The 144,179-nt window shown below is 35.8% G+C and overlaps 3 protein-coding genes across 31 annotated transcripts in view; 2 read left to right on the top strand and 1 right to left on the bottom strand.

Annotated features, from left to right (window-relative positions):
- The window catches only part of LOC18433249 (putative inactive purple acid phosphatase 27), a 14,143-nt gene extending 6,912 nt beyond the window's left edge, over positions 1 to 7,231 (top strand). Inside the window, exons 8-15 of one of the 3 annotated variants that reach the window (XR_016046799.1) lie at positions 1 to 169; positions 405 to 472; positions 1,124 to 1,220; positions 2,938 to 3,126; positions 3,826 to 3,887; positions 3,972 to 4,038; positions 4,253 to 4,333; positions 6,984 to 7,231. The exon at positions 1 to 169 is cut by the window's left edge and continues 18 nt beyond it. Coding sequence is in view for 1 of the 3 variants with exons in the window: in XM_006843343.4 (XP_006843406.2) it covers positions 1 to 169; positions 405 to 472; positions 1,124 to 1,220; positions 2,938 to 3,126; positions 4,253 to 4,333; positions 6,984 to 7,046 (667 nt within the window). In the remaining 2 variants the exon portion in view is untranslated. The remainder of the gene's footprint in view (positions 170 to 404; positions 473 to 1,123; positions 1,221 to 2,937; positions 3,127 to 3,825; positions 3,888 to 3,971; positions 4,039 to 4,252; positions 4,334 to 6,983) is intronic. The other 2 variants (XR_002280749.2, XM_006843343.4) reach the window with 2 other exon arrangements.
- A 47,869-nt stretch (positions 7,232 to 55,100) lies between these two features.
- Positions 55,101 to 79,168, top strand: MUS81 (Restriction endonuclease, type II-like superfamily protein). Of its 4 annotated transcripts, XM_088863738.1 has the most exons (15): positions 55,101 to 55,550; positions 55,726 to 55,817; positions 55,969 to 56,047; positions 56,195 to 56,281; positions 56,377 to 56,502; positions 59,490 to 59,685; positions 60,063 to 60,273; positions 60,380 to 60,471; positions 60,598 to 60,737; positions 63,133 to 63,190; positions 75,139 to 75,297; positions 76,752 to 76,831; positions 77,164 to 77,401; positions 77,881 to 77,967; positions 78,782 to 79,168. In XM_088863738.1, the coding sequence occupies exons 1-15, from the start codon at positions 55,360 to 55,362 to the stop codon at positions 78,881 to 78,883; spliced, it is 1,938 nt and encodes a 645-aa protein (XP_088719864.1). In that variant the 5' UTR covers positions 55,101 to 55,359; the 3' UTR covers positions 78,884 to 79,168. The 4 variants fall into 4 exon arrangements, 2 of the variants coding, with proteins under 2 accessions (XP_088719864.1, XP_088719868.1); XR_016053258.1 differs by lacking the exon at positions 63,133 to 63,190; XM_088863742.1 differs by lacking the exon at positions 77,881 to 77,967.
- LOC18433257 (NAD(P)-binding Rossmann-fold superfamily protein) lies at positions 57,456 to 124,141 on the bottom strand. Of its 24 annotated transcripts, none has more exons than XR_016053267.1 (10): positions 123,789 to 124,141; positions 120,158 to 120,270; positions 119,877 to 119,930; positions 119,661 to 119,745; positions 119,081 to 119,186; positions 116,578 to 116,664; positions 116,331 to 116,428; positions 115,413 to 115,522; positions 99,923 to 100,072; positions 99,208 to 99,555 (listed from the first exon to the last, which is right to left on the bottom strand). XR_016053267.1 is itself a non-coding variant. In XM_088863761.1 (10 exons), the coding sequence occupies exons 1-9, from the start codon at positions 124,087 to 124,089 to the stop codon at positions 99,939 to 99,941; spliced, it is 1,014 nt and encodes a 337-aa protein (XP_088719887.1). In that variant the 5' UTR covers positions 124,090 to 124,141; the 3' UTR covers positions 99,208 to 99,555; positions 99,923 to 99,938. The 24 variants fall into 24 exon arrangements, 8 of the variants coding, with proteins under 8 accessions (XP_088719894.1, XP_088719910.1, XP_088719887.1 ...); XR_016053292.1 differs by having other exon boundaries at positions 116,331 to 116,423; XR_016053306.1 differs by having other exon boundaries at positions 119,665 to 119,745.
- Between the last annotated feature and the right edge of the window lie 20,038 nt (positions 124,142 to 144,179).

Below are 144,179 nucleotides of genomic sequence, written 5' to 3'. Positions count from 1 at the left end.
GTCGGTATACGAAACACCAGACTCAGGGGGAGAATGTGGAATCCCTTACGAGACCTACTTTCCCATGCCTTCATCTTCAAAAGATAAGCCATGGTATTCCATTGACATGGGCAGCATCCATTTCACAGTCATTTCAACAGAACATGATTGGACTCAAGAAAGTGAGCAGGTATTTTCAAATTTTTCCTTATGTTTCGTGTCATGTTTCTTCTCATTTTCCTTTGAAGTTCGAATTCTTTTGAAGATCGGAAAAAGCAGTTCCTTTTAGACACCAGTTAATTTCCAAAACGAAACAATTGAATCAAATGGGATCCAAGTCATACACAATTAGATGTTTTGTGGGGACTTGTATGTTTTGGTAGAAATTTGAAGTTCTATATTTCTTCGTATTTGGTGTGAAATAGTACAAATGGATAGAGAAGGACCTGGCATCTGTGGACCGATCAAAGACACCATGGGTGATTTTCACAGGGTATGATTTTGGAACTTCGATAATTTACTGATTTTCAATATCAGATTACTTGTTTATTTGCCCTAAAGGTGGCAATTGGTTGGGTGGCCTGGCCTCGCCAGGCCCTAAAAATTAGGGCCTATGCTACAAAATGTGGGAATTGGATTTTGTGGCATAGGCCCGAAGGCTGACCCAAGGGTCGGGTAGGGCCGGGCTGGGGCTAGGTTAGGACCAACTCGGTTCAGCCTGGTCCGCCCTTATTGATTTTTCTTTTTAAAATTTTATTTGCCTAGCCTGTTCCAGACCGGACCACCATCTTTTTTGTTTTTTCGTTTTAGAATTTTATTAGCCTGGCCTGCCCCAGACCAGACCCGCATGCCCCAGGCCCAGGCCCAGGCCCAGGCCCGGTGCCAGCCCTAATTTGCCCCCATCTTCATTGAAATTTGGTTAACTTTTGAGTCAATCATTTGGCCGTGAGGCCTCAATACCTGTCATTATTTGCTCTCTATTTCGTTATATTTTGGCTCGTGATGTTTCATGTACCATTGCAGCCTTATTTTAGAAATTGACAAAAGTTTTTTTTTTTTTTTAATGGAATAACAACAATACCTATATTTTTTTTATTCTTTTAATAGCCTTCAGGGCTAAGCATGTTGAGATTTGATTGAACAGACACAGGCCCATGTATTCCTCACAAGGAGGAGGTATAATCCCAAGTGTAGATCAACGCTTCACAAAAGCAGTTGAGCCACTCCTCATGAAACACAAGGTAAAACTTTTGTTTTTTGAAATTCTTTTAGGTAATTCAGTGGGGTAGACCTGCCCGTACCTATTTTTTCGGTATAAATTAGGGAGAGAGCTTTTTTGAAGGTGTCAGAGGGTGGTGTAAACAGGATTGAAAACCACAACATGGAAACTAAGTACGAGGGCGCTACCACCATGACATAGCCCCTTTCCTAAGCTTTTTGCCTATTTTTTCATCATAAATATAGATTCTATCCAAAAAATAATATCCCAACTACATACATAAATAAATATAAAAGGAAGTGTGACTCTTAAATTACATGTTCTATCTCATTGTCTCTCCCATTTCGCTAAATTCTCTCACACACGCACTCTCTCTCAATTTTAGAGATCTTTTACCGAATGCAACAAGAATTATAAAAAAAGTGTCATATCTACCTCTCATTTAAAAAACCGCCTCATTTATTGCCTAAATTCATCTCTTAAAAATAAACTATAGAGAATATACAGGAATGAGGGAAATAAAGGAAAAAAATTCAAAACTTCAAAAATTAAAATATTATAATAAGTTAAAGAACAATTGTTTCATGCGGGCCGTACCGCATTTCTACAATTTGTGGTCTGGATGTACATCCATCTTAAAGATGAACGCAAATAGGTGGTCCATCTAAAAACAATTGTAACTAACGGTCCAAATGTTTTTTAATATATTTATTATTTTTAGTTTTCAAATTTTATTTATTTATCATATTCATGATCTCTATGTTAAAGATTACATATTCTCTAAAAATTAAGATCAAATCATATTTAAAAAATATATTTATTGCCAAGCCTGCATTTCTATAATATGTAGGCTGGCCACATGCTAATGGCGTCCTAAGTTAAAAAAGGAAATCTAGCTAGAATTGGAAATAGATTCAACAATTTTATTGTCAACAAAATAACAAAGAATTATTACTACATAAGAATTGGATTTAAACATGAAAATTGGAATAAAGTAGTATTAGAAAATTAATTAAATTTATAAATAATGTCAAAATGAATAAAATTAAATAATAATTAAGATAATTTATAACATTTGATTTAAATAAAGTAATTAAAAATTAAAAATTTTATTGAAATACACATGAATATTTTACCAATATAATTGGCCTTTTATGGGTATTTTGAAATTAAATCAAAGATATGGGCACAATGTTAAATACTTAATCTTTCATGAATAATTGGATCACTTACATGAGTAGATCTGTTGGGATTCACATCTTAAACAATGTATTGCAGCCCTTGCATCCAAAGCTTGGGATTCACATCTTAAACAATGTATTGCAGCCCTTGCATCCAAAGCTTGGGATTCACATCTTAAACAATGTATTGCAGCCTTTGCATCCAAAGCACTACATCTAGATCACAAGTTTCTCTTACAAAATAATATTTCATTTTGGGAACATCTACATGAATTACCACATGGAGCATATTGTTTACTTACCACATAAGAGATCGACCATTGATTTTTTTTTGCACGGGAGATCGACCATTGATTTTTTTTTTGCACGGGAGCTCGACCATTGATTTTCAATGACAGCTAGGGAGATGGAGAATGGTTCATCTTCATCATCTGCCAAATCAGATGGATGGTTGAGATTGCATGAAGCACACAAACAGTACACTACATGTAGCACAGGATCCTTCCTGTGGGTTTGGTACTAACTACTAGGGTTGTTTGGTTGTTATGATAATAACAGGTAGACTTAGTTCTATTTGGTCATGTTCATAATTATGAGAGAAGCTGCTTCTTGTATGAGGGGGAGTGCAAGGGCATGCCAAACAAGGATAAGAGTGGCTTAGACACCTATGACAACACCAACTACACTGCCCCTATTCATGCTATCATTGGAATGGCTGGCTTTAGCCTAGATGCCTTCCCCATTATCGTAATATCTCTCTCCTTGTTTACACTTTTTTTTTTTTTGTTATTTAGAGATCAATGCGGTTTGTATAGAGTTGAGGCTCTAAACAATTAAATTAGAGCCCACCTTCAAATAGTGTCGAGAAATGTGGTTTTGATACTCGAAATCTTTGACTAGCCTTAAAATATATTTGCATCTTTAATTATAAATTTTAAAGCTTAAAAAATAGTATAGATCAAGTACATCTATGAAAATTTGAATAACTTAAAAATTGACGGTCAAAAAATACGTTACAAGATGCACTATTTCCAAAATTTGAAATCCATTTTTTTTCTCAAGTCCATGCATCTTGATGTCGAGATGATCAATTTGAGGATATTTGGGCATCAAAACAACCTCTTCTAGTGAAAGTTTTGAGGAAGGCTCTAATTTGATTGTTTAGAGCCTAGGCTCTATATAAACTTTTCCCTTTCAAGATTGGTATATTTCAAGGAAATGTATCAAATCACATCTAAGAGTTGAATCAATGTTTAAAAAATGTTGATTCCGATCATAATCATCCGAACTAAATCTGTAATCATCGATCTTAAACTGATTCCTATAAAAATATTAGGAACCGGCTGGCTTCGCCTGTGACACGCCTAGTCTCTCAATAGAACTGGGTCAGAACCGACCCCACTTTTTTTTTGTTTCAAAGTTTTTAACTTTTAATATTTGCTTCAGGAATCCGGATCGCCATTTGTCGAACCGGATAAAAAATCCAGAGGGTTGATCCGGATCACCGAGTAGTGACTTTAAACCTTGAGTTGAACTATTTGACATTTTATTGGGTTCTCTTGATCTTATTTCAAATAGTTTATTTGGTCCAGGAATCTGAATCGCTATTTGTCGAACTGAATAAAAAATCCAACGGGGCGATCCGGATCACCAAACAGTGTATTTAACTTGAACTATTTGACATTTTACTAGGTTCCCTTGATCTTATTTCAAATAGTATATCCTTCTTTTGATCAAGTTTTAAATAGCCTATCAAAAATTAAATTGCTCAACTCTTAGATGTAAGGTTCATAAGTTTCCTTGTGTTTGATTAGTCTTTGTAAAATGCTGTTTCTATTCATATTACTTGACAAATCCTGGTCTCTTGGTATAGGTTGGCAAATGGAGTTTGGTTAGGGCTTCCGAATTTGGATATTTTAGAATACAAGGAACCAAGGAGCAGCTATCCTTGGAGGTAAGAAGGCGTGCATTGTTTTTGTTTTGTATCTTTGCCCCCACTTTCCACATCTTATTATCCTTTATTTTTTTTTGTGGATATGAAACCATTTCTCTTTGAGAAAAAGTTTATATAGGGTTTGCAACTTTAAAAGATGCACCTTAAAAATCCATCGGAAAAGGTTGTTTTAATGTTGAAAAACCCTCTAATTGATCATCTCGACGTCGAGATATATGAATATGAAAAAAAAAAAAAAAAGTTAGATTTTGAGTGCCAAAAATAGTGCATTTTACGATATAATATCTAAATTGTCTATTTGCAAGATTTTCATATGTTTATAGATCTACTTGATTTTAACTTTTATGTAGTTTAAAATTTTATAATTGGATATGAAAATAGATTTTCGGATAATCTTAAGAATTTTTTACACCGAAACTACCTATTATGACAAAATTTAGAGGTGCGCCTTAATTGGATTGTGTAAGGTTGCAACCTTATAGAAACCACACCCTTATCTTTATTATCACAATTACGACCATCAGATTTTGAGTCTAGTTGATGACACTCTTATGACTACTTATTTAAAATTTGATAGACGAGAGTGATTGTAATCTCTTGTTTACATGTCTTTTCTTTCTCTTTCTTTTCTTTTTGATTGGGTGGGTGAGTCGGTGTAAATTACTATAGCTTTTCAAAATGGTGGTCATAAATTCAGATGACAAAAAAATAAAGATTTGTACGTCCAGTTAAAATTACTGAATTTATCCTTTGGCTCATAAGTTTAATAAGTTTATTGTGAGGTCTTACTCTCTTGATTTTTGGTATTTCTATCTCCTCGGTTCGATGTTTCAAAACATTGGAACCACTTATTTTTTTTGACATTTGTGTTGCTGCCCGATGTCTAAAATACTGATGTTGCGCCATTTGCAAGGGATTCAACAATTGCTACATGGGATCTCTCTAAATTTATTTTGCCCATCCTTCTTTTTAGGCCTGTCTGATATTACAAATATTGAACCCACATTTTTATAGTGTTTTATATTTTAGTGGTATGAGCTTTTAAACATTAGACAATGGATAGTTAGTAAAAAAAAAAAAAGTAGCTACAAAATGGTGCGATCTTCAAAAACGCAGAAAGCTAAATTATAGAAAAACTATGAAAAAAAGCAATCTGATTTGTAACATCGGACTGCCCCATAGACAATATTGGGCAATGTAGGGCAATCCGATGTTGCAGTTATGGGACCACCCCTACAAATGTGGCAGTTCGACATATTGGACATTGAATCACCTCACAAAATGTCAAACTAAAAGTAAATAAATAAATGGTTCGGTATTTGAAACATCAAACTTAGAGCAGAATTGGAAAAAATAATAATAAAAATGGGGAGTAGGGCTCGCATTATCAAATTTATGAACCAATCGATAAATTTGATAATTTTACCCAATCTGTACGTAAAAATCCCGAAGGCCGTGGATTTTAAAGCCAAGAAGCAAATCTTGCCGAGACAAGTTTTTTCTTATGAAAACCCTTTGATTTGATCATCGCAAAATCTATAATTATAGATCTCAAAGGAAAAGATTTCAAGTCCTAAAAAAATATTTTTATAACACATATCGGATCATTCATTTTCAAGTGTTCATCCATTGGATTTACACTGTTTTTGGGGTTTCAAATTTTGTAATCAGGGTTGGAAATAAATTTTTGGGTAACAATAAAGATTTTCGAAACCAAAATTATATTTTCTATCAGGGCTTTAGGGTGCGGCTTTGCTTTTCATTGTAAAGCAGCAGTCTCATGCGAACCACATCCTTTACTAAATATAAGGTGGAACGTAAATCCCCTTGTAATTAACGAATTGTAAAATTGCCAACACAGTAAAATCTCTTTGCACCTTCCTTGGCGTTTGTTAAGGCATGCCCATAATCCTTCTTCCAAATGAAAAAAAAAAAACACAACTATATTCGATAAATTTGTTTAAGGACTTTGATTTTTGAAATTGTTGTATTAGTCACTATGCTTATGTGCTTATATATTCTGGGCGATTGATGACCGTTCTTGAACAAGCAATTATCAATGAGGTGATAACAATGATATGGGAAGTGTAGCTGCACTTGTTAAGATGAATTTAATGTTTGACATTGTTGTCGGCTTGTTGGTAGTCGCTCAATCAAAATCCAGACCACTGCTTATCTCCATCACATGAATATGATAACAAAAGGATGTAGAAAGCTTTTGTTTTTAATATGTTGTCAATCTCAGGCTATCGAAGAGATCACAACATTAATGTTATAGTTTTGTGTAGTCGAGAAGAAAAATAGCTCAACAAAAGAATCAAAATTGATTCATCATTATCATGATCCAAGTTTTATCCCAAATCATATGGGGTCGGTTATATAAATACTATTTTGTCATTCTGCTCTATCAAGAGTTATACCATGAGTAAGGCAGATCCAAAATGAATTGGTAAAACAAAATTTTCCAAAAGATTTTGAAGGGAAGTATGGAACTATTGGGTTTGTGTATGGGTGCGCCTTCTTTTATCGTCCATTATCAGCTTAGACAAAAAAAACTGGGTGTTTTATTTCCTTATCTGTATATTTGCCTTTTATTTCCATGGTTGCACTCTTCTAATTTGATTTACTTGTTCTTATTGTTGCATTTCAGTTTGTGAGCATGAGGACAGAGAATGTGAAGGACAAATTCAACATTATCAAGGCGAAGAGATAGTCTCTTTCTTGCTTCAACAACTTGAATATAAATTCTAGGGTTTCAAATTTTCTTGTGTAGAGACAGCCAGATGGTCGAGGAAGATATACACATCTGATTAGCCAATGTGCTTGTAAAAAAATAAAATAAAAAATAAAAAACGAAAGAGAAGAAAAGAAAAGGAGAAGTCAGTGTCCAAAGCCATGTTTAAAGAGTATCAGATCACTCACATGAGATCCTATGCATTTTGCCCTTTTTCATGATAACAAAACCATATTAACAAAGTCTTTTTTTTTTTTTTATAGTGGAGAAGACATGCTCCTATCCGTTTTTTTTCAAATAGTTTGGGAGTTAGTTTTTTTAAAATATTAGTCGGTAATATCAATAAGAATGAAAACCATAATGTGGTGACTAGAGAGGGGTGCTACCACCATATCCCCAGCTCCTTTCCTTAAACCATCTTAAGGGAATCCATTACAAAAGATTGGATTCTAATTCTTGACAGTTTCCTATACAAGTAGGCCTAAAAAGTATTTTGTCTATTTAATCCCTTCGGTAAAATCACACTTAGGACTCTTAGAACCCCAAACTTTGGGAATATAACCTCTTCAATCTATAGTCTCAATAAAAGATTTTCTACTTGCACCTTTTGCTCACTTGAAAAAAATAATGTCACGAGATTGAGTAGAGATCATCCAATTTTTTGAGAGAAAGATCTATGTATTAGAAATTTCAAATTTCTTCTCTTGAAATTAGTCATCTTGTGATTTTTAGTTGGTTTGCAAAAATTCAAATTAAAAAAACAATCCTCCCAAATAGGTCTTCTGACAAGTGAGTAAGTATAAACTATACTCCCACTAGAGTATATTAGAGTATAGTATATGTGCCCTAAAAACTATATCAACTAAAAATTTAAGAGAAAGATGAATGGGGCTTGGTCCAAAGAACCGAGAGAGAAATACGTTAGAACTGTCATGTAGTTTTGAAAAGTTTTTTTTGTTAGTTCTTTTATATGTAGCTATCACGATCGGACCGAACTAACGGTCTAATCCAAAGTTAAAAAAAATGGATTGGTGGCACGAGTCGGTTACACAAATACCTATTTTGGATCGGCGAATCGGTAGATCAGATTGGAAATCGGAAATTTTTGTCCCAAAATGTTCTAAAAAAATCACGATAAATTTCTAAAATTAATGTTTTTTTAGTTTCTAAAAGAAATTAGGAGTGTTTCATTATGTACTTTAATTATTTTGTAAAAATAGATGAATAATGAGTTGATGTTTTCAAGTCAGGATGTTTGTATAATTATTAATTATAATATAGTACTATAATATTACATTAAAATAATTTAAAGATATAATTTTTATCAAAATAATTTAAAAATATTAAAAAAATACTTCTATAGTATAAGATTAAAAAAATTTCCCATATATAGTGAAATTAGTTTCACATCAAAGTATCAAACATTTATTAATTCACGTTACTCATCCAAAATTATCACAACCTAACTATAATATCATATACTAAAATTGAAAGTGTTGGTTTATATTTTATTATTATTTTACTATGCAAATAAGAGTAAATCTAAAATGTCTTATAATGTCATCTAATTTAAAAAATATTGTTTACAAGTACAACGAAAAATAATATATTACATAATTTATAATCCAAATAAATTAATAAATAAAATAATAACTTTGGTTATCGATGTATAATTATTAATTATAATAAACATGATTCAAGAATTTCGATATGACAACTTAATACATTTTAAAATTATATCAATTTTTTATTGTTGTGTAAAATAAATTATTGCAGTAATAGCAAATGAACAGTAAATTATTTGTTAATATTTATAAAAGTTAAATATATTATTTATAAATACAATGTCGACTAAATATGAAAATAATATAAGGGAAAAGTTTATATAGAGTCGAGGCTCTAAACAATCAAATTCGAGCCTACCTCAAAAATTTCACTAGAAGAGGTTGTTTTGATGCCTAAATATCCTCAAACTCATCATCTCGACATCAAGATGCATAGACATGAGAAAAAAAATGGATTTCTAAGTTTTGGAAATAGTGTATTTTGTAGGACCTTCAATTTTCAAGATTTTCAAGTTTTCATAGATCTCTCGATCTACACTTTTTTTTAATTTTTAAAATTTATAAATAAAGATCAAAATTATTTTAAAGCTATAAAAAAGATTTCCAATATTGAAACCACATTTCTTGATACTATTGAAAGGTAGGTTCTAATTTGATTGTTTAGAGCCTAAGCTCTATACAAACCGCACCCATAATATAATGGCCATCTACCACTGGTTTTATTTTTAGTAATGGAAGCATCCAAGGGCCTGCCATCTACCATTCGTCCTTGTATCTAACGGCAAATGAGAGCAACTCCTCCGCAATGGAATTTGAAAAGTAGACAAATGGTGATGTTCACCATCTATTGATGAGAATAGCATAGCTAGTTTCTGTTAGTATAAAATGGACAAAATAAAATAGGGGTGGCAACGGGAGAGAGAGGTTATTGTAGGAATCCAATTCTAGAGAGAAAAGCAAGGATTGGGTTTTGAGTTTTTGTAGAGGGTATGCAAAAACCCAAGTTTAGAAAGAAACAAAGGTGGGGCTTACGTTTTGGTGTCTTTTTTAGAGAGAGAAACAACAAGGTTTTTAGAGAGAGGTGCCTTGGGTGCACGTTTCATATTCAAAGCTTTGATGAGAGAGATGATAGAGGATAGGGAGTTCTAGAGAGAGAGAGAGGGGATATTGTGATTTTTTTTTTGGGGTAAATCTTAGGGGACGTTAAGTGTGTGTTAGGCCTGCAAAATCGATGGAGGAAGATGATGGAGGACTTCGGGATCCTGATTTGCTTCGTCTGCAGGTTGGTTTGAATGGGCTGGAGGAAAGTGTGAGGGTTGTAAAATCGACGATTGTGGGATGCTTTAGCCCACCCTCAAATGATCTTTTTGGACTTAACAACGGGCTAGGCGCTCCTGGGATTTGTCTTAGCTTCTAAGGGTAAAGTTGATAGGAGATAATAGATGTGCTTTCATGTTGATAAATGTTGAGGAGGCTAAAAAGGCAATCAGTACGACGATCTACAGAATTAGAGGTAAGACTCTGGCCATTAACTTATGGAGTTTTTATGCACATTCCTTTTTATCTCCAAAAAAACATATGCTGGATCAAATTTTTTCGGAATACCTTTACATGCTTAGCATTTGAGTGTGTTTCGTAAGTTAGGTGCCTATGTGGAGATTTTTTGGAGGCAGATCTGGCCCATTTCCATAATGGGGAAGCTTCTTATGTACGGATTAGAGTTAAGCAGAATGCTTTGTCCCCCAATCCAAGTAGGTTTAGGCTTTCTGTGGGGTTAGAGGATTTTCTCATTAGAGTGGAAGTTGAAGGTTGAAAAGTTCAGAAGGTAGATCCAATTGTGCTAATGAAGTCTGATAAAGTGCAACATTCATATAAAGTACCATCGGAAGATAATGATTGGATGCTATTAGGACAGATCGGGGTAAGTACAAGGTGATGCCATTAAATAATGATGCAGATAAGGCTCAGCAACCAAGATCGATGATGGGAGGTAAAATTGAGGCTGCATTTCCAATTCTACGTGGATGGATGGATTGGAGGGAGAATGCTGCATCTGCGAAGTTGAAATTCAAAAAGGTTTGGGGCAAAAACGAAAGTGGTCACTAATGAGGTGTCTAAGGCATTACCTAAGAAAGAGGATTTTTCAAAGGGATATGGAGTTGACCTGGACTTTAAGAGTTTTTATAATTTTACAATGACAACTGTAGAGAAAGGGCAGTGCAGTTATATGACAGATAGACACATAATGAGAAATGAGCTTATTTCTAGGGAATTGAAATCTACAGATGTAGATGATTTAGAAGGTACGAATATTCTTCAGGAGGCAAGGGATTTAATAGTGGCTAAGAAGGGCGGCGTAGAGTCATTTTTATCTCGTGTGCTTGGGTGTTGTTTATTCAAGCCCTTGTCAAATCTGTCATTTTTGGAACTAGAAAAAGGGCAAATTAGGGGAAAGGCCAACCTTATTATCTCTCTCTTAGGCTTTCTGTTGGTGGTGAGAGTCCTGCTCGTCTCTAACATGAGTTGGGTGAAGGCGTTGGGAGAGGAGTGGGCTGCAAGTATAGCGGAGAGATTCCTCCCTTTCAGGAAAGCTACTCACCGAAAGAAGGAGAGGGAGCCTCGGGGTTTCTCTAGAGGCCTAGGGGCTGCCCATTATAGTTTTGGAAGAGGGGGGCATGGCAAATCCTGTTCATCTTGAGGTTGAATCTCTTACGTTGTCTTATGGGGATGAACTGGAGATCTATGATGAGGGGGTGATGAATTTCGATCCTTTGAATTGATGATTGCTGATTATGATGAAGTTGATATGCCATTGGAGAAGGTAGGGGAGGTAGAGGTACAATTGGCTAGAGAGGAAGGGGGAGGGCTTGAGTTTCATTAAGGTGAGGGGGTGGAGGAAGAAGTCATCCCACTTTTAGATGTGATGCTTGTAAAAAATTCTGAGGTAGGAGAGATCGAAGTTACAAAAGAGGAGGAGTTTGAAGAGATCTTGGATTTAGCAGTAGACATTGAGAGTATTTTAGTTGATATGGGTATATTAGATGTAGCTATTGCTACAATCATGAACGTTTTAAAGGTGAGGAAAAAGGCGGGTGAGGTAAATGATAAGAATGATGTAGCTACAATTGTCCATAATGCTGCAAAAGACAAGGAGAATAGTAAAAAGAAGATGACTGGAGAGAACGCGGTCAAGTCGACTCATTCATCCTCTAGACATGCAGCGAGAAAGTGGAGTATCGAAAGGGGCCGTTCTTTTTAGGGAAGTAGACCCAGATTGGATTATTGGTTCTGTGAGCACAGACAGTTCCACTTCTGCTGGCGACCCGCCTTTTGCTAGAGATGGTACAGTATCTGGTGATCATGAAGGTTATTAGTTGGAATGCAAGAGGTCTGGGAGCGACGAAGAGAAAACGAGAAGTCTTGTTGTTGGTTCGGAATCATAAACCTAACTTATTGCTTCTTCAAGAAACAAAACTCCCTAGTCTTTCCCTTCATGATATTAGAGATATTTGCGGTATAGGTCAGGTAGATTTTGTTGGGGTAGATGTGATTAGAGCTTCGGGGGCTATCTGGACTATTTGGGACTCATCTGTAATGAAATGTCTAGATTTTCAATTATATGATCGATTTTGCTTTAATGTTTTTGAAGGTCCTGTAGTTGGTTTGAAATGGCTATGTGTAAATATGTATGGGTCGAATGTTAATGAGTTGAAAGAAGAGTTCTTACAGTCACTTTCTAATGTTATTTTGAATGTGAATTTTCCATGGTGTATTGTTGGCAATTTCAATATGATACGAAGGGCTGATGACATTTCTTCTAATGCATATTTGAATAGAACCATGCGTTATTCAATGATTTTATTGTTAGGCACGAATTGATGGATCTCCCTATAAATGGATCATTTTTCACTTGGTCTAATAATAGTGTTTCGAACCTTATCATGAGTAAAGTTGATACGTTCTTGATGTCGAAAGATTGGGAGATGTTATTTCCTTTGGCTAAAGTAAATGCTTTCAGTAAGTTATCATTTGATCACGTTCTGATTTGCCTAAGTATTGATGATAATCTTAAAGCTCCAATGCCTTTTCGTTTTGACCTTGCATGGTTGGAAGAGGAAGGACTGTAAGATATGATAAAGACGACATGAACTCATGCTATTGTCTTGGGTTCTTTTGGGTTCAGCATTCGTAAAAAAATTTTGAGTGTGAAGCATATGCTGATCCGATGGAAAAAAGAAACTCACTTTTGCCTACAAAATAAAATTAGGGATACTTTAATGTGGTTGGAAGGAGTGGAGGGTGTGGTACAGAATGGAGTACTAATGACTGCTTTACAGGAAGAAAAGAGTAAGCTTATGTCGACTTTACGTGGTTTTTTTAGTTAAGAAGAAATATATTGGAGGTAGACATCGAGGGATAGATGGTTGAAAGATGGTGATTCGAATACCAAAGTTTTTTATGCCATTGCGAATGCTCGGCGTCTTCAGAATGATGTGTCAAGTATTTGTTTTGAAGGGGTGGAGGATAATAAGAGTGATGAATGGGAGATGGAGTTTGTGAAGCATTTTCAAAAAGTCTTTGCAAAGGACTTACAGATAAAGCCAAATTTTAATGGTTTAGGTTTTAAAGTGCTACTAACGTCGATTGCTTTGTCTTTGGAAGGAATGGCATCAGAGGAGGAAATTAAAAGGTTTTTGCTTTGCCAAGGGATAAAGCCTCATATGCTGATGGATTTCTAGTAGTTTTCTTTCAAAAAATTTAGGATCTCACAAAACTAGATTTGATGTTTGTGGTTAATGAGTTTTTTTCAAAAGGAGTAGTGAACAAAGCCATAAACTCAACCTATATTGCTTTGGTCTCAAAAAAGCAGGCTATCACAGGAATGTCGAATATCAGACCTATCAGTCTTCTGACTTCTCTGTATCAAATTTTAGCAAAGTTACTGGTTGATAGACTTAAGGGAGTCCTTAATTTGGTCATTTCAGGAACACAGTTGGCCTTCATTAAGGGAAAATTATCACAGATAGAGTTTTAATTACACAAGAATGTGTTCATTCGATAAAGTTGGAAGGGAAGCTAGGAGTATTGCTTAAATTAGATATGGAAAAGGCTTATGACCTGGTCGATTGGGATGTTTTGCTGGAGGCGTTGAGATGTATAGGTTTTAGGGGAAAATGGAGAAGGTGGATAAAAGTGTACATTTCTTCGGCGCATTTTTCAGTGATGGTTAATGGAAGCCTAAAAGGCTTTTTTAAGGCCTCAAGGGGATTGAGGCAGGGAAACCCGCTTTCTCCGTTCTTGTTTACAATTGTTGCTGAAGTTATGAGTCTGATGATAAGGAATGTAGAAGGGAGGGGAAGATTTTATGGATTTAAGGTATTTGAAACATCTCATGTAACAGTGACTCATCTGCAATATGCAGATGATACTTTGATGTTTTGTGATGCAGAGGTGGATCAGATAATTAATATCTGAAGGTTCCTGTGCTGTTGTGAAGTGGTGCTCGGCTTCAAGGTTAATTTTGAGAAAACATCCTTGGTGGGGGTGGAGTGTTCGGATGTAATGCTAAAGTGGTTGGCTTTTCATTTGGGATGTAGAGTAAATAAGTTTCCAATTAGTTATCTTGGCATGCCAATCTCGGATGGCATAATGCCCAAGTCGGTGTGGGATCCGGTTTTAAAAAGGCTAAATACAAAACTAGACTTGTGGAAAGTTAAGCATTTATCTATTGGGGGGAGAGTTATTCTAATTCAGTCATCAATGACAAATTTACTGATATACCAAATGTCTTATTTAGTAATGCCAAGTTTAGTATCCAAAAAGATTGAACAGATGATGAGTAACTTTTTATGGGGTTCGGGAGATTTTGGCAATAAATATCATTTGGTAAGTTAGGAGGGATTTGCACACCAAAAAAAGAAGATGGTTTGGGAATTAGAAAATTCAAATATGTGAATCAGGCTTTGCTTTCAAAGTGGTGGTAGAGATTAATGAGCCATGATGGGATGTTTTGGAAAGATATATTAATAGCCAAGTATGAGTGGACCAGCATAATCTTTGGATATGTAGCGGGGGAAGGGATGTTCTTAAATCACCGATATAGAAATGAATTCTTCAAAACAGGTTTTTTATGATTGGTGGTTGTAAGTGGATTTTGGGTGATGGGAGAAATATATCTTTTTGAGCATAGTAAGTGGGTGGGAGATTGTTGCTTGAAATCGGCATATTTGCTGGTTTTTGGAGCGCCAAATCAACAAGATATCATAGCATCTCAGACCTTTGATTGAGATGCAAATGTCTGGTCTTTAAACTGCAAGTATAACAGAGTTTCAGACTCAGTGATTGATCAATATACTTCGCTGCTTGGGGATATTCCTAGGCTAGTGACATAGAGTGCCAACCGATCCATTGGTTAGTTTGACATAGCCAACTGATCCCTTGGCTAGAACTTTGATCTAACCTTGTTAGATAGCCAACCAATCCTTCTTAGACAGCCAACCGATCATTTGGCTTGTCTGACATAGAGTGCCAACTGATCTTTTAGCTAGTCTAATATAGAGTGCCAAGCGATCCTTTGGCTAGTCTAATATAGAGTGCCAAAGAGCGATCCTTTGGCTAGTCTGACTTTGCCAACCGTACCCCTTGTTTTATAAAAATATTTACAAAAGTGCTCGAATCATTATGTCATTAATCTGAATCGTGATGCCATCAATCGATTAGCAAATCCGATCTTTAACCTTATAGAACCTTGGTGCCAACCGATCCTTGTTACACAACCAACTGATCCATTGGCTAGAACATTGGTCTAACCTTGTTAGATACCCAACCGATCTTTGTTACACAACCAACTGATCCCTTGGCTAGTCTATGTCAACCGATCCTTTGGCTAGTCTGACATAGCCAACCGATCGCTTGGCTAGAACCTTGGTCTAACCATGTTATAATCTTGTTAGATAGCCAACCGATCCTAATTAGATAGCCAACAGATCCCTTAGCTAGTCTTTGTCAACTTATCTGTTGGCTAGTCTAACATAGCCAACCGATCCTTTGGCTAGTCTGACATAGCCAATCAATCCCTTGACTAGAACCTTGATCTAACCTTGTTAGATAGCCAACCGATCCTCATTAGACAGCCAACCTATCCCTTGGCTAGTCTGACATATAGTGCCAACCGATCCTGTGGCTAGTCTGACATAGCCAACCGATCCTTGTTAGACAAACAAGCGATCCCTTGGCTAGTCTGACATAGAGTGCCAATCGATCTTTTGACTACTCTGACATAAAGTAAAAACTGAGTTTCATAAAAAGAAAACGTCAAAACCAATGTTTGAGGGGTTATGGCTGGTTCGACCAATCAATTTCAACCAGTTCAACTGGCCAACCAAAGCGGACAACCTTTTTTTTTTCTAACATACTACATATTTTTACTTTATTTTTTTATATTTTTTAATATTTTTTAAATCCAATCAAATCAGTTCGACTTTGTTAAGATTGATTTTGACTAGACTAGACCCCTCATCAATAACCAGCATGATCATGATAACAATGGTTTTTTATAATTGTTAATATTTCTTAGAAAAGAACTTTTTTAAGTTTACTTAAAAATCACACCTTTAAAATGTTTCTCAAAAAAAGTTTTTTTTGTTTTGTTTTTGTTTTTTTGTTTTTTTAGTATCATATCTTATAGGAGCAATGCAGTGTATAAAAGCATGAATGGGGTATGAGAGATGCCCATGCTTGAGCCAAGTAACTCTTGCTGAGTCTGTGTTACTTAACTCGAATCGGGCCGCGTCCTGGCAAGCTAAAAAGTGCTAAAAAATAAAAAACCCCAAAAAGATAGAAAAAATGTTTAAAGTAAAACTAAAAAAAAAACATAGAAATGAGTTTAAAAAAGTAGTGAAAAAAATAGGTTTTGAAAAAAAAATCAATTTATGATAAGGTATTTTAAAACTAATCCAAAAAGAAGAAAAAAATGTAAAAAAAAGTAGTCATTGCCAAAACACTTAGGTCCCTGTGTCAGACAACCCAACTCAAGGATGCTCAGACCCACCATGGTGACGAGTCTGAGTTACTTGGGCGAGTCCAAGTTGGCTCGCCCGAATTTTTAGGCATTGTATAGGGGTATTGCTAACTATGGTGATATCCTTATGCATTGTATTGGAGTATTGCTAACTATGGTGATATCCAAATGAATGTGTGGGGTGGGAATTGCAGCTCCTGGGTAGTGTTACATTGATACTTTGTATGGTGCGTAGTGTTACATAGATTCTTTGTTTTTTCTTTCGTTACGTATGGACTTGACACTTCTATTCTGCTTAACCCACAACTAAGGAATGTGCTTTAAATATAAGCTCTTTAAAATTAACTGACCTCTACCACTTAAGTCACGTGAACTTCACATTCTAAATTTAGAAAATTTTCTATATAACTAATGATTTACGGGATACAGGTGTTGTACAAACATGTCAGGGAAGTACTTAGATTTTTAGCTCTCATGCTAAATACCTTGACACGAATGGAACCAACACTTGTCCGTGTCCATGCAACAACAAATGTGTGAAGTTTATTCCAGCTTATGCCGTTAAGTGTATTGGGTGAATATATAAGGGATGCATTCTAAAAAAAATTTTATACAGCTTCCAAAGGAAGTCTATTTTTTGAGTGTTGATGATTTGATGTCTTGTATTATGAGGAAATAAATTTGTCAAGGTAGAGTAAAAAATATTATTCCGAATGGCCATTAAAAGCCTGAAGGGCCGAAGGCTTGTAGGGCTAAAAAGGGAAAAAAGCAGATTGCTTTGTAATCAGAGAGGCGTGAGGAAGAGAGTTTTTGTAACCCTATTCTCCATTGTCATTAAAGAAGTTTTCATTACCCGTGGACGTAGGCACGTTGCCAAACCACGTATATCATTGTGTTGTGGTTGGTTGTCTCTTTATTTTGTATTTGTTTCTTCTTTCTAGTTTTCGTGGATTGTTTTTCGTTTCTATATTGAAACACCATTTAATCACAGTCAATGAATCTCTTACTGCTACAATTGCGTTGCGCCAAATCCTCCATCTCTATATATCTTAAGTGCTTCCAAGATTGCAACCATTTCCACCTCATTGGTAGTAGCTTCCCTACAAAAACCAGAGTATGCAAATAATATCTTCGTGATCTCTAATCAAACCCCCATAACCAGGATGATATAGATTGCCTCAAGGGCTTCCATCAAAATTTAATTTTAACATTCCATCGGAAGTGCCTTCCGAATATATAAAGGTCTAGAATTAGGAGTGCCCATCTTCAACAATTCCTGCATGCAATTCGACATATCCACAATAGATAAACCCCAACCTTGTTTAGAATTGACTACCCAAAAAGCCAACTCTTCACTACCTTCCTATTCCTCTCCTTTGATACTTCCCATAGTAACACTGCTCTACAAGTTCACAACCTTTCCAATTTTAGATAACATGGGAAAATTTATATGATCAACAATATTAGTGATTGTCCTTCTTAGGATTTGTTAAATGCTTAGCTTTCATGCAATCCACATCGACAAATTAGAAGTATATTTACAATGGCGAAAAAGATGATCATCCTCTTTACATAATATTAATATTCAAATATTTACCAAAATCCTTCCTCATTTTCTAAGAGCATATACAATGAGTATTTTTCCCAAAGACAACATCTATAAAAAGGTTTGCATCGTATGAGGGGAATAGGCCACTTTCTCATCTCCATCAGCTTAGGTTGTGACCACCTTAATCGATCCCCGAACAAGAAGTAATGCAAGAGCCTCACAGAAAACTCACCATCTGAAACCATCTTCCAGACCATTTCATCCACCTTGTCATGACGAAAAATGTCTTTGAAAGTTCATGTAAGAGTTGGGAGAATTGAGAAATGAAAATATCCAAGACTCCATTATATCTGCATCCAATGTTTCAATTAGCGAGAAGTCCCTACCCTACACCATCTTATATGCTCAACCTGACCAATCCTATGTCTTCTAAGACACCACTAGATATTGAAACTTCAATGCAGTGTTTGAAAAATCAGTCGTTCAAACCGGAGCCAGCTGGTGAGCTCGGAACCGGTACCTTCATCAGTTTTAGAGTAAAAGCTATAGGACAAACCTCCCCAAAAACCCTCCAGGCCAAAACCGCCCAGAATCGATTCGAACCGCTCTATTTTCATTATAACCGACGGGCTTTTTACCTAGTCAGACCGGTTTGTTTATAAAACCATTATAACGGTATATATAACAGTGTTACGTGACATTTCCGTTATTTGATATAGAGCCCTTTATTTTTGACATTACCCACGGGTTTTCTTTGGGTTCAAGATTGATTTGAATTTGTAAACTTTATCAAAAGATTTAAAAGAAAATAATCTGAATGAAATTATTAATGTTAGTCTATAAAATAGTCAATTTGAGATGAAAAACCACCGGATCTCAAGTTTTCTTGGGCGTTATTTATTTGTTCTTTATTAGTTTGATGAAAATACGCCAATCTACAGTTCTTGGCATTGTTGTTGATTTTTGTTTGATCCAAAGGGAGGGATTTTGTTGGTGAAAGACATTGGTCAAACTAATACATTCCTGATTTCAACAAAATCTATAGATTTCAGGCTTGAAATTACAATTTATTGGCCGTTATTTTAGTGTTATTCAAATTTCCATAAAAACCCTCAAATCTAAGGATTTTGGCTTGGTTTTTTATTTATTTTCGATAAAAATAGGGGGCTTTTAATGATCACATAGATATCCAGATTTCTACTCCTGATTTTATTGAAAACGAGAGACTTCGAATTCGATTTTGAGATTGAAGCTTCATTCGAGTACGAAGCTCCAACCCGATTTTTTTAAAAATTAGTTTCCTAATTTTTCAGCCTTTTTTAGGATTTTTCAGACAGTATTTGACTGAAATTATTGATTGCATTCAATAAAAGAATGGATTTGAGAACAAAAACAGGCATTTGGAGCTCGATTTTTAGGGTTTTTGGTATATTGATTTTTCTAAAAAAAACATTTCTCTTAATAAAATTATGTTTTATGATGAATATGTGAAATGTTTTCATTTGTTTTCTTAATAAAATTATGTTTTTTGATAAAATTACATTTGATGAATATGACAAAAAAAATCGATTCTTCTATTTTTAATGTTATATTTTTTTAACAAAAAATAAACAAGTGCATGTTAATGTTGCTCGATCTTTTGCTTCGATTATTTTTTGCTCGATACTTTTAATATTCTATTAGTACGTTTTCAGTCTTAGAAATAGTGCATAGTGTAATGTATTTTAGAAATAGTGTATTTTATAACGCATTTTCTGGATGGTCAAATTTCAAGATTTTTTAGTGTTTATAGATATGCCCGATCTATACTAATTTTGAAGCTCTAAATGTTATAATTATTCAATTCGAGATAAAAATGGATTTTGAGAATGTCATCAAGATAATACCATTTGAATTTTGATACTATTTGAATGTGCATTTTATTTTGATTGGTTAAACCCTCAATTATGTACCTTAAAACATCAAAATAAGGTGCACCACCAAATTTTATGAGCTTAAAATCTATTTTCATGTCTAATTATAAAATTTTAGGCTTAAAAAATGGTTCAAATCAAGTAAATTTATAATCACATACTAATAACCATTCTCATTACGACTAGCCATTGTTAGTTGGACTTTGTAACTTCATCAATTGAATTTATGTCAAATTATAAATTTTCTTGCATATCTCTATAGTATTCAAATATTAATTTATATAAAAATTTGTTTCAATTTTTTTTTGTAAGATAAATGTATATAATATATACACTTAATCTAAGATTTTTCTATTTTTTAAGAGAGAAATTAATTTTTTTAGGGGGGGTTTTGCCTTTTTTTTAAAAAAAAAAAATCTACTTGACCGGTTAACAGCCCCGGTCAGTCCGGTTCCAGTTCGAACCGCTCCCAGCCCCATGTCCAGTTAACCGTTTCGGTTCGATTTTGTGAACATTACTTCAATGCTTTGTCTCCTAGCCAGCCATTTGTGATGTTAAAATAAGACAATATCTCTCCTCGATTAGCAAACCTCATATTTCTCTCAAGATATGTTTAACATTGAGAAATCCTTTCCTAATAGATGAGCATCTTCTACCCTCACTATTCGACAAAAACTTATGATCTAAAACCATACTTTGGCCACTAGAGCTTGCCTCCAATAATGATTCTCTTTTTGTATAGTTCATGGTTCACTAGTCATCAAAGCTTTATTTATTAATTAAGTTTATGAGGATATAGACCTCCCTCCCCCTTAGGAGTAAAGACTTTATCCAAATATACCGTGATATCATCTTTTTTGGCTATCACCTCCTCAGAGAAAAGCTTTCATAAATTTTTTTAACATATATACCATTGAACAGGGATACAAAATGTTGAAATCATATATATCGAAAGGTTTGACAATGTAGACTTCAACATGATTCTTCCACCAAAAGAGAGAAACTTGGCTTTCCATAAATCCAAATTAGCATTAATGTTAAACCTCTGGATGATGGGGTTTCAAATAGACCTCGGCAACCTCGAATTAGAGATAGACATTCCCATATACTTAATTGGAAAATGATCAATCTTATACCCCAAAATATTAGCCAATCGCAATAGACAAAAATCAGTGCAAGCACACTACCAAATTTACCTTCAAACCCAACACCAAGTCAACATATCTTGAAAATGTTTTTAGATTTGAAATCTGCCGATCATCCACATTACAAAAGAGTAAAGTGTCATATAGATCTTGTAGATGCAAAACATTCAGAGCTTCATTTGAAACCTTAGACCCATTTAACAATCTTTCATTCTCTAGGTTACCCACCTCTTAGTGAAGACCTCTACCCCTAAAACTAATAGGAAAAGAGATACCTGATCCACCCATCGAATCCCCTTGTTGCTTAAAAATCCCCTTAGGAGTCTTGATTATAATAATAGGGAAATGGAAAATTTCATAATAGCCTTTAATGCAAGTTCTCTACCTCGGTCCAAAACCCATTACTCTCATAATTTCATGGAGAAAATTTTTAATGGACTTTATCATTAGTTTTCTCCAAATCCAACTTACAAACAATACCCCTCCTTTTGTCTAGCATTATCTAATGCATACACTCCCGAGCTGTCAACACACTATCGGTGATTAGTCTGCCTTGGATAAAAGCTTATCGAGGACCGGAAACAATCTAGGGTGAGACCCTTCTAAGTCTCCTTGCCAGAATCTTAGAAATTATCTTGTAGATATGGGTTAATAGGACAATTTAATATATTTCATACAGGCTATAACTAATTTTTTAGGTATTAAAGTTATGTATGTTGAATTAATGGCCTTATTAAGTTGGTCTCTTTCCAAGAATTCCTAAACCAATAGGATGATATCATTCTTCACAATATTCTAAAACTTCTAAAAGACACCTACAAGAAAGCCACCCAGATCAGGAAGCTCTTCACCTACCAAACTCATCACCACTTCATAGATTTCTTTTTGTGCTAACTGGATCCTCTAATTGCTTAGCCATCTCCTCAGTCAATTCCTTAGACATTGCCAGAAATATTCCTTAGTCATCTCCTTCAATTTGATTTATGTTTGTAAGCTAGATGAGAAGGGTTATGAGATATGTTTTAGTTAGGTTGAATAACTAATGGTAAACATCATCAAGCATTGGTATGGGGAAACAAAGTTGTTAATATATATCGATTAGATATTAATGAAAAATCCTCTTGTTCTACTTGTATCAATGCTTCTTTTTATGTAAATGTTGATTTGAAACAATAAGATAGTTTTTTTTGCTATGAGCCGAGGATGCTATGGTTGCTTTGGGCAATCAGTTTGTTAGGATTTGCGGCAAGTTGTTGTCTTTGGACTTGTGGAAACCTTATGCTCATTTGTCTTATTTGCAAAAAGAAAGCCTTTGGATTAGTCTTTCCGGTATTCCCTTCCATGCTTGGACCCTGGATACTATCCGGAAGATTGCTAATTGATGTGGGGAATTTTGTGATGTTGACAAAGACTCCTTTGTGGGGATTGATGTTAGTGTTGTCAGAGTTTGTATTTGGAAGCTCGAAGGGGTGTCTATCCCCAAAGTTGTGCGATTGATGGTGGGCCAAGATTCTTTTTCCATTGGGGTCTCTCCGATAGTGAGAAAAAAGCTAACTGTGCCTGAGGCTGCCCCTCAATCTATTGCTAAGGATGGTTGGACGGTGGTTTAGCGCCATGGTTCGAAGTTCAGGGCTGGTTGGAATGCCCCTAAAAAAATATTTCCAGCAGCTCCCCAAACTTTTCAGTAGATGGGAGGCCACCGGAAGTTCAGGAAAGGTGTTGCGAATTTTCAAAGTTTGAAAATTCGCAAAAGATGGATTCCGATGGGGCATTTTGCGGAAGTCCCGACGTCTACTCCGTCAGTCGTTCGTAACGGTGTGATGGGTGTTATTAGTCAGAATGGTAATGCGGGCTCCCCTGTTTTGGATGCTCAAAATGTTGGGGGAAATCATTATGAAGGCGGCATATCCCTGCATGAAGTCTTTTCGGCTTGATTTTCGAGGAATGTAAGGTTAGCTGCCTCGGATTTTTCGCTGATGATGGATAGTGAGTTGCAGGCTAAGGCGATGCCCCCCTCTTACTTCTTGGATGCTGGTTCTAAGTTATTTGTTGCTCCTAAGGTTTGCAAGACTAGCTCTTTCTTTTTACTCTCGGTGTTGATGGTTGCGAGTTAGCGCCACCTCTCTTCATTGGCTTCAATTGTGATGCTATCTTTGCTTGGTAGGATGTATCCTATTTATCATCGTAGTGGGTCTAGGCAAGTTCGTTCCATCCCCAGACCATCTTTTGATCCTTTGATGGTGGATCCATTAGCGATTGTGGTCACTGAGGAGAATCTAGAGCCCCAGGTGTTGGAAGAAGGTGTAGATGAAGTTGTTCTGGATGCTAAGGTGTAGATGAAGTTGTTCTGGATGCTATGAACCTGATTGTTGCAGATGACTCTATTCTTAAGGGTAATTTACAGGATCATCTTGCCTTGGTGATAGCGGAGGATCCTCCTCTTAATGTTATCCCCCAGGAGTCTCGTTCTCTGTTGCTTTAGTTTGTGGATGACAACTTAGTTAACTCTAGTATGCATTTCTCGAAGGAAGAAGTTAAGACCGTCTCTGAGTTGAATAAGGCCAATGCTATTACTTTTGATTGCAGTATAGACTTCAATGTGCCAATTGGAGTTGTTTTTCAAGATAACGTTGCTAAGAAAAAGGCTGAGAAAAAGCCTCTGAGTGTAAGGAGTCAGAAGCTGCTATGGAGAAAACTCCATCGACCCCAAGGGGCAAGATGAAGAACAAAACTAAGGTATTTTCTGAAGGTACGAGGTCCTCAGCTAGGTTGCAGGCTCGAGGAGAAATGCCGCTTAATGCTGCTACATGTGAAGTCATCATTTTAGATGATCAAGTGTTCGAGGGTAGCTCAGGTTCTTCGTCTGGGGATGGGATCCTTGGAGATAGTCATGCTGAAGCAAGGTTCCTAGAAGAAGTTTGTTTCGGTGCTAGCAGGGAGGGCCCAGCTTCTTCCTCTGTTAAACCTCTTTAAATGATTCTTATTTCTTAGAACGTTAGAGGTATGGGTGACCTCAAACAAAGAAAGGATGTTCGTTTTTTTATTTTATAAATTTAGACCAACAGTTCTGTTGTTGCAGGAAACTAAACTCCCCTACCCCACTTTGTTTGGGGTTAGGGAAGTTTGGGGTCCAAGTTCTGTGGATTTTATGGGAGTGGCTTTTGTTGGAGATTCCTGGGGCCTTTGGATTCTTTAGGATCCTTTTGCTATTTGTGTTTTTTTTGTGATTGAGAGATCAAACTTTCTGTTGGTTGGTTTTGTGGGCCTTGCTCCTGACTTTAAATGGGGCTTGTTGAATGCTTATGGTCCTCAAACTTTTGATCTTAAAGAAGTTTTTGTCAATGATATGTCTGATGCTCTTAATTCAGTTGTTTTTCGGTTTGTTTTAGGAGGGGATTTTAATTTTATTAGATGGCCGGATGAATGCAATCGTGGTGGGTCGATTACTGCTACTATACGACTATTTAATAGATTTATTGGGACTTTTGCATTGACTGACCTTCCAATTTTGGGCACTGTCTATACTTGGACCAATGGTAATTCCGTAAATATATTTATGTCTAGGCTCAATAGATTCCTGGTTTCTAGTGACTGGTCTCAGTGTTTCCCTCTGGCTTTGGTTAAAGCCTTACCTCGACTATCCTTCGATCATACCCCTATTTTGTTGTGCTCTAAAGTTATTTCTAAGGGTTTGAAACCTTTTAGATTAGAAATAAGTTGGCTTCAGGAGAAAGAGGCGATTGAGATTGTCAAGAGTACTTGGGAGAATACCATCTCCTTTGGTTCTCTGGACTTTCAACTTCACAAGACTTTATGAATATTAAACACAAGCTGCTTGCTTGGAAAAAGAGAAGGGGTTTAATATCAGAAGCAAAATTGAGGAAGTTTTGGGTAAAATTGAGGTGGTGTATTCTATTGTACAAAGCTCTGGTGTTTTATCATATGAGTTAATTGCTGATAGATGCAGTTATACTCAGGAGTTACTTGAGCTTAGGAAGGTTGAGGAAGTTTATTGGCAGCAGAGATCTTGGGTTAAATGGTTGAAGGAAGGAGATATGAATACTAAGTTTTCCATGTTATTGCAAATGCGCGCACTCGGCAAAATGATATGTCTGGTCTTATAATTCAGGGTGTTGATCCAGAAGATGATTATGGTATGTCTGATGCGGTCATTAGACATTTCCAATAGGCTTTTTCCTTTGAGATTAAAGCTACCCCTATGCTGCATAGGGTGGGCTTTAATTCTCTTTCATCTGAATTGGTTTCTTTTAATGTCTCCTTGGTTGAATTAAAACGAGCGGTATTCTCATTGCCAGGAGATAAAGCGCCTGGTTCAGATGGATATCCTATCATCTTTTTCCAAACCTTTTGGAATTTGGTTTGGAATGAACTTCTGGAGATGGTTAGGGGTTTCTGAGTAGATGTGAGCCTTTCAAATGTGTCAACGCTACCCTTATTGCACTTATTCTTAAGAAGTCTGTGATCACTTCCTTAAGTGATATCAGACATATTAGCCTCTTGACTAGCCTCTATAAAATTGTGGCCAAAGTGCTTGCAGAAAGGTTTAAAGTGCTTTTGTCGTCTATCATTTCGGGTCCTCAAACAACATTCATTTAGGATAGGCTGAACTCGGACATTGTTATGGTAACCCAAGAGTGCATTCATTCTCGGATTCTTGACGGTGCTCCTGGAATAATGATCAAGCTGGATATGGAAAAAACTTATGATATGATGTAATGAAGCATCTTTTAGAGATCATGAAGGGGAAAAATGGAGAAATTAGATTTTCAGGTGCCTCTGATCTGCCCATTTTTCCATTTTATTCAAAGGTAGCCTTATTGGCTATTTTAGGGCTTCAAGGGGTCTCCGTTAAGGTGGCCCCTTCGCTCCCTTCCTGTTCACAATTTATGCAGAGTGCTTTAGCTTGTTTGTTCGAAATATTGAGTCTAATGGGCATTTTGCTGGCTTCCAGTTACCAAATGGGGATCCTTTTATCTCTCACCTTCAATATGTTAACGATACGCTGCTCTTTTGTGATGCTGATGTGATCAGTTCAATAATATAGGGACATTTTTAAAATGCTGCGAAGTTGCTTTCGGCCTTAAGGTGAACTTTAGAAAAACATTTGTGATGGGTCTCAATTGTAATGATTTGGTGGTAACTATTTTGGCAGAAGTGCTGGGTTCCAAGGTGGACTACTTCCCAATTATGTATCTTGGTATACCTATTTCAGATAGTCGATTGCCTGTGGCAGTGTGGGATAAAGTGACTCAACATATTCAAATTAAGTTTGATCTGTGAAAATACAAATATCTTTCTTTGGGTGGTAGGATCACTTTGATTAAAGCTTTGACTAGCTAATCTCCCAATTTATCAAACGTCAATTATTAAAGTTCCCTCTTCGATAGCCAGAAAGATTGAATTGCTTATGAGGAACTTCCTTTAGGGTTTCTTGGGGCACTCCAAAAAATGTTATCTTCTTAGATGGGATAAGGTATATACACCAAAAGGTGAAGGGGGTTTGGGGATTAGGAAAATAAAGTTGGTTAATCAGGCATTACTTTGTAAATGGTGGTGGAGAAGTTTAAATTTTAAATATAAGCTTTGGTATAAAGTGATAAGCTCGAAGTATGGTTGGAGGATACCTCTAACCCACATAGATTCAATATGTGGGTTGGAGGATGCCTCCTACCCACATAGATTCAATATGAGGGTTGGAAACATGCTTGGTAGCAGAGGGATATCATATTGTTGGAGATATATTTACTCGTATAAAGCTCTTATTCTAGATGGACATTTGGTGATGGAAGTAATATCTCATTTTGACACCAGAAGTGATTAGATAACTCTCCGTTAAAATACGTGTTTCCTTTGATTTTCAACAGGGTGGGTAATCCCAATGCATTGATTTCAGATCTCTTTAAGAGAAGGGGGTATCAGATTGAGTGGAAGATCTTTTACCATATAATAGAATTCCCGATGGCCTTTTATCAGAGTTTAGTAATTTGTTATCAGCACTAAATGAGGTATATTTACCCCGTAATGCGGAAGTTGAGGTGCTCTGGGATATTGCAAAAGATGGTGTCTATTCGGTCAAATCTATGTATCATCTATTATTTCAGGCTCGATGGAGATGGTCAATGCCTGAAATTGTTGCTATCAGAAAGTGGCCGCTTCTTCTTAAGATCCAAGCTTTTTGTAGTTGGAGGTTCAAAACAAGGTATTGACTACAGATAATCTCATTAAAAGAGGGGAAATTCTACTTGATATATGTTTGTTATGTAAAGGGGATGTTGAATCAGGTGCTCATCTTTTTCTACATTGCCCTTTTATTAATAGTAAATGGAGTTGGTTTTTTGCTCAGGTTACAGTGGTATTGATCTTACCTCCAGATGTTATAGGAATTATGGGAGCATTATCTATCTCTTCTTAACCTCAAACTGGTGCGGTGATTTGGCAAATAGCAAGAGGTGTAACTTTATGGGAGGTGTGGAAGGAGAGAAATAGAAGAGTGTTTGACCGTAATTGTTTATCGATAAATAGAATTTTGGATCGTATACTCCATTCTATTTGGATATTTTTATCTATCACAAAGGTGGAGAGAGATATTATGGAAGTTGATGTTAGGAGAAATCTATACAATCTTTTCCGGGTAGGTTATAGGAAATATAGGCCCAAAGGGAGATTGACAGCTCCATTAAGAGGTGTTTTGAAACTTAATTTAGATGGAAGCTCGCTTGCTAATCCAGTTCTAGCGGGTTTTGGAGGAGTTTTGAGGGATTGAGAAGGACATATTCTTTTTTCTTATTCAGGTCATTTGGGTAAGAAAACTGTAAATCACGTTGAATTTCTGGCTCTTCTTCATAGCCGAAAATTACTTAGCGACCGGTTTTTAGGTTCGACTTGCATTATTGAAGGAGATTCCCTCAATGTTATCAATTGGTACAAGGGGGAGATGAAGGTACCTTTGGAATTATGTTCTATTTTGCTCCAGATTTTGGACTTATCCCAATCTTTTTCTCTTTCCTTCGTCCACGTTTTCGGGGAGGCTAATATTTTGGCTGATAGTCTAGCTAAAAATGTCACTTCTCTATCTGATATTGTAGTCTCTAATGATGTAATTTCTGTTTAGCTCTTGAATAAACTTATATAAATTTTATCAAAACAAATATCACAAAGGGGTGTTCTAGGTTGTTCTTTGTATTTTGCTCTCTTAAAAGGTTTATACAATTTTTTTATGCTTGTTTGTGGTTTGAGAATGCTTTGACTTTAGTTGGATAGCATTTAAGAGTCTGAGATCATCAAATATTATCATAAGATGATTGAGTAACCAAGAAAGAAAACAAAAAAACAAGCATTTTACTTGAAGAAACACCATGGCGATCATGAGACAAACTACAAAGTAAAACTATTGAATGCTCCTTTATAAATTATTCAGAAAATTCTGTGAACTATAGATCTTATAACCATGATAGTAGATCCTCGATAGTGAGCCATGATACTCATTTTTTAGAACACATGCAGAATGGTACTCTTTTTTAAAAAAACACTAAGAATGAACGTGCCTTAAATAAAACTATTGATTTATATGAAATAAAAAATGATGAAGAACTTGAAGACCTTATTATTGAATGTCCCTCTAAAATCACGATATAAAGTCATTATGATTTCATGTCACCGTGTCATTGTAATATAATAAAATCACACTTCTTGAAAATCATGTTTGTGGCATTGGTATGACTCCACAAATTGCACACTCTCTCTCTTCATCCAAATAATCAACCCAAAAACTAAAAATCAATTTACACCCTAGATATGACCAAAATAAGCTCCTCCCCAATAATAAATCTAGACCATCTATTTGGTAAATTTCAAGATCTATACCTTTAAGAATTTTTTTTTTTTTTTTTCAAATGTGTTCATCTAATTATAATAAAACCATCTTAAATATTTGGAAAGGGAAAAAATCCTTCTAAGACTTGGATCGAAACATCTTACCAAAATGGACGGTCTATATTAATTGGGCTAAAAAATACTTTCTAAGGTGTATTTTCAAATTTTGCTTTCTCATAACTGAATTGAAAAAAGTATATATTTAAAAATTGAGGTCAAATAACTAGCTTAACATGATTTTTAAATATTGCTTCATTATATTATAATACAAATCACTCCTCATTATTATAAAATAATCACTCCACATTATTATAAAAGAAAATACTATTTTACTTTTTAGAATGGGATGATAGAAATTAGTTGTGCAACCAATAAATTAGAGCATTATATATATATTTAATGGTGTGAAAAAATTTAGATGTTATTTTATAAGCTGGATATGAGATTGGCATGATTTATCATACTTAATCTTGGATTAGTTATCGCTTTGAGATAAAAGAGATCCAAGAAGTTTCTATTATATTTGTTAAAGATAGCAAGAGATTGGTGTTCTAGACTCCTATTTATCTCCAAAAGATTTTTTATTTAATACTCAAGGACTCAATTGTCTTTTTATTTTAAGATCTTGGTCGTTTAGTAAAATATTAGAAGCATTTATTGGTGCTTTTGTTAGGTCATGTGGTAATAAATACTATACTCCTTTTATTTTGAAAAAATTTATATAACATGCTCTTGTGGGAGCATACTATACAATCATTCTATCATAATTGATAAGTATTTTTTCGATCAAAAATTTATATATTTTAATTACAAATGAATGCTTTTAATTTAAAAAATAAAATATTTATTTTTAAAAATTATATATTTATTTTTTAATAAAAATATAATATATCTGGGATAACATAACGGGTTTTATTAAGCTACACGACCTTTGGTGTAAAGCCTTATCTTGCACAACAAAAAGTTGACCAAAATATACAAAGGATTTCGAATAATTTCTATATTGTTTGTGAGGACATTTTAGTCCGTTATAACCATTAAAATTTTAAGTTAGAAAATTTTCCCTCAAATCTCGCTCTTTCCAACTTCCCATTAGCTCTCCATCTCTGAGATGAGAGACGTAAAAAACTAGAGTCTCCATCCCACATGACGTGTATGCCCCAAAAGAATTCTCCACGGCCTTAGCCCATACTCCAATTTGCAATGGGCCTGCAATACTTGACCAGAGGTGCGAAGCCATATCTCAACGTCACCTATTTCTCTCTCTAGAGAACCTATTTGTCGTTCTCTCTACAAAGAACGGTTTTTCCCTCTACACCATCGTTTTACTAATGCTAGAATTCAAATGTGTAAAGTTAATGAATTATTTGTTCAATTTTTTTTGAATTGTGATTTGTTTTTGCTCATATTACTTAGTAAAAATATTGGCCTCCCATTTCAAGGCCTTATTGGGGGACTCTATTTCCAACCTTTTTTTATTTTGTGAGATGCGATAAAGAGGATGGCAGGTGGAGTAAGAAGAGAGGGCGAGTAGAGAGAGAGAAAATGAGAGAGAGGGGGTAAGTAGAGAGAGGGAAAGAAAAAAAAGATGGGTAGAGAGAGAAATTGAGAGAGGGCGAGTAGAGAGAGAAAGTTTTGACATGTAACTCTTTTTTTGGATAATTATATTGCCACGTGACTTGAAAAGGGCATAGGAGAAGAGTGAAGAAAATAGCAGTTTTGTTTAAATTTTATTGACTTTTTTATAAGGGTAAATACAAGAAAAAATAGTGTTCGAGTTTAGGATGTGATATAAAAAGTATTCGGGGTAAGATGTCTAGAAAGTTGATTTTGGGGTATCTATAATTTTTCCTGTAATTTAAAAATTTTCACTTTTTAATTGGGGGTAAAAGCAAGAAAATTACATGAGATCAAAAGGAAAGGTCCTACCCTTTTTATATATGTTTTAAAACATCCAACACTCTTTTAAAGGGAAAAGTTTATATAGAGCCGAGGTTTTGAACAATCAAATTTAAGCCCTCAAAACTTTCACTAGAAGACGTTTTGATGCTCAAATATATTCAAATTGATCATCTCGACATCAAGATGCATGGACATGAGAAAAAATAGATTTCAAGTTTTGAAAATAGTGTATTTTGTAATGTATTTTTGGACCATCAATTTTTAATATTTTCAAATTTTCATAGCTTTATCGATCTACACTACTTTTTGGAGCTTTAAACTTTATAAATAAATATGAAAATATATTTTAAGGCTATCACAAAGATTTTCAATATTGAAACCACATTTCTTGACAATATTTGAAGGTAGGATCTAATTTGATTGTTTAAATCCTAGGCTCTATACAAACCTCACCCCTCTTTAAAAGCTACCCTTATTTTTTTTCTTCTTCTTCTTCATTTTCCTCTTTTTTTTTTTTTTTTTTTTTTTAAAAAAAAAAAAAAACAGTTCCTTGGTATATCCCAACTCGGAATCCTATAAATTATCTCGAGTCGTTGTGTCTCCATTCAAGGCTCATGGAAACCAAGAGTCCAAGGTGGACTCTCAGGTCTCATGTTAACCTATATCAGTGCGGCCGTTACTTCTCAAGGATCAAGGGAGAATGCAACATCTGGAAAAATGTGAACACTTTTAAAAGGGCATAGAGAATTGCTGAGAAGATGACCCCACGAATGTACTTCTCTGTTGCAAAACTGGTTCGCAAAAGAAAAAGTCGTAAGATCCTCTTGCAAATATAGTTCAACAACGTTTACGCCTCTAAAAAGCAGAAAAGTATTTGGAGTATGTGCATGAGACAATGTTGATTTACTGGTGCAACAGTTTGAGGGGGAGGGGGGTTCGCAAAAGGCGTGGTCGCCCCATGTAGGTCACGGGTCTTTACACCAAAAAGTGAAGAGCATTCCACCTGTGAGCAACATGCAATGAAGGGAGAGGAAATAAGCAAATTGGGGAGACCAAAAAGGAGCTGATGGGACCATGCTGTTGGCTCATCTGAGAGAGAGAAATTGGATAAGTGTGGCCACACTGGATCATTGAAACTTTAGCAAAATTATTGGTTTGATGGTAGGAAAATTTATATTGAAATATGATGCAATATTACTATATAGTTTATGTTTTGTGTCGGTCATATATTTTTCTTATTTTCATTTCACCCCATTTAGAAAGCTGACTTTCAAACCTCCTAGAGCACAAAGAAATTAGTATATTTGGCAATTATAAAGTTTAACTTTTGAATTGTTCAAAATACAAAGAAAAAAAATTATTTGCGGTGGTTTGAAACTTCAAATTTGCCTAAATACATTATTTTTGAGTAATTTATGTACAGACACAACAAAAATAGAAAAATATGAAATGTACTAATTTTGGAAAAAAACATTACACATAAAATCGTCAACCTGTGTTTTATTTTTTTTCAAAATTGCCCCTTAGTCTGAGGATTGTTGGATATGGTGATATCCAAAATCACCCATATAAAAAATCCCATATTGTGTGAGATTGTGATTGATATTGATAAGTTTCCTAAAGGAAATGAAAATCCAAAAGGATTAGGACTCGCGGATATATCTCTTGGTTTTTTAGATATATATAACATCTATGGGAAGTTTTCTATTTGATGCGGATTCCTAACCTTATATATATATAATATAAAAGTGCAGAGAATTTGTGTACCCTATTTGGGTCACCATATGGGAAATGTGACTTCCTCTAGAGAGAGAGATACATGAGCCTCCTGTACATGAGAGGCAAGGCAAAACCTCCTCTTAGAGAGAAGAGAGGTTCTTATAGAGAAAAACGTCTCAATGTGCGTCATATGATTAATATGCTAGTTTCTTGTAGAGAAGTGGTTCCCGTAAATATTTTGGGTGGTTTCCTCTTTTAGAGAGAGAAAGTCTCGGCTGCTATCAAAGTTCTCCTCTTGAACAGTGGTTTAGTTGTAGAATGTAGATGGTCTCTTTCGAAACAATGGTTTAGCTGTGGAATAAAGATAAGAGGTCAACGATGGTGCTGATCGAGAGACTAGGTCTAAAAGGGTTTACTCGACTGGGTTTTGTTGAGGGTTATAGAGATAACTCTATGTCTCAAAATCTGTAATGTAAATTCCATAAGTATAGTGGATTTCAGTTTACCGTACTCGTGGATGTAGCCCTCTTGGGATGAACCACGTAAGTCTTTGTGTTCTTGTAGCATGTGTGTTTCATGATTTATTTATCGTATTATAGCTCGTGCTCTCTCCTATTTTGTTTTTAGCTGGATAAATACACAATCTTGGTGGAATCTAACTTTGGGATTCCTGTTTCTGCATCTAAGAGGGTTCTTAAATCCTAACAAGGATGACATCCTCAAACCATTTTTTTTGTATATATATTTTAAGTTTTTTTGTTACCAGGGCTCAATTCTAGAGCGTTCTGAGGATGGGGACCTCTAACTGCTCTAGCACTAAGCCAGGAGCCCTAAATCAATTCTAAAGTGGTATGTGGTCCTCAGACCTCTCTTAGTTTCTTTTTTGTTGAAGAAAAGAGTGGTCCGAGGATGGAGACGTCGGATCGCTCTAGAACTAAGCCCTAGTTACGTCCAGAGAGGAGTCCGAGCTCGCCATCCTCGGACTGCTCTTTGTTTCTTTCTTGTGATGGTTGGGGGATGAGAATCTCATACTGCTCTTTGGATTGAGCTAGGTGAGCCCAACTAATAAAAGAACTCAAATAAATAAATTAAAAAGCAAAATGAGGATAGCACCCTCGGACTGAGGGGTAGTTTTGGAGAAAAAAAAATGCAGATTGACAGACCTTCCGCATAAAGTTTTGCCTAAAACCGGCTAGTTTCGTGTTTTCTATGTTTTTTTTGTCTGTACGTAAATTACTCTTATTTTGTTTCTTGTTTTAGATGGCACAAAAATTGAACTTTCGCACCACCCACACATATGACCTTTTTATGTTCTGAGCAGTTCTTAATTGACATTTTTGAAGCAAGGGTAACACGGAAAAGAGAGTACAAAAAAAAAGAAGTAGGACCACAATGTAATAGAGCCCAAAATACAGATAATACAATACTACCGCATCTTTTCTCCAATCAGCATGTAAATTTCTCTAAAATAATAGATAACGTTTGGGTTGGAGAGAAGTTTTCCGATGCACTGTACATGTTTGTTAAAAAAAAAGAGATATAGTTGGACCTGAGTGACAGAGAGAAACCGCGAATGATAGCTACGGCAGTGCGTTGTCCTAATCGAGGGGGTGCCCATGGCATGCGTTTTAGTAGTTACAAGGCAACTGCCGTCGTCGGCTTGCGAGTAACGACCATGTGACTCGCACATGACCTGGCCCCGCAACCACAACAAAACCAACCCTATCAAACCTTTACCATAATACCCCTCTCTTACCCTTCACTTTCATGGTTCTCAAATTTCTTTACATTTCAGCAAAATTTCTCGTGTTGACGAGGCATTGGCCCCGGCCCTGTTTCTTGAGGGCCAGTCTAGATCAGGCCACGGAGGTCTTGGCCTAGGCCCGCCCCTATTTCCTCAGGGCCAGTCCAAACCAGGTCATAGAGGCCCTAACCTAGGCCTGTCCCTTGACCTAAAAACGTCAAGGGCTAAGCTGAGCTAGGTTGGGCTGAGCAAGCAAATAAATAAAAATAAAGAAATAAGACGAGGGCCAGCCCTGTCTTCAGATTGCATTTTGTGGCCTAAACCCTAGTTTTTTAAAGCCAGTACGATCTCGTCAAGCGAGGCCACCTAGCCCATCGCGACGCCAATCAACAATTCCTTTTCCAAGTCACACTGAATTTTGGACATTTTGGGTAAGGGAGCAACCATTCCGGTGCATCATTGCCATTAAGTAAAAATTCAGGGGCAAGAGCTGGCTCCCGAGGTTTATAAATACTCCTTGGAGCAACGGTCTATAAGCCCATGCAAGCAAGCAACGGTGGAAGGTAAAATGACGTCTCTTGCCCTCTGCCTCCTCTTGCTTGTTGCCCTCATTGCCCCATCCTCCGAGGTAAGCAAAAAACAGTCCTTTAGAGAGAGAGAGCTGTTCTCATTCTTTAGAGAGAGAAAGTTGTCGGATCCTTTCTTTGCATTTTGTTTGGAGGACATAATGCTTAGGGAATTTATACAATACACCACTGGTGTATAGTGTAACGTACACCATTGGTGCACCCGCGGTCTGTCTGCATTCATGGTAGAGTTGCCATTAGCAAGAACCATGGTTCATATCCGCTGTCGATCACTAAGGATAGATGGCGGATGTCTCCATGGTGTAGAATAAGCCATACACCACCGGTGCAGATGTCTCCATGGTGTAGAATAGGCCACACACCAACGGTGCATGGGATACTTCTCCTCGTCCAGCTTCCTTGAAACTGAAATGTGGTAGAAGGGGTGGTGTTGATTTTTTATGCTAGTGGGCTTGCAGATGTTTTATAGAGGAAATGTAAGTCTTTTATATTATTTATTTATTTTTATAATTATATAAAAATAGTGCTTTCCTCTCTCAAGGGAATTTTTTTTTTTTTTTAGTAAGGATAAAATGTAGAATTATGGTTTACCTCAAAAGTTCATCGAAAATGATTGTTTCGATGTTGGAAAAACATTTAATTGATCATGTCGTTATCAAGTTGTGCAGGCATAGAGAAAAAAAAAGATTTTGAGTACCAAAAATAGTACAATTTTGCTACGCATTATTTGGAGCATCCATTCTCAAGGTTTTCATATGTTTATAGATCTGGTTGATTTGAATCATTTTTCGAGTTTAAAATGTTATAATCAGATATAAAAATAGATCTCGCAATGTTTTATACCAAAATTGCATCTTACGACAAAGGTATAGCTTACTTTGAGTATATTTGCCGTCGCAACCTCACGCAAACCACACCTTTTTAGTAAACTCTAATGAACGAGGTCTTCTTAAACTGTATTTAGAGAGAGATAATAGAGAGAGTGTGTGTGTTTTGAAGTATTTTTTGCTTGCATTTCTATTGGATGAAATGGAAGGGCAAATGGGGTTTCATTTTTGAAATTCTTCGGCTGCTGCCCCCACCCCAGCGTTGCCACCAGCTTCCATTCACATGGTAAGTAACTATTTATTACTAACTTCCAACCCTACTCAATTTGCAATTCCACTACCATTTTTTAATGTTTCCACTTCCATTACCCTAAGAGAATTAACTGATCATTTGGTTTTTGCAGTATGGTGCCACCCAAGGCAGTCTTCACCCTCAAGGTCTCTCTAGTGGTTTCATTCTTTCTCTCTCTAGGTTTCATTCTCTCTATCTCTCTCTAAAAATTTTGTTCCATTGATATGCAGAATGCTCTCCAAGGTGCACAGTAAGGTGCTCTGCAACAGCTTACACGAAGTCATGCATGTTCTTGTGCCAAAAGTGTTGTGCCACGTGCCTGTGCGTGCCTCCCGGGACCTATGGCAACAAGCAGTTTTGCCCTTGCTACAATAACTGGAAGACCAAGAGAGGATGCCCCAAATGCCCTTGATTTCAATGCCGTCTTCTCTTTCCAAATTAATTGCCTTTGTGTACCATTACAATTCTCTGATATTTCCATGTTATGGTAGTGTGTGATCAGTGTAAATTCCATCTTTTAGTATTTTCTGAGTTTAATGTCTTCACTTTCCAGTGCTTGGAACTTCAATAATACCGATGAACTACTTAGGAAAGGGAAAACCTCAAAAGGAACCTTTTTGTCCCACAAGAAAAAGATGATAGTTTCAAACTTTTTCAAACTTCAAACACATTGATTGGTGAATGGTGCCAAACACACAACAAGGAGGAACATTGAATGGTGAAAGGGAAATGACAAAAAGGAACATTTATTTCATGTGGCTGTTTGTCTTACTTGGGCTAATAAAAGGAGTGCAAATTTTGGGATACCTAATACCCGGTTTGGAACTACGCAACAAGTCTATAGAAGGAATGAAGTTGTTTGCTAATAAGCTAAAACTGGCTTTTAGTACAAGGAGGTCACAATCATTTGTGCACTTCGATATCAAGTTGGGTGGTTGTGAGCATGTCATTGACTAGATTCAAACTTCAAAAAAAAACTCTCAAACTTCATGACGCACCTCAAGCCATCGAGTTTGACATTTAATGACTAGGAGTAATTGTGACCTCCTTCCAAGAAAGGTAAATGATCTCATCAGTGTCCGTAATATTGGTCGGTTCAACTTGAAACAGGCCGATTAGATCGGATCAATGACCCTTTCTCTCACGACCCCGCCCCCTGACCTCTATCGTGCTTGTCGGATGGCAACAGAGTGCGGGACCGCGACCAGAGGCAGCGAATGCCACTCAAGTGGGAGTGCGCTCAATGCTTTTAGAAAGACGGAATCAAAGCAAACCATGAAAGAAAACAAAAACTCCAAAAACGACCATACAAAAACTGGTCAAATAAAACAAACCTGATACAATTTTCAGAGTATTACAAAATATCCAACACACCAAAGGCCCAAACAACGAAATACAAAGGTTTAGACAAAACAACTCTATGGCCAACTGCCACTAAACCTACAGTCAAAAGAAAGTTCTTCATCAAGCGCGGGTCCTCAACCGCCAGCCGCGATCACCCAACAGTCCTTGCTCGACCCACGGGATATCACTCTATAGAGATGAAAGTCAATGAATGAGCTAAAAAGCCCAGTAAGTAGATCAAGAAACCATATCTCCTGCTTATAAGTATTATCTTATAATAATTATGATGTCATGTAATCATGTGCCCAAGTCATATCTATCAATGTATCATATATGATTCACAATGAAGCCATAACCAATGAGATATCACGTCATTTAAAAATGCAAATCTTAACACATCAGTATAATTATGCACACATCAACAATTATCTATTAACTCACTCCTTAGGCCACCTACTCCTGAAGTAGAAGCCTTAATCATCGGGTCAAGCCAATCATATTATTTAAGACTTCTACCATCACTCAGGACGGAAGACAATGACAATGGGTGACCCATTCAGTAATGCCTTCATACGCACACCCACAATCCCCAGTGTGCTTTGGGGCTGTTGATAGGCTCGTGGCATTGCAAGACATGACCCTCTCCTTATGCCTTTCTGGTGAGAGAACGCTACACTACACTACCAACCAAATGCATAGTGCCCATATAGATTTGGGGGGCATGACCCTCCCAAACTTTCACATTCACTTCCTAACGCTAGTCCTATCATGGGGAGTTAGGGAAAGATCGTAGCTGTCGGCACCATCATTCACACAATAGGTACCCTACCCTACCCAACAGGTAGTTGTCAGCACCATCATTCACACAGTAGGTGCATATCCACATATTACACAGCTGACCACACAGGTCTTACCACATAGCAAGTCTCACAAATCATGAACACATGTCTGAATAAAATATGTATCATAACATGTACACTTATTGCAACAGAACATGTCTAACTGCATGCTTTCATTTCATAACAGAGCATACTCCTATTTCATAATGGAATAAGCATTATATTACGCTTTTACCATATCACCTCACACTATCAATGGATAACCCATAGTATAGTGCTTCATATCACATCTGTGGCACGACTAATTACAATTATACTCATTCACACTTTCATAAGTATTCACTAGTTCATAAGCATGTCGTACTGTAATCATGCACATTCACCTTTCCTTAACATAGCAGGAATTCAAGTGTGATAGTCTCACAAAAATGGACTTAACTTCCGATATATATGGAGTTTCGACATGGTCCCAAAATCATTTTCGAAATAGACTCACTCATATTTCATTTAAAAGTGGTTGGGTTTTTCCAGTGAACAATATAACACTAAATAGGTAACAGTTCTGGAAATTCCTTGCATTCACAACAGTGATCTATTAATAGAAAAATCGGCATAATTTCCAAACCACAGAGAATTTGGCATGATTCCAAAACATTTTCCAATTAGACTCACTTATATTTCATTTAAAAGTAGTTTAGGCTCATTTGGACATGATTTCATCAGTGAACAGTATAATATAAGACATGTAATAGTTTTGGGAATTCCCTGCATTCACAATAGTGACCTATTCATAGATAAAGGGGTCTAATTTCCAAACTACATAAAGTAGACTCACTCATATTTCATTTAAAAGTGGTTTGGGCTCATTTGGACATGATTTGGTTAGTGAACAACCTTATGGAAAAATATGTAAAGTTCTTAGAATTTCGTGTCATAGAGTTGGCATGTTCTAGCAGAAGTCTCACAACTTTCCAATCAAGAGAAATATGGAAATGAGGTATTTTTCCTCTAAAAATAGACTCAAACGGGTACTTCCCCACAAAATTTCATGGTTAAAGGAAGTATTCTCAATGCTTAAATAATTACTTAAAAGATATGGAAAAACAGAGTACATGCTTAGCAAAGTACTTAGCAAAATTTCAGCAACAATTTCTACACACATTTCCACCATCACTTTCATAATCACACATAAATTTCACAATTTGATAAACAAATTAAGCATGCATTAATCAAGACATGAGAATATGAAATCTAAATCTACTTACAGCACTCAAGAGGACCCCAATTTCCCCATACAGGTCAAGCTTCCAAGGGTTGCTCAAGTTTGGGGGTTCTAAGTGTTTGACAAGGGTGAACATGGGAGAGAGAGAGAATGCTAAAGCTTTTTGGAGGTTTGTGAAGGGGGGTTTATTTATAAGCAAAGAAAGGGGAGGCAGCAGGCAGGTGGCAAGCAAAGGGCTACAAGTGGCAAATAGAGGGCATGCAAGTGTCAAGTGGCAAATCAAGGGGCATGCAACAATCATGAGAGAGAGTTTCTCCTAGACGTTCGTGCGCGGTAGTGATGCGCTCGATGGTGTCATGCGCAGCAATGTCGCTTGCGTGCACAACTGTTGACTTTCTCGCTCCCATTGCGCACATCGGCTCGCTCTCTCTCTCTCTCTCTGCCGCGCACAGTGACTCTCTTGTGCCCGCGTCTTACCGGCACACTTCGACATGCCGAAAAGTTCTGATCTTTACATCATCCCACCCTTAAAAAGGATTTTGTCCTCAAAATCATGCCTTTGTTAATTGAACAAATGGGGGTACTTATACCTGATTTCATCTTCCCGTTCTCTGGTCGGCTCATCTCGGGAATGATATTGCTACAACACTCGGATTAGAGGGATCTTATTGTTACGTAACACTTGCACCCTTCTATCCAGAATCTCAATTGGGCGCTCGATGAAGGTCAGGTCTTCCCAGATCAGAATCGGTTCGTATCTTAGAACATGTAAAGGGTCGGGCTGATACTTCCTCAATAGAGTCACATGAAAGACATCGTGGATGCTCGCCAACTCTGGTGGTAGAGCAAGTCGACATGTCATGCCTCCAATTCTTTCCAAAATTTCAAAAGGCCCAATATAACGTGGGCTCAACTTTCTTTTCTTACCTCTCATAATGCTCTTAGTTAGCGACACAATAAAAAATATCTGATCGCCTACTTCAAACTCGAGGTCTCTTCTTCGGTTATCGGTATAACTCTTTTGCCTACTCTAGGCTGTTCTGAGTCTTTCTCGAATCAATGCAATCTTCTCTGAGGTCATTTGGACGATTTCTAGCCCTAACAGTCTCCTTTCATTGATCTCATCCCAACATATAGGTGACATGTACTTCCTCCCATACAGGGCGGCATCTGAATACTAGCTTGGAAGTTATTGTTATAAGCAAATTTTGTTAGAGGCAAATGATCATCCTAGCTTCCCTTAAAGTCAGTAACACAAGCCCTTAGTATGTCTTATAAAGTCTGAATAGTTTTCTCTGATTGCCCATCAGTCTGGGGGTAAAAGGCAGTGCTAAAAGTAAGTCTCGTCCTCAAGGCTGACTGTAGACTTGCCCAAAATCTAGAGGTGAATTTAGTTTTCCTGTTGGACATGATGCTGACAGGTATTCTATGCAACCTCACTATCTCCTTGATGTACAACTAGGTCAATTTATCCAAGGTGTAGGTTGTACAGACCGGCAAGAAGCGGACAGCTTTGGTCAGTCGGTCTACAACAACCCAAATATTATCATGCCAAGAATTCGTCCTTGGCAAACCAGAGACAAAATCCATAATAATGTGCTCCCACTTCCATTCAGGTACGAGTAAGGGCTGCAACAACCCGGTGGGTTTCTGATGCTCAGCTTTCACTTGTTGGCATGTCAAGCACTTAGAAACAAATAGGGCCACTTCCCTTTTCATGTCATTCCACCAGAAAGTTTTCTTTAAGTCCTGATACATCTTAGTACTCCCAGGGTGTATAGTATAACGAGAGCGATGGGCTTCTTTTAAGACAGTTCTCTTCACCTCCTCATCGTTCGGAACATAGACTCGATTTTTTAATATTAACAAGTCATCACTGCTCAAGGATAAATCATCTTTTCTTCCTAGTTTCATCTCTTCCAAAATTTTCATGAGTTGGGGATCTTTCTTTTGCGCCAACGGTATCTGTTGAAAAAGTTGGGGCTCTATCCTTATGCAAGCAGTCATACTTACCCCTTCACTAAGGGGCAGAGCTGGGAGCCCTTCCATTGTATCCTCTAACAACTTCATCTCTCGAACCATTAGATGTGCCACTGATATTGCAGGTTTTTTGCTTACAGCATCTGCTACCACATTAGTTTTGCTCAGGTGGTAATTGATTGTACAGTCATAATCATTTACTAGGTCCATCCATCTTCTTTGCCTCATGTTCAACTCCTTTTGAGAAACAAGTACTTGAGGTTCTTATGATCTGTAAACATCTTATATTGGGCTCCATAGAGGTAGTGTCTCCAGATTTTCAAGGCGAATACTATAGCCGCAAGTTCAAAATCATGGGCTGGGTAATTCTGTTCATACGGCTTCAATTGTCTGGAGGCATACGCAATGACATTCTCTCGCTGCATAAGTACACATCTGAGCCCTTTATGAGAGGCATTGGTGTAAACTGCAAAGTCCTCAATCCCTTCTGGTAAGGTCAATATCGTAGTTAGTCTCTTCTTTAGCTCTTGAAAGTTTTTCTCACAACCATCTGACCACACAAATTCCACATTCTTCTGGGTATTCTCTTACCACTGGTATCTCCTCTAACTTGAACTGGACATCTCGATTCTCTACCACATAAGCTAAATATCCAATACATCTTTTAGCACATAAGCTAAATATCCATTACATCTTATAATTGATTGTACAATCATAATCATTTACTAGGTCCATCCATTTTCTTTGCCTCATGTTCAACTCCTTTTGAGAAACAAGTACTTGAGGCTCTTATGATCTGTAAACATCTTATATTGGGCTCCATAGAGGTAGTGTCTCCAGATTTTCAAGGCGAATACTATAGCCGCAAGTTCAAAATCATGGGCTGGGTAATTCTGTTCATACGGCTTCAATTGTCTGGAGGCATACGAAATGACCTTCTCTCGCTGCATAAGTACACATCTGAGCCCTTTATGAGAGGCATCGGTGTAAACTGCAAAGTCCTCAATCCCTTCTGGTAAGGTCAATATCGTAGTTAGTCTCTTCTTTAGCTCTTGAAAGTTTTTCTCACAACCATCTGACCACACAAATTCCACATTCTTCTGGGTATTCTCTTACCACTGGTATCTCCTCTAACTTGAACTGGACATCTCGATTCTCTACCACATAAGCTAAATATCCAATACATCTTTTAGCCAAAAGATGGTAAGCCCAAAGGGCTGAAATAAAGTGTAGAGAGGGAGCATCTTTGATACCAACAAAGTGCAACTCAGGTCGGTTCGGGTGTCTAAGGGTTACAGTTTTATCATGACAATCAATAATGGCATGGTGTGTGGACGACCAATCCATGCCCAAAATAACATCAAAGTGCTGAATATCTAGAAGTATCACGTCTATGGCCAAGATACACCCCTCAAGCAAAACCCCACACTGTTTGTATACCATATCAGTTTCCATAGAATTCCCCATAGGAGTGCACACTACTAAAGCCCAGTCAAGAAGTGAATGTTCAACATTTACATGACATGCAAAGTGAGGTGTAACAAAAGAATGAGGTGAACCAGGGTCAATTAAAGTTTTGGCTTCTCTACCACATACAGAGAGCTTACCTCAAATCATTGAGGTAGAAGCTTTAACTTCCTGCTCCGTAAGTGCAAACACCCGACCTTGAGTCTTTGGTCGGTTCTCCGGCTTTATCACATGTCAATCCTTAATTAGGTGGCCCAGCTTGCCACAACCATAACACGCTCTCGGCCTCTTGCGGCACTTAGCTGCGGAGTGATTGCTCAATCCACAGTATGAGCATATCGGGCTTATGTTCTCCCTTACATCGCCTTGGAAAGTCTTATAGGACTTCACATTGCCTTGACTAACCTATTCATTAAAGTCTCTCTTAGGAGGTGGCCAAGTCTTTCTACCAAAGTTTCCAGATGGTGCAAACTTTACTCTCCTTTCCTTCCTCAATTGGAACTCCTCACAATCTTACTCAATCTTCATGGTTAGGTCTATTAATGGGGAGAATACCTTTAGATTGGCTGACATTACCCTCCCCCTTATATCTAGCCTGAGGCCCCTCTCAAACTTACTCACCTTATGTGCCTTTGATGATGTGGGGCGCGTACCAAGAGAACTCCGCGAACTTGGCTACGTATTGCTTCACTGACATCCTCCCTTGTTGTAGCTCAATAAATTCAATTTCTTTTCTCTCCCGAATAGAATCGAAGAAATATTTTTTATCAAATGCCACCAGGAAATTCTCCCAGGTGGCATCAGTCTTTGTCTTCATCCAGGAATGTTTTACTGAACTCCACCAATGTTCGGCCTCCCCTTCCAGCATAAAAATTCCCAATCGGACCTTCTGCTCATCTGAGCAGTGCAAGACATCCAAAATCTTCTCTACTTGCCTCTTTCATCTTTCGGATTTCTCTACTCCCCCATGCCGCAAGAACGTTGGAGGTGCTAGCCTTCTAAATTTCTCAATTACATAGTTGTCTACCTGATCTGGGGTAGAGGTAATCGGGTCCGACATACAATCTTTCATCACCTGAGTCATGACCCCAAGTGTTTTGAAGAATTCTCTAAAGGCATCGGCATTCTCATTACTGTAACTCGCATTGTTGGCATGAGTCCTCGTCATCTTCGACCAAACTCAGGAACACCCAGTTACTAAACTATCCAGAAGACCACTCTAAGGACGCTTCTAAGACTCTCTAAGCCAAGAATCCTATATTGGCTGCTCTGATACGATAACTATCACGACCTCGCCCCCTGACCCCTACCATGCCTACCAGAGGACAACTTCGATCAGAGGTAGCGAATGCCACTCAGATGGGAGTGCAAGACAGAATCAAAACAAACTACAAAATAAAATAAAAACTCCAAACACGACCATACAAAAACCGGTCAAATAAAAAAAACCCGATACAATTTCCAGAGTATTACAAAATATACAAGGCACCAAAGAACAACGAAATACAAAGTTTTAAACAAAACAAATGTATGGCCAACTGCCATCTACACCTACAGTCAAAAGAAAGTTCTTCGTCAAGCGCGGGTCCTCAACGGCCAGCCGTGATCACCCAACAGTCCTTGCTCAACCCACGGGATATCACTCTACAGAGATGAAAGTCAATGAATGAGCTAAAAAGCTCAGTAAGTAGATCAAGAAACCATATCTCCTGCCTATGAGTATTATCTTATAATAATTAAGATGTCATGTAATCATGTGCCCAAGTCATATCTATCAATGTATCATATATGATTCACAATGAAGTCACAACCAATGAGTATCACGTCATTTAAAAATACAAATCTTGACAGATCAGTATAATTATGCACACATCAATAATTATCTACTAACTCACTCCTTAGTCTACCTACTCCCGAAGTAAAAGCCTTAATCATCAAGCCAAGCTAATCCTATTATTTAAGACTTCTACCATTACTCAGGAGGGAAGACAATGACAATGGGTGGCCCATTCAATAATGCCTTTATCCAGCTTTGGGGCGTTTGATAGGCTCGTGGCCTTGCAAGACACGGCACTCTCCTCATGCCCTTATGGCGAGAGAGCGCTACACTACCAACCAAATGTGTAGTGCCCATATAGATTTGGGGGGTGCGACCCTCCCAAACTTTCACATTCACTTCTTAACTCCCGTCCTATCATGAGGAATCAGGGAAAGATCACAGCTGTCGGTACCATCATTCACACAGTAGGTACCCTACCCAACAAGCAGTTGTTAGCACCATCATTTACACAGTATGTGCTTATCCACGTATCTCAAAGCTGACCACACAGGTCTTACCACATAACACATCTCAAAAATCATGCACACATGTCTCAGCAGAACATGTATCATAACATGTACACTTATCACAACAGAACATGTCTCACAGCATGCTTTCATTTCATAACAGAGCATACTCCTATTTCATAATGGAATAAGCCATATATTACGCTCTTAACATATCACCTCATACTATCAATGGATGACCCATAGCATAGTCTTCATATCACATTTGTGGCACGACTAATTACAATCATGCCCATTCACACTTACATAAGAATTCACTAGTTCATAAGCATGTCTTACTTTAATCATGCACATTCACCTTCCCTTAACAGAGCAAGAATTCAAGTGTGATAGTCTCACAAAAATGGACTTAACTTCCGATTTATAGGGAGTTTCGGCATGGTCCTAAAACCATGTTAGAAATAGACTCACTCATATTTCATTTAAAAGTAGTTTGGCTCATTTGGACATGATTTGTCAGTAAATAGTATAACATAAAACAGGTAACAGTTCTGGAAATTCCCTGTATTCACAACAGTGACCTATTCATAGAAAAAGGGGGCATAATTTCCAAACCTCGGAGAATTTCAGCATGATTCCAAAATTATTTTTAAATTAGACTCACTCATCTTTCATTTAAAAGCAGTTTGGGCCTATTTGGACATGATTTGGTCCTATGAACAGTATAACACAAGACATGTAATAGTTATGGGAATTCCCTACATTTACAACAGTGACCTATTCATAGAAAAAATGGCATAATTTCCAAACTACAAAGAATTTCGACATGGTTCCAAAGCTATTTTCGAAGTAAACTCACTCATATTTCATTTAAAAGTAGTTTGGGCTCATTTGGATATGATTTGATTAGTGAACTTTCCTTATGAAAAAACATGTAAAGTTCTTGGAATTTCATGTCATATAGTTGGCATGTTCTAGCAAAAGTCTCATAACTTTCCAATCACAAAAAATGTCGATATGAGGTCTTTTCCCTCTGAAAATAGACTCAAAGGGGTACTTATCCATAAAATTTCATACTTAAAGGAAGTATTCTTAATGCTCAAGAAATTGCTTAAAAGAGTCATAATTATGGAAAAATAGAGTACATGCTTAGCAAAGTACTTAGCAATGCTGAATTTCTACATCCATTTCCACCATTACTTTCATAATCGCACTTAAATTTCACAATTTGATAAATAAATTAAGCATGCATCAATCAAGACATGAGAATATGAAATCTAAATCCACTTACAGCACTCAAAAGAACCTCAATTTCCCCACACAGGTAAAGCTTCCAAGGGTGGCTCAATTTTGGGGTTTCTAAGTGTTTGAGAAGGGAAGACGTGGGAGAGAGACAAAGAGGGCTAAAGCTTTTTGGAGGTTTATGAAGGGGGTTTATTTATAAGCAAAGAAGGGTGAGGCAGCAGGCAGGTGGCAAGCAAAGGGCTACAAGTGGCAAACAGAGGGCATGCAAGTGTCATGTGGCAAATCAAGGGGCATGCAACAATCATGAAAGAGAGTTTCCCTTGGACGATCGTGTGCGGCGATGTGGCGCGTGACAGTGACACGCTCAGCAATGACGCGTGCAGCGGTGTCGCATGTGGCAGTGTCGCATGCACATGGCGGCTGACTTTCTCTCTGCTATTGCGCACGACGGCTCTCTCTCACTCTCTCTCTGTAGCGCACGACATCTCTTTTGTGCCGGCATCATGCCGGCGCACTTTAACACGCCAGAAAGTCTTGATCCTTACACTTCCAATCGTCGTTTACTCACGGGTTGGATCCTCGCATATGCCCAGTACATAACCGGCCGGTTTTGAGTTCAAACCAGCTGCTATTTTAACAAAGCAAGCGAAAGTATTAAAATCCAGGGGGTTAAGTTTAAAACGTACATTTTTTGTAAAATAACAAGCATTTTTTTATCATGAAAAATCATGGGTGGAATTGCACAATAACCTCTCATAGGTTCATTTTTTTGTGGATTTTAGTGCTTTCTCAAGTTTTTGCAATCTTGTATATACCATTATTAGTCCAAAAAATTGTTCCTAGGCTATAAATCAAAGATCCAACATACAAAACATCACCAAAAAACAATTTCATAGTCTTTTTGGTGATCTTCAAGGGGTTCAAGAAAATCCGCCCAAGGAATGATTTCTCCATCGTTTTTTATTCTATTTCAGTAAAAATTTGTGCTTTTTAAAGATTACACAGTTCATCACATGTTCGGTTTTGTAACTTGGTCAATTACAACAAGTTTGTTGTTCGATTTTGACTGTTTAGGTCTAAGACTCAAAGTTTCAATTTTGCGTTCAGACAAATTCTCGATTTCGACTTCTTTTTTATTCTTTTTCTATAAAAATGTGTGCCTTTTGAAGATTACAGAGTTCATCACATGATCGGTGTGCTAGTTTGGTCGCTTACAACAAGTTTGTTGCTCGATTTTGGTTGTTTAGGTCTAAGACTTAGAGTTTGAGTTCTGAGTATTGATAAATCTGCTGAAGTATCGATTTTTCCGTCAATTATGATTGGTTTTCTATACAAAAAAAAAAATAGACGTTTTAAATATTACTTAGTTTATCACACTTGAACCCCACAGGCCAGAATACCATAAACAAAAAATAAATAAAAAATAAAACTAAAAATTGTTTCGAGTGAAATTTGTAGAAAGGGTTTGAAAGATGATTAGCATGTTTTGTATGTTAATGCCTTGCCATTAAATTATGCAAACTCGGGCTACTACCCACATATGGTATCTGTTATTGTTGATTCGAGCCCTGGTTTCAAAGCCCCAACTACGAAAGATTTTTGTAAGGTCATGTTTAGAAGATGTAATTGATGATGTAGATAGGTGTATTGTGCAGTTCAAGGTCTATTGGCCAAGTACTAGAGTGTCTATCATGATAGATAGTTGGGCGGACAAGGCCCACAGACAACTTGTAAATTAGAGTTCATCACACTATTGATATGTTAATTTGGTCGATTACAACAAGTTTGTTGCTTGATTTGGGTTGTTTATGTTTAAGACTTAGAGTTTGAGTTCTGAGTTTTGAGAAATCCGCCAAAGTATTGGTTTTTCCTCAAATATGATTGGTTTTCTGTAATAAAAAAAAAAATGGACGCTTTGAAGATTACCGAGTTCATCACACTTGACCCCAACAGGCCAAAATACCATAAAATAAAATAAAAATTATGTTTCGAGGGAAATTTGTGGAAAGGATTTGAAAGATGATTAGCATGTTTTGGTATGTTAATGCCTTACTATTTAATTCTACGAACTCAGGCTACTACCCACAGATGGTGTCTATTATTGTTGATTCAGGCCCGGGTTTCAAAGCCCCAACTGCGAAAGACTTGTAGGGTCATGTTTAGAAGATGTAGTTGATGATGTAGATAAGTATATTGTGCAGTTTAAAGTCTATTAGCCAAGTACTGGAGTGTCTATCTTGACAAATGGTTGGAAGGACAAGGCCCACAGGCATCTTGTAAATTTCTTAATAAGTTCCACTAAGGACATTGTTTACCATTCTAGCATTGACCTATCCAATAAAAAAAATACTGCAAAACTGTTATGCATGCATATGGACGAGGTTGTAGATGAGGTTGGGGTTGAAAATGTGGTCCAAGTAATGACTAACAATGCTATAAATTACATAAAAACACAAAAGTTGCCAATGGAGAAAAGATTCAATCTTTATTGGACTCCTTGTGTTGCCCACTGTATTAAATTGATATTAAAACCATAGAAAAGTTGAAGATGGTAAAAAATTATATTTTGAAGGGAAAGATAATTACATGATTCGTATACAATCATACATACCTCCACACTTTAATGAATGAACATTGTAGGTGAGAGATTATCAAGGAGTCCACTATTAGGTTTGTCATGGCGTTCCTTACTATATAATCAATGTTAGGCAACAAGGTAGGGTTGAAGTCAATGATACGCTCTGATGAGTGGCAGACAGATAAGGAAGCAAATGATAAAACGTGGAAGAGAGGTTGAAAGCATTGGAGGTTCTGGGCTAGATGCAACCATGTTGTTTCTATAACTGAACCTCTAGTGCAAGTGTTGAGGTTAGTTGACTTTGATGATAAGTCAGCAATGGGTTCCTGTTTGATACAATGACACGCGCAAGGGAAGCTATAATTCAAAATAACATCTAGACTATTGAGATTTTGGCCATCGTCGATTTTAGGTGGAGACACCAATCATAATATCCATGTGACAGGTAATTTATATTCAAAATCATAATTTATTTTTCTATCTCAAATCTAAGTAAATTTTGCGTAATTAATATTGTAATAAACTATATGCAGGGTTCTTTCTCAACCCACAAAAGTTGTACTCTAATGTCACCTTAGATTATTCAGAAATAATAGAGAGGGTCAGGAACTACATCTACAGGCTTGAGCCTGATCATGATACTCAGATGGAGTGTATGATGTAGGTAAACCTTTAGCAATACATGTCTGTAATAAAAGTTCTAATTTAGAATAATGAATTGCATTACTAGGTTGTACTAATTTTTAATATACGCCTCTTGTTTTTTGTAGCTTATTATGTACATGGAAAAAGATAGTGAATTTTCATATAACAATGCTAAAAAAGCAGCTGCAAAACTGCACATAGGTTAGTTAGACTTGTGGTTCGCAAGAGTAAAAAGCCCTCATTGTTGAGGCCTTTGACAAGACTTAGCCCTCATGAGCGATTTGATGTGTAGCCTATGCGGAGCAAGCCAGTGGAGGCAAAGAGCAAGCCCCACGCGATTTGATGTTTCGCATAGGCTACACATCAAAGCACTCACTACTATGGCTAGGAGCGAGTGCTTTGATGCTTCGCATAGGCTACACATCAAATCGCTCCGCATAGGCTACACCTCAAATCGCTCCGCAAGGTAGCCAAGTCTTGTCAAAGCCCAAGTTTAAGAAGCGTACGATGCGAAGTGCGAAGAGGTTAGTTATAATTGTTTAGTACACTATTAGTTGTGGTTTTTTTAAATTCATTATTTTTCTATTAAGTATTTTTATGTTTGTCTATATCAGCACAATGTTTGACGCTACACAGAATTCAAATAAAGCAGTTACAAATATTACAGTCCAAGTACTGAGTCAAATTTGTGCTTTCTTAGGGTGTAAGCAAAGTTGGAGCATATTCTGATGGATACATGCCCTAGGAGAAATAGACTAAAGTCTCAAACATTGCACAACCTAGTGTATGTCTACTATAACTTGAAATTGAGAGCTCCCACAGACTATACGCCCATCAACCTTAATTACATCTTCCAAAACGATCTCGCTGAGAGTGAGTATCACAAAGGACCACAGTGTTAGACCAATATTTCATTAGGGCATTTGTCGATATGAATAATAATGAGGACGTTGCAATACCTAATGAAGGAGACATGACAAAAGATGTGGACATCAACGATGAGGAGTACGCAGAGGATGAAGATGAGGATTAGGATGACGATGAGACATATAAGGCAATGAAAAATGATTAGCAAGAGCCAATCATGGAGGATTGTGAAGGGGCACAACATGATACAGAACCCGATGTAGAAGAAGATGATGCATTGAGATTGGTTCGGGAGGAAGTCCAGACATCAAGGTGTAGCAGCTACGCGGCAAGGGAGAGATGAAGTTGTAGCCAGCATTGTAACCAGGTGGTTGAGGATGACAATAATGTCAAAGCTGCTGAGAGTCATAACACAGACCAAGGTGGGGGAGAGCACGATGGCTAGACGAGTCTAGGAGATTTTGGCCAAGGGTATCACGGAAAATATTTCTAACTAGCAAGGCGACACAATTGCAGCACTACAAACTCCACCATGACTTATTCAGATTTTTCGTACAATGAACCCTGTGAATCCTAATAGCGAGACACAATAGTACCTTACACCCCTCACCACTCTCATTAGTACTAGCCAGTATTAGTTGCACTTTGTAACTCCCTCTATTGAATTAATGTATGTTGAATTCTAAATTGTATTGTATATCTTCCTAGTCCTCTTATAGTAATTTATATTAAAAAATTGTTTTAAATTCTATATTTTAAAGATAATAACAAAATATACATAAAATCTATGTTTTCCATATTTTTTAATCTTTTTTGGTTTTTTGACCCATTTTAAAAAGGAGGAAATCAACCTATAACCAACTCTGCAAGTTTGTTTTTGAGGAGTAGCTTGAGAACATCGATCATTGGTTCTTTAATGCGAGTGAATTCCCCAGGAATTGTTCCTTGAGTCCGCTATGTATAGAAATGACATTTATCCATATCCCTAAGCTCTTCTTTTGTTGAGGTTCAATTATTAATCGATTCCTAATGGAGCTAATTTTATCTTTTGAGCTATTATAGCGGCCGGCCATTTTGGACATGGAACCAAAAGAGAAGGGTACACTATTCTTGCTAAAGAAGGATGTGTACTTGAGCATGACATTCTTTAAGAGGATATCAATATGTGCATGATCATAGAGATTGCATTCAAGAACCCAAGAAGCGGTGTTTCTAAATCTCTCAACAAAGTCATGGAATGCTTTGTCTTCTTTCTGCACCATTGAAGTATGCTCCTCTAGTTAGAGTTTGTTGCATGGTAATAAGACTCAAACTTTCAAAACATTTTGGGGATCACATGCCTATCTTCGAACAAACCGACATGTGTTCGCTTGGAATTATTAAGAGATGCTAGGGTTGGATCCTACAGTAGCAACCCATAAAAGCAACTACAAAGGAAGTTCCATCCAAATTCTGCTCTACAAATTGAAGTGAGATTAGCAAGTTGATAAAAGATGGACTATTAGGGAAGTCACATACCCCAGGTGGCTGGTAAATATAATGCCAATCAAGAAGAAAAATGGACAAAATCTTATATACATCAACTTTAATAACCTCAATACCGTCTGTCCCAAAGATGACCTTTCCTTACCCCTCACAGAACACACAAAAATTGTCACCCCCATTTACCTTTCTCACCAGATTATGGCAATCACCTATAGTTGTCTTGTGAAATCAGCCAACAAGGGACGTGTCATTAGTACTTGCAAAGTGTAAAAAAATTTCTTTCAGATTTACCCTAGCCATTTGATTTTTTGTTTGATAAATTATGGTCATTGTGACTTCTTTGTATCAAAGGTAAATGGTCTTAGATTGTACAATCACAAATAAAAAATAAAATGTTTTATGGATAAATTAATGTTATAAATATAATTTGGAAGGACGTAGGGAAGTCAATAATATTAAAAGACTTGAGAGAGAGAGAGAGAGAGAGAGAGAGAGAGAGAGAGAGAGAGAGAGAGAGAGAGAGAGAGAGAGAGAGAGCCTGATATTATAGAAGCAAAGTGCACCTTAAAAACCTCAGGAAAGGTTTTTCCAATGCTAGAAAACCATCGAATTAATTATCTCAACTTCGAAATGTATGGATATGAAAATAAAAAGGGATTTCAAGTCTTAAAAAGAATACATCTTGCAATACTTTATCCCATCTATTTTCAAGATTTAAAATGTTTATAGATCTTCTTGATCTGTACCATTTTTTTAAATTTTATAATTATGGATCGAAATAGATTTTCAGGTCAAATAATATTTCCAGCATCAAAACTGCAACTTTCGATGAAGTTTAAAAGTGCACCTTACTTTAATATTTAGGGTAGGCACCTCATAAAAACCTCACCCTTATATAAAGTATCAACCTTTTCTTTTTTTGGAAAGATATATAAGGTGTCAACTTTAAACAATCAAATTGAGGTGCTCTAAATTTTGTTAAAAGATGGAGTTCTAATGCTCAAATCCCTTACAACAACCTAAGAATTTATTTTCACCTCTAATTATGAAATTCAAAGTTAAAAAATCAGTGCAATGTAGCATATTTATAAAAATTTAAAAATGAATGGTCCAGATCAGTGTTTAAAAAAACACCGAGTCGAACCGGACTCGCCCGGTTCGACTCGAGAATCGTCATGGACGGATCGAATCGGCGAAAAAAACGGGAATCGTCCGGTTCTAAAGAGAACCGGACGATTCTGCACTTTGACTCGCCGATTCACTGTACGGCATCGGCGAGTCCCGTACAGTGAATCGGCGAGTCCCGTACGGAATTTTTTTTTTTTTTTTGTTTGTTTTTTGTTTTTTGTTGTAATCCATGATAGATTTTTTTGTAATACTTGATCGATTTTTTTGTAATCCATGATCGAATTGTTTTTTTTTTTTTTTGTAATCCATGATCGAATTTTTTGTTTTTTTGTTTTTTTTGTAACCCAAGATAGAATTTTTTGTAATCCATGATCGAATTTTTTGTAATCCATGATCGAAATGTTTGTTTTTTTTTTCTTGTAATCCATGATCGAATTTTTTGTTTTTTGTTTTTTTTTTTGTAACCCATGATAGAATTTTTTGTAATCCATGATCGAATGTTTGTAATCCATGATCGAAATGTTTGTTTTTTTTTGTAATCCATGGTCGAAATGTTTGTTTTTTTTTTTGTAATTCATGATCGAATTTTTTGTTTTTTGTTTTTTTTGTAACCCATGATAGAGTTTTTTGTAATCCATGATTGAATTTTTTGTAATCCACGATTGAATTTTTTGTTTTTTTTTGTTTGTTTTTTTTTGTAATCCATGATCGAATTTTATGTAATCCATGATCGTATTTTTTGTAATCCATGATCGAATTTTTTGTAATCCATGATTGAATTTTTTGAAAATTTGTGATTTTTTTTTGGTAATCCATGATAGAATTTTTTGAAAATTTGTGATTTTTTTTTTTTAATCCATGATCGAATTTTTTTTTGTAATCCATGATAGAATTTTTGAAGATTTGTGATTTTTTTTTTTAATCCATGATCGATTTTTTTGAAAATTTGTTTTTTTTTTTTTTAATCCATATTATTCAAAGAGAAAATGAGAGAGATGATGATTCTGAGGCCACCCTATCCCAGCCATATTATTCACATATCGAGTCCCAACAGCAACAGTGTAGGGATGAGCACGACAGTGCAGGTGAGCATGAAGGATGGACAATCTTCGGGGATTTTAGATTGGGAACACAACAAAACACTAACACTCAGGAATTTGGGAATAGTCAGACGCCTGCTAATATCGATGATTCGTTTTTAGATCGAATCAATGAATTGTTAAACGAATTCAATCAATAGCACCAGCGTGACCAAGAAGAACAATAACGTCGTCTATCATTTTATTTTTAGATCATATGTTACTAATTTTATGCTTTATTGTAGTCCATGTATGTTGATATACTTATTCCATGATAATTCTATATTTATCCTTTTGTGTGATGTAAATTAAATGCTGAATGGTTGTTCATACAAGGAAAGAACATATCAATATTCGCATATTCATTCAAAAACATGAAAATTCTTAATGGAGTACCCTCATTTCTTATTGAATTCCTAAAAAACAATATTTATAATGAATTTTAATAAATTTTTCGGATTTTTTTTAAGCTTTATTATGGCCGATTCACCCGATTCCCGATCCGGATCGCCGATTCGCAGATCCGAATCGGTTTTTTGAAAGCCCGATCCGAGTCATCGATCCGTTTTTTAAACCATTGGTCCAGATAATATATTACAAAATACAATACCCACTTGAATTTTATTTTTATTTTTCTTTAATTTCTTGATATGAGATAATCAATTGGAGGGTTTTTTAAATTATCTTGGGTGGATTCTTACAGCGCCCCTTCATATACCTTATATGAATTTTTTCCCAAGTTATATAAAAGCAGGAAATGCTTGGATTTGAATGCAATGCCACACTGCATTGCTCTCCCGCTATGCATTAAACAATCCTAATTCGAACAATGACTTTTGGAACGCACATAAACTTCGCCCTCTGCGCAATGCGAGCGAGAGAGAGAGAGAGAGAGAGAGAGAGAGCTGTTGTGGGGTTGTTATTTGAGTGAACCCTTGTCTGGGTCTCTCAGAGACTGAGGAGAGAGAGACATGTGGAGTAAGAGAAATGTCGCGTTCTCGGAGAACGAAGGTGTGGCTTCCTTTCTCTGGGCGAAGCGCCAGGAAATGGCGGAGAGCAGTGGCCTCTCTGACCGCGTTGACACTACTCTCCTCAAGGCCTACTGCAACATCTGTGACTCTAAGCTTCCCATCACCAACCTCAAAGAAGTTAGCCAAATCAAGTATCTCTCTCTCTCTCTCTCTCTCTCTCTCTCTCTCTCTTACTTAATAGGGTTTTCAGTTTTTAGGCCATTTTCCCCTTATGTCACATCTTTTCTTTTCTTTTTTTTCTTTTTTTCGTGAAAAATTTCGTTTACCCAACTCTCTGAAATTTTGTTTTTTGAGTTTTCTTTGTAGGGGTGTTGGAAAGTGGACTCTTAAGCTCCTGCAAGAGTTCTTCAATAAAGATTCTGAACCTTTAGAATCAGACAGCGATGCTAATGCAACTAGTAACTTTATTCCTTCTTCCTATTTGTTTCACTTTAGTTTTTTGAATTTTTTATATTGATTATTCAATGTAATTTTCAAATTAATAAAATAATTGATGCATTTTTTTTGGTTTAGCGTCATTTTTATTTATTTGTCATGTTGATGTTTCAGAGAAGAAAGGCACAAGAACCAAGCGATATTTGCCTCAGAAAAACTCTGCTCCTTTTGCTTTATTGATTACCCTTTACAGGTATGGTTCTTAAGAACAGTAAATTAATAGTGCTATTGAGGTGTGTTTGCTAGGGAATTAAATGGTAGTGGGGTTTCCAAAAATGATAGTTAATAAAACAACAAAGGTTATCAGCAACAGAAAATTAATTGGTAGCTGGGTTTTCAGGGAAAGTTTGAATGGGAGGAGTTCTATGAAGAAACAGGAGCTTATTGATGCAACTGAAGCCAGTGGGCTTACACACATGCCAATTGGGTAAAATTTTAGAATATTGTGTCTACGATTAATGTGGTTTTTATGGTTATGAGAAAAACAACTGATAGGGTAAGCCTTGGCTTTCATGTTTCCAGATTGCCAAATAGCAGTGGGAAAGGTGGAGGTTTTGGTGGTTTAGCAAGAGATTGGTATTGTGGATGGAATAGCATGAAGACATTGCTTACAAAAGGACTAGTTGTCAAGTCAAGTTGCCCAGCTAAGTAAGATGCTCTGCACAGTCTGTATTTTTTTGTTTGCTTTTTTTTTTTTTTCATAGTTGTCACATTGGAAAATTCCATTCAAAATGTATTTATTTAAAACTATACAACTTTTGTTTTGAATGGATTGGTTTTCAATTTCTGTAATCTTTCTTCTTTTTAAATATTGGATGCAGTGTGTAATTTCTATCGATTGAGAGAGAATTGTACTGGCTCTACCCCAGGTGGGATACAATCAGTAAGATTGCAATGGTCAAAAGGCATCAGACGTTTGAGTGCCTTTCTTTATAGTCAAGATTGTAAGAAGGTCTGTTAAAGCAAGTTTTGATTGTTTATTAAGTGAAAATGAGAGCAATGCATAGAGGTTTGAAGTTCTGACTTCAAATTGTGTTAAAATTTTATACAAACCATGACATCTACCATGGAGGCTCTTTTATCACCTTTTTGCATCAATGCTAAAGGAAAGAAAGGGGAATTACTGCTGTTCTTTTCCTAGTTTGGACGAGAAACACAGTCTAATATAATTGTCTACTGGGATATGAGGTTTAAGCTCATTTACATAATGAGACACTCTCCAAATTTCCTGTGTGGTTTAATGTTGCACTCGCTGCTCTTTTTATGCCATGTAAAATGCAATCAGACACGATAAATCCGCACGACGGATGCCTTTTTCTTTGATCAGGATTTAAACTGTGTCTACCTCTCTTTATGATATCTAAACCATGATTTCTTGAGATCGACTACACTTGCAATGCAGATGAATTATGATAATGGAAGAAATAATTGATTTAATATTGACCTATGGTTATTGAGTGCGATGGCAATGTTACATGGACACTCACTAGTATCGGTGGCTAACAAATGTTTGGAGCAGTGTCACATAGGCAACAACATGAGTGTCAATGTCCGACAAGTATCTAGGTGTTCAATACTTCCCAGACATGTTCATACAATTATTTCTATTTAGCAAAAACAATGCTTTCATTCTTTAAATAATAATATTTTGATGGACATGAATGAATTAATTCCCAAGTTTGAGCTTGGTTTAAGATGTATTTATATTAGCACACCTTACCGTTTTAGCATTTTAGGCAGTGTCGCAACATGGATTTGTGGTTATGGACATCTGCATAAAGAGATGGAAAAGAAGGGATGAAATTAATAAGTGTCCAAGAGCTAGGTGGTAGAATTTAGAAAAATGAAAACATAGACTTATTTAGGGATAAATTAGTTAAAGAACGAAAATAGATGGACTAAGACAGAGTATATTAAATACAAGTTTAGTAATAATAAGAGTAGAGACGAGAAAGTAGTTAAGATCAATGACCAAGAAATACCAAAAAGAGTGCACTTTCAATATCTTGGGTCGATAATCTAAGAAAATAGAGAGATTGAGGAAGATGTCACGGATAGAATTAGAGTTGAGTGAACGAAGTGGAGATGTGCAACTGGAGTTTATGTGATTGCCGCATGTCAATGAAACTGAAGGGGAAGTTCTATAGGAGTTGTAATTTTATGGGACGGAATGTTGGGCAGTTAAGAAACAACATATCCATAGGATGAGTGTCGCTGAAATGAGGATGTTGAAATGGATGAGTGGCAAGACAAGCAGGGATAGAATTCGAAATGAACACATTCAGGAGAATTTAGGTGTAGCTTCAATAGGTGATAAGATGAGAGACAGTAGACTTAGGTGGGCTGGCCATGTGCAACACAGACTAGTACAACACTTGTTAGGAGGTGTGAGTTGGTTCAAGTAGAAGGCTAAAAAAAGGCATGAGGTAGGCCCAAAGGACATGGTTGGAAGTGGTGAGAAAAGACACGGGGACTTATGGCCTCACTGAGGGTATGGCCCTTGATAGAGCAGAATGGCAGACTAGGATTCGTGTAGCCGATCCCAAATAGTTGGTGAAAGGCTGATGATGATAATGATGATGACCGTTTTAGGCAGTGTTAACCCTTATTGGCATGCAACATTGAGGAAATTCCAATTTGTTGCAGTAACACTGGTTTGGTATATGTGACGTGTTCACACACAAAATCTAGATAGTTGACACGTTCTTAGAATAAATCTAGAAATGTTGACACGGTTTTTGTGTCCATGTAGAAATGAGTCACCTCTTAAAAATCTATTTTTGAGATGGATTTTTGGACTTGTTTTTTAAGACATGTAATCTCTAAAATGGAGATCATGAATATGAAAAAATAAATAAATTTAGAAAATTAGAAATTTAGAAATAGTAATTCTATTAAAAAAACATTTGGACCGTTAGTTTCAATTATTTTTAGATGGACCACCTATTTGCATCCATTTTTAAGATGGATGCTTTATACCTTGGGACCACATATTGTAGAAATGCGGTCCAGCCTGCATGAAACAATTTTCCATCAAAAAAAACACAATGCATGTATTTATAACATTGTTAATGAAAAAAACACAACTTATTTCTACAATATTACAAAGTTAAACTTATTGTAAAAATGTTGTGCATTATTTGCCTACATGTGAGTGTGCATGTGTGTGTGTGTGCGAAATTTAGTAAATAATTCTATCCTCCATACCAGTGTTTTCAAAAACGGATCGGTAGGGTGGATTGTCCACCCACCTGTCCCAATCTAGATCAGCCAAAATGGCAATCTAGATCTGCCAGATCAGCGAGCATAATAAAAAAGAACAAACAGAATATAAAATCATTTACTTGATTTTGTGAAGTTGTATATTTATTAGTTTACCCACTAGATATTTACTATTTCCTTTGTTTTTCATATGACTCTTTCTAAAATCATTTGATTTGATTTGTTTTCTATGCTTCAACTTCCTAATATTTCTTCAACTATCTTACTATGTCTATTTCAATGCTGGTTAGTGGTTTCTAACTTTGTGCAATGAACAAACTTTGTGGCTGTCTGTCTGAATAATTGTTAGTCTTAATCAAACGATTTAATTCTTCTTCTTTCCATTTTGGTTGATTTCCTTGTTCTGTTTGCAGGTATATGTTATCTCAAGAGGGTCAAGAAACTGCCCGAGAATGCCTCCAGAGGTCTGGGCTTCGTGATTGTGATATACCTTTGGCTAAGAAACCGGATAAGTCTGGCGCAAATGGAGAAGAGATGTTGGTGTCTGATATTAACAAAAAGCTTAGCAAGAGAAAATCAGTATCTGCATCATTGGAGTTATCTGAGATGGTAGGTTGCTTTGAAGTTTATTTGTGACATTAGATCTAGAAACTGAACAGCAAAAAAACAAATGTGTGTGTGCATTCGCATCTGTGCATGTGAGTATGTGTATGTGTGTGTGTGTGTGGTCGGGGGTGATCTAACATGCCTTTACTTTTTCAAAGTGGCTTACGCTACAATTTAAGTCAGTTAAAATTATATTATTCCCCCCCCCACACACACACAAAAAACACACACACTAGTGCATGTGTGTGTGTGTGTGTGTTGTTTTTGGGTAACTGAAAAGTTTCTTATCAAAATCTGCAGAGTAAGTCATACTTTGGTAGTTTCCATTGCTGTTGTGAACTTCTCTGTGACCTTTTAGACTTTTTGTTCATTTTATACAGATGACATCCATGGAGTATTCTGATAAGGATGCTCATCTAACTTCTTCAGAAGCATCACAAATGGTGGGAGATAAAGATGTATCATCACTTAGGACTTGCACTTTTGGCCATCACTTAAAAATGCGGGTCGATGCATTGCTTGCGGAACCCACCCAAAAGATTAGCATAGAGATTCATGATCTTTCAGATGCTTCTGACTCTGGAGATACTGGTAGCCTTTGAAGAAATATTTTGAACCCATTGCATAATAGAGGCATGTTTATTCTGTAAACTTCATAATTTGCAAATTTTTAATAACTCCTGCTAACGCTGTGCAGGTCCGGTGTCTTTGTTATCTAAACGTACACAACCTCGTTGTTCTAATGAATCAAGTCTTGGGACTTCCGGTTTGAGGGCTTGCACATCTTCTGTATGTACTATTGTGAACTGTGTACATTTTCTTCACTATGAAATTCTATTTCTGTGAAATGTGATTAACAACATGCATTAATGAGGTTTATTATTGGTAACAACTATTTAATTTTTCATGTATCAGGCAGTGGTTGGTGATGCACAAGGTTCTTGTGGAAATGCCTTAGCAGTGCCACCATGCAGTCCTGGAGAAAAATTTGAGGACCTATATGATGTAATTTTGTTATTAGATGATCGAGAGCAGTTCCTACACAATAATCAAGGGTCAGTAGTAAATTAATTTCTTTAATTTGTTTGTCAATAGGCATTGACTGTAGAGCTAATCATCTGGCTTGGGTGGGTTCCTTTTTCCTTGCTGGAGGTCAATCTGCCTTTTCTACTTTCTAGCACGCTTAAGGGCTAGTTTGGATGGCAATTAGAAAAAAAAGAAAAAAAACTCATTAGCCAAAAAGATTGCAAGTTTTTAAAGTGCAAACTGAAAAAATTTTAAAAATATTTTCCTAATCTTTTCATTAACCGCACCTTCCATCCAACCCCAAGTCAGCGACTTCACCAACACTCTCCCCAAAACCCCTATATCTGCCACACCTTAATCAGCAAATCTCTCATGAGTCTGCTGCTATAACCTTTTCCAGAGACTTTCCACCAGTTTCCAGCAATCCTAAACCCTTTATCCATGACCCCATTTTCTCTCTAGAGAGAGAAAGAAAGATTCGATGCCCCATAAATAATCAACTTGCAAAACCTAACCACTCTCGTTCCACAAAAACTAATCACTCTATTTCCAGGTAAAAACTAACAGGAATTAGGGTTCTCTAAAGAACCCAAAGTAGTAACCATAGGAAACCGCATAACCATGGGACCTCAAAATTGCAGAATGTGTTGTGAAAGCCACATGCTCACAGCTTCATTAGAAGACTAATGGCCATAGCATTTTCTAGGACCCCCCATTAGATGTAAGAGGTCTGGAACCCACCATTAGTACCCCTTTGAGCTTTATTTGGGTTTCCTTTATTTCTTTGTCCTGGAAAGAAACTCATGGACGGGCTTTTCCAAACTCTCTCTCTCTCTCTCTCTCTCTCTCTCTCTACTGGACCAGAGTGCCTCTCTGTTTCTCCCTTCTTAAATTCAGATCAGGAATAAGCTCTCTCCATCTCTAAATCTGTGCTCTCTTCTCTCTTTATCTCTCTAAATTATCTCTTTCTCACGAGGAATTCCTACCTAAGTATTGTACAAAGGAATATATATATTATATCTTTCTCTCCAAATTATCTCTCTCTTTGGAATTCCTAATTATTCTGCAAGACACGAAGATTAGAGAGACACGCAACCTGTAGCATAAAATGGAGTCCTTTTTGTTTAAAGGGATCTCCTTTATCTAAGGGATCTGCTTTGATTTTGGATTGTTTTTATGGGTGGCTGGGGGGGATTTGGGTGTGATGGGACTGCACAGAGATGAGAGAAAACATAACTTGCCATCCAAATAAATTGACATGAATCTTTGAAGATGTGGTTTTCTGCCTTAACAGTATTGTATTTTATATTTCACTATAAAAAGCTTACAATTGTCCAAATTGCACGGGTGCATCTTACAAGATTTTTATGATCATCATTATCATCCGAGTCTTATCCCAATGATTTGGGGTCACTTACTTGAATCCTATTCCTCTATTCTTCTCTATCAAAGGCCATACCCTCAGTAAGACCAAAAGTCACCATACATTTTTTTACTACTTCTATCTATATTCTTTTGGGCTTTCTCCTTGCCCTTTAGAACCTTCCACTTGAACCAAATTCCACCTCCTAACTGGTACTGTATTAGGTCTTCCCTGCGCATGGCCAGCCCACGTAAGTCACTTTCCCTCATCTTATCTTATCTTCTAAGTTGCCTCGTATATATTCATTTAGATTTCTATCCTTTCTTGTCTTGCCACTCATCCATCTCAACATCCTCACTCAGCTATGCCATCTTATGGATAAGTTGTTTTTTTATTGTTACAAAATTTTTACTATGATGATAAAAAAATCTTTAAGTTTTGGGTATGCCCAAACTAGCCATATATTTCAGAATTTTAATAAGATCCAGTATCATTTCCTATTTAATTATACCTATTTCGAGACCCACTTTAAGTCTGTCTTTGTCAGCTTCCAAGGGAGAAAATCCAAGGGAAGATAAGAAATTGTGAAGTAGGCTAGGACTTCACTTTCCTTGGAAAAGGGGTATACTTTCTGAAGTTTTTTCAGGTACAAGCTCTATGGTTGTAAAAGTCTTCATGGTGCTTTTGTAAGCTTGTTGTCCCTTATAAAAGAATGTAAAGATAAAGAAAAACATGGTGCTGATACCAATGTAATCTTTGACATCACTAGTAGGGAGATCATTTTAAATTCCTGTCACAAGTAGGGAGACCATTTTAAATTAATTTCCATAGAAGGGGCAGCTGTCTCTCTTCTTCAGATTTTATTGATACAAGAGTCATTTTATGGAGTTTTTTTTCTTGTAGTTTTCTGCCAATTTCATTTATCATGTCTAAGGCGACCAAGTTACATTTTTCTATTTTCACTAGTGAAGCTCTTTTCTCGTTTCATCAACTGCAAATTTTTGGTTGAACACTGGTAAGCATCATTTATTTGATGCCTTTTGTCATTATTTTTCTTGTAGGTCTCTCTCTAGAAGGGTTGTTGAAAGTTTATGTTTGCAATTCAAAGTCCAAGTTGAGGTTTGTCATTATGAATTTTCTTTTATGTAATTGTTTGAGGGCTCTATGAATTCATTCTACTATTTTATTTATTTTTCTAGGTGGCAATTCATTTTAAGATATATACCATCCTTTAACTAATATGGTTGGTATCCTTTTAAGTTATCTTGCCTACTATAAAAGTCTTACAATGAATATAGTTACTTTAGTGATTACAGATCTATGTTGGTCATAAACTTTACTTTGTCTATAAGCTTATTATCTAGGCTTACAATCTTTCTTGATAATTAGAACCTTTTCACCATTTTATTTCTCTGTACACAAAATATGGAAGCAGATCTTCTCTATGTTTGTGCTTCCAATATTGACTTCTCTAACAAAGCCAACTAGCCACTTTCGGTTTGGAGCTTTAGATTCAGACACCTTGTACTTGTTGCTAGATATCTCTTACCAATATAACTCTGTTCTTTGTTTCTTCTTCTCTTTTGCTTCTTTTTTTACTTGCCAATAGCGTATTAAGCCAGATATTACCTCTTATGTCCTACACTTGCCATATCTTGAGTTGATAATCCAAAAAAATGGAGACATTGAGGAAGGTGTCGCACCTAGAATTATAGCTGGGTGGACAAAGTGAAGATGTGCTACCGGAGTTTATGTGATTGCGACATACCAATGAAGCTAAATGACTATAGGACAGTTATGAGATCATCTTTGCTTTATGGGGCGGAATGTTAGGCGGTCAAGAAACAACATAGCATAGGATGAGTGTAGCTGAGATGAGGATGTTGAGATCGATGAGTAGTAAGACAAGAAGGGATGTAATTCGAAATGAATACATTGGGGAGAACTTAGGTGTGGCTCCAATAAAGTAGACTTAGGTGGGCTAGCCATGTGCAGCCCAGACCCAATACAACACCTGTTATCAGGTGCGAGTTGGTTCAAGTGGAAGTCTCATAAAGGGCAAAGGGTAGGTCCAAAAGGATATGATTGAAAGTAGTGAAAAAAGATATGGGGACTTATGGTCTCAGTGGAGGGTATGGCCCTTAATATAGCAGAATGACGAACCAAGATTCATGTAGTCGATCCCAACTAGTTGAGAAATGTCTCTAATGATGATTCAGCAAAGCTCCATATGCTTCATCCCTTTTGGATTATTCAACCTTATGGACTCCTTGTTGTTTAACCCAGTGTTCGTAAACTCGAACTGGAACGGTTAACCGGACATGAGGTTGGGAGCGGTTTGAACTGGAACCGGACTAACCGGGGCGGTTTACTGGACTAACCAGTCAAGTAGATTTTTTTAAAAAAAATAGGTCAAAAACTCCCAAATTTTTTTCAAAAAATATAAATACTTAGATTAAGTGTATAATATCTTATTACATATATTTATCTTACAAAAAAAACATTGAAACAACTTTTTATAAATTAATATTTGAATACTATGGTCCTATACATAAAAATATCTTAGTATATTTTTTGAAGATATTTTGTCATGTAAAATATTCTTCCAAGAATTAACATATTTATCCCAAACCTTAGATGAAAAACTTTGTTCTTTTTTTTTTACAAAAATCTCTCACATTAGGAATGAAAGTTTATGCACTTTTTTTGCAAATAACAAAAAGTAGCTTGATGCTATTAAAACAAATAAAAATGCCAACTAATTATGACAATAAATAGAATGGACCTCCTCCATATAATTAGATAAAGCATAATTCGTACAATTCTTTTTCGATGAAGTTAAATAAGGCATACTTCACAAAAAGTACATCTCATGATATGCAACAAAATGAAAAATCAATGCACAGCACACTAATATGTTCTACTGTTCTTAAATGTTATTGTATGTATCTACCATATCCATATCAGTGTGTTGTGCATTGATTTTATCAAAAAATAAGAACAGTAGAACAAATAATTCGATCAAAAAATAATTTTATTAAGCAAATTAGAAAAACACTTCCAATATTCATCAAAAAACGTAATTTTATTAAAAAGTCATAATTCTATTAAAAGTAATTTTATTAAGCAAAATAGAAAAACACTTCCCAATTTCATCAAAACACATAATTTTCTTAAACAAAATATCTTTTTTAGAAAATCGACTTTTCAAAAACCCCAAAAGTGAAGCAACATTTCGAGCAAGAAACTACCATCAATGTTTGGATAATCAAACAAATAAACATACATGCATTGTAAAGGCTTTGATCATCTTTCAAACGCACCAAATATCATCAAAAAATATTTGGTATTTTTAATTTAATTGAAGAAAAGGCAGAAATTTCAGATCTATGAAAATTTCATGATATGGTGCAACGAAAAAATTCATATAAAAAAATTTACTCAATCATAAATAAACATACCAATTTTATTTAACATATGAAGCCTCAAAGATCGAAATACACAACTGAATCTGATAAAAAACAACCAATAAATGAACAAAAAATATGCGTTTTTGGGTAGAACACAAGTTCTCGGAGCAGCAGCTTTTCGGGCAAAAATAAACCCTTGATTTTTTGTTTTCTGAATAAATTAAAACTTGAATCTAGTAAATACTTCGAATAGAAATCAAAACCTTCAAATTTCATCAAGAACCATTAGGTATTGAGGAGATTATTGAAAGAATGGCGGAAATTTTCAAAAACCTAAAAAATCCGCCATTTCAATCCAGGAAACTTCTTTTTTTTCAATGTTTAAATGCAAATTACTTGTTTTAGATCAATTATATAGTGATTTCAACCATTAAAATACGAATAAAACAAAAAATTGGCCGCAAACCGAATAAAAAAACGTGCAAAATTGGATTCACAAATTTCCTACTACATATAACGGTCTCTATTTCAAAATAACGCCGTTATTTATACGGTACCGTTATTTTCTAAAAAACGCCGTTATATCGACGAACCGGTCCGGTTAATTGAAAACCGGCCAATTTTATAAAAAAGGGCTGGTTCGACCTTGAACCGGCCGGTTTTGTGGTTGAGTTTTTTTGGAGAATGCCGTCTTGTGAGATGTATCGTAAAGCCGGCCCTAATCAGACTCGCCACCCCACCGATAGCGATCTAACCGGCTGGTTCCAGTTCAGACCTGTCGGTTTTGCGAACACTGGTTTAACCCTAATTTGATCTTGTGAGAGTTCTTTCTTCCACAAAGAATATACCTTGTGCCCAGCAATTGAGTATAATATTCAGAATAATATCATCTTTATTGTGAAGCACACTTCTAAGCCCCTCAGGATCAACTTTTTCTTGCCAAATCTGTCGGTGCTCTTACCATTATAATCCCACTGCGTACTGCATTGGTCTTCGTTGATAGCTTTGAAGACCTATCTTCAAGATCCCTTACTATTTTGAGCCTGTGATTTGATTTTTGATGACTCCAGTTGGAATTTCTTGCATTGTAAACCTTGGAAATTGTGGTTATTCTTTCTTTCCATATCTCCCATAGAAGCATGGTTATCCCATTTTTATGCCTTTATTTCCATGTTATTCTTGGCCATCCTTGCACCAAGCAAGAGAAAGAATAAGGCATGACTTTGAACATATTGAGGAAACCTCAGCATGCCTATGTTCATTGACAGACTACAGTTTCACTAATCCTAAGTATAATCTCTCTTCTTCCTCACCGCACATTGTAGGTCTCAACTGACGTATTCCCCATTTTGAAGATGATATTTGTTGAGATATGTTGTAGACTAACTAAATGAACACAATGAGCTAGGGAGGGGGGCAAAGCCGCATGCTTTCTACCTCATTATTTCCACAGCTGTGTTCAATCTCCGTCTAGGCGCAACATAAACTTGTGGGTGGTAGCAACTCGTTATCCTAGCTATTTCCCCATCTAAATTCTTTTTAAGGAGCAACGTTAAGCATACACAAAGTGATTTGATGTGGCACAGAACGAGTCTAGACTATGGACCTCTTGCTCCAACTTTGTCCTTGGAAAATGGGCCTCTTAGGATTCCATGTACCCCTTGTTTCATAGAAACCTCTATCTTCTAGATGCTGATGCAGTCAAGGAGTAAACACCCCTTGCATTTGATTTTTGTAAATTTATTTTTTTGGGGTGAACAGTTCAAGAATCATTATTTTTTTAAGGGAGATTGTTAAAGGGTTACTTAGTTTTAGATTTCCTTTCTTGGGTTTTTTGTGGTAGTCTTAGAATTGTGGATATTAGTGAGCTTGCATATACTAGACTAAGACATGTGGAAATTAGAATAGGTTTGGAATTCCTTATGGATTTAATTCTTTGTGGAGGAGTTCTAATAGTTTGGCAAAGATCTTGTTTTTATTTCAGTGTATAAAAGGGGGATATGAGGCCTTCACAGGAGACCGAATATTTAGTCTCTTGTTGAATAATGAAACAAAAATTTTGCTTCCCTTTAATAATATGACTTGTTGCTGGTGCTCTGTCTTGTTTTAAGCATGTAGTGTGTTCATTTTTTGGGTGTCTGTGGCCAAATTCTTCTCTCATTAATCTTTTTTTTTTGTGATTTTCGCTGCGCCAAAGTGGTACTAGAGCAAGTTTTCGATCTGTCAGGCTGATTGGGGACATGGTAGAGGAGGAAGGCACAATCAAGCGCAATATGACATGTTCCAAGAGCAACAAAACAAGTAGATCAAATGTTGCGAGAAATCAAGTCTTCTATCCAGAACCACCGATCAATCCCTTCGCGAGGGGGATGTTGATTTGAGGGAAGATATGTTGTTTAACAAACTTAATCCTTCCCACTATTAAGAGGGGGAAGATGCTCATATGTATGGGGGATCGAATGAGAGATTCGTTAGGGTGTTGGAGATACGTTATCATGGGGTACGGTTATATGTTATTGATTTCTTGAGACGGCAGATATGGAGGAACTTCTTGATTAGCCCATGACTCTCGAGCATAGCTGTTGGAAACGCCAGAGATTCCATATCGTTTTAGGATTTGAAATCGTGGAATCACAACTATTGCTAGAAGATTCCAGTTTTTGGAATCGACGTTTGTATGGGGAATCACGGGAAATGGGATTCCTACTTTATAGGAATTGAATTTCAACCCAAATGGAGTCTAGATCCCTACATACATGGAATCGAAATTCCAAAGGCTTCTTTTTTTGTTGAGAAAGTTTACTGATTACTGAGTAAAAGAGAGGTGTACAAAGGTCGGCCACCCACAAGTCAGGTGAGCGTGAAATAACCCTTTACAGGGTTAAAACAGTACAAGCTTTACACAAGTGTTTAAGGGAGCACTGGAAGGGAGTCTAGGAGGACTCCTAAAGGGGCTAGATAGGTATTCCCACAGGATCGGAGCCTTGGGCCCCGTCTTTGGCAAGGGAATCTGCGATGGAGTTTGCCTCTCTCCAAGTATGCCTCCAGACAATTTGCAGATTCGAGCTTCTATGGTAGATCTCATAAAAAATTGGATCAAGCCTCCAAGGGTATTGGGCTGCTTTGGAAGCCCACGAGATGACATTAGTGGCATCTCCGTCGATGAACAAAGAGTTTTTGCACTCCCTGATGAAATAACTCAGGCCAACAAGGAGAGCCATTGCCAAGGCTTGGTTGGAGTCGAAGCAGCCAATGGAGTGCACGAAGGAGAAGAGGGTGCGACTTACACAATCGCGAAAAATCCCTCCTACTCTCAAAGGACCTAGGTTACCCAAGGAACAACCGTCGAAGTTAAGCTTTATGAGATCGGGTGGGAGGGGACCAGGAAGAGGCCCGAGGGATGTAAAGGCCTTAAAAAAAGCAAGGCCTTCCAGTTTTGCTGGAAATCTGCTATATGCTTGAAGGGTTTGGAGTTGTTTGCCTAAAAAATGACCATAGATTGCACCTTTTCCAACGTGGTGTCGATGTTAGAGAACTCTCCCCTAAAGATTCTTTGATTCCTTTCCAGCGACAAGGTCCAAAGGATAGCGGCAGCCATGGCTCTCCATAGAAGTATATGCCTGATTTCACCCAAGAGATGGGCATTGGTTTCGGCTTCATTCTGACCCTTGATACATCTGTTGGGAAGTTGCACCCCTTCTTTGGAGTTGGTCCACTGTTAGGACCCTTTCATGGGTAGCCACCCAAATAAGGAATTGAGTTTTTGGACGAGCCATAGTCATCCAAGCTTTCGGTCCAAAATGTAATTCTGGTACCCTCTCTTGGTCGAAAACGGATTTTTGCAAGAAAGCGATGAAGGCAAGAATGGAAGCCCTTCCAAATACTTGAAGCATTGTGGGGGACCCTGCTGCTCTGGAACAAAGCATTGGGGGGACACCGATATTTGAGGCGAACTACCTCTTGCCAAAGGTGTTCCCTTTGGGATGCAAATCTCCACCACCATTTACCAACAAGGGAAACATTGGTAGTTCTGATATTACGAATGCCGAGGCCTCCTTGGGATTTTGCGGTACAAATTGTTTTCTAAACGATAAGGTGGAATTTCCTTCCTTCAGTTCCCGATCAAAGGAAGTTTCTCATGAGTTTTTTTAAGTATGTTTGCCACTGTAGCCGGAAGCAGGAATAGGGACATTTGGTAGATAGGGATGCTTGAGAGAGTTGCCTTGATGAGGGTGAGTCTTCTCCCAGGGGAAAGAAATCTACCTTTCCACCCCGCAAATCTCCTATCAAACTTGTCAATAATGTCAGACCATTAACTAGCTTTAGGCTTGCCGATGCATAGGTGCAATCCTAAGTTGGAGGAAGGCAGAGACTGAGCTTTATAGCCCCAGAGGTTTGGCAAAATGGGATACCGACTCTAGGCTGATGGCCACCCCCATCATATTGGTCTTGGCAAGATTTACTTTAAACCTCGTTACCCATTGGAAGCATCTAAGAAGGAGGCGAAGTGATTGGACTTGGTCTTGGAGAGCATCAAAAAAAGGAAGGTATCGTCAGCATATTGGAGGTGGGAGATAGCGGGACCTTTGGAACTAGTCTAAAATCCCTTGACTAGGTTGGCAGCGATACAAGCCCGAGAGGGAAGCACTGCAAACCTCGTCTGCTATGGATAAAAGGAAAGGCGAGAGGGGGTCTCCTTGTTGAAGGCCCCTCGAGGCTTGGAATAGGCCCCTGGGAATGCCATTGATGATGACTGAGAAGGTGAAAAGAGACACCCGTTCATCCTCCTACGCCAACAAGCTCCAAACCCCATGCGAATAAAGTCTCATTAAGGATATCCCAATCAACGTAGTCGTATGCCTTCTCCCAAGTTGTATCTCTTTTTGGTTTTTGCTTTTTTGTCACATTTTTAGATGATGGCACCTGATTAACCTAGATTTATTTAACGAAACATAAGGATGAAGTTGCAACTCTTTTTCAAGTTTGTTGCAAAATGATCAGAACACAATATAATGCAAATATTAAAGTTCTCCATTTTGACAATGGGGGTGAATGTCTTCAAGGATCTCAGAGATTACTTGAGAGATAAAGGAATATAGTTTCGGAGGATATGTCCTTATACTTCTCAACAAAATGGAGTTGCTGAGAGAAAAAACTGACATTTGTTGAAGGTCACACAATTCTGTTGTTTGGAATGAATATTCAAAAAACGTTTTGGTTTGAGGCTGTACTAGATACATCCAAGGAAAGGAGGGAATGTCCTAGATACATCCAAGGAAAAGGAGTTGAAGACATATGTTAGAAGGAAGAAGTTAATACAACCTGAAGTACATAACGATCATGACTCAAGTGTCAACCAGGAACTTGGTACCGATCGTTTTCATCCTATTATTTCTTCACAATTGACGTACTGATTGCATTATTTAAGGGTAAGTGATCATGCACACAATATCCTTTATTTGTTGTTGTGAGATGGCAACAATCAATTCATTTCGAACTATAGTCGAACAAGAACTCTCTATCCCAAATAACGACATTCAGTCTCATCAATCCTTATGCAAGAAAAGAAGACGATTGTCCGACCTTCATTCCTCGGTTTGATTAAAACATCCCTAAAAGCCTTTCTTCTTTCCTATGGCCTCCCCTTAATTCTTGCCTTCCCCCCTACTCGTTCGTCCCACCAAAACATCCTAATAAAGAAAGGCAGTATTTGAATATACCGACTAAGGCAGTTAGGGCAGTACCAATCGTGCTTCCTAGGGCAGTACCTTCCTATCGTGCTTTCCTCATCATCATTATTGTTTGTGCCTTATCCCATTTACTTGGGATCGGCTACACGAATCCTGTTCCACCATTTTGCTCTATCAAAGGCCATACCCTCAATCAAACCATAAGTCCATCATATCTCTTCTCGCTACTTCCATTCATATCCTTCCGGGCCATATCCTTGCCCTTTTAGAGCCTTCCACTTGGACCAAATCGCCGGTGTTGTATTAGGTCTATGCTACATACAGATGGCCAGCCCGCTTAAGTCTACTTTCTCTCATCTTATCACCTATTGACGCCACTCCTATGTTCCCTTGTATGTAATCATTCCTATCGTACTTTTCTCTATCTTTTTGTTTTCTTTTTTTTGGGTTGTTTGGGGGGGGAGAGAGGGGGGATGGGGTGGGGTATGTCAATGGTAGGAATCGAACTTGAGATGTAGCATTGCTTAACTCAATTGCTAAGTCCTATCATGCTCTCATCTATGTCTGCTGTTAGCATGCCATTTTGTGTAACTGAAGCTCTATCACAACTTCAGTGGAAGGCTGTGATGTGGGAGGAAATGCAACTCTTAAAAAGAATAACACTTAGGAGATCACTAAACTTCCCAAAGGAATGGAAAGAAGGTGGTAGGATGCAAGTTGGTGTTTATAGTGAAACGCAGAGCGGATGGTACAATTGAAAGACACAAGGTGAGGTTGGTTGCAAAAGGTTTTACTCAGACTTCGGGTATAGATCATGGAGAAACTTTTGCCCTAGTAGCGAAGTTAAATACTATTAGAATAATTCTTTCTTTGGCGGCAAATAATTCTTGGTCCCTTTGCATCAGCTAGATGTGAAAATGCTTTTCTACATCGAGATATTCATGAGGAAGAGTAAATGGCCATGCCCCCAGGTTTTTAGATTCAGGGGAGACAGTGAAGGTGTGCAAATTGAAAAATGTGATATATGGACTTGAACAATTACCAAGAGCCTAAAGTTTGAGAAATTCAGTGAAGCCTTGATAGGTATTGGATTTAAAAGGAGTTAAGCTGATCATACACTATTTGTGCGATAAAATGTTGCTGGGATTACAGCATCGTAGTGTATGTTGATGTCTAGAAGGGGGATATTAAGCCTTCATGTGAAGACTGAATTTTTACTCTTATTGAGAATCACAAAATTTGCTTCGCTTGAAGAACAATGTGCCTAGTTTATGCTTCTTTCGCTGTGTTTCAAGCGTGTGATTTGTTCTTGGTTTGGGTGTTCACTGCTGAATTCTTCTTCTCCCTCGACTTTCTTTTCTCTCTAGATTTTCACCGTACCAAACTCTAATATTAGAGCTATCAAACTAATTACTTCTAGCTTTAGAAATCTTGAGAAGGGCAATCATTAAAGAAGCAGCCAAGGAAGAAGCATTGGAGCAAATGTACTTTATTCATTTGGCTATTTATATGCCGTAACTATTTCATTATTGATGGCCACTTCCTATATTCCATTTGGTTTGTTTGAGACCTGATTTGGTTTTTCCAATTCTCCAAACCCATGATTTGAAGTGGATTTGAGGTCACACAGGCCTTAAGTCGTTATGGACGTCAAAGATAAGATCTTTGTGAACAGGTTCATTAAATTACTTAATTGTTAGATTTGCTCATTTGTTTCTCAGGTTTTGACCCCACTCGGTTGGTTTCGTACTATATATTTGGAAATCATTTCATAATAATTCACCTCACTGACTTTTCTGGGGTTTTGCGCTCCCTAAATTCATATAGAATTATATGACAGCAGCGCTAATGCCCTTCAGGCATTTACATAATTACATAACATCCCTTGTTGTATACAAATGATTGAGATACCCTATTTTATATGCAAAAAATTGCTCTATCTCCCAACAATATTCAGTTGGTTTTAGATTAAAGCTTATACTCTAAGGTTCATGGAATAAATATTTACATGTATATTATGCATAATTTATTTGTCACTTTTATGGAAATATTTAGTGAGCAACGACTAAGGCATGAAACGAGTGTACCTGAAAACCAATTTGGCTTTGTGCCAAGAAGGTCAACAACTGAAGTTGTTCTCCTACTTAGGCAATTGATTGAGAAGTTTAGGGCGAAGGGAAAAGACATTCTCATGGTCTTTATTGATCTAGAGAGCTTATGATCGAGTATCTCTAGATTTAATTTGGCTGGTGTTGGAAAGAAAAGAGTCTTCAGACACTACATTGACTTGGTGAGAGATATGTACAATGGAGCGGTAACTAGTGTACTAACAACTAGTGGAGAGACAAATGAATTTTCAGTGACAATAGGTTTACATCAAGGGTCAGCATTGAGCATGTACCTCTTTGTCTTAATTATAAACGACTTAACTTGGCATCAAAGTTAGAACTTTGGAGAGATGCTCTAGAATCCAAAGGTTTTAAAATTAGTTGGAGTAAGACAGAGTATATGGAATGCAAGTTTAGTAATTATAGGAGTAGAGATGAGGAAGTAGTTAAGATTGACGGCCAAGAAGTACAAAAAGACCGCACTTTCGATGTCTTGGGTCAATAATCGAGAAAAATGGAGAGATTGAAGAAGATGTCGCACATAGAGTTAGAGTTGGGTGCACAAAGTGGAGATGTACAACTGAAATTTGCTCGCCGCATACCAATGAAGCTGAAAAGCTAGTTCTCTAGGATAGCTTTGAGACCAGCTTTACTCAATGGGGCGGAATGTTGGGCGGACAAAAAACAATATACCCCTAGAATGAGTGTAGAGGAGATGAGGATGTTGAGATGGATGAGTTGCAAGATAAGAAGGGATAGAATTCGAAATGCATCCATTTGGGAGAATTTAGGTGTGGCACCAATAGGCGATAAGATGAAAGACAATAGACTTAGGTGTGCTGGCCATGTGTGGCACCGACCAAGTACAACACCTGTTAGGAGGTGCGAGTTAGTTCAATTAGCAGGACTGAAACGGGCAAGGGATAGGCCCAAAAGAATGTGGTTGGAAGTAGCCTGAAAAGATATTGGGACTTATGGCATCACTGAGAGTATGGCCTTTAATAGAGCAGAACGGCAGACCAGGATTCGTGTAGCCGACCCTAATTAATTGGGAAAAGGCTATGATGATGATGATGATGGAAATGTTTGGTGCTTGCATTTTCATGTCAAGTTTAAAATCTTTTTAATTGCGCTATAAAGAGTTAGAGCTGTCCATCTACACATATGTTTGAAACATTTGAAAAAAATTTCTTGCCTGTTTCTTTGAGTGAGAGACTCAACCTGCCTTATAGTTATATATACTTATACAATCATCCACTATATATTTTACTGAAAAATATCTATGGATATACTAAAATCTTTAATCCAATCATGCGCAACTCTTTCCACCTCAGAGAGAGAGAGAGAGCTTATCTATTTGAAAATGGAAGTTCATGCTCCATATTGTTTTAAATACTTGCTTAATGTTGAAATCACATGGATGAAATAGTAGACTGGAGATTCTTACATTTTTTGAGAAGGTAATTGAGTAGTGGTTGTTCTTTCTATTATCACGATGTGGTAGGCCATTGCCTAGAATTTGTATTACATTTTTTTGAGAAGGTAATTGAGTAGTCGTTGTTCTTTCTATTATCACGATGTGGTAGGCCATTGCCTAGAATTTGTATCTTATTTGCTTTTTCACAAGATCTAGATCCCCGAACTGTTGGGTCCACTGTCTGTACAGTAACTGTAGTGTTTTCCTATGAAGGGGGAAAGAAGATGGGAGCATCATCTTATTCCCCATTTTTTCACTCCCAGAAATCAACATATGTTTCTTATGAATGGGGAAGGGCTTTTTTGTATTTTCTTGTTTTCAAAACTAAATTTAGCTTGGAATCAGCTACTGTCCTGACATAGTTGGCATTTTCTCATTTCAGATACGACGTCTTCCTGTTGGAGATGGGATCTGGATAGCTCGGCATAAGTGTCTACAAAAGGAATATGTGCTGGATTTTATTGTTGAAAGAAAGAAAGTTGAGGACCTACGCACCTCCATTAGGGACAACCGTTATAGAGATCAGAAACTCAGGCTTTTGGTTAGTCCTTTTATATTTTGGTTTAGACATATATTTACACTAGTTAACAGTTAATCTCTTCATAGAACTGCTTAAAGCAAGTTCAAATTATAACATATGATTGGCTTGCATGGTTAATATGCATTAAAAATTAATCAATACTGAAACGTGAGACATGAGCTTATTGAAATATGAGCTTGTATGCTTTTAAATCTTTTTCTTTTTATTGGGTTAGAGGGATTCTTTTATGCTGATTTTGCATATTTCAATCTCTACTGCTTGTGATAGAGGCCACAAACCTCAATGCCATAAATCTTTTCTAAGTTCCATTGCCTCGTCCTCTTTCCTCCTTACCGCTATTTTTCTTTTCTGTGCTTTCTACCCTATTTACTCATCACTGTTGCTGCATTAGCTGCATGAGACGTCCAAGTTTAAATACTCACTGGTTTTATTTAATATCTGTTGGATATCGAGCCTGAAGGGTTCCCTTTTTGCCTCATTACAGATTTAACTGTGGTCAAAATAGCATAATCCTGATCAATATAACAGTGGTCAATACTGCAGTGGAACACTTGTAAAGATATGTCCATCTTTGTTTTATTTTTTCTTATGTAAGCACTGGCAAGGGCATGCTTGCAATTCTGCCGAGGGCATACTTGGAGTTCTGTAATTCTGCCGAGGGCATACTTGGAGTTGACATTCTATAGGATGCTTGAACATCCTATTTAGGTTGGATTATCCATTGCAGCCTTCTCCTCTATTGTCTCCTACTTTTGCATCTTCTCTTTTTCCTCTGTGTTGAATATTTTACACTACTTTAATGTTCCAATCCCAGTCTCTCTATGGAATTTGGTGACTCTGTCATGTTTCTAAAAGGGTGCATTTGCATTTTGGAGTTGCTGCTGTCATGGGTTGTGTGTTTGTATAAAATAGAGAGAGGACATTGAGTGGATTGGTGGTGTCGTAAACTCTGTGACACTTGACCTGGAATCAATAGTATTGGTTTTCTCCTGTGAATGCTAGATATTAATTTGTGGTTGTTTCTGCGAGGACCGTGTATTTCTTGACATTATGTAAGTAGGTTGTTTCCTTAATACTTTATCCATTTTAGGCTGATTGTTGTACATAATATCTGACCAGTTTCATTGACAGTTAACATTTCAAAATTAAAAAAAAAATCTGACCAGTTTCAACATTTTTATTGATTTTCACTGAGATGATATGTGGGTGTTCTGCAAGAACAACTTGATTTGCTTATTTGGGGATTTAGCGATGTCCACGCATTTTGGAAGCATGAATTAGTTTTTAGCCAGTGTTGGTCATCCTAGGAATTCAAGGCTAATTTTTTTCTTCTTCTGGACATCCTATTTAAGATATTGAGATAACGATTAGTTACAGTGAGACCAGGGATAGCCTGATGCACATAGATTACTACTTGTGTATGATAACGTGTTAATGAAAAAAAAATTCTGCAGAGATGTGGACTTCAGAAACTGATTTACCTGATAGAAGGTGATCCAAACTCCTCTGAAGCAGCCGAAAGCATCAAAACAGCGTAAGGCCTTTCCTAATCTGCACCGACTTTTCTTTAACTATCAAATTGAGCATTTTATAATATCCAAACTACTTCATGGGGGATTAGATGAGCAGTATTTGTAATGATGATATTCTAGGTAGTTGTTCTATGAAATGACCATCTTGGGAGCAGAGTTGTGAAGGTCTAATCAGTACACCTGTATTTTTTTTAAATCAAAACAATGCATGTTTTATACTTAGAAAACTAAACTATCCAACTGTTTAAATGGTTAGGGTAACTTGTTGCAAAATTTGTTTATTTTGTCCTCTGTTATTATGTTTTGTCTGACTGTATTCTAATGCTTATTCCAGTGCCTTCACAACAGAAATTTTGGAAGGCTTTGATGTGCAAAGAACCAGTAGTGTAGCTGATACGGTAAAGAAATATGGCCATTTGACACATGCAATAACCCATTATTACACGACACAGTCTTCCCATAGCTTTGATAAAAGCGAAAGAATCTGTCCTTCGTATGAAGAGTTTATCAAAACGTGCCAAGATCTTGAGAAAATGACAGTTAGTGATGTGTTTGCTCTTCAATTAATGCAGGTAAACTTCTAAGTCCTTAGTTGATGCAACTGACAATTTATAGAAATGTTGATGTATTCCAATGATTCTTGGTTGTAGCTTAAAATGATACATTGGTTTTCCGATTGTTCTGTCTTTGATTGTTTTAGTTCCCTTATTTATGGGAAATGCTGGTTTATGTATTCTTTTGGCTTCCGTTTGCTCACTTCAGCCGCTTAACGCTACAAAATGCTTTCATTGTTGCAAATTAGGAAATGAATTCTCATCTAGAAATATATAATTACATGTAAGACTAACTACTTTTATGTCTATTTCTACAATAAGAAGTCATAGTCTCTTAAATTGTCTTGCCATGATGCTGAAGTGCAAGATGCTGCATGTATATGGCAGTGTTTGCTATTTTTATAACCAATTCTCTCTTTTCAACCTCCTCTTTGATTTGCTTGGGAGAGAGTTTCCATCTGGACACTTGACGAGTGTTCCATTAATCAAATTTACAGGTTCCACAGGTCACAGAGGAGGTTGCCCTTGCTGTTCTAGACATGTATCCAACAGTTCTTTCTCTTGCACGTGCCTACTCAGAGATTGTGAGTACTTGATTTGTATCTGAATCTGTATCATGGTTGTTCTAGGAACTAATGAAGCAATCTGGGTCCTTGGTTGGGCTTCAACATTATCCTGGTATGAAAGAAACTACAAATGGCCTCTTATATGTTAAGCAGACTTTCATGGGGCTCACTTTGTAACCCCAGATTACATGGAATTGGATTGCTCAGTAAAAGTAAACTTCCATTTACAAGAATTCCACCAATTTTCGTTGGGGCTATTCTTTTCAAGTTTCCTTATATGATTACAGAGAATCATTGGTGTTTCAACATTTTTCAAATCCCTGGAGCATTTCTGGAGTGTGCTTGTTTTAGTGAAATTTGCTTCTGACCATACTATGATCCACTACAGCTCCCTGCTTTTTCTTGCATAACTACATGTTATATATAGGATTATATACTATAATATCATTTACTTTTAGTACAAGAAGGTCAGTCATCCCAAACTGTCAAATTTGAAATCAACAACTTGGTGTGTCATAATGTTCATAAATTTTCTTTTGGACTTTGAGCATTATCAATGATATACTCATAGTAAACCAATTTCACATCCAGTGGCAAAAAATGACAACCTCCTTGTACCAAAAGTAAACAGTCTTATTCTATACTTTTTATACGTATGTGCATATAAGATGCATGATTCCACAATTGCATAGAAAATCAATTGCGAACACTGAATATTTTTATTTTGAGTGCCAATCCATGTGGTATATTTGTTATTAGGTAGGGATATTTTCTATTTGTCATGCTGATTAAATGCATATAAAAAAATATTTTTTTCGTTCATGTGATTTAGGAGGGTGATGTCCGAGCTCAAGAAGACATGCTAAGGAATCAGAGTAAGGCAATTGGTGCAGGGGCTAGTAGGAACATCTACAAGCTGGTTTGGAGGAGTTAAATCCATTCACAAAAACTAGGGTGAGGCAACAGTAAAAGATGGCGTTCGTTGAGTTTGGACCTCAAGACCTCCACTTGATCCTGATGATCATTATTTAATGATGCCTAGAAACCAACCTCATCCTCGCTATGTATTGCAATGATATCTCGTCGTTTCGACAAAAGGGTTGTTGACAGTGTAAATTCATATGTTACCTTGCTCACCATGCATGTAAGTAAAAGGTCAACTTCTAATGTGAAAAAACCACTTCTTTTATTGGAAGATAAATGTTCTTTCTATAGGCCACCTTCATGCTTCCACATTCTAGCATTACTATGCTCCTCTCTCTTCTCTCTCTCTCTCGAGATGACATAGTTGTAATTGATGAGACTAGAGAGCGTAAGAGTAAAGTTAGAAATTAGAAGGGATGCTTTAGAATTTGAAGGCTTTAAAATTAGCCAGACTAAGATAGAACACATAGAATGCAAGTTTAATAATAGCAGAAGCCAAAATGATGATTGATGGCCAAGAAGTATCTAAAAGGGATTATTTTTTATACCTTGGGTCGACCTTCTATGAGAAATAAAAGATTTGAAAAAGATATTGTTCATAGATTTATAATTGGGTGGATGAAGTGGAGATGTACTAGTTTTATGTGATTGTTCCAAGCTAATGAAACTGAAGATAAAGTTCTATAGGATGGATATAATATCAACCATACCTTACGGGATGAGATGAAATGTTGGGTGGTAAAAATTTACAACAATATCCATAGAATAAGTGTAGCAGAGATAATGTGGTTGACATGGATGATTGGCAAGATAAGGAAAGATAGAATTCATAATGAACACATTATAGGGATCTTAAGAATAGCTACAATAGGTAATAAAATAAGGGAAATTAGATTTAACTGGTATGGTCATGTGTAGTGTCAACCCGGAACAATATTCATTAGGATGGGTGATTTGGTTAAAGTGAAAGGCTCTAAAAAGGTTAGAGAAAAGATCTAAAAAGGCAAAGGAAGGTTCCAACATGAACGAGAGTAAGAAAAGATATGGTGACTTATGTTTTGACTAAGGGTGTGGCTCTTGATAGAGGGGAATGGCAGAACGAGATTCGTGTAGTTGATCACAAATATTTAGAATAAGATTTAGATAATAATGATCATGACAATAATATATATATATATATATATATTGGAAAACTTAAAGAGGAAGCCTACAAGCTAGGATTCAATAGCTCTGCTCTGGTTAAACCAAAAAAAAGAAATCTCAAAACTCAACTCTTTGCAAACACTAATAGTATATATATATATATATATATATTGGAAAACTTAAAGAGGAAGCCTACAAGCTAGGATTCAATAGCTCTGCTCTGGTTAAACCAAAAAAAAGAAATCTCAAAACTCAACTCTTTGCAAACCCTAATAGAATCCGTATTTATTGTAAAGACTTCACCTGGAACTCAATAAGTCCTAATTCCAATTGAAATAAAAGACCCTAATTAAAATAAAATTTGTAATGATATTTTTACCCAAATAAAACAAATAATTCTATAAGTACTCTAGCTACTTTACCAAACAACTCCTCAAATCCTAAAAAATGAAAAAAAAAAAAAAAAAAAAACTCTAGAATACCAAAATAAATAAAACCCTATTAATAATTCTAAAATTAAAATTAAAATATACTTCATTTGAAATTAAACAAAAACATAAAATAAGAATAATATTGTTTTGCATCAAACATCCTGGTTGGAGAAAATTGTCCTTTGAATTTTGAAGTGTGCTAAGATTAATTCAGCATTAAAACCATCTTCTTCAGCTTTCTTCTTCTTTGTTGGCTCCCAGATTATTTGTAGTAAAAAGAAATCCTAAATAAACGGATCCTAATACGTTTTTTGAGCAATCGATACAAATTCATTAAATTCAGCTATTCTTTAATTGTTGTTAAAATTATGCAGGAACCTTCAAACTCAATTTTCTGACCTCTAGAGGATTTCTTGACATCTATTTCATTATTCTCTGAATCCAACGCCACAATTTGTTGTTTATGAGTCGATCATGCTTTCATTGCGCTACTTTGATTCCAATGTCCTAAATCTCTTGAATGCTCCACCTCTTCGATATCCATGAGACTTCACATAGTGTTTCAAAAAACGTTGCATAGCCCCTAAGTGGCCGGCCTGGCACCCGGTGCCCAAGTGTTGGGTAGGCACCCCAAACTTTAGGTGCCCCGAGGTAAAAAATCTTTATAAATATGCTAATATTTGTGTTAGAGATGTATTCTTTTGCATTATAGATATTCTAACTTTGTTCCATGATATATATCTATGAAAATTGAAACACGTTCAAAACTTCAAATTATTGAAAATATAGTGAAAAAACATAAACAAGTCTATGATGTATTAGTCTCCTACTCTCCGATCCATACTCCATAGTGGCACAGGATCATGGCACAAATAAAAAACAAGATGAAATACAAAAAAAAAAAAGGTATAAAACCAAGTCAAATGTCCCGTACATATCAAAAGCAACCAAATTGTAGGGCTTAGATTTGTCTTTTCAAAAAAAAAAAAAAAACAACTTTGGGGTTTGAAATATCCCCATTGCTCTTTTAAGACAATTTCGTGGGTCAAAATGATCCAAAATGTGCTTAGGGGCCACTTTTATTACACAAAAATGTGATTATTCCTTGGCCGACTGCCCAAGACTGGGCAGTAGGCACTTGCCTAGGTAAGGTACCGGCTCCCAGGGAGGCTAACTATGCCTAGGCATGCACCCTAGGGCTCCTTTGGGCACCTAGGTGCTAGGCAGATGGATTTTTAGACCAACATCTTCAATGGCCTCGACTTTGATCAGTTCTCGTGCTGCTTACTCACGATATTCTTCATAAGCAAGATCCTCTTTTGAAACATCTTCATCGTCATATTAAACCTTATCATAGATCGGATATCCTAAGATATCTTCTTATTCATCTTAGTACATTTCAAAGATTAGTGGTGAATCCTAGTCTATAACCTGCTGGTTTTGGAAACAACTAGATAAAAATAAAGATTCTCTATGGTTGGCCTCTTCAATATCATGAGCTAAATTGTACTCAAAGCAGAGAGATGACACTTCCCTAGTTGAAGTCAGACTATACTTGTCAAAATCAGAAATGTCCGCCTTCAAATTGAAAACCTTATAATGATATACTCTACTTCTAGGTCTTACATCACTCTCTTCTTCACTCGACTCTTCAAATAGAGAATGACAGTTAAACGAGTGCTACTCGACATCTTCTTAGGTTGAACGATCATCGTATTGCCCATGAGTGATACTTGTGAGTTGTCACGCAAGCTGCTGAACTTGCCACCTGAGATCTTCAATCTCTTCATCTCTAGTATGAAGGGATAGATCTACAAGAGCTACTTTTCTTTGATCCCTTCTTGCTGCCATATGTTTACTGAAATCACAAACCATAAGCGAAAATCACCGAGATCACAAATCCTAGGCAGAAGTCACCAACATCACGAACCTTATGCTATGACACTAATTGACATAGAAGGAATTTCATAAAAATGATAAGGGAAACCTACATGCTTTAATGGCTCTACACTAGTTAAACTAGAAAACATATCTCAAAACTCAACTCTCTAAAAAAACCCTAATAGAATCAAATTCTAATTCTAATTGAAATAAAAGCCTTAATTAAAACAAAATTTTACCCTTGATCAAATAAAAAATTCTATACTACTTCCCTAAATACTTGGATTCTAAAAATATATAAAAATAATAATCTTAAAATCCCAAAATAAAACTTTAAAGACCCTAAAAAAAGGATTGTATACAATGAGACCATTTACATTTTGTACAGGGTGGTCACAATTACTTACAACCATCTGATGTGAAATCTGATAGCTTGGGTGTGTCACAAAGTTTGAGAAAATATTTTTGAACTTTGAGCTTAGTCAATGAAATAAATGCAGCCACCCAATTTCACATCTAATGGTCAAGATTAGATGTGAATGGTCTCATTATATACTTTCCCCAGAAAAAATCCTAAATTTAACATTAAAATAAAATGAGGACAATTTTGTCATATATATATATATATATATATATATATATATATATATATATATATATGGAAGATACTATAAAACGCCTATAGGTAAAAAAGAACAGTGATTTCGCCTACCCTCATCACCGTCCAAAGATCATCGCATGGTCACGATTGTCTGATAGTGTTTCATTTTTTATTTTTTCTACAAATCGGAATGATCTGAAATTTGGAGCGTATGTTCATAAAAAATAGGAGAATCTACGAAAAATATCAAAAAAATATTTTACATGAAATAAATTGACCAAAATAATCCGAAAAAGTTTCAAGGATATTTTGGTCAATTTATTTTTTGTTAATTATTTTTTATATATTTTTATTAGGTGCGTCTCACTAAAATGTACACACACTCCAAATTTCAGATCATTCCGATTTGTAGAAAAAACATGAAATTACTAGACAATCGTGACCGTACGATGAACTTTGGACGGTGATGAACATAACGAAATTACTGTTCATTTTCACCTAAAGGGGTTGGGAAGACTTTTCCTATATATATATATATATATATTTATATATATATGACAATGATTGCATAATTTAAAGTAAAATGGTTTGATAGGGCTACAACCCTGTAGATTAAGTAAACCATCATCTTGTAACTCATCAAAAATTGCAATTCAAGCATTGAAAAACCGTTACCGGGATCATCTCGGCTTGAAAATCATGGTTGTAAAAAAAAAATGAGGATTTTAAGGTCTAAAAATAGTGTATATTATAACAAATTATCTAGACCACCCATTTCACACTAAAATAAGTTTTCAAAGATCAGCAAGATCGGATATCATTTATTGAGTTTCAAATTTTATTGTCGGTTCAGGAAATTGATTTTAGAGCCATCACAGATGTTTTCATTGCCGAAAGTGTTTTGCAGACGAGGATTGGATATGCGGCTTTATTTTGTTTTCATAAACCTAGGCCTTACAGAAACTTCAACCTAAATTAAATAGTTTTCTTGGGCATTTTCTCTACAATTTTCAGGTGGCAGGGAAACTAATGGGAAAAAGCTAATGGCGAATATGAGAGAAAGCAAAGATCCATTTAATCTAGGTTTAAATTCTTTAACATACCATTCTCTAATATTTTTATTTTCTGGAGATAGAAAATCATTTATAATATCGTCTCTCGTGAATGTTTCTTCAAGTTGTAGTACTTGGATAAATCCTGCTTCAGACGGTTCTTTTTCAGCTTGTTTATATTGAGGTATGATAATATTATCAGATGTGCGTAGAAATCCGTCCATCTGTGGTTTTGGTATTGATGGAGTATTTATTATAGGAGAGTTTCGAGCATAGGTTGTAATGGATTTTCTTGGGGGTTCTAGATCTCTGAAAGAATGGTTGCTCAGGGTTTCTGACATAGATGCATTATCTAGAATTCTATTATTTGTAGTAAATTGTATTTCAATATTTCCATCCGTATATTCTGTAATCCTGTCTGGAATATTTTGAATAGGGTTTTGTGATGGTTGGTTTTCATTACGAATAGCCCATGTTTGGGGTAGAACAATATCTGACCATGATATTGTCTTTGGTATGATTGTATTTGATTTTTCTATATTAGTTTGAAAAAATATCGTTTGTCCTCTAGTATCTATTTGAAGTATGTTTGGACATAATGTAGTCATTACTTTATAATATATTCTATAAACAATGGCTATGTTTTGAGAACCTGCCATCATATCGAAACCTTGTGTTTTGAGGTTTAAAGATAAAACATTTAAAATGTTTGGATCTGTTAATGATACAGAATAATTCGGAAAACAATTGAAATATATTGGTCCGCTACATAAACTTGTTTCGACCATTCCTAATAACGAATCTGAAATTCTCTTCTTCCAGATAATGATAAGGGAAAAGCAAAAATCCCTGAACATGATAATATGACTTTACAAGAAGAAGTGCTTTTCCAAACTAATGAAACCATATAACCATCCATAGGACCATCTATTGCCAATACAATACAAAATATGCAGAAGGCATTTTCAGAAATACAACTAAATCCAGAAAGTATTAATCGTATCAATTATAATAAGAATTGGCAACCAATAAATGCTCGACCATATTATAAGAGACCAACTCCCGTTGATATACAATTAGAAGAAGACCTGACAAGTCATACTTCTACATATTCAGGACGAACTATTATAGACTGGAATATAGACGGTATCTCTGATCATAGAATCCTAGATACGATGAAACATATGACTATGTATGCATCTGCTTGTAAAATGGCTGGAAGCCATGACCAAGAAATAGCCAAAGCTATAGTTTCAGGATTCACTGGGTGGCTGAGAGGATGGTGGGATTCATATCTGAATGAACAAACAAAACAACAAATATTAACAAATACTAGACAGTGGACAGCAAAAAACGAACATAACCAAGATATGGTATATTCTGAGAGTGATGCTGTCAATTCTTTGATATATACAATTGCTCTTCATTTCATAGGGAATACTTCAATACTTGCAGCTAGAACAGCTGACCTTTTATCTAACTTAAGATGCCCTACGTTATCACATTATAAATGGTATAAAGATGTTTTTTTCTCTCGATTACTTATACGAGAAGATAGTAACCTTGATCATTGGAAAGAAAAATTTGTAGCAGGATTACCCTACCTATTTGCTGAAAAAGTTAAGGAACGCCTCAAAAATAAAAATAGTGGTGTCATAAATTATTCCCAATATACATTAGGAGAATTATCTTCAGAAATATGCGCTGAGGGCCTAGCCTTGTGCACAGATCTAAAACTTAAAAGGCAACTTGATAAACAGAATCTAAGTGGTAAAAAGGAATTAGGAGATTTTTGCCAACAATTTGGCTATCATATGGACCAAGGTCATATAGATAAAACCAAACCGCATAAAATACATAAAGTATATAAAAAGAAAAAACATCGAGATAAACCAGACAAAACCTATAAATCTTTTCCAACTAAGCAGAAAAAATATAAGAGATTCACAAAACGATTTGCTTCTAAATTATCTCAAAATAAGAAAAAATTACCTGTTTGCTATAAATGTGGTAAAGTAGGCCATTATAAAAGCCAATGCAAAGTTAAACAAAAATTAGACTCTATTACTTTGGATGAATCCATCAGAAATAAAATCTATGATATTATTCAATTATATGATTCATCAGATAGTTCAGACTCAGATACTACTTCTTCTAGTAGTGATACTTCTTTTATAGGCACAATACATAATGATGACTTTTATTGGTCAGATAATAGCTCGGATATAGAAAATAATAATGAAATATGCAAATGCCCTATTTCATCCTCTGATATTCATACATTAACAAAAGAAGATAATCTTATTCTAGACTTAATAGAGAAAATATCCGACCCTAATGAAAAAAGAGAAATAATTACTCAATTTATTCATTTAACCAAATCAAAAACAAAACATACACCATTGGTTAAACCCCCGGATAATTATAATTTTTCTGACATCATGAAAAGAATTAGTCAGCATGAAGCTACTCAAAAAGAGCCTACGATAGCTGACCTCAAACACGAAGTCAATAATGTAAAAATAGAATTATCCCAATTAAAAACAAGAATTCAAATCCTTGAACTTCATAACAATAGCCCTGAACTATATACTGAAGAAGATAAAGTAGAATTCAATCATTTACTCAAGTCATATCATCCCAATGACTATTTAGACCAAATGACTCATGGTGAATCATCATCCAATAGGCATTCAGTAAATATGATAAATAGAGTAATAACCCAAAAATGGTTCGTGTTAATAACTATCGTAATAAATGACGAATTCGAGTTTCAATCCTTAGCATTAATAGATTCAGGTGCTGATTTAAATTGTCTTAATGAGGGATTAGTCCCTACCAAATATTTTGATAAAACTACTCAAATTCTCAATACCGCTGATGGCAGTAGACTATTTATCAAATATAAACTTTCAAATGCAAAAATATGTACAGAAGGACATTGCTTCCCTACCCCATTTATCATGGTCAAAGGACTCAGCCAAGCTGTGATCCTAGGTGTCCCTTTTCTTACCTTATTATATCCAGTTACAGTTTCCCATACAGGTCTTGAAACAAATACACATGGTACACCTATTAAATTTGAATTTCTTGACAAACCAAAAATTAAAGAAATCAATACTGTCAAACAGAATATGAAATACAAAGAAAATTTCTTAGGATCTATACAACTAGAAATCAAACATAAGCTCACCAGCGAAAAGCTCCAATCTCCTGAGATAATTCAAAAAATACAACATCTCAAAAACTTTATTGAAAAAGAAATATGCAATGAATTACCAAATGCTTTTTGGCATAGAAAAAAACATATAGTCGAATTACCATATGAACCAAGTCTTAACGAAACAAAAATACCAACAAAAGCTAGACCAATTCAGATGAATACCGAATTATTACAAACATGCCAAATAGAAATAAATGATCTACTCCAAAAGAAATTAATACGTCCTAGTTCATCTCCATGGAGTTGCTCTGCTTTTTATGTCAATAAAAATGCTGAACAAGAACGAGGAGTCCCTCGTTTAGTCATCAATTATAAACCCCTTAATAAAGTTTTAAAATGGATTAGATATCCCATTCCAAATAAGAAAGATTTACTTGATCGATTGTTACATGCTGTAATCTTCTCCAAATTCGATTTAAAATCTGGTTTTTGGCAAATACAAATAGAAGAAAAAGATAAATACAAAACAGCCTTCAACGTCCCTTTTGGACAATATGAGTGGAACGTTATGCCTTTCGGTCTTAAAATATAAACTTTCAAATGCAAAAATATGTACAGAAGGACATTGCTTCCCTACCCCATTTATCATGGTCAAAGGACTCAGCCAAGCTGTGATCCTAGGTGTCCCTTTTCTTACCTTATTATATCCAATTACAGTTTCCCATACAGGTCTTGAAACAAATACACATGGTACACCTATTAAATTTGAATTTATTGACCAACCAAAAATTAAAGAAATCAATACTGTCAAACAGAATATGAAATACAAAGAAAATTTCTTAGGATCTTTACAACTAGAAATCAAACATAAGCTCACCAGCGAAAAGTTATATATATATATATATATATATATATATATATAAGTCTTCCCAACGCTTATAAGTGAAAATGAACAATGATTTCACATACCTCATCACCATCCAAAGTTCATCGCACAGTCACAATTGTCCAGTGGTTTTTCATTTTTCATTTTTTTCTACAAATCCAAATTACTTGAAATTTGAAGCTTGTGTACATCTTAGTAAGACGCACCTAATAAAAATATGAAACAAATAATTCACAAAATATAAATTAACCAAAATACCTCCAAAAATAAAAATATGAAACAAATTATTTTTTTGATATTTTTATTAGAGTCTCCTATTTTTAAAAATACACGCCTAAAATTTCAAATTATTTGGATTCGTAGAAAAAAATTTAAAATTCAAATACGAAATAAGGTCGTGACCGTCTGATCGGCTCAGATTCAATCTGGGCCGTTGAGCTCATATGAACACATATGTTCATATGAGCTAGTGGGCTAATCTCAGCATTTTCCACAGGCTGGGATTAGCCCACTAGCTCATATGAACATATGAGCCCAATGGCCCAAATTGAATCTAGGCCGATCTAACGATCACGACTTCATTTCGTGTTTTAATTTTAATTTTTTTTTCTACAAATCCAAATCACTTGAAATTTTAGATGTGTGTTCTTCTCATCAAAGCTCACCTAATTAAAATATAAAATAAATGACCAAAATACCCCCAAAACTTTTCGGGGGTATCTTGGTCAATTTATTTCATGTAAAATATTTGTTTGATATTTTTAAAAGATTCAAATATTTTTTATAAACACACTCCTAAAATTTCAAGTGAGTTGGATTTGTAGAAAAAACATTAAAATTCAAACACTACCAGACATCCGGGATAGTTAGATCGGCCCAGATTCCATCTGGGCCATTGGGCTCATATGTTCATATGAGCTAGTGGGCTAATCCCAGCTTTTGGGCAAATCCCAGCTTTTATATATATATATATATATATATATATATATATATATATATATATAATATTTGTCTAAAGTTAACAACCCCTCAAAATACAAAAGGTTAAAGTTAGAAGGGGTTGTGATATGTATATATATCAAAAAGATGATAACTTTTTGTTTAAAAAATTATTTGATTAGGTAACTTAACTATAAAGCAAGAGTAAAATTGAAATTTTTACAAAAGTACAATGGCATTTTGGAAGTTAGTATCCTAGAATTTTTGTAGAGTGCCATTGTCTTTTTAGTAAAAATTTCAACTTTGCCTTTTATGGAGATGACAAAAGTACCCCTTGTCCCGTAGTAATATTTACAAAATTGCCCTTATTATGAACCTACGAACCTATTTATTTAATATATGAACCTAATTATGAAACTAATTTAGCATATGAATCTAAACTAATTTTAGCATAATCTTAGTAATTATGAGTTTAAACTAATCTTACATAACCTAAGTATAAGAATAATAAAACTAGTATGACTATTGAAAAATGAGCTATATCTATTACTAACCAAATAGAATATGTATTCTCATAAATCTTAACACTTAAAACAATACGAATTAACATAACTTTTATGCAAGCTTTATATAAACATAATGGTTACAATATACAGACAAACATACTATGTAAAGGAACTTATAGTGACAACATAACAGACATTTATAATGAAATTTACAGTGACAACATACTGTGTACAAGAACTTATAGTGATAACATAACGTATAAAGAGGTAAAGAAACTTACAGATGAAAACCAAACTTACAACATACTTACAAGGTACAGATACAGAAACTGCAAAACGATTTCTACTCTGGTGGACAGAATCTTGGTAGATCCTTGAGATGACAATCACATTTACACTCTAAAGCTAAACACTCAAAAACCTAACTAAAATTTTTACAATAGAAGAGGGAGAAGAAGAAGAAGACAGGAGAAGAGTCGGTTTGAGCTTGCTATGACTCCTGAAATCTTCCGATGGATTTCGAATGAGAAGAGGCCTTCTATTTATAACCCCCGGACTCCAAATGCTTCTTCAGTGTATTTCAATCTTCTACAGGTGGCAATATTCGCTGCAATTATGAAGTCTCCACGTGGCAAGATTCGCTACAGTCGGTGAAGTGGGAATCTTATGTAGCAGGTACGGTGAGGAGGAAATAGGCGGCTGCGTGGCAAATTGATTTGAAAGGTGGTGGCACGGACGGTCTTCAACAGTGAGAGAATCTTTCTTTTATTTTGTCATATATGATATTGCATTGCTTCATCGGTGTCGGTGAGCATATTGGGTCACTTCATGGTACTATTTCAACATATTATGTTACTTCAGGGCACTATTTCAGCATAGTATATCACTTCAGGATACTATTTCAGCATATTGTGTCACTTCATCAGGATTGTTGAGTCATGGGATGTATTGGTAGAAGAATATTACGTCTTGTCATGTTTGCTTGAGTCATATCATGAAACATATGCTTCCTTCGGGCCTTCGGGTCATAGGTTAATACAATGATTGCTTCTGAGACATACCGTGGGCTGATGTATCTTGGGCTTCTTCAATGGCTTCTGTTTTATTAGCATTTTCGACTTCTTCTAAAAAGATTTCATATAGTTGTTTTTCTAATTCGGCTCTGGTGGCTTGTGGATTATGCTTTCTCATTTGAGATATATATTCAGATAATTTATTTGGGTGAAAGTAAGAAGGAGGTTTGAAGATAGGTGGGACTTGTTTCAGTGGAATATGTTCTGGGTCTAAATTGTGGTAGACAAAGACGTCCCACCACTTCACAGCAATTTGCTTCCCCAAGCATGGGATATATTCATAATTATTGATATTATTATCGGATATAGCAAATGACCATTTAAGTATCCATGGTATCTGATAAAATGCAACAAAATATAAATGATAATTGATCTTTGGATCCTTCCCATTATATTTAATAAACTTTTCTTGAGAGGCTTAGAGGGTTTCTGACATTATTTGGGAGAGAGATCCACAAACTGTAAACAAGTTTAGGAACCAATTTGGAACTGGTTTGGTTACCACCATTTTAAACTGGAGGAACCAGGTGTGTGAATTATATTGGTTTTGGATGGTAAGTATGCGATGCCAAACATCAATATATTCAGAGTATCGGTAATGTTTATTTGAGAAATCGAGAGATTGTAGTTTTCTGGAACGTGAAGGGTCAGAACCCCATTCACTGAAATTCAGTATCTTCCGTATCTGCATCTTTGAATATGATATGATCTTTGAATTCTTATGAAAGTAATGAGTAAGATATATAGAACCTGTTTCAAGTAAAATCATCTCAAACCACTATCTGGTTTTCATACCATTAGAGGGGTTCAGGTTATTGCATAGGTAATATTTAGCCACTGTATTTGGGTCTTCTGAAGCATGTTCATTTTCAATGATAGCATCAACTATAAAAGCAATATTTTCATATGGAGATCTTTCTGAAGTTGTAGGCTTTCGTATGGTTGGAGATTGTATGAACAACGGAGTTTGCGGTGATGATGGTATTTGGCTAGAGTGTTGAGGATAGTTTAATGGACTATTTGGGATACTGAGTGAATATGGAGTCAAATCTCTATTAGGAGATTGTATTGGGACAATATCCAGGAATATTACCATAGGAGCCTTTCCTTTGGGTTGTGTGGTATTAGTATTCATAATTTGGTTTTCAATTGCTCTATTCTTATTGAATAATATTAATGGTAATGATAACTCAAGTGGATCAAACCTATCAGTGTAGCCCTCCCTGCAAAAATTCGCGGGTGAGAAAATCAGGAAGGTGATTAGTAGAACCTTTAAGATGTTCAATAGAAAAATCGAAAGATGATAAAATGGCTTGCCAACGAGCAAAAATTTGTTTCGAAACCAAGTTTTGCACATCTTTTTCAAGTATATCTTTTGCAGCCTTATAATAAGTACGAATAAGAAAATGAGTATTTAAAATGTCACTTTGAAATTTAGTAACACAATGTACAATAGCAAGAAGTTCTTTTTTTACAGTAGAATAATTTTGTTGGGTAGAATTTCATGCTTTGGATGTATATCTTACCAATTGCTCAGTGGTGTTGATTTTTTGTTTTAATATTCCTTCTAGTCCTAATTCAGAGGCATCACATTCAATTATTTTGAAAGTATTAGGTTGGGCTAAAGTTAAGCAAGGTAACTCCTTTGCTTTGAGTTTTATTTTTTGTACAGCTTGGGTATGTTCATTTGTCAATTTGGGAGGATTCTTTTTAAGTCTATCATATAGTGGTTTAGCATCTAATGCTAAATTTTCATAGAAATCAACTATATAATTTAAACAACCTAAGAATCTTTGTAATTCAGTTTTATCTAATATAATATCTGAAAATTTATCTGCAAATTGAATAAATCGTTCTATTGGGATAATTATACCATGATAAATATGATGTCCTAGAAATCTAATCTTAGTTTGACATATATTAATCTTTTTAGCAGAGACTACTAGTCCTGCATGTTTTACTGCGTTAATAAAAACATTAATATGTTAAAAATGTTGATCTATATTTTCAGAGAATATTAAAACATCATCAATGTATACAATCATGAATTTGTAATATGGATTAAATACTTCATTCATAATTTTTTGAAAATCTGATGGAGCATTTTTTAGACCAAATGGCATCACATTCCATTCGTATTGTCCGAATGGTACATTGAATGCAGTTTTATATTTATCTTCTTCTTTTATTTGTATATGCCAGTATCCTAATTTTAAATCGAATTTAAAAAAGATTGTGGCTTTAGCTAATCTATCTAATAAATATTTTTTATTTGGGATTAGATATCTTATCCATTGTAAAACTTTATTTAATGGTTTATAGTTTATAACTAGTCTAAGCACACCTCTTTCTTTTTCTGCATTTTTATTAACATAGAATGCAGCACAGCTCCAAGAAGAAGTACTTGGACTTATTAAGTTTTTAGTTAATAAATCCTTTATTTTATTTTGACATGTTTCTAATAAGGTTGAATTCATTTGGACAGATCTTGCTTTAGTTGGTATTTTTTATTCTTCAAATCCATTTTCATATGGCAATCCTACTATATGTTTTTCCTGGTCCAGAAAGCATTTGGTATTTTACTACAAATTTCTTGTTCAATTTTTTGTTTAAGTTGGTTTTGTATTTCTTCTTTTTGTAATGCTTGTTCAGTATTCTTATAAAGGATTTTTTCTTTTAATGAGTACAAAAATGATTCTTTATTTTGGATAATTTTTTTAACATTATTAATTTCTTTGAGTTTAGGTTTATCTATAAATTCGAATATGATTTTATTTCCAGCTATGGAAGTTTCTATTCATGTATGAGTGATTAGTATTAGATATAGTAAAGTAAGAAATGGAACTCCTAATATTACTGATTGACTTAAACCTTTTACCATAATGAAAAGTGTAGGAAAACAATGTTCTTTATTACATACTATAGCATTGGATAATTTATATTTTATAAATAGTCTACTACCATCAGCTGTATTTAATATTTGAGTAGTTTTATCAAAATATTTTATAAGTACTAATCCTTCATTTATACAGTTTAAATCAGCTCATGAGTCTATAAGAGCTATTGAATGAAACTCATATTCTTGATTAATAATAATTTTAACTATTACAAACCATTTTTGGGTTATTACTTTGTTTATTATATTTACAGATATATTAGTGTCTATTTCTTCTATTTTTGTTCCTGATGTTTCAGGTATATCTACTAATTGGGTGAATTCTATTTCATCCGAGTCAGTTATTTCTCCATTAACTTCATTTTGTAATTCTAATATTTTTATTCTATTTTTGAGATGGTTTATTTCTATTTTTACTTCATTTACTTCTTGTTTTAGTTCAGCTATAGTAGGTTCTTTTTGCATAGTTTCTTTTTGGCTCATTCTTTTCATTATATCTGCAAAGTTATATTCATCTGGGGGTTTTATTAAAAGAGTATTTTTAGTTTTAGATTTTGCAAGATTAATAAATTGAGTTAGAATTTCTCTTTTTTCATCAGGGTTATTTATTTTATCTATGATGTCTAAGATTAATGAATCTTCTTTTGATAACATATTACAAGATGGCATACTACAAGAACATTCCATATCAGAAGAGTTTGAAATTATAATATTTTCATCTTCTATTTGTCCTATAAGAGAAATATCACTACTACTATTATTTTCTGAACTTGAAGTAGATTCTTCTTTATTTAATTGGATAATATCATATATTTGATTTCTTATGTTTTCATCTAATATAATTGCATTTAATTTTTTCTTAATTTTACATGTATTTTTATAATGGCCCACTTTGCCACATTTATAACAAATAGTTATTTTTCTTTTTCCTTTCCTATATTGGTCTTTGGGCAAGAATTTTTTTATATATTTTTCTTTCTTCTTTCTTTTATATAATTTTCTTTCTTTCTTTTCTGGTCTATATTTTTTATGTTGATGTTTATGAGTTTTGTCTTTACTTTGTTCTATATGGTAACCAAATTGTTGACAAAAATCACCTAATTCTTTTTTACCTGTCAAATTCTGTTTATCCAATTGCTTCTTCAATTTCATATCTGTGCAAAGGGCTAGTCCTTCAGCACATATTTCTGCTAACAATTCTCCTAATGTATAGGCAGAATATTGTATAGTTCCACCATGTTTATTTTTTAGTCTAATCCTGACTTTTTCAACAAATAAATGTAGTAATCCTGAAATAAATTTTGCTTTCCAGTAGTCAAGATGGCTATCTTCTCGGGATAAGAGTCTTGAAAAGAAAACGTCCTTATACAATTTATAATGTGATAAAGTTGGACATCTCAAATTAGAAAGTAAGTCTTCAGATCGGGCTTCCATTAATGCAGTACTCCCCACAAAGTGAAGTGTTATAGTATAAATGAGTGTATTAACAGCATCACTTTCAGAATAGACGATATCTTGATTTTGTTCATTCTTAACAGTCCATTGACGAGTATTGGTTAAAATCTGATTTTTAGGGTTTCAGGGAGGTGAAAATCCCACCATCCTCTTAACCAGCTAGTAAATCCACAGACTATGGCTTTGGCTACTTCTTGGTCTTGGTTGCCAACCATTTTGCAGGCTGAAGCATATATTGTCATATGTTTCATAGTATTTAATATTTGGGTTTTAGCCATGCCATCAATATTCCAATTGACTATTGATCTTCCTAAGTAGGAAGTTGTATAGGATATTAAATCTTCTTCAAATTGAATATCAACTGGTGTGGGTCTAAGATGGTAAGGGCTGGCAGTAGCAGGTTTTCAACCTTTACCATATGCTATTCTCTAGATTTGTGGAGTATTTGATTCTGTGAAGGCTAATGTCTGGTGTTCAATAGTGTCTTCTATTATTGGTATTTCTTTCTGAAGAGTTAATGTAGAAGATTCTGGTATTAATTTTGATTTACCCTTTATGTCTTGTATATCTAAATCGGCTAATTTGGATATAAGTTGATCCATTAAAGTTTTATTGTTTTCAATCATACGGAATTTATTTAATTCAGGATGAGGTTTAAATAATAAAGTCCTTTTGGGTTCTGGAATGGGATTTGGTCTAAATCATATTTTCTATTCTCATAGTTTGTTTTCCTATGGATTGCATATATAAGTTTGTATAATTATTCTGTTCAATTATGTGTGGAATTAATTCAGTGCAATGAACAATTTATCCAGTTGTCATTTTATAAGGAATAGCTCTTGTTTCAGAAACAAGTGAACTTTCTCCTTCTTTGCTAGATCCTGTTATAATTATACTTCTTTCTGGAGGATGTATACTAGTTATATTTATACATTCTATTGTTTGATATGTAGTATATTGATTGTCTATGGTTCTTATTTTATTTTTCTCAAAATCTGGAATTTCAACTTTTCTTTCCATTAATGTTCTTTTTAGCCATGTAAAGAACCCTATATTACATGTTTTTTATTTATATAACTTATTATATATTTTATAGAATAGTTCTATCAATCTCGGTTGAAATCTTTTTAAATACCATTCCCGTATATCTTTATTTTCTTTAGAAAGATAATCTTGTTCTATCCATTGTTTAGATAATGGTTTAGTGATGGTTAATATTTGAAAATCCATTTCTATGTCAACAAGATCTGGTTCAATTTTCAATGTGGGTTGATATTGTGGAATTACTATATTATCTTTTGTTCTTAATAAACTTTGTATTTTTGGGTTCATTCTACTTGATGTAGAGTGTCTAGATGATTCTCCAATGGTATTAATATTATTTTTTGATAATATATGTTGACGAAGTATACTTGAATCTATACTTGAATCATCCCTTATTATTTGATTAGAAAATTGGATTTCTACTTTCCCATCCTGGTGTTCTATTAGTCTATCGGGAATATTCCTATTGGGTGCTTTTAAATGATTATTTCCATTTTTTATGTTCCAAGCTTCAGGCAATTTAATATCTAACCATTGTATGGTTTTAGGAATTATTACATTTGATTTTCAATATTTGTTTGGAAAAGAGTAGTTTTTCCTTCGGTATCTATTTGGACAGCATTTGGACATAATGTATTCATTACCTTGTAATATATTCTACATACAATAGCGATATTCTGAGATTCTGGTAACATATCAAAACCTTGGGTTTTAAGATTTAATATTAATACTTTTAAGATATTAAGATCATTTAAGGATATTGAATAATCTGGAAACAACTAAAATATACTGGTCCACTACTTAGGCTTGACTCTATCATTCTTAATAGGGAATCAGAAAACTTATTATGTCTATTATCTCTTAAACATACTAGAATAGAATTATTTAATCCTAATCTTGTTAAGGGTTTAATAGCTATTTGAATTAATCCTATATGTAAATAATTATAACTTTTAACTTTATGTGCCTGTATTCATTTATTTGATAATAATTGAAAGTTTTCTTGATTACTAGTTACTGATACTGTTTGTTCTACAGTGTTTATTGCATAACCTACTTTTAATTTGAAAGTTCCTGTATTATATATATTTGAAATAGGCACTTTAGGTATATTCCAATTTGTGATTTGTTTTTCGATATTATCTATTACAACTTATTCTTTGTTTTTACCCTTAGAGTATTACTAGCTTGTGATAGTGTATTACTTGATAGATTCCTAATGAAATTTGCCACTATTAGGTTGCGGATGAGTGTTATCTGGACAGTCCTCCTTGACTGCCTCTTATGTCTGTTTCGACCTCAGCGGCTCTCTTAGCCTTAACGGTCTTTAGACTGGGAGTCTGAGCGTCTCTAACCTCAACTATCGGACCAACTTTCTCTAATGGTAAATATCAGTAGTGTTTCTACCTTATAACATACTAACACTTACTTGCAATACGCCTTAAATTAAAAACAAAGATTTATGTTGCTAACAGAGTTATCTACGGAGTTGCTAACCGAGTTATCTACAGAGTTGGCTCTGATACCATTTAACGTCAAGATCTACTCCCCTCCACAACTCTCTCTATCTTTAACCTTTATAATTTGAAGGGTCGTGAAGTTTAGATTATCCCATATATATATATATATATATATATATATATATATATAAACAATCAAATTTGAGCCTACATAAAAAATTTCATTAAAAGAGGTTTTGATTCCCCAAATATCATCAAATCGATCATCTCAACATCGATATGCATGGACATGAGAAAAAATGAATTTCAAGTTTTGGAAATAGTGCATTTTGTAATGCATTTTTGGACCGTCAATTTTCAAGATTTTCAAGTTTTTATAGATCTGTTGATATACACTATTTTTAAAGCTTTAAAATTTATAAATAAATATGAAAATGTATTTTAAGGCTATCACAAAGATTTCCAATATTGAGGCCACATTTCTCGGCACTATTTGAAGGTAGGCTCCAACTTGATTATTTAGAGCCCAGGCTCTATACAAACTGCACTCCAATTTAATTTAATTTTTTTTTTGCAAATCCAAATTACTTGAAATTTGGAGCGTGTGTACATCTTAGTGAGGCGCACCTAATAAAAATATGAAACAAATAATTCACAAAATATAAATTGACTAAAACACCCCCAAAAATTTACTGGGGTATTTTGATCAATTTATTTTTTACGAATTATTTTTTTCATATTTTTATTAGGTGCATCTCACTAAGATGTACACACACTTCAAATTTTTGATCATTCCGATTAGTAAAAATAAAATGAAAATTGAAATACTACTGAACAACTGTGACCGTGCGATGAAGTTTAGATGGTGATGAAGATAGGCAAAATCACTATTCATTTTCGTCTATAAGCGTTTTGTGGTATCTTTAATATATATATATATAAGACTATTCCAGGATACCATCACTGTGCACACCGACATATAAGACAAAGAAGACTAGAAAAAAGACAGCCTACCGACACAAGAAGACAAAAAAGATACTATTGCAAGATGTCATTTTGTCCTATTCCCGACAAAAAAATACTATTTGCATTTTGTTTTTGTTTTGTCTTGTCCTTTTACTTTATATCTTGTCTCTCTTCTGTTTGTCCCATCAAGGTCATCTCCCTTTTTTCTTTGCTTCGTCCTTAAGCTTCCTCACTTCGCCTATATAAGCCACCTTCGGCCTTCACAATAACAGGTCGCACAATAAGCTCCCTTCTCTTCTCAAGTCTCAAGAGCCCTCTTCCTCTCTCATCTTTCATTCTCTCTCTCTCTCTCTCTCTCTCTCTCTCTCTCTCTCTCTCTCCGAAGATACTCTGCTATACAACAGCTATCCTGACCTCATAACTCATGGATACCAGGTCACTTTGATTTCCAGGCTCTATCTTTCCTCCTTTTCTTTATACCTAGCATGTGTGATTGCAATCTTCATTCTCTTCCTTCCTATAGCCCTCAACACTGGAAACTATTTTCCAGTTATTGCATATGTAAACAGTAAGTGTGTTATTCCTTTTGTAATCTGTTCACAGATAGTTACTTGTTTGTATACAGTCCATATACAGTCCGTTACTTGCAATTTTACAGTTTGCTTTCTTTTCTATATAACTACATGTACCTGTACAAATTTCTATAAGAATGAAATATTGATGTTATATTAATGTTATGCAATTCAAAATAGTGTTTAGTTTTAAAATAGGGGATTTCAACCACACACAGTGGTTAGTCATCGATATATCAATTCTACCTTTCATCTGCATAATTCTATTTTGTCTCAACTTTTACAAAATCTTACAAGAAATACTAAAATATAACAGTTTAATATTTACATACTTACTATAAACAATATATAAAGTTTTTACTGTAGATCCCGGCCCGTTTTGGTATCAGAGCCAACAGTAAAATAGTAAACTGTTAAGAGTAAAAAGTTACAATATTACTGTAGAAACCTACTTAAATTTACATCTAAAAAAGTTGGTGCGAGAGTTTAGGCAAGAGACGAAAGGACAAGTCTAGGCAAAGTACTCGCTAAGGCCAGGAAGAGCCGCTTAGGGGAACACGCTGGACCCTTGATTGTCCAGATTGTCATTATCCGCAATCTTCAAACCTTCCAACCTAGGTTAATAGAATTATTTCATCAAAAATATAATAAATTTTTGAAAAAAGAAAGAGAAACAAAAGGATTTTTTATATGATTACAAGAAATATGTACTCAATATAAAATAAACATTCCTCCATTTAATACTCTTCAAACCATAGAAGAAAAAACATATATTAGTACGGATGGTACTACTACTGCTAGTACATACCCTCCTGAAAAAAGTATTACAAAATGCAAACCAACCCAGAGAAGTACCAGTGAATAATATTCCAAACCAAATGATAGAACATCAGGATGGAAATATTGAAATAAAATTTCAACAGCCTCTAGTACAGGATGATATAGATATTAATAGGAAAAGAAATAAAAACCCATTAATACCTGCTAGAAAATCTTGTCATACTACTCCCGATGTTATTATACTTTCTTCTCCTTCAATGCCTACAACATCTTCAGACTTCCAATTACAAGGAGTCAAAAGAACAGCTGATCATGTAGTCACTCCTACATATACATCTGAACCTGACATAGCTGAATTTCAAATACTTACATTACAAATAGAAGATGATATAGAAGAAGATATATATATATATATATATATATATATATATATATATATATATATATATATATATATATATATATATATATATACATTGAGACCATTTCTCTTTTGAACAAGGAGGTCACAATTACTTATACAATGTGAAATCCGATAGCTTGGATGTATTACAAAGTTTGAAAAAATTTCTTTTGAACGTTGAGCTTGGTCAATGAAATAAATGTAGCCACCCAATTTCACATCCAATGGTCAAGATAAATTGTAACCACGTTGTACCAAATGTAAGTGTGTGTGTGTAGAAGAAAGTTTATATAGAGCCAAGGCTCTAAACAATCAAATTAGAGCCTACCTAAAAAAGTTCACTAGCAAAAAGTTGTTTTGATGCCCAAAGATCTTCAAATTGATCATCAAGATGCATGGGCATGAAAAAAAATGGATTTCAAGCTTTGGAAATAGTGCATCTTGTAACGCATTTTGGACTGTCAATTTTCAAGATTATCAAGTTTTCATAGATCTGCTCGATCTACGCTATTTTTGAAGCATTAAATTTTATAATCAAAGGTGAAAATAAAGTTTAAGGCTATCGCAAAAATTTCCACTATTGAAACTACATTTCTCGATACCATTTGAAGGTAGGCTCTAATTTGATTGTTTTGAGCCTCAGCTCTATACAAATCGCACCCATATATATATATATATATATATATACACTTGGAGTGATTGCATACGTCTATTGTATAATAATGTAATGAAACAATCTTAAAAAACTATATATGGGCTATTTGTTGGAGCCCAATTTTTAAATATGCCTTATTTTCATTCTAATGATCAATCACAAAAAAATCAAAATTTAAAAATACAAAGTAGAAAATATTTGTTTAGCCAATTAATATGAACCATACATTTTAATGAGATACTTAGATCAAGCCCTAAAAAGATATTTTCCCTTCCCAAAATTTTTAGATAGCTTTATTACCACTATATTAATAATGTTAGAAAAAGCCTAGATCTTGAAATTTACCAAATGAATGGTCCAAATTTATTATTGGAGGGGATTCATTTTGACTATATCTAAGGTAAAAAATAAGTTTTAATTTTTTTGAAATTGATTACTGGGATTGAAAAGATTATGCACTCAAAATTTGGGATCACAAAAATACTACAAACATGGTTTTTCAAAAGTGTGGTATCATTATAGAGAAATGATCATATAGGACTCTCTCCCACCCATGTGTGTAAGACCCCAAAAGATCACCATTAAATTTGACACGAATCTATAGAAAAATCAAGTCCCACACCCATATGATAACTTTTTTAGATATCCGTACCAACTTTGAGGCCCTACACACATGGGTGAAAGAGGGTCCTATAAGATCATTACTCATCTTTATATTTTAGTGATATGATGATTTCAAAAATTATCATGACACTATAATATTGTAGAAGCGATCTGAACTTTAATATTTATTAAGGAAGGTTGTTTCCAGACTGAAAAGCCCTCTAATCGATCATTACAACCTTATGATGTATGAATAAAAAAAAAAAAAGTAAGACTTCTTGAACCTTCTATCAATAAGATTTAATCAGTTTGATGTACACCACTTTCGACCTTTAAATTTCACAAATATGGGGATATGAGGAGGTGTTTTGCTGTAAGCAGTCGTGCGCACACACACATACACAACACACAAAACATACATACACACGGGCGCGTAATCGCCAATGTACCTATTCACACATGGTAGGTTGGCAATGGCCGGTTCGCCTTGCCTAGCCCTAAACCTAGGGCCTAAGCCAAAAAATATGGCCAGGTCCACGCCGAGACAGGACGGGCCCGACCCTCATTTTATTTTTTTCTGTTGTTTACTTCTATTATATTTAGCCTGGAATGACCCAGCCCATAATGGCCTAGACAGGATGGTCCATGCCTCTTCAGCCAGGCTCAGGCTAACCCTATTGGGACTAATCCTAGGGCTGGCTGAGACCAGGGCCTAGCTCTAATCTACTCGGCCCGTTGCTATCCCTACCATAGGGTTTGTAGCATGTGCATGTAAAAATGGTCTTGAAATTAGATACAATGGTTATTTCTAGTGTTTTAAAAAATAGCGAGTCAAAAATACCTTGAGTCAACCCGAGAATTGGTCATCCCGTGCCAATTCTCGTGAAATATAGGAAAACGATTGTTTTTAGAGCCGAAACAATGTTTTTCAATGAAAACATCGCGAGTCGCTACAGTAGAAACTGGTGTGCTACAGTAAACCCGTGCCTTGCCCCTTTTTCACCAAAAAAAAAAAAAAAAAAAAGTTGCAAGATCTAAAAAGATCCATTGTTTTTTTATTAATAATGGAACGGAATAATTTTTTAGGTCAATAAAACATCGATTGGGGTTGGATCAAACCAAAAAAAATGCATTGTTGTGATTTTTTTTTTACTGAAATTTAGGATTTTTTGAGCGGATTAGGGTTTTCCATCGAATCGTGATTTTTGTGGCCATTCTTCATCAATTTGATCCATTGCTCTTGCTGAAAGATTGTCGTAATATTGGTTTTCATCATAATCATGTATCATGATTTGTTGTTTCGTTTTTTTTTTTTATGATTTTTTTTTAACAAGATTCACAGTTTTTTTTAGAGAGTTCGATTTTCCACAAAATTGTGAATTATGTGGCCATTCTTCATCGATTTGATCCAATGCTTTTTTTTAATGATTGTGTTAAGACTAGCTTTCACCAAAATCGGGTAACTTGATTTGTTGTTTCAATTTTTATTTTTTTTACGATTTTTTTTGCGGGGTCTCTGCACAATAACACTCGATTGTTGGATATATGCAACTTTCCCTTATTGATTGTTGATTGTCTTATTGTATGAAATTTGATTGTTCTTGTTTGATTGTCTGATGCAGACAATGTTTGCTCAGTTGATCGTAGAAATCAACTTTAAGGAAAAAAGAAACGCACACCTCTACAAATTCCTGAGATAAAAACATTATCTAAAACGTTGCTGAAATAAATCTCTCAAACTCCAAAAATCTTAAAATAAAGCATTTTTTAAAGGGGAAAAGTTTATATAAGGTTGCAACCTTAAAATGTAGAACTATGGATGCACCTCAAAAATCCATTAGAAAAAGTTGTTTTAATATTGAAAAACCCTCTAATTGATCATCTCGACATCGAGATGAATGACTATAAAAAAAAAATTGATTTTGAGTCCCAAAAATGGTGCATCTTACAACACATTATCTAGACTATCCATTTTCAAGATTTTCATATATTTATAGATCTATTTGATATTAATCATTTTTTTAGTTTAAAATTTTATAATTAGATATGAAAGTAGATTTTGAAATAATCTTAAGAATTTTTTACATCAAAATTATATGTTATGATAAAATTTGAAAGTGCCCATAAATGGATTGTTAAAGAGCAACGTTATAGAAACCACACCCTTTTCTAAATATTTGGCTCAGGGAATTTTTCCGCTAGTGATTTCCTTATTGTATCTCATAAGAAATAAAATTACAGGAAATTTCTGCAAATAATAAAAAGAAATTCAGTAAATTTGGTCTGAACGTCTCAATATGTTGTCCTTAGCTAAAGAATGTGTTTTGCTTTGTTTTACATGCCTGAATTTCAAAGCTTCAACAGGGGCCTTTTCAATCCTAATTACTTTTTTAAATCATTTTACATGTGGCTGAGTTTTGTATAGCCTACTTGAAGCATATAGCGTATTTTGTTTTTTATTTTTATTTTTTTGTGACCCAGGGTATTGTTTGCTTAGGTACGTTTTTGTTAATTTTAGCAAAAAAATCTTCTTTGGAACCAATAAACCAATAATTTTTGTGGGTAGAAGGTATAAAGGTAAATAAGACAGATAATAATTCTAATGCCACCATATCTCAACCAAATTATTCATATATCGATTCCCAATAACAATGAGGGTAGGGACGAGTATGACAGTACATGTGGACACGAAGCGCAACAAAACACTAACACTCGTTGGATTATTCGTTCTTAGATCGAGTCAATAACGTGACCAAAATAAAGAACAATACCATCTTTTATTTTGATTTTAAGTAGTATTTTACTAATTAGATGCTTTATTATAGTCCATGTATAATTATATACTTCATCCACGATAATTTTATGCTTCTTCTTTTGTATGATGTAAATTTAATGGATAATAGCAGTTCACATGGAGAAAGAACATCTCAATATCTGCATATTAATGCAAAAAAATAAAAATTAATAAAATAGTACCTCTATTTCTTATTGGATTCTTAAAAAACGTCTATAACGATTTTTAACAAATTGTTTGAAATTTTTTAAGGCTGAATCCACCCGATCCAACCGATTAACTGATCTGAACCGCCGATTTACCGATCTGGATCGGTTTTGGGATACACACTTCGTGGCACCAATCCATTTTTTTAAATCAATGATTATTTCTCTTTGCACCATCAATGACATAGCATTACACTAATCTATCGGTTGCAACGCGTACGGTGGTTCTAATCAAACATCCCAGTTTGCCGTGTATTAATTTATCTTTCTATCATTAATTTATGCATCTCTCTATTTAGTGGCTGTGGCTCTAGGGTGGGAAATGAGTTGGGTCCACCCGTGGACTTGTTGGGTCGACCAGATCGTATGTCTGGGTCTAATGCATAGTTAGCAAATCACCGATTTAATCGTGATTTTTTCAAAAAATCGGCACTTTTTTTGATAAAAGATTTAATCTATAACGTTTTCATAAAAAAATACGCCACTTTTTCAAAATTTGAAAAAATCATTTAAAAAAAAGTTTCTATTAATATACTCTAATTTTGTTTTGAAAAGTTGAATATCTTTTCTATTAATATACTCTAATTTTGTTTTGGAAAGTTCAATATCTTTCTCCTGAAATTTCTGTTTCTATTTTTATTTCTGTTCTCCCAAAACTTTCTCTAGGTCTGTGCTATGGATATGATGCGTATTTTTTCAGTTGGCTATGGGTAGACCATAGTTTTTTCGTGTGGTTATGGGTAGATCATAGTTAGCAAGTATGGGATTGACTTTCTTTTCTAGAAAGATTTTAATTGAGTTCACCGACCAATACTTATCTTGACGAATAGAATAGATAACCATCTTATGATTTAGAGATACATCACATTGAATATTTGAAATTTATATATAAGGAGGTCATTTTCATAAAGAGTGATATATATTTAGAGTTTCATAATTTCTAATATTTTAAACATATCTGAATTTTTTACTCCGATCTTTTGAGCCTAATTCGATATATTCACGATCTCTTTACATGAAGTATTTTTATCAATTCATATTTTTTACCCGATTTTTTCATTCGACTTTTTAAAATAAAAACGATTAGTTTCCAATTTCAAAGTGAGTCGATTTTTTGATAATCCCCGACTTGCTAACTATGGTCTAGTGAGAGAGATTGGAAAAAAAAAAGAGAGTAAAACATGCATAGATTGTACAACATACTTAAATTCTTATGACATTTATTTATGGGAAAGGTTTTTATACTTCCCGTACAGCATAGAAGATCTATGCTTCCCCTACCATCTAACCGTCCAATTTTGATAAAAAAAAACACTCACCGTTTGATCTTAATCCGACATCTGAAAGCATTTTATTTTTAGTTTTTTTATACAAATTTTGTATGTGCCATCTTCTCATTGGGGCACACCTATAAAAAATATTAAAAATAAATTTTTGATAAGATATAGTGACTAAAAATACTCCTAAAAGTTCCCTGAAACTTTTAGGAGTATTTTGATCAATTTATTTTATTGAAAATATTTTTTTATACTTTTCACTAGTGTGAGTTTAATAGAGGATTGGACCTACAAAAATAGGTATCCAAATAGTTTATAGAAAAAAATTAAAAAAAAAATAGTGTAAAGAAATGACATTGTGATTAGGGTAATCTCAGCTCTCCATTCATAATGGAGAGTTGGATAAGGAGAAATATATAAGTTTTACGTAGTAGGAAAGCATAGAAAGATTGCGCTTTATTTATATAGGGCAGTTAGAAAGCAATGTCGAATGTAAAAAAGAAAGAGTTGCTGATGAGAGATGGAACATGCTACGTTAATTTTTGCAAACTGCTTTATCCCACTCTAATTTTCCAAACTACTATTTGTATTTCCATACTACTCTTAACGTTAAAAACTGCTCTATCCTTCTTTATATTTGTAGGTCACCTGCCCTGAACCATCTCTCACAATAGCATCCTTTAATATGCGTAGAATAGAAGGGAAAGGTTTCTATGCTTCCCCTACAGCATAGAAGATCTATGCTTCTCCTACCATCCAGTCGTCCAATTTTGATCAAGAGAGCCACTCACCGTTTGATCTTAAATCCAACGTCTTAAAGTATTTTATTTTTAGTTTTTTTTATACAAATTGTATGAATATCAAATTTGGTACGTCCTATCTTCTCATTGGGATGCACCTATAAAAAAATATTAAAAATAATTTTTTGATAAAATATAATGACCAAAATACCCTTTGAAACTTTCAAAGGTATTTTGATCATTTTATTTTATTGAAAATTTTTATATATATTTTTCGCTAATACAAGTTTAATAGAGGATTGGATGTACAAATTTTGGTATTAAAATAGTTTGTAAAAAAACATCAAAAATAAAGTAGTGTAAAAATGAACATTGTGATTGGGGCAATCTTAACCCTCCATTCAAAATGGAAGATTGGATAAGTGGAAGTATATAAGTTTCATGTTGTAGGGGAAGCATATAAAGCTTGCCAAGAATAGAATAGATATTGTTTCCAACAAATCAAGGGAAAGGGCAAAGTATATTATGATATGACAACAGGTTGAACAAAAACCTCTCTAACCTCTCTCTCTCTTTCTCTCTCTCTAAGAAACCATTCATGCAGCACCAAACTGCTGCCGGGCATCTCTCTCTCTCTCTCTCTCCTGGTTGGGCGAGAAGCATGAATTTCCATCATATTCCCACCCTCTCAGCATGACTTGAGAATATGTATAACATAGCATACAACCAAATCACGCCGAAAGGCAACTCCTGCAACTCCATTGCCAAAGCTCACCAACTCTTCCAAAACCAAAGACAAGGCTACCCACCTAACCTTAAAGCTATTTCATCTCTTCTCAAGCAATGCTCAAACCTAAAAAACCCTTCCAATTGCGCAAAGCAGATTCATGCTTTCATTACAAAGCACAGGTTTTTGCAGGATAAATTCATTTGCACAGCACTGGTTAGGCTATACTTGGGATCCAATCATATCACAATTGCAACGAAAATGTTTGAATTAATCTCTGAGAGAGACATTGTTTTATGGACCACCATGGTTTCAGGGCTAGTCCAAAATGGGCTTGCGAATGAGTCACTAAAGTTCTTCTCTGGAATGCACAGACAAAATCTTAAGCCCAACCAGATCACTCTAACCAGTGCCTTATCTGCATGTTCTCACTTGAAGATCCTGAATTTGGGTAAGTCAATTCATGGGTTTTCCTTAAGACACAAGTTCAAGGGAGACCTCATCCTCGAAACAGCTTTGCTCGACATGTATATAAAGTGCAAAGGCGTGAACTATGCTCAGCATGTGTTCAATAGCATGCCTAAAAGAAATGTGATCTCATGGAACACCATGATTTCTGGTTATGCAGCTAATGGGCTACATTATGTGGCTCTACAATTGTTTAGTCAGATGATCCAGTTAAGTATGGAGCAACACAACTTCATTTTGGATAATGTGGAACACCCTAATTTCTCCCATAATAATTCAGAGCAACCCAACATGGCAACTCTTGCGACAGTGTTGCAGGCCTGTGCAGGGACTTGTAACCTTCGACGTGGAAGAGAAGTTCATGGCTACATAGAGAGATGCATGGGAGATTGTGTACTAGGGACGCTATTGGGAAATGCTCTCATAGACATGTATGTGAAATGTGGAGACCTGAACTCTGGTGCACTGGTATTTAAGGGGATGTATGAGAGGAATGTGGCTTCATGGACATCAATTATTATGGGTTATGGCATGAATGGATTAAGTATGGAGGCTTTAGCAACATTTGACAAAATGGTGGAATCAGGTGTTTTGCCTGATGGGGTCACCTTCATAGCCATTCTCTCTGCATGTAGCCATGCAGGACTAGTCGACCATGGTCAGGAGATGTTTGTGTCCATGCAACGGGATTATGGCATTGCACCTGAGATGAAACACTATGCATGCATGGTGGATCTATATGGGCGATGTGGCTTTCTCGAGAGAGCTTATGAGTTTATAAAGGTTATGCCAATTGAACCTTCCGAGATCATATGGGCAGCACTTCTTGCAGTTTGCAGGAGTCACGGTAACTTGGAATTGGGAGAATATGCCGCTAAAAAAGCTCTAAAATTTGACAGATATAATGCTGGGTATCACATACTTCTATCACGTATATATGCTGACTTAGGTAGATGGGAAGATTTTGCAATGGTGAGATTAGAAATGAAAGAATTGGGGCTAAAACAAGTGACAGGATACAGTTGGGTAGAAGTGAATAGGAAGCTCCATATGTTTACAGTTGGGGATTGCAAGCATCCATATTCACAAGAAATATTTGGCCTTCTAGAGTCATTGATGCATAGGATGAAGCAAGCTGGTTTTGTACCAAACACATCGGCAGTGTGTCATGATATCAATGAAGAGGAAAAGGCAAGTGTTTTGTGTGGGCATTGCGAGAAATTGGCACTTGCTTTTGCACTGCTCAAAAGTGGTGGTGAAGCACCTGTTCGGATTGGAAAGAACCTCCGAGTGTGTAGGGACTGCCATGAGACTTTCAAATATGTATCAAAGATTAGGCAAAGAGAAATAGTTCTCAGAGACCCAAATCGGTACCATCATTTTAGGGAAGGGAGATGCTCCTGTGGTGACTTTTGGTGATATTGGTTAGGAGGCCCTCTTTGTCATCCTGGTGGTCCATGTCAAAGTTGAAGAGAAAGACAAGGACAAGCACATATGGAGGTCGAACATTGAGCAATAAAATACAGTAAAAGATCAGCAGATTGTTGGATCTTCTAATAACTCCAAAAAAGGCGCCTTTTTTGGAGTGGGGTGAACACAAAAAAGTTGGCAGTTAAAAAGGAAAGAGAAAAGAAATAAGCATGAGATACTGGTTTGGGGATTGGCTTGACTGGCTATTTTATCTGGATAGCATATAGATTTTAATAAAAAAACCTGTGAAGCCAAAAGCACAATCCTTGAAAATGAGGCCATGATAGACAACAGGCATTTGGAGCTCTTTGAGGACTCATAGGCCTAAGAGGTCATTTGGGGCACAAGGAACCTGCATTCTTACTCATGGATTGCAGAGCCCATATGAATTTCATAGATGCTAAAGAAGAATACAACCCATTAGATCTCCATTGCCTACATCAAAGTGCACTAGAGGGCTGTTACATAGTACTCCAAAGAGGCACCCAACATCCAATGCTAGGAATAGACAGCGGTGATTAACAGTTGTGGAGGCGACCAGGATGCCCAGGTACAGTTAATAAACATCATACGTCATGGGGAATGGACGGTGGATGCCCATTGGAATATCAATACCAATACCCTACCGATGTACAAAGACAAGAACTGAAGCCTCCAATACCAAAGAAGCAAATAAGCCATGCTATCATGCAAGAAAGGGACCACCAAGAATGCAGTATGATGCCAAAAAATGCGTCTGTTGCATTGCTCACTCCATAATTACAGCCTGAGCCCGATGTGCACGACTTACAGTATTACCGTGCCAGTAGACATGAAAGACAAACTTCTACCTCCCAGTTTTTTTTTTGGGTAAGTAAAGCAGTGTAAAGCTCTACTGCCCAGTGACAGTGCTATAAACACTATATTGAAGCAAAGGCTTTTTGAAAGTTAGTTTATATCTCTTTTCATGTCCATTTTTACTTTATTTCTTCCAAAATTTATCTGCAGTTGATCCAATATCATGCAAAGCATGAGAATGAGTTAACATGAGCTTCACTCTAGACTGTGAGATGCCATACAATTGGGTTTGTCCAGCTCACATGCAATAGATATCTTGTACATTTGTAACGTACTACAAGCCTATTCTGGCACATATAGGATGATTATAAACAAATACAACTTAAAATTTCCTACAAGAAAATGTTTTTTTGAATTTCATCATCATATATACAGTCATCTAAAATTTGGCCGCCTTTACATACATTCATATACAAAGATTCAATTCTGGGAGAATCAGATTATGGTTGGTTGGAAAACAAATATGGAGAAATTTAAAAATGGATCAATCGTAGAGAATTGTTAACAGATAGGATACACATTTCTTACACATCCAACTATTGCATATAAGCAGCTCTGAAAAGTTCTCTCCATTTCTCGGGATCACTTCCAGGACCTTCTCCCTGTATAGCAAGGCAAATAATTCTTTGGCTTAAGTGTATCAGAATTCACTTTTTCTTTGTTTTTCTCTCTCTTCTTGTAATGGGATAATCACATTAAATTAAGTAGAAACCCACCCATTACAACAGAATTCTCAAATCTGAATCAGAAACCAAATGTACGTGAGACTTGTGCCTTAACATTCCAGCTTTTGATACTTTCTAGCCACCCATTTGCCATCCTATGGAAGGAGAATACCAAGAACAATTACAGGGGATTTATGGTCTCTAATTTTAACTCTAGTAATAGGGGAGCACCACAATCCAACCTATGACCATTAACCCACGTTACAAGAATGGTCGAACTCTCCACAGTCAAAGGGAAAGAAAAACCCCACTATAAAAGGCTATGTATTCCAGAGACTATTAGTAGGAAAGAGGGTCTCAGTCTCCACCTTAAAAGGTCCCACATTACAGATTACTCCACTGCTCTCATCCATAAAATTATCATCAAGCCTGCACTCCTCACGAATCCTACCATCAAAGTTCATACTCAAACGAAGATGACAAGTTAAACATTATCGAGAAGTATGCTAGATTAATACATACAACCGTCTTCCAGTTACCCAACAAGTCACTCTCAATAGCCAATTCAATAGTGAATGGGTTATTCACAAGCCAAATCACATCCGCCCTAGTAACATCATAGCTCCTCCATCTTCACTCTCCTGCTTTCCAGATGAAAGTTTACCACCCATGGGGCAACAAGAAACTTAATCATGATGAGAGTTCTTTAAAGAACCCAGGATTGCAAGGATTGGGGCTATGGGATCCACATAAGTGTCCCTGTTGTGGCTTTCCAAGCCCTACTAGAGAGTTTGACTCCAAGGAAGTGGCAGTCACCCCCAAACACTGGACTTGGTACCTACACTCACCAGTTGGGAACTCCTTTAGAAGTGGAGGGAAGCTCTTAAAACGTGATAGACCAAATGGAGCATTAAATTTCAAAGATGGCAAGCTCCTCCATTTGGTCCAAATGAAGTTTTCTAATGAACACATCAATCTTTCCATGAGAATTAGACACCAGATTATTTACAGAGGCTACATGATCGAAACCATAGATTTCTTGTCAGGAAATTCTCCCTCAATGATAACGGAAGATTATGAGGGGTTTTGGATCATATATTAATTATGTTGAATCATATATTTCATAAGGTAACAAGGTTGCATATTTCTAAAAGCGGCATTGTATCTCCATTACATCTCTAGGTTTATGCTGTCATTTTCTATAACAAATAGGGAATTTATGCCATATGACCCTAAGTCGCACTGTATAGCACCCCAGAGGTCTCCATTATTAGCTAAATGAGAATCATTTCATTCTTTCAGGACTCCCGAAACATGTTTTCTTCAAATCTGAAGATATCAAATCTCTAAAACCTAAATTTTCTCCAGAATTCCTGGTTAAAATCCCATGATTTCTTTCCTGACAAAATCATATAAAAAGAACAAATCCCTGACAGTATAAATGTGCGCCCCACCTATGGAACTTATGGAACTTTCTTTTGGCTCTAGCTACCCAGAAATGATTTGCAGATTTTCTTTCTTAGACTCCCCATACCGGGAGTGCACTGAACTACAATTACATATCATCACAAATCTATTGAACTGAAAGAACTAGATATTTGAGATCCAGCATACATAATTGCACATGTTCACCACTTACCCCTTGCAAATATACTAAACACAAGCATGTGGATACCAATACTAGTCACAGACATACACAGATGACTTGCATAAGTAACATCATATGCGAAAATAAGTAATGACCATATAGGAGGAAGTTAAACATACGTTTAAACTATGATCCTATCATTTGAATGGTGCTCTGACACTAGCTGATACCACAATTAGACTATAATTGCACTAGACAGGTCACTTCACTTTCCAAGCAACCAGTTAATTCCACATACACAATATCTCGAGTCATCCTAGTATATCGGATACAATCTATGGGTACGAAAAATATTTGAAAAAACAGTGTGGTACGTGTAATTCGTTCTTCATCAAAGCAAAATATTAGCTTAATATGTGAGACCGATATTAACTAATTTGATTCATGAACATGACCCAAAACATAAATTCAAAAAATATATGGAATTTCACCTATAAAAAAAATTTAAAAAAAAAAAAAAAGTAAAAGATATTTACGCTCATGTAACCCCCTAAATTTACATTATTACAAATATCCCCCTAAATTGTTGTATTTGTTAGGGTTTTGTGGCCCTTAAAGGCCGTGTGAGCATGTAAATATAAAATTATAGTGGGTTATACACTTCAGTGAGTGCGTTTGTTGTTGACTGGCCTAGGGTTAGGCAATTTATGGCCCGAGTCATGTCTAAAACCTTTACCCCTAGGCATATGGCTCTACCGAAAAGGGTTTTTAGAATGTTATCCCTTGTTGAGGTCAGAGAAATCCCAGGGAAAATTTATAGGCCAGGAGAGCTTCGTATTGTCACGTATGTGAATGGGAGCAAGGGTTAAATCTTCAACAAACTTTCGTACAACATGTATACATGACAATCGCTTTACTTAGAAGCAACCCTGAAACAGGGTACCTTTACATGTGCATAGAGAGTTCCCCGTGCACGATAGTGATACGTGCATCCTACTTGCTCTTATGGGGGTGGAACCTACAATCAATATTTTGGGGCTATAGTTCCACTATTTATCTGGCCAACTTTGATGAGCCAATCATGATACCCTGCATAAGACTATGGGTCATAGGTCTCCTTAGGTCGGTTTGAAAAGATAGTTGAGGATCACGGTTACTAGGTCAGGTGGAGTACCCTTACAGTCATTTATCTTGACCAATTGCTACCAGTTTACTTCTAGATATTTTATTTTAGTGAAACATATATTATTGTGAATTTTAGAAATTCTGAAAAGAATTTTTAAAATTTACTTCAACAAGAAAAATGCTTAGAAGGGTGTTTTTGAAATTTTGGTTGTGTAGAGGGGCACATGTGGGGCCTTTGGATCCAGCCCCACATGTGTGCCACACCACATGGGTGGGCATGGAGCCCATGGGGGGGCCACACCTCACATATTGGGTGGCATGCCCCCTCCTCTCGTCTCTTCAGTTTTTTATTTAATAAAATAAAAAAAGGGTGGTTTAAGTTAGTTAAGAAGAAATTTCTAAAACAAAGGTTGTACTTATTTTGTAGGAATTAGTTTTTAATAATACCTTTGACCATATCTTGGTGTTCTTTGGATTCCTACGATCTTGAGAGAGAAAGTTCTAGAAGCTTAGGTTTAGATAGGTATTGTCCTAGTTTGACTGGAGTGGATATGGATCAAAAGAATCAGGCAATAGGGTTCCTATAATTCCTCCTTAAAACATGATGATTGATTCAAGGGATGATCTCACCTTACAAATTTCCTAAAATCTTATTGGCCATGATAAGTCATAATTTGGATACCTAGGGCACTAGAGGCCTGTACAAGGAAGAGACCCCCCTTTCATTCTCTACACACTTTGTTCTAATCTCTCTCTCTCTCTCTCTCTCTCTCTCTCTCTCTCTCTCTCTCTCTCTCTCTCCACACCCCACTCTCTCTTCTCTATCTCTTGTTCTCTCTTCTCTCTCGAGGTGGCATGTGACCCCCTATAAGCCTCAAGGGGTGGCATGCACCACCCATGGTTAGAGAGATATAGGGCACGCCCAGCCCTAGGATAAAAATAGGGGAGGTGCCACACAGTGGCATGCCCCAAAGGATTAAAAACGGGTCTTGAAACCCTAGTTTCATGCTCTCATTAAAAATAAAAATAAAACCAGTTTGTGAGGGATTGCCTAAGGAAGCTTCCCGGTTCAAAAAATTTTGCAAGGCCAATAGGATCAGGGTGCGTCATCAATTAGGAAATCGGGGGTGGGGTGTAATATGTCCTATAGGGGTGACCCCTAAGCAAAGTTGAGTAAGTCTTCCCGACTTTTTGGTCTTATGTTCAGCCATTATTCACTTATTTATTTGAATTTCCATGAACAATATTTCTACTTTTGTGTAAGCTTGTTTTTCATTCCTGGATTATGACTATTTTATTTGGTAGTAAAAGCAAATACCCTAGGTTGTGTTTAGGGCTTTATTTCTTATTTACAGCAGGGTATTGTGCACTTGTAAGTAGAATTCAGATTGATTAATAAAAGAAAAAAGGAATTTTTTATTTTACTCCTTTCCACATAGCCACTTCTTTCAATATTTTATGTTCATACCCTTTTCATTTTCTTTAATTTTTTTCGAAATACCCCCACTTTGGACCTTCAAGATCCAAACTCATACCTAGGTAATAACTTCAGATCTTGAAGATCATAAACAAATATTTCAAAGTATAACTTCAAACCTTCAAGATCCAAGTTGTCTCTTCACTTCGGACATTGAAGTCCAGAGATAAAACATAAAGCCTTATATTTTCCAATCGGCTCCAAAGCCAATACTCAACAAGTCTTGGCTCCAAAGCCAGAAGTTATAAAGTCAAAATAAGTCAAAATATAAGACTTATGCTTTGAGGCATTATACCCCATGCATTCAAGCATTAGGCATTATAGGTCTTGGCTTCAAAAACCCCATTTCAGACCTTCAAGATCCAAAGCGAAAAAATGACTTCAGATCTTGAAGGTCCGAAGTCATACTTGAAAATTTTACTTCAGATCTTCAATATTGGAAGTCATCACATAAGGTATGACTTCAGATCTTGAAGATCCAAAGTGGGGACACTTTGGGAAAACATAAAAGGGTCTAAATGTAAACTACCACAATCCAGGGGGATTATGTAATAATGTAAAATTAAAGGGACATGAGCATACATCCTAAAATACAATAATCAAATTTCAAGTTCCATAAAAGTTGATTTCATATAGAGTTGAGAAGAACTACTAACCTCTACAGAGTTGATTTCATAAATTTGGCCCTTTGTGCATTCTAGATCCATTGCTTGTATGCAAGCTTCAGCCACTACAAGTCTGCTGACCTCTCCAACAAGTTTATCACCTTAAATCCAATAGCACCATGAGATTCAGAAGGAAAGGCAAATATTTTAGAAACATAAAAGCACTGCAGCAAGTGGAATATAAGTGAAAATATAACATTTAGGCAACCATCTTGAAGAAAGTAGTGACTTACTTAGGCAACCATCTTGAAGAAAGTAGTGACTTACATAGAATAAGTGTAATTGGTACCATATAAACTGAACAGTCATGAGGATTGAGGCTAGATACTGTTAATGAAATGTGAAAGGAAAATTTATAGGAGAGAGAGCAGAGCAGCAAAGAGATGACTTTCCAGAAAGAACTGTCACAGAAGTTTCATTCTAGAAAGAGGGATTTGATTTTTTTTTTTTTTTTTTTTTTTTTTTTTTTTTGACAACCTCAATTTGACTTCCTTCTCATTTGATAGCACTGTAAATTTTCTCTTCTGACTGAGACACTATCATTTGTTATGTGCAAAAAAAAATCTTGGAGTCAAGCAGCCACAACTGCCACTAATATTGATAATTTACTAAGTGCACATATTTGCATGACTATATCAGTAAATATGTCGCTCATTTACCTCCTTTTGATGTATTATCACGGTTACTAGGTTATTGGACTTCGGAAAAGGCCCATATCCGAAACTACCTGATTGAATATAACCTCAACGAGCCCAGATTTATATAATGACATCAAAACCATATTGCAGATCTAATTCCCATCAGTTCTGGAGTTGCTAGGTCTAGGGGACCATGTAATAGAAACTACTGAAGTATCAAGCAAACAAAGATTCAGGCGATAATCATACTCCACAGATAAACTATGGGTACCTTGGCCTATAAGGACTGCTCGGCGTTTCCCTGCAGTCGCTTTCAGTAAAGTGTTCAGATCATATGAAGTATATGGACCATCAGTCAATCTCCCTGCTCTATCAATACATTTTACATCTCTGTCAGCCATCCGATATGAAAAACTGGTTGAAAATTTCAAGGATGGAAGGATAAGCATGATGGTGAAAGAGAATTGCCATCTTGCTCATCTCACATTCTTCATGCCATAAATAGTATATATACTTACCTAATTATGGTGAAGGGAACACCAGAGTAGCAAAGAAAATCCTCTCCCTTCTTCTTGTACTTTAGAACCCCAAAAAGATTCATGATGCTGACCAAAAGATTTAGTTAGAACATATTCCTTCCTCAGCAAAAGTGCCCATTTAGGTTTATACTGCACTACTAAGCTACAACATCTTCAGAAACTCAGCTGTTTAGTTTGGATTGGAATCCACATGCATGATCATTTAATGTGTTTAATCCAGATATAATGTGGGGAAGAACCATTCAATAAAAGAACTACACATGTAGTTATCTACTACATGTAGCCCTCCAATAAAATCTCTTGAAAGTAATCACATGAGTTTAATAACTACCAAATATCATAGAAGCTATGATGTAGACTAAAATACTGTGATAGTTGTATAATAACATATCAGTATCAACGCAAGACCATACTCTCTCCCAATACTTGGGAACCTAAGATACATACATATAAGAAACATAAGATGCTATGAATACAAATGTGGGGAAAAAAAAGTATAAAAAAACATGCACTATGACATGAACATCATATAACTAAACTTGTGATATGATTATGGTAGAATATATAATAAAGAGTAATAATCTTTTGACACCCTACAGCAATGTCTAGCATGGGTCCCCCCATTCCATCTAGTGGATCCCATCCGAATTTCATATGCGAATAGCCTACATGCTTTTCAGATAATAGCCAATAATGACACACCAATAATAAAAACAGGATAACATTCAGGAAATGGCTGTACAACACATTTGGGATTGACTGATAAACCAATGAAAACATCCAGAATCCAGATTAAAAAGTGGGAAATGAATTTATATATTTGATGGAACAAAAAGAGAACCAGCTGCGAAGCATAAAGGTAAACATAGAATGCTATAACTTAATAGAAGGCAAACATTTTACATGGCAAGGACATCTTTACAATGTGCTACAAAATTATCCATATCGATCTAATCAACCTTTGTGGAAAATGAATTATATTTCTTATGTCAACATATTCGAAAGAAAATTTAGAGTAGAATTATGATAATATATGAGTTGGCCCTACATGACTCACAAATTTTAGTTTTCACCATTGCATCCCTGCCATGGACAGTGGAGATATCCATAGTCTACTTAACATACAATCGTGGACTCTTTCTTGTAGATCTACGTATCATCTCCACAGTCCATGGTACAGATCTAATGGTCCGAATTTGTGTTTCTATATGAATCCAGGAGAATCCAATCCTGAAAGGTCATTTTGAGTAGTGTAAGGTGTAAGACACCAACGAGAAGGTCTTTACAATGACCAATAAGCGACAAAGTAAAAGACTGCCCCCGCATGCATTTTTGGTGATAAACTTCTATACACCCTAAACTATATTTTGAAGAAGATCTAAAGCTGTTCCAGTGAGTTTAAGAAGAATACTTAGATGTTATTTTGACTTACGGGAATAAAACCTTTTCAATGTGCTTAGGCCCGACACTCTTCTTAGGAAAGCTGGGGAATAGTTACGCCTACATTGATTGAGAGTACAATGATGATACCAAGCAGATGGAAAGGTATGGTCCTACTTGTTGCTGGGTAGACGGTTTAAGTATATCTCAATCAAAAGCATTTAATGATTATCAGTTTTGGCATTTAAGCTCCCAAGACAAGTTGTAACAAATCTGGGAAATTTTAAAGAAGCTTCCAATAGAGGGATATCAAGGAGAAAAGGAAGCTCCATAGAGTCAAATGGTATGTGCCGATGTCGTCTAGAGAACTTTCAAAGAAGGGCGTCTTGAAGACAGTACCTCAAAACTAAAAGAATGATTTGCCAATTTAACATGATCGTAAATTATTTCTGGTTTCAACCCTCTTTGGACTGAAATGGAAGTATTAATATCTTTTCAAAGGATCCTAGACTAGAAGACAGTTTTATTGAAAACAATAACAGCTGATAGAATACTGATATACAAGATAAAGGAAGAAGTCTAAAATTCAACGACTTACTTGAGTCAATTGACTCAGCAACAACACAAATGATTCTGATGGGATTACGTTCCCAAGACTGTAACATGCCAAGCAAATACATACTGTGACACAATTTTCTGTCCACCGGGTCAACTAGGGTGAATCCTATCAGCTTGTTGAGTCAGCAAACAATGTGTTACATTTCCTTAGTGCTAAAAGGTGTGATGAACACATGTTACACTGAGGTACGTTAGGCTACTAAACAAATTCAAATGCAAACAGTTCTATAGAAAGATTAGAAATGTAAAAATGACCAATCACCGAATTTCCTGAGTAGCTATAGATAAGTCTATATCATTTACCTGCCCCTCAGGAAACTTGAAACTTAATATAAAGAATATCTTGGCTAAGAAAATGCTGTTTGATTTTTTAATTTATTCTTGTCCATTTAAAAGCCATTATATATACCTTAAAAATAAAACCAGGTGTTGCGATTTGATATTGTGACGCTACATTTATCACCAAGGGAATGGGAATGCATACCTCCAAGGTAGCTCAGTAGATTTAGTGACACCAACAGATGATACAAGCACAAACCTCTCGAGTGTTGGAGGCAGTGTAGCTACGAGATTACGAACACCCTCCCAATCTTCAAGGAAAGGAAAGCAACAATTATATAGAATCGAATAGATAAGTAACTAAACTGGGAATCCATAATTGCATTTTGTATAAATAATGGAAGTATGGAACACGTCTTGCAAGACAATAATTTCTAGTGCGCACAAAAATAGTGTGTAATAGGAAAGCAAGAAAACTATTGCAAGTGCACAAGCAAGAAAACTGTTGCAAGTGCTCGAAAAAGTGGCACAAAACCTAGAATTAAGAACTAATATTATAGCTAGTAAATTCACAAAAGGTTAGCATAAAGATTTAACTCCAATTTCAAAGCTTTTTCTCTTTCCCTTTAGTGTTGCCACTTCAGCAATAGCTTTAAGAAAGCGAAAATTGGAAACTAGGTACAACCAGAAAGAAGGAAAGAATAACCTGAAAAAAGTTTCACGGAAGCATGGGTTCTTCGGATATAAAACAGTGGGAATCATGGCAAAAAGGATCCAATTTCTACCTACTCTTTGTGGTGTGTTCTCTCCATCCCAACGTCTTGATGGAAAGGCTGTCGTTCCAGTACAGCAGATCACATGTGTGACTCCCTATGAAACAAGTTCATGTCTTTTGGTATCTGACTAGAAAGAAATAAAATGACTAGAAGGTCCAGATATTTAAGCAGGAATGTCTCAATCATAGAACTTTCAAGTAATGCTACAAGTACTCATGGATTGACCTCAAACATGCTAGGGTCCAGATCCTCTTGATTTCGTGTGTCTCCTTTCCAAACCTTGCAAGTTATAAAAAAAAAAAACAAACAAAAAAACATGTGCAATCAGATTAGACCAACCCAACCATAAAAGGCACACATTTCAAGAACAAAAATCATGTGCCCAACCCAACTAATATTTGAGACTTGACAAGGTGGAAGGATTATGAAGCAAAACTAGGCTGAAAAATTAATAACCAAACAAAAGGGACGATATGGCTAACAAACTAGTTGGGCACATTTGCAACCTGTAGGGTGTCCTCATCATGTGTACCAAATAAGGACATTGCTTTTTGAGGATCACGTAGGAAAAGACGCACTTTGATTCCACGATTTAACAGAGATGCTACAACAAGCTGTCCTGAAAAACAAAAATGTAATCATTGTCATAAGCAGTAGAAAGGCCATAACAGTAAATGCTAATTAAGAAATAGTATAAATAGGAAGTGCAAAAGGTAATAACAGTAAATGCTAATTAAGAATTAGTATAAATAGAAAGTGCAATGCAAGAAGGCACACAGCCATTGAAACATCACATCATTACTTGTCTGTGTGGTCCCCACACAACCATTGAAGCACATAATGATTAAGGTGGATTTGATCCACCTTGAACTTTTCGGCAATCTGCCTGCTAATTATGGACATATATACAGCTCCTGAAGTTTCCATTGTAAGGAACTTTTACTGAACATCACCATGTTTCTGCAGATTCTGATTTCCGTTTAATTACTTAAAATATGTCTATTGATCTTATTGTGAAAGTATTAAATATTGCAGCTTGCGCCCCCAGAAAAGCATTGATTATGAAGTTGTGAGGCGTAATTAAAAAAATCCTGAAATTGCAAAGAAAGGAAGAAGCTAATGGGTAATTTGATGGAACTAACCAATCCCCACTCCCTCCCTATAGACCATGACTAAATGCCAAGTTTTTACATGAAAATCTACAAAATGGATAATTTATAACCTGGATTCTTGACCGGAGAGATGCATCTATTGGCAAAGAAACATAAAGTTCTAAAATATAAGCAGGAAGCATGGGATGTACAGCAGTACAGGTGATTAACTAACAGACAATTATACACCTACTTCAAAAGAGCCAGACAAGTAAAATATTCTTGAAGTAAGTAAACCAGAAACTTTAAGATCATCATTTTGCTCTACTTCTGTGGAACAAACATGAAATGAAAAATCATGAGGATGTTTATAAAATTGTAAACTACACTTGGTGAGTGAAAGTAATGTCAGGTTTGAGCATAGTGCCAGTATGGTCAGGTTCAGAATGAAGCCTACTTTGGTTCAGTGGGGGAAGAAAGTTAACTTCGACACTTGGTTTAACCAAATTGGTTTTGTCAGAAAAATCTTAAAAATACATAGAATACAAGAAAGCTTGGATATTTAACCTTTTAACAAATGGCTTACAGCTAATAAAGCACAATAGGGATGGAAAGGTCATAGCCCCTTTATGACAAACAATATCATCTTTTTGGGCATCATTGTCTCATCCAAGGGCATTAAGGTAAACCAAGAAAAGGTAAAGGCCACAGCTAAGTGGCCCGCACCAAAGTCACTCACTGAGGCGTGCTCTTTTCATGGCATAGTGACCTTTTGTTAACGCTTTGTCAGATATTTCAGCAACTAATAGCATTGGTGAGAAGTTGAATGATGCACATAATTTGATATAGGTGTGGGTGTTTCTGCTCCTTTAGTTTGAGTTTTTCCAAAGTTGAATGATGTATGTAATTTGATATAGGTATGGGTGTTTCTGCTCCTTTAGTTTGAGTTTTTCCATAATCTCCCTAGACATGGTATCCTCACTACTCCCACCACAAATTAATATTGTGCATAACTTGCCGCCTAACGTATAAGTGGTTTGAAAAGCATTGTGTCGAAGCCACTTAAATTCATCAAATGGCCCAAATGTCGAGAGATGGTTCACCGGATGACTAAGGTTTCACCCCCTCTGTCTCCATACAAATTATCATTAATTCTTGTGAGAATGCTAGTCGCTTCATAGGATTGGCTTGTCCAATATCACCATCTCCCTCTTAGACCAATATCACCATCTCCCTCTTAGACTTTGCTCTTCATCGTCTTCTACACCATAATTTTCTTCTACCAAATTAAATTTGACATAAGGTTGATGGAAAGGACTATTTTATGCCTTATAACCGAGTTCTTGGCATCCAAAGAGACAATTTAAGCATCTCCATGGCTATTTTAGGTGCTGCTACCCTCGCCAAGAACCACCTCCCGGTCCTCCCCCTAAGTCATGATTTGGCCTAGTTGGGATACGCTGAGGGACTAAGTTCCCATGCCCCAAAGGTAGTCTTCTGAAGGACATAGCTTGCTGCCATGATGCCGAATTAAAAGTTCTTGTAATGAACCCCTTTCTTCTGAGCCCTAAACTGACAAGGTCCTCTGCCTTGAGGGCCAACGTGTAGACATCAAATATCTTATAAACATCTTTGAAAGGCTAATTCATTCTAGATGTCCTGATTTAGCCCATTCAAGTAATGATTGCCTTTTGATCCTCAAACTCCGGTGAACTTGCCCTCGATGTCACAGTACAAATCTCCTCAGTATACTCATTCACCAGTTATTCACATTGCTTGAAATTTTGACATTTGATACAAGTTCTGAGCATCGCTCACTATTAAGAATCTTCAGTGCAACTTTGTCTTCATCTTCTCCCGTTAATTAATTTTCTCCTTGCCTTGTCAAAAGTGATGATGTTATAAATCATCCCACCATGCAAAAGCATGACCAAAAAAATTGGCATAATAATTTCACATTTTTGTGATTAACTATATCTGTATTATTCAAATACTTTTCAATTTTACTCAGCCAATCAAGAAACTCATCAACATGAAATTAGCCATGAAATCCTAACATATCAATTTTGATTCCAGGTTCCTTCTCCCTTTCCAACAAGGGACAGGTTATATCATTGAACTCATCATTAACCGAGGCCGCCTGAGGCTGGTTAGCAACAAGATGCAAGTTACCTCCATCATCATCATTGCCTTGATCTGTAACTCTAGTCCCTGGATTCTTCCACCCTGAAGTTCACCAACTTGTTGCATTAGTTCATCTACTCTCTCCACTAGGGTATGAACTATTTGAGAAAACTGGTTCACTTCTTCATGATTGCCACGTTTGGAGCCATTTTAATCTGAATTTGATACCACTTGATGCAAACTAGGGTTTTGGTTCTTTTCAAATCAGCGCCACAATTCACCGAAATTCACGAAATAACAAGCCTAAAGGGTAAACAAAGTAGAAAAAGAATAAAAAACTAGCTAAGTAATGAGGAATCCACCTCCGAATTCTATTAACTCAAATTTCTAAAACAAAGAAACTAGTAGACCATCCCAAAACCCTTCAATAATGATTATTTCAGCAAATCCAAAACTCTAAAAGGCTCCTAAAATATCCTTGTTGTCTATTCTCTTTTAATCCTAACTCTCTATTATTGACTTAAAATAAAGGAATAACCCTGGCTTAACAAAATTAGGATAAAAAACTTATATTAAATAAACAGAAAACCCAAAATGACTTCCCCTTTATTCCCATGGTCCTACGACCTTTCCTTGGGGAGCCATGAACTACTCCTTGCGCTTGGGGCATGGATACAATAAATTCAGAGTGAGATTCGCTTTTGTTTCTCTTTATTTTCAGTAACTAAGAGGAATCTGCCCTATATAACCATTATAACAATGCAATAAAAAAACAATATTTAAAAAAAAAAAAAAAAGGAAAGGAAATAAAAATTGCCTTGCAATACTGAAGAAGAAATTAAAATAATAATAATAATAATACAAAGAAGAATCATAAAATATTTCAATTAGCAATTCAGAAACTGGAAATGAGAGTTCATACCAACACCTCCTGAACCTCCAAGAACAAGAACAAGCTTCGAAGAATTACGATTTTTGTGGGTTATCACAGGTGAGGCGCGGCCCTCTTCTTCTGACTCCACTTCATCTGATAGTCTAGCTCTTGTTCCGGTAACCTTCTCCATGACCATCAGCTTTGGCTTGCAGTAGTAACTGAACACGCTATAATTAACTGAAGGAACAAATGCAATGGGTTTTCTCAGTGTTTTGACGGTGTGATAATCCGCTATGGGAAACCCTAATTCTTTCAGAGAACTGCAGACAAGCTTGGACGCCATTGCCATGGCAATTGAAGAGGCAGTTCAGTGAAGAGTAAAAATGAGGAAGGCGCCATGTATGGTGCGCGTATATATGAGGGACGTGTATGAAATCTCAGCCTCGGATATCCCCAGTTGGACGAAACTACCCTTTGGAAATGACAAATTACCGTGAAAGTGCAAATTGCAGGGGGTTATGGTGCGATGGTTAATAAACAGGAGCTCGTGCTTTGCACCAAAGTTTAGACCAGAGTTTTTTTGTAATCCATGATTGAATTTTTTGTAATCCATGATCGAATTATTTTTTTCTTTTATTGTAATCCACGATTGAATTTTTTGTTTTTTTTTTTTTTTATAATCCATGATCGAATTTTATGTAATCCATGATCGAATTTTATGTAATCCATGATCGAATTTTTGGTAATCCATGATTGAATTTTTTGAAAATTTGTGATTTTTTTTTTAATCCATGATCGATTTTTTTTTTGTAATCCATGATAGAATTTTTTGAAAATTTATGATTTTTTTTTTTAATCCATGATCGAATTTTTTTTGTAATCCATGATAGAATTTTTTGAAAAGTTGTGATTTTTTTTTTTTAATCCATGATCGATTTTTTTTAAAATTTGTTTTTTTTTTTTTAATCCATATTATTCAAAGAGAAAATGAGAGAGATAATGATTCAAAGGCCACCCTATCCCAGCCATATTATTCACATATCGAGTCCCAACAGCAACAGTGTAGGGATAAGCACGACAGTGCAGGTGAGCATGAAGGATGGACAATCTTTAGGGATTTTAGATTGGGAACACAACAAAACACTAACACTCAGGGATTTGGGAATAGTCAGACGCCTGCTAATATCGATGATTTGTTTTTAGATCGAATCAATGAATTGTTAAACGAATTCAATCAATGGCACCAGCGTGACCAAGAAGAACAATAACGTCGTCTATCATTTTATTTTTATATCATATGTTACTAATTTTATGCTTTATTGTAGTCCATGTATGTTGATATACTTATTCCATGATAATTATATGTTTATCCTTTTGTGTGATGTAAATTAAATGCTGAATGACGGTTCATGCAGAGAAAGAACATATCAATATTCACATATTCATTCAAAAACATGAAAATTCTTAATGGAGTACCCTCATTTCTTATTGAATTCCTAAAAAACAATATTTATAATGAATTTTAATAATTTTTTCGGATTTTTTTTAAGTTTTATTCTGACCGATTCACCCGATTCCCGATCCGGATCGCCCATTCGCAGATCCGGATTGGTGTTTTGGAAGCCCGATCCGGGTCACCGATCCGTTTTTTAAACCATTGGTTTAGACAATGCAACGATGAATAAAGTCTAATGATTGACTTGATTTATATCAAAATTTGAATAATAACCCATCTCGACTTTTACTTTTAAGTTTGAATATAATATATAAAAAATATTAAAAAATTTCTTATAGTCATATTACAGAGGGTTTCGTTGGGTGCTCGTACCAACAAATTTTAAACATTTATGTATCCATGTTTTGTAGTATAATATTTTTTCAAAGACATTTTTTGTCATCTAGAGTGTGGCACGAGCATGATCCACATAGAACATTAAATGTGAGTCCTATATGGATGATATCTCACCTTTCCTTAACGATCAAAAATAACTTTACTAAAAAAAATGCTCTATGTACAAAACATAAATATATAAGTGCTTAATATTTGTTAAGTACAATTATAAAATGTTCTAACATAGCCATGATACTAATTTATTGTATTGTGAAAAAAAAATTATTTATATGCATATTTATTTAACTTTGACTGTAATGGTAGAATAGATTAATGATATTAAGTAAAAAATTTAAATAGTGCGTCATAATAATCATTTTATTAATAATGAAACTATAATTAACATCTTTACAATAAATAAATTATTGCACTTACTTTAATAATAATAATAAATAGTATTGAGAGGGAGATAATCAGGAGAGAGAGAGCCGGTGTGCATTTGTTTTTGGAAAAATTACAAAAAAACCTAAGACTACACTTTTTATGGAACTTACCTCCATCCTAATTTTGTCTCTCACTTATTTCCCCATATATTTTCTATGCAAATACCTCCCTAACCAAATAAAAAAAAAAAAAATTACTTAAACTACCCTCCCTTACTTGTACCTTACCCACGCCTCTCTCCTATGTGTAAGTGTGCTCCGACATTGTGTAAGTGCGCTCCGAGAGTACAACACTCTGGAGTCACAGCGCTCCAGTACTGTCTATATGCGCTCCGACAGTGGATCATGCACTCTGGTACTGCGTAAATACGCTATGACAGTGGAATCTGGCGTCACAGCGCTCCGGTACTGTGTATGTGCTCTTCGGCAGTAGATGTCGTTCCGGCACTGCGTGGTAAGTGCCCTCCGGCACTGTGTAGTAAGTACCCTCCGGCACTGCGTAGTAAGTGCCCTCCGACAGTGCAACACTCTGGAGTCACAGTGCTCCGGTAGTAGAATATGTGCGCTCTAGCAGTGGATCATGGCTCTGACACTGTTTAAGTGCGCTCCGACAGTGGAATCTGGAGTCACGACGCTCCGGCACTATGTATGTGCGCTCCGGCAATAGATGATGCGCTTTGGCAGTGCAACCCTCTAGAGTCACAGCGCTTTGACACTGTCTATGTGCGCTCCGACAATAGATCATGCTCTTCGGCACTATGTAAGTGCGCTCCGGCAGTGTAATATGGAGTCACGGCGCTCCAGCACTATGTATGTGTGCTTCGGCAATGGATCATACGCTCCGGCACTACGGTGATTTGCTCCAGCAATGAGCTTCGAAAATCAACGTCAAAATTGGCCAAATTGATTCTGTACGGGAAGGGCATTTCCATCTTAAAAAAAAAAGTTTCCCTTGGAGGGATATTTGTATAGAAAGTGTGTTTTTTGGAAGAAAAAAAAGGTGAAAGAAAAATTTAAGTTGGAGGTAAGTTGCATAGAAAGTGTGCTTTTCGGGGTTTTTTGTAATTTTCTCTTCTTTTCTTTTGTGTATGTGCCTATGAGGAGAGAGAGCAAATGTTTCTCAAATGTAAGAGAGATAAAGATGAGATAATTAATAAATGTGTGATCGAATTAGTACTTTATAATTAATAGAATCTCTTGTAATATTTAAACAATAATGGATAATTAGTCTAAAAATAATATTACACAATTAATATAGGAAAGATGAAGAAAAGGATAAAAGAGAACCGAAGTGGAGAGAGGATGTGGGAGAGAAACCACATACAAAGGGAGAGATTGGGAGTTTCAATTTGGGCATGCTATACACATGAATAATTATGGAGAGATAGATTAATATATAGCTATTAATATGAACCGCTGGATAATTCCTAGCAATAGAAGGGCCAAATGGGAAAAAATTAGAAATTATAGAATAAAACCAAAAAATACAAAAAAGACATCAATAAAAGTAAAACTGAAGGTTTTTATGCCACCCCACCCCTATATATAGTATATGTGATCCCTGTCAGCCATCAATTATGAGTAGGTGGTTGAGATGGCCTAGAATCACAATCTCATAAGCTAGCTCTTAGTTTTTTTTTTCTTTTTTTTATTTTACAAATAATTTTAAAGCAAAATTTGAGACATGCCGGGTGCACATGATAAAAATAAAAATAAATATTTTTTGTGATGAAAAATTACCAAAATACTTTTGAAAATTGAATGGGCATTTTGGTTATTTATTTTTATAGAAAACAATATATATATATATATATATTACTTTTTTTAAGTTTGCCCTAATTTTATAAAAAGACACACAAAATTTAATCCAAAAATATTTTGCTTAAAAAAGACGAAAAATAAAATAATAGACGTGACATTGTGGGATGAACAATCGTAGCCGTTCGATTCAGATCAAACGACTAAGAAATAATGTCACGTTGTTGGGTCACGCATAAACGTTTTCCAAAAAAGGAAATGGGTCTTCCTCTCTTTATATATAAAATAATAGATAGACAACGGCACAAGGCAATAACAGTAACCACATAATACAATACGAAAATAATAGATCCACCTTGTACTTTCTAAAATGAACGGCTTCTTTATTATTTTCCTTTATAAATTATATTTTACCAACAATTTAAGCATCCCTTCAATAAATGCAACAATAAAGTACTTTGCTATTGATTCTCTCTTTTTTGACTTTTGTATTTCGCTTTTTTTAAAAAAAAAAAATTATCCTCTTACCTTCCAGCCAGATGGCGGGTTGAGATCGAGGCAAATGCAACAAGGGTATAGTTTGTAAAAGGCTGAGGCCCTGAACGATCCAAGTAAAGCACACATTCGAATAGTATCAAAGATGATTTAGTACAATAAATCTATGTTAGGGCTTAAAAATTTGTTTCCATCTCTAATAATAAAATTTAAAGTTTCAGAACTAATATAGATCCAGTAGATTTATGAACACTTGAAAATTAACGGCCTAAAAAATACATAGCAACGTGCACGACTTCCAAGACTTGAAATCTATTTTTTCTCATGTTCATACATATTGAAGCCCAGATGATCGATTTGAGGCATTTTGGAGCATCAAAATGAATTTTTGAAGTGCACGTTTTGATTGTTAGGGCCTGGCCCTTATATAAATTTTTTTCATGCAACAATGTTACAAAGACATTTCACTTATCCTTCATGTCAAGTGTCCACACTTAATGTCAGCCAGCCACACATGTGATGGACGTTGTCCATAAGTTTGAAAATTGTTTACTGTAACATGGCATGTTGAAAAGCATATCAAAAGTGTTTGATATCCAAACATGATGCAATGTCCACCTATTTTGCTTTGTATAACTTAAGCAAATTTGAGGATGAATTTTGAACCTAGAACCTATTACAATTACGTTAAAAGAGCTAACCATTATGCCATGCACTTTAATAATGTTTTATATGCGAAACATATGCCACTATTTGTATATAAAATGCAACATAAGCTATAAAGGTTATCCCATCGCATTTTTTTTGTATAGAATATCAAAATGGTGTGGTTTGTATAAGATGTCAACCTTAAATAGTCAAAATAATGCACACCTTAATGTAGCTTAAAGATGCATATCAGTTGCTGAAATCCCAACCCTTATGATAGCATTGAAATCAAAATAACGTACACTTGAGAGTCATTTGCCTGAAATTACGAGCACCTCACCCCTCTGATGTCAATTTTTTTCCTAAGTTGCTATCCTATCCAGCAATGTAAATACTAGACAAGAAGTGGGCTAATTTTTTCCAAAATAAAAGAGTTGTCTGACATTTCAATTACCGGATAGCTTTCCTTGTTTAAGTTTTTTTAGTTGTTTGTTGTCCAGTTTTTGAAATATCGGACATCTCTTTGAATGTACAAAACCCTACGAAGCCCTTCTTCCCCTCATCTATGTACTCACTGATATCTCACCAGAATCCATTCTTTGGCCAAAACTGCCATGTTTCCCGGCGATCACATCGACCCTCATGTCCTCCATCGCCTTCTTCAACAACATATTCTCCACCTTAAGAGCCCCGATATGCTACATAACTAGTCCATGAATCTTGTTTTCTGGTGAAAACTCCAGCAAATTTTTGGCCGGGAAATCACATCTACCTTCTTCTTTTCTTCCCTATCTTGTTCAAAGCTGTGGAGGGTACATTTCTCAGAGCAATCGAAGAATTTTTCATTAAATTCGATGGAAGCTTCACACCCCAATTTAAATTTATCATTGTGTTTCTTCTCAAAGAAAGGGAGCTCCTAACTCTAAGCTCCACATCGGAGAACAACTCACTCATTGGGGAACTCGCCAGAAAAGTCACTCTCGAGAGAGACCTGAAGCAGTCGTTAGCTTTGGGGGTCTCTTGGTTTCTCGGAGAGTCCCCAGCCAAATTTCGACGAGCAGTTGGTGTTCAAAACCAGAGTACTGTTCGGTAATTGAAACACCGGACAACTCTTTTACTTTGAAAAAAATATGCTATCCTCTTGTCCAGTATTTGCATTGCCGGATAGGGGGGAAACTTAGGAAAAAAAAAATGTTGTTGGGGTTGGTCCTCGTAATTTTGGGCAAATGACTCCCCATTTGGTAATTGACCCCCCTCGGCCCAAAAGTGTCCAGTACGTAACTTTCTCTTTATTTTATTCCAAATTTACCCCTCATTCTGACATCGAATGTTGCATCCAGGGTCCTTTTTTGAGTGAAACATCATTTGGACATTGGATTTGACATTAGCCAGACTCAATTGCCAGCCCTAAATCAAATCAAAGATTTTACAATGCAACAAATTGCATTCAGATGAATTAACAAGGCATCTGCAGGAGTTTTAGGACTCTACTTCCCATAAATTTAAAGAAAAAAAGGAAAAAAAACATACAAGGGTGAGAATTTAGGTTGTCTAACATGTGTTCTTTCTTCTACGTAGCCTGAAATGTCACATTTTTTTAACAAATTAAAACCTAAATTAACACTGGAAGCTACAATTGGTAGTATTACATGGATACCTTACTTTTCCTACTGCGTTGTATCTTGAAGTGGCTCGATCTGGGTGAGTGGGTCGATCGACCTCATAATATCAAGCCATTCAAAGGCTCTTATGAAACTCCTCCTTTGTTTCCTTGTCAAACAATTTTTAGGAGACCTCAATTGCTTTGGGTCTCCAGGTGGATATAAGTGTTCTTTTTTTATTATTGGATAATCATCTTGAACGTAGAACTTTGCATCTGTATGGTGGGTGTTGGGTTTATGTGGCCTTTAAAGGCCTTATGAGTGCTTGTAAAATGAAATGATATAGTGGAACATGAACTTAGTGGGAGTGTGATCCCTCGTGGACCATACTAAGCAAACGATATTTGTAGATACCAGATTGTGCTTAACGATCTAGGCCAGTTGGTTGGGAAAAACCCATGTTACCTGGGCATAAAGAACAAACTGAGAAGGGTTCTAATGGGTTAACCCTTGATGGCGTCGGATAATATGCCCGGATGAGTGAGCGGAGGGACTGTGTAACCCTTGTGTGTGATGGTGGCCTACAAAGACGGGGGTCAAAACCTCATCTATGTGCCATCACAGGGCATGCATATCGATACATCGTTCGGAAAAGCCAAAAATCCACCTTTTAGGGTGAAGCGTATGCATGTGCGAGAGATGCCCCTATACACCATAGGAGCTATGGTCGCATCAGGTTTTAGGTGACATTGACTTGTCTCTAGGGGAGGACCTGAAATCTACAGACTGGGATTGCGATCCCTTGGCTCATCGGCCGGACTTTAGTGACCCGTTAATGAGCCCTTGCTTGGATTGTGGGTTATGGGAAACACTAGGTCGGTCTGATAAAGCAAGTGTGGTCTGTAGTCCACAGTTGAAGGTGGAGTGCCCCATGATTATTGATTCCTAAACCAGATGGATCATTTTCCCATCAAATTAATTTAATTATGTTTGTTTTATGATGGAAATTATTTTAAAATTATTATTTGAATTTTTATGAACCCCTGGTTATTTTTTTTTGTAATTTTTGGATTTATAAAATTAAAGATATTAATTTTACAATTGTTTAAATATTCAAATAATATTCTAAAATCTTTTTATTAAATTTAAATATATAAAAATATCATGGGGGCCCATTGTGCACATGGGCCCGCCATATTTTTGGAAGTAGGGCCCATGAGTGCCTCCCTTGAGTGGCACGCCCCGCTCTTATTCTCTTTCCTATTTTTTTGGTGATATGACATGTTTCTATATGGCTTAAAATTATTGACTAAATATTGACTTGATATATCTTTAAAAGATTTTGGGGAAAGATTGAGTAGACTTGTGCTATTTTATGATATGCACAATATTTTGATTAGATTAATTTATTTAATTTCTATTGATGAGAAAAGGGTTTAGGAAAGGAGGATAACGATTCATGCACCTTCCATAATGTTGATGGCCCATTTATAGAATTGATGGCTCAGATCTCTCACCACACAAGTCACCCTTGATCGACGGTCTATGTTTAATCTCACAAGAAGAGGCAATCCAAAAAAAACTTTAAAAAACCCTAATCTTATTCAAAGCTTATAAAAATGGATTGTCTCTACAAAAAAATCTCTACACCTTATCTTTCTATCTCTTTCTCTTAAAAAAGTTTCTCTCTCTCATGTTTGATCTCTGTCTCCCACATTGTGAACGAACCTAAGGGTTTTAGGTTATGGAGTTCTTCTCTCTTATCTCTCACACATGGATTTATGGCTAAGGGTTTTAGGGTTCAGCCAAAAAGAGAATCCATCTATCTTAAACTAGGTTTCTAAGAGAATTCACCTAGGGTTTGAGTTTGTAATCAAAGGGGTTCATGTTCCACTGGTGTGGCTTAGCCGAAATTAGCTTTTTCGATTCGAGATTGAAGCTCGACCGTTGATCTTGCGATATCGGATGGTGGTGACTCGGTGTGGGATGTAACAAGCCCGGTTGAGGTAATCTCCAGCACTCTTCCTTTTGTTTCTTGCAATCTTATATTTTATTCTCAAGCATAGTGCATAGTTGTTTCAATGACATCAAGTTGTTAAGATCTTGGTTTTATTGTTATGTTGATTTTATTTTGAAATTTATCTTATTATAATAAAGACCACCTGTAAGTGATATTTTGCAAAAAAAAAAATACATTCCCCAGTAAAAGATCACATAGGTCTTGCTCTTAGTGGGAACGTTGTTGAATGGTTTCATTATCGTGGAGCCACGACCATCCATGGAAGATGCATATAAAGTTTTCATGTTGATTACATGAAAAAAGAGAATAATGTTTAAAACTCCATCTTTAAACATTTAGTTCGTAAATACTTTTTCTTCATTGAGTTAAATTACGAGCTTTCCAAGAAAAAATGTAGGGAATGGTCTTTTTAAGATGATGGATCTACGAGATTTAGCTTTTTGAAAAGGTACATTTCCTTACTTGTAGAAGCAAGGATGCAATTCTGTACACTATCTATTTTAGTTGGACGGTGTTGATTTGGTATGCCTTTTAAGAAAAAGTCATCGCTTCAACCTCACCCTTCATGAGGGGCTATATTACGATGCTGACCCTCTTTTGAGTACCAAAAAAAAAATTAGTAGAAGCATTCCATTTTATCATCGCCTTTCTTGCTTGCATAACTAGCAAAATGTAAGCCTTTGCAAGAGTTTATTAGATAGAGGAAGTAGGTTTTATTTTTACTTTTTGACCATCACTTAACTTTTTATTAATAACATGGAAAATTACAATGAATCACACAATTAAAGTATCACTCGCTACTAACTCTGAAAGATCCACACCCCTTTGTGCCAAATTGTTTGCTATGGCATTGGCTTTATGATAAACATGGTTGCAAGATACTGAGAAAGCATTGCAAAGATTCATAGCTTCTAGTCAAAAGGACTTACAAGCACTAATAAGTTACATTTTGTGGATTTCCTTCTATAATGCATGCATTTCCTGATAACCTCTGATGAAGCAATTTTAAGCCTTAAAGCATAGCATAGAATTATGCTTGATTTGCTGACACCCAACCACAAGGCCCAACATTGGCAAGAATAATAGTTCCATTACAGTCTCAAACAACTCCACCATATCCTACTGGTCTTGAACTCCCTTGTTAGCTCCTATTAAAATTCAATTTTAAACTTCCTGATGGAGGTGGCTATTAAAGGACTTTTGGGCGAACTTTGATAATGTGGAACTGCATGAGATTTTGAAGGTTCACCATTATATCTACTTTAGGCATTAAAAGGTAGACTATGCGATCGGGCAAGTCAATACCAATTAAAAAATTTCTACTTTTACTCATTGTATTGCCAACACAAATCACTCACAAGTGTCCATATAAATATTAACCAAATAAAATTGCTCTCAAATGCTTGTCATTAAAATGAAAATACATTCAAGGTATAGATTTGAAAACGAAGATGCAATAGAATCAAAAGAACATAAACTTAGAGAATACCTTATACCTTGCCTCAGATTACACCCAAAGACTTGGCACGCGCTACATCGGGTCTCCTCCACTAATGGCACATGGAATCTAGGTCCAAGAACTTGTCGCACAAATTTGAGAAACCTAGGCAAAACCAACAAAGAGCATAACATGTGATATGTTTGACTAAAGCTCAACACATGAGCAAAAAGCCAAAGCCTAAGGCTAGGCTATGTGGCTTGGGCGTGCCACCTCTTTGCTTAGTTTTCCTTCTTAAACCCTGAAGTTTGGAGACAGAAAACGAAAGATATTTAGAGAGTAGCATGCCACTCCTTGAGGCTTAGAAAGAGAAAAATATGTCAAGTGAACAGTATGAGCCCCATCCATAACTAGTTTATATAAAACAAAAGCTAGGGTTTTGCCATCTTTGTGCGACTGATTCTTGATCTTTGATCTTGAAAACATGTGGTGTGAAGAGATCTCATCCATTTATCCCATATATCAGCTATTATAATGAAAGATATAAGGTGGAATCATTATCCCTCAATTTCCATAACTTCATTCCCATCAAATATGGCGTAGAGAAAGAAATAAAGTAATCACAGTTAATTTCATACACCTTCCTATTTTGAAATCAATCAAAATCTCTATACAAAATGTTTCTTGAAATATCAAGTCAACATATTGCATAATTGCCATATTGCAATTTATGAAAGTTTAGAGGAAGTGGGGTGCACCACCCATAGTGTGCCCATGTGGGCCCCACACCCCATAATATGGTGTGCCCCATGTGCCCCAATGAGCCCTCAAATACTTTAAACATAATTTCAAATAATAAAATAATTTATAAAACCTCTAAATATTTTTTGTTCTAATTAAAATAAATCCATAAAATCGATTTTTTCAAAGTTAAAAAATCATCTCAATAAAATAAATTACCTATGGAGTTCTAAAAATTTATTTTAATTATCTGAAAAATAATTAAAACATATTTAAACATATCTAAGATGATTTGAAGGGATATGGATCCATAGAGTTAGGATTACGATGAATATATTGATGATTCCATCATCTCTAGAGATTGTATCTCATTGCACCTTTCTCAAATTGACCCAACAGATCCCATGACCCAAAACCTCTCACAGGGGTTCATGATTTGACTATCAAAGTTAGGCAATAAATTGAATGTGTTACGATTCTAGATCATGAATTACAAATCCCTCCTTGAGGACAAGTCCATGCCCCATTTAAGCAACTTACTCTATGGGTCATTCTAATACAGTCCAGTATTATAGGGAGTCATCTCTTCTACACATGTACACGTCACATACCTTTGTCCAAAAGGGTTGCTTTTTGGATAACTATCTAATGTATATATCATGTGATGGTAATGATAAGGATTTAGGTTATTGTCTCATCTGGCCATCCATCATAAACAGGGGTCAAATCTATGGACTCTGGTCAACTATCCTAGGCACATTTCCGACCTCATCGAGCGATAACCCTATATAAAAAATCTTTATCGATTATGTTCACACAATGCCCATGACTATGGGTTTTTAGATATTATATTAATTCAAAACTCAGGTGTATTTAGGTACTAGAAATACCTCATAGTCCAATATGGACTACACTTCCACTGGAGCCAACATTTCACTATATATATTTTTAGTACATGTACTTATAAGGTCTTTAAATGGCCACGCAGCTTCAACATCTCCCACTTGGTCTTTGAAGGTCTTAGAATCTCTCTGCCTCACTTTCTCTCAGCCCTATCCCATGTATATATTTAGCAAAGCGACTAGTTCCTTGATCAAAGGGTTTGCAAGCATGGCCTCTATGGGAAGATACATGATCTCTATCTCCCCAAGTTGGACTTCGTTCCGAACATCATAATAAGCAGGCTTGATGTGCTTGGACTTCTTGTGAGAACAAGTTCCTTGGTCACTCATATTGCAGACTCATTGTCACATAAGTTTCTCACACATGAACATCGTATGGGCTTGAACATGAGCTGCTTGAGAAGCTTATTTATCCCCACAGCCTCCTTGGTTGTCTGACAACATGCCAAGTACTCGTATTCCATGGTGGATAGGGTCACCACGTCGTGCTTCTTGGATTTCTCACCACCTAGCATGAAGAGATATCTATATGTTGTTTTGATGTCATCAAGGTCTCCTAGATAATTTGCATTTGAGTACCCTATATGACTATGTCCGACCCACCTCTATATGTGAGCGTATAATCCGCGGTCCCTCTTAAATATTTGAGTATTCTCTTAACCGCCTTTCAATGTTCCAATCCAAGATTGGATTGGAAGCGGCTGACAAGTCGGGCATTATATTTGACATAACGTATATGGGTGACCCTACTGCACTGCAATAGGGCACTTTATCCATGGCTTTTTTCTCCTCATCTTTAGTTGGGCACATTTTCAAGGATAATTTAGTATTTCTATCTATAAAGGTGGATATGGGCTTATATTTGTCCATCTCAAACTTTTCCATCACCCTCTGGCAGTAGGTTGCTTGGAAAAGTTGAATGGTCCGATTATGCGTATTTCTTGTTATCTTTATGACCAATACGTATGATGTTTCCTCTAAGTCTTTCATATCGAAGTGTTGCAAAAGGAAGTCCTTAATCTCCCTTGCTAAAGCCATTGATCTGCTGAGTATCAACATATCGTCCACATACAATGAGATTAAATACCACATCAGTCCCACTTGTCCTAACATAGATGCAGTAATCCTCCTAGTTAGAGGTAAAACCTACTCTAGACAAGATTTCTTGAAATTTTATGTACCACTATCGTGAAACTTGCTTAAGGCCATATAGGGAATTTTTTAGGTCTACATACCAACTCCTATTTACCTTTTTTATGAAACCCTCAAGTTGTTTCATGTAAATTTCCTCCTCAAGCTCCCTATTTAGAAAGGTCGTTTTAACTTCCATTTGGTGGAGGTCAAAGTTGAAATGGGCTGGCAACTGGAGAAAAAGGGCCATTGTAGTCTATCCTTTTCTTTTGGGTGAACCCCTTGGCTATAAATCTAGCTTTGTATTTCTCTAGTTTTCCTTTGAAGTTCAAATTTTTCTTGAACACCCACTTGTATCCTACAAATTTTCGGTCATGAAGTAGAGTCACTAATTCCCAATCCCGGTTTTGAATGATGGAAAGATATTCTTCATTCATAGATTTTTCCCATTGGTTTCTTTCAAAACTAGATTAGGCTTCTTTATAGGTTGTAGATTCATTATCAACTTCATCCCGAATTCTTTTACAATGTTCCCTTAGGTAAGTGAAAAAATTTGGTAGTCTTATAATTTGGTTGCTTCTCCTAAGGGTTTGTGGTTCGGGTTCTCGAGTCTCAACCCTTTTTCTGGCCATCTCAATTAGATCGACTTTCTTGTGATTACATCTTGCTTTGAGAAACTTATCCTCGAATAAGTGAGAATCCTTACTCTCTTGGACTGCCTCACTCTCTAGGTTGAAAAAACTATAGCCCATGATCAAGCTTGGTGCAGTTTTGGTACGGGATTATAACATGGGTCGCGCATCCCCATACTCTTAGATGGTCAAGGGATGGAGCACAACCAGTTAATATTTTGTGTGGATTAAGTGGGCCTTAATGGGAGTACGATTGAAGATATACCTCGTCGTCAATACTGCTTCTCCCCAAAATTCCAAGGAGAGTTTTACATGCCTTATCATGCTCCATATCATCCCTACTAAGGTCCTATTCTGTCTCTCAGCTACACCATTTTGTTGAGATGTATAGAGCATGGTAAATTGATGAATTATGTCATTATCTATACACATGTATTTAAAGAGTTGTGAATAATATTTGCCATCTTTATTGGTCTTTAGGACTTTGATTTTCCTATTACTTTGGTTGTCTACCTCAGCTTTATATTCGTTAAAACAATCTAGGATTTCGGATTTGGTATCTAGCAAATAAACGCAGCCATTTCACAAGTGGTCATCTATGAAAGTGATAAAATATCTCTTGTGTCATTTGGTTGCTACATTCATATGACCACGTGTATCACTATGGACGATTTCTAAGATGTCAGAGGTTCTTTAAGTGTTCATATTTTAGTTTCTTTACCAATTTTTCTTACGCACACGATTCACATATTTTTGATAAGTCGCCCTTATAGCTTTCTAGTATAGCATCTTTCTTTAATCTCTCCATTCTTTTATAGTTTATGTGCCTTAGTCTTATATGCCATAAGTAATCATCACTCTCATATTAAAGGAACTAGACATAGGCAACTAGATTTTTATTTCAATTTCAAATAGACAATTGTTTAACACACCTGTCATAACAACTTCCCCACAAGTATTAATTGTCAGCAGCAAAAATGGTGATATATTCGGCAGACAATTTTGGAACTGAGACCAAACACTTCATCAATTCAGGAGCATAAAGTGTTTGTTTGAAGACTATTATTCCTCATTTTTCAGATCCATTATATAAGTCGAAAGTCCAAATCTCAGGCTTTTGGTTTTTACCTATATATATGAATTGCTCACCGAGGTTCACAAGTTAGAAATTGCGGTATCCTTCTACAAAGTTTGACACATGGGTAGTAGGACCCGAGTCAAAGCGCCAAGTAGCACCCTTGTGATCAGCTAGCATCATCTCAAACACAACACAAGCGTGTTCTCTATTCCCCCTGACATTATTCATTTTCTCTTTACAAATCTAGTGATTTGTCCCACCTTACCGCACTTATAACACTCTCTCTTTTCTCTTGGCTCTTTATTTTCCACCTCCTTTTCTCCCATTTTGTTGTTCTTATTTTTTTTTTCATGTGACTGAAATTTCCTTTTCCCTTACCATTTTTCTTAAAATTATGCGCATTATGCTTAAATTTAGCCTTATGCACCGTATCATAGGGTGCGGGTGTATCACATGTACTTTTCCTCTCTTCCTTGGCTTTAAGGAGGATAAAAAACTCTTCTAACTTGGGAGCAATCTCTCTGATAGAGAGAGATCATATAAACACCTCCCATTAAGTCGGAAGAGTGTTCAAGAGATGACAAATTTGTATATGATCGGGGGGCTGCATGTTAATAGCTTCAAGCTCCCGAACTAAGGCTCGGAACATGTGCAAGTGCTCAACAATTTTAACTCCTTCCGTCATCTCTAAATCATGGTACTTCTTTAAAGCAAGTGTTTGTTTGGCTAAAGAAGGATCAGCAAACTCCCTCTCTAGATTTTCATGGATTGTTTTTGCAGTCTTTAAGTTCTCGTATTCCGATGCATAGAAGTCGTGCATCGAAACAAGAAGCATGTGTTTAGCAAGCATATTCTTCTGCTCCCACTGTGCATAATCTTCTTTTACATGTCTCATTTCGAAAGCATTTCCTCTTGGAACTGGTGGGGGGTCATGGATAAGCATAACATGAAGATTTTTCTCATAGAGGACATATCCCACTTTATGCTTCCAAGAAAAGAAATTTCTCCCATTAAATTTTCCGATTTCAAGAGTTCAATCATAAAACTCTTTGCGGCTATGACTATAGATTCAAATTATAACAATATTAATAAAGATAAAATAAAAAATGGCAGCAAGAAGTCCTAACTCTGATATCAATGAAATGTGAACTATGTTATCGGGCAAGTCAATATAAATTAAATTTTGTTTACTTTTTCTTATTGTATTGCCACTCGAATCACTCACAAGTGTTCATATACAATATGAACCAAATGAAAAAGCCACGAACTCTCACTTGCTGCCATTAAAATGAAAATACATTTAAGATGCATATCTGAAAATAAAGATGGAATGAAATTAAAAGAACAAAAACTAAGAGAATATATTATACCTTGCCTCAGGTTACCCTTAAGGACTTAGCACACCCCACATCGGGTCTCTTTCACCAATGGCATATGGGATCTAGGTCCAAAAATTTGTCTCACAAATTTGGGAAGCTCAGGCAAAAACCAACAGAGAGCTTAACTTGGTATATGCTTGACTAAGGCTCAACACCTGAGCATAAGGCCAAGACCTAGGCCTAGGCTAATTACCTTGGGAGTGTCACCCCTTTAATTAGTTTTCCTTCGTAAACCACAAAGTTTGGAAAGAGAGAGAGAGAAGAAGAAGAAGAGAGGTATTTAGAGAGTGATGTGCCACTCCTTGAGGCTTAGAGGGAGAGAAAGATATCAAGTGTAGAGTATGAGCCCCATCCATAGCTAGTTTATATAAAACTAAGGCTAAGGTTTCTAAAGCTAGGATTTTATCATCTTTGTGAGACTTAATCTTCAAATTTGATTTTGAAAACCTAAGTGGTGAAGAGAACTCGTCCATTCGTCACTTAGATCACCTATCATGATTAAAGAGATGAAGTGGAACCATTATCCCTCCGATTCCATAACTCATTTCTAATCAAATATTGTGTAGAGAAAGTAATAAATCAATCACAATTAATTTCTTATACATTCTTATTTTGAAATCAATCACAACTAATTTATTACACATTCTTATTTTGAAAGCAATCAAAATCTCTACACAAAAGGTTTCTTAAAATATCAAGTCAACATAAAACATAATTGTTATTTTTCAATTTAAGAAAGTTTAGAGGTGGTGGGGTGCACCACCCATAGGGTGGCAATGTGGACCCCACGCCCCATAATATAGCATGCCCAATGTACCCAATATGCCATAATGTGCCCCCAAATACTTTAAACATAACTTCAGGTAATAAAATAATTTTGTTAGACCTCTAAATATTTTATTTTTTCTGATTAAAATAAATCTATAAAATTAATTTTTCTTTAGTTAAAAATCATTTCTCAATAAAAATAATAATTAAAGAGGTCTAAAAATTCATTTTAATTATTTAAACAATAATTAAAATATATTTAAACATATCTAACAAGATTTGATGGGAATTAGATTTATAGAGTTATGATTATGATGAATATACCGAGGACTCTATCCTCTTTAGAGACTGTATCTTACTGCATCTTTCTCAAACTGATCCAACAATTATCGTGACCCACCGTCGCTTGTAGGGGTTCATGATTGGACTATCAAAGTCAGCAGATAAAGTGAAGGTTCTATGATTCTAGACCATGGATTACATGTCCCTCATTAAGGACAAGTCTAGGCCCCATTCCAGCAGTATGCTCAATGGGTCCTTTCAACATCTCTTCTGCTCATGTACATGTCACACACCCTTATCTAGTGTACATGCCATATGATGGTAATGATAAGAATTTAGGCATTTGTCCTCCTCAACCATCCATCACACACATTAGTCAAATCCATGGCCCCTGGCTAACTGTTTTAGGCACATTTTCGATCGCATTGAGGGATAACCCCACATCAAAAACCTTTATCGGTTGTGTTCGTACAATGCCTAGGACTACTGATTTTTAAACATCACGTTGTGTTGTAGTCAGTCAAAGCTCAGGTGTGTTCAGGCATAAACAATGCCTCATAGTCCAATGTGGACCACACTCCCACTGGAGCCAACATTTCACTATATGTTTTTTAAGTACATGCTCTCATAAGTCCTTTAAATGGTCACACAACCCCAATATTTGTCCTTCTTTTATGACTGAGAACCACTCCCATACCTTATATAAGATTTTTTCTTTTAGATTACCTTACTCGAAATCACTCCTTCAAACATTTTTATATTTCTTTCTAACCATATATCCCATGGTATAGCTGCTCGAAAAATCCTCCAAATACTTGTCCCCACTTTTGGAAATTTATCAATCTCCAGGCCTACCAAGATATTCACTTGATTTTGAGGCAAAGTCAAAGTATATCGAATCATGCTGAAAGCCCACATCCAAATAGAAGAAGTGAATGGATAATGCAAGAAGAAGCGAACACCAGCTTCTTCATCTGCCATACAGAGGAGACACACATTGGGCAAAATCTTTTCCCTCCTTAAATTATCTATAATCAGAACTCTATCTTGCATAAAAATGCAAATAAAAGCATGTACCTTCTTGGGGGATCTTCCATTTCTAAATCTTATTAAGTATAGGTTTAGACCATCACAATCGATAAAGAAACAATAACTTATACATTGATTTCACCTACAACTTGCCATTAGCTTCCTCTTTCCACACCAATTCATCATTCGCATTTTGTGTTGCATAGATCCTTTTAATAGATTCCATAATTCATGTAGTTGATTTAAAACAACATTAGACTATTGTAAGAGCAATTAATAGTCCAAGAAGAGTTTGTGCCCCTTATTTCAAATTTTTTTGCTACCATTGCTTCCTTATTAACCACCCTATGATAAACTTTTGGAAACCTCCATTTCAAAGGTCGATCACCAATCCACTTATGATTCCAAAATTGCACCTTATCACCTTTCCCCACCACCCATCTGGAATGATTTTCAACAATTAATTTGCAGCTTAAAAAGGTCTTCCAAATCTAAGATTGACTAAAGTTGTTTGTACATCTTGTTATCTTCCCGCCATGTCCGTAGTTCTCCCTGACTACCTCCTTCTATAAGTGATATTCATTAGCAAGAAGTCTCCACCACCACTCAGACAGTAAAGCGTAGTTCACATACTTCAATCTCTTTACTCCCAGTCCTCCCATACACATTGGCATACACACCTTATCCCAACTGATTAAATGAAATTTATTACCATTCTCCAAAGAACCCCATTAAAATATTATCATTAGCTGTTGTTGGCATTTTGGTTTGAAAAATACTTGTGTGTATTTCAAAACAACAATATGGTTTTGTAGTTTTTTCCTAAGCTATATTTTGTAGAGAGAAAGCTGCGGTATTTTTGTCCTACATTGAAGTGGAGAGAGTTATATGAACAGTATTTAAGAGTAGGAAGAGTATGCTTTCACATGCCTTATGCTCTTAGTACAAAGGTGAGAGAGATGGTGCTTGTGTGGAGCAGATGAAGCGTGAGACACACATGTGCAGTGAGAGGGCGAGGAGGTAGGAGGTGGGCACAAGGGCACTTGATGATGCACTTTGCACTTCTAATGCTCGCGTCGGTGCGAGAGGTGCCCCTCACACATGTGCGAGTTTGGCTCGAGGCTCGATATATTTTTGTGACTCGTATAAGACAACCAACGAGTCATTTAGCCATTGATGAAATGGAGGCTGTAACAGCAGCCATCAAATGAGTTAAGGGGTTGTATGTAACTTGTAGTTATTGGTGGTACATATAACCACTACTATAGTAAATGTACAGCCACCTTGTAGTTCTATATAATGGGGTCTCTCTCCCATGCCAAATACACACTTGATCAAACACTTTTGCATCTCTCTCAATATACCTTATCTGTGAAAATCCAAATCACATAATAGTGGCTCATCTCTATATCTCTACTCGATTTTGTCTCTTTCTCTCTCTAATTATCAAGACTCTGGTGTCTAGTGTGTGGGTTCCAAGCTCGGGTGCATAGAGCTTAAGAACCTCAGAGAGACCTCTCTGTTTTCTTTATCCCGAAGACGAGTTGCTCTTATTATGCACATCAAATACAAGATCGTAGGGGGGTAAATATCGTCTTGAGATAGCGCTCCTACGTGCCCTAAAACACAAAGAGTTCAAGCTTCTCATTTTTCAAAATCGTACCATCTTCTGGCCCCATTTTACCTACCAATTTACCAACAGCTTCTTTATCTGTTTACCACATCATAAATAAAGACATTTGATAAATTGGTGTGCTCGCCAAAGAGGAGTTAAGAAGGGCGATTCTTCCCAAAGTGATAGGACCTTTGATTTCCATAAATCAAGCCTGAATTGTAGCCTATTGATAATAAAATTCCATGAAGATCGCGATAATCTCGAATTGGATATAGGGAAGCTCAAATACTTGATTGGAAACGATTCAACTTCGTACTCCATAATAGCCAAATATGCCACCAAATTCCCATCACAACCCACTCTAATGAGTGTAGTTTTCTGAAAATTTACTTTTAAACCAACTGTTGATCACACACCTCAAAAATCTTAAAATATTTATTACATAGGTTGCACTTGCATCATAGAAGATGCAAGTTTCATCTGCATATTGTAAACGTGTAACACAAAACTCATTTTTAGCCGCCCTAAACAATGAAAATCAACCCCTAAGAGCCATATTTCACAACATAAAACTGAAGCCTTCGCCTACCAAAGTGAACAAACAAGTTCATAGTGGATCTCCTTGCCTTAATCCCTTGGAGGCTTTAA

The sequence above is a fragment of the Amborella trichopoda genome, chromosome 1 (assembly GCF_054954075.1).
Source record: "Amborella trichopoda isolate Santa Cruz 75 chromosome 1, AtrichopodaSantaCruz75HAP2 v2.0, whole genome shotgun sequence".
Classification (NCBI taxonomy): Eukaryota; Viridiplantae; Streptophyta; class Magnoliopsida; order Amborellales; family Amborellaceae; genus Amborella; species Amborella trichopoda.
The sequence above is the reverse complement of the archived record's forward strand: the minus strand, read 5'-3'. Positions and strand labels throughout refer to the sequence as shown.

Bases quoted from the DNA above. Each gene is read 5' to 3' on its own strand.
- MUS81 (XM_088863738.1), top strand. From the start codon at position 55,360: ATGTGGAGTAAGAGAAATGTCGCGTTCTCGGAGAACGAAGGTGTGGCT. The intron at 55,551-55,725 runs GTATCTCTCTCT...TTTTCTTTGTAG, and splicing joins AAAGAAGTTAGCCAAATCAA to GGGTGTTGGAAAGTGGACTC. The intron at 60,738-63,132 runs GTCAGTAGTAAA...TTTTTCTTGTAG, and splicing joins TTCCTACACAATAATCAAGG to GTCTCTCTCTAGAAGGGTTG.
- LOC18433257 (XM_088863751.1), bottom strand. From the start codon at position 124,089: ATGGCAATGGCGTCCAAGCTTGTCTGCAGTTCTCTGAAAGAATTAGGG. The intron at 116,429-116,577 runs GTAAGTATATAT...ATGTATTGATAG, and splicing joins GTTCCCTTCACCATAATTAG to AGCAGGGAGATTGACTGATG. The intron at 111,405-115,412 runs GTTAGTAGTTCT...TGGTGAGTGTAG, and splicing joins ATGAAATCAACTCTGTAGAG to GTACCAAGTCCAGTGTTTGG.